The sequence below is a fragment of the Atractosteus spatula genome, chromosome 6 (genome assembly GCF_055471065.1).
Source record: "Atractosteus spatula isolate fAtrSpa1 chromosome 6, fAtrSpa1.hap1, whole genome shotgun sequence".
Classification (NCBI taxonomy): Eukaryota; Metazoa; Chordata; class Actinopteri; order Semionotiformes; family Lepisosteidae; genus Atractosteus; species Atractosteus spatula.
The window spans coordinates 34,768,933-34,911,761 of record NC_142711.1 but is presented as its reverse complement, the minus strand read 5'-3'; the positions used below and the strand labels follow the sequence as shown (position 1 = coordinate 34,911,761).

At 43.9% G+C, this 142,829-nt stretch overlaps 6 protein-coding genes across 12 annotated transcripts in view; 4 read left to right on the top strand and 2 right to left on the bottom strand.

The window, feature by feature from the left end:
* The window catches only part of LOC148832814 (GDP-L-fucose synthase-like), an 11,048-nt gene extending 9,303 nt beyond the window's left edge, over positions 1-1,745 (top strand). For both annotated transcript variants that reach the window (XM_088918638.1, XM_088918637.1), the window contains exon 11: positions 1-1,745. This exon is cut by the window's left edge and continues 12 nt beyond it. In XM_088918638.1, coding sequence (XP_088774764.1) covers positions 1-44 — 44 coding nt within the window. In that variant the 3' untranslated portion in view covers positions 45-1,745.
* A 2,204-nt stretch (positions 1,746-3,949) lies between these two features.
* On the bottom strand, positions 3,950-13,294 carry bmb (brambleberry). Its single transcript, XM_088919657.1, has 12 exons — positions 13,037-13,294; positions 12,435-12,563; positions 11,955-12,140; positions 11,401-11,623; positions 10,282-10,398; positions 9,871-10,050; positions 8,803-9,009; positions 7,460-7,607; positions 6,935-6,984; positions 6,704-6,795; positions 6,174-6,274; positions 3,950-5,074 (listed from the first exon to the last, which is right to left on the bottom strand). Exons 1-12 carry the CDS (start codon positions 13,292-13,294, stop codon positions 4,942-4,944), a joined length of 1,824 nt encoding a protein of 607 aa, XP_088775783.1. The 3' UTR covers positions 3,950-4,941.
* A 2,084-nt stretch (positions 13,295-15,378) lies between these two features.
* On the top strand, positions 15,379-22,717 carry pycr3 (pyrroline-5-carboxylate reductase 3). Of its 2 annotated transcripts, XM_088919655.1 has the most exons (7): positions 15,422-15,519; positions 15,972-16,067; positions 17,606-17,670; positions 18,367-18,546; positions 18,783-18,995; positions 19,948-20,040; positions 20,449-22,717. In XM_088919655.1, the coding sequence occupies exons 2-7, from the start codon at positions 15,980-15,982 to the stop codon at positions 20,629-20,631; spliced, it is 822 nt and encodes a 273-aa protein (XP_088775781.1). In that variant the 5' UTR covers positions 15,422-15,519; positions 15,972-15,979; the 3' UTR covers positions 20,632-22,717. The 2 variants fall into 2 exon arrangements, with proteins under 2 accessions (XP_088775782.1, XP_088775781.1); XM_088919656.1 differs by lacking the exon at positions 19,948-20,040 and having other exon boundaries at positions 15,379-16,067.
* A 1,257-nt stretch (positions 22,718-23,974) lies between these two features.
* eef1db (eukaryotic translation elongation factor 1 delta b (guanine nucleotide exchange protein)) lies at positions 23,975-49,086 on the top strand. Of its 4 annotated transcripts, none has more exons than XM_088919066.1 (9): positions 23,978-24,056; positions 35,344-35,488; positions 39,891-39,962; positions 45,409-45,471; positions 46,159-46,243; positions 46,766-46,875; positions 47,995-48,198; positions 48,379-48,573; positions 48,982-49,086. In XM_088919066.1, the coding sequence occupies exons 2-9, from the start codon at positions 35,348-35,350 to the stop codon at positions 49,018-49,020; spliced, it is 909 nt and encodes a 302-aa protein (XP_088775192.1). In that variant the 5' UTR covers positions 23,978-24,056; positions 35,344-35,347; the 3' UTR covers positions 49,021-49,086. The 4 variants fall into 4 exon arrangements, with proteins under 4 accessions (XP_088775194.1, XP_088775193.1, XP_088775192.1 ...); XM_088919069.1 differs by lacking the exon at positions 23,978-24,056 and adding an exon at positions 32,480-33,717; XM_088919067.1 differs by lacking the exon at positions 45,409-45,471 and having other exon boundaries at positions 23,976-24,056.
* Positions 49,087-55,738: 6,652 nt separating this feature from the next.
* On the top strand, positions 55,739-115,658 carry LOC148832810 (1-phosphatidylinositol 4,5-bisphosphate phosphodiesterase gamma-1-like). Of its 2 annotated transcripts, XM_088919063.1 has the most exons (33): positions 55,739-57,152; positions 71,778-71,927; positions 72,173-72,266; positions 77,198-77,245; positions 78,778-78,862; positions 79,683-79,763; positions 81,581-81,615; positions 82,847-82,919; positions 83,478-83,576; positions 84,489-84,607; positions 84,748-84,833; positions 88,883-89,003; positions 89,603-89,771; positions 89,918-90,037; positions 90,980-91,087; positions 91,769-91,956; positions 93,195-93,395; positions 94,130-94,249; positions 94,528-94,711; positions 94,918-94,995; positions 95,246-95,293; positions 98,132-98,235; positions 98,473-98,569; positions 99,076-99,142; positions 100,148-100,311; positions 100,568-100,664; positions 101,254-101,478; positions 106,449-106,594; positions 107,628-107,742; positions 110,007-110,168; positions 111,469-111,557; positions 111,940-112,124; positions 112,251-115,649. In XM_088919063.1, exons 1-33 carry the CDS (start codon positions 56,894-56,896, stop codon positions 112,309-112,311), a joined length of 3,978 nt encoding a protein of 1,325 aa, XP_088775189.1. In that variant the 5' UTR covers positions 55,739-56,893; the 3' UTR covers positions 112,312-115,649. The 2 variants fall into 2 exon arrangements, with proteins under 2 accessions (XP_088775189.1, XP_088775188.1); XM_088919062.1 differs by lacking the exon at positions 95,246-95,293 and having other exon boundaries at positions 112,251-115,658.
* Positions 115,659-116,256: 598 nt separating this feature from the next.
* Positions 116,257-138,133, bottom strand: cyldl (cylindromatosis (turban tumor syndrome), like). Its single transcript, XM_088919065.1, has 15 exons — positions 137,999-138,133; positions 134,781-135,243; positions 132,496-132,783; positions 131,565-131,637; positions 130,665-130,867; positions 129,357-129,516; positions 128,454-128,595; positions 126,117-126,227; positions 125,494-125,585; positions 125,295-125,361; positions 123,894-124,026; positions 120,939-121,047; positions 120,172-120,290; positions 119,662-119,872; positions 116,257-118,670 (listed from the first exon to the last, which is right to left on the bottom strand). The coding sequence occupies exons 2-15, from the start codon at positions 135,219-135,221 to the stop codon at positions 118,486-118,488; spliced, it is 2,334 nt and encodes a 777-aa protein (XP_088775191.1). The 5' UTR covers positions 135,222-135,243; positions 137,999-138,133; the 3' UTR covers positions 116,257-118,485.
* Between the last annotated feature and the right edge of the window lie 4,696 nt (positions 138,134-142,829).

Below are 142,829 nucleotides of genomic sequence, written 5' to 3'. Positions count from 1 at the left end.
CCTGCGACTGGTTCGTGGCCAACTATGACACAGCCCGGAAATGATGCCTCTTTTGCCTTACTAGAGGAGCAGCTGTTCGTCAGTTTCAGCTACCTCAAGAAAACACAGATCGTTCTGGGACATGGATTCTCAGACTCTTTTCCTGGGGGGATTAGGATCTTCAGTTTTTGTCTAAAAACTGAGTAGCAGTAGTCAATTTGTTAATCTAATTATTTCCTTAGACAACTTCACCTTAACACACTTAAGGTGTCTTACTTAGAATCTTCTCTTTATTAAAGGTACAGTTATCTATGTAGCATCTTGGAACCTGGTTATGAATATTAAAATTATGCAGTTAGTTAATTAGGCCATTTTTGTAACAGAACAAGGACTGAAGAAACACCAGAAGAGACAGTCACTAGACCCCCTAGGAACTGAGTCTTTGACCCCTGTTCTGGGACAGATAGGGAAAGAAATCAGCTGTAAATACAGAGCTCATATTCATAATTGCAGCCTTGACAGACTGAAACAGTTAAGAAACATGACTTTGGATTGGAAGAAACAGTAACAGTTAGAAAGGACACAGGTTTTTAGCTGGACATAATTTTATCAATTCTGAACATGTTTCTGACCCTGAAAGTTTGAAGTTCATGTGGTGTGGTCCAGTGGTTTTCTGGTTGGTGGCTATATTTGGTTTGTGGGTCTTCCATGATTCTCTTTGGCGTTAACAGCTGTAGTTGTCTCTCTGATTTCTCTTTCTTGACTTTGGGTCGCTAGGTGTACTCAACAGGATCAGGGTCGATCGCCTGTTCTTCTGTTAGCAGCACACCTGGAGGTCACAGAGGGCGGACCCTGCTATCCCTAGCTCACTCCTGGGCCTAGAAGATTACAGCTTTATCGGGAGCTCAACATTCTCAATGAATAAAAGGGCTGCAGTAATCAATTGAGTCAATTATTGATTTAGCTAAGTCATTAGGAGATCAAACCGAGATGAGAATCAGAGGGCTTCGTGGCTCTTCAGGAACATGAGTGAGGTTCACTGCTCTAGTTTATTCATGTGGTGGACGTCGTGCCACCTACCCTAAACCTATAATCCCTCTCTGTGCCACTATGTGCTTTTTTTGTGTGCAGACATCACCTTTGCTCTCACACATTTCTTTTCACATTTTTATTTTTTCATACAGAGGGACCAGCTAATGGAGGAAATAGGGTGCATCAACTACAACTGCTAACTAGAGCACAACCTCTTCAAATCAAAAGGATTAATGAATGATGTAACTAGTGTATAATAATTAGAAATGTCAATTTGTTTCTGAGGTGATTTGGTATAGGGTTTGTAATGTACAGGGCTGTACTTGTTAGGTGTTGCTGCTCAGAAGTGCTGGAAAATTTTAAAAAAGGCTGTTTTGGAGTTCTGTCAGTTTGGACTGAGGTATCTCCATTCAAACAGTGGGGTGTTACGTCCTCTGGTTCGGGGCTGCTTAGGGCCTAATGTCTTCTAGCTCAGATGTCCATTACTTGAACGGAATTTCCCAAATTTGCCTTTTTTAATGTTTTCAAGCCTTTAGGATCTGAAAGCTTTGCATAAAAGAATTAAGTAGTTCATTTAAGTAAGTGACATCTCATCTCCAAACGTAAAAGAGAGTGCGGCTCCTGTGTAATGCAATCCAAAAGCTGTGCTCAGGGAAATCGAGTGCAACTCTCAGCAGATGAGTCAAGTACATCAATTGATGTTACGTTGAATAAAGTGTGTGTGTGTGACATTGAACTCAGAAGCTGGGAAGTTTTTGTATGCTTTAATAACAGATATATTAAAACATTAGTTTTGTATATTGAAATTAAACTCTATATAGCAAATATGTAATATTTGTAGGGTACATAGAGCAAGAGTTTAATACAGTTTCTTCATTAATTTAACTGATTTGGCTGCACATACCTGCTCATTAAAAAAAATTAGAATCAAAACCTATTTTTATTCCTATGTGATTTAAAAGGAAATCATGTTTTTCCATGTCTTCAGTATGTTAGAATCTAAACCAGGAATCAGAGACTTGCAAGAGAATTCCAGAGATCCAGGTTTTTTCACTTTCTGGAGAGGGAGAATCTCAATGACCAGATTCCCTGTTACAGCAGGAATTATCAAAAATAATAATTGCTTACACTTATGTAGCGCTTTTCTGGACACTCCACTCAAAGCGCTTTACAGGTAATGGGGACTCCCCTCCACCACCACCAATGTGCAGCCCCACCTCGATGATGTGACAGCAGCCATAGTGTTCTAGAACGCTCACCACACATCAGCTATTAGTGGGGAGGAGAGCAGAGTAATGAAGCCAATTCATAGAGGGGGATTATTAGGAGGCCATGATTGGCAAGGGCCAATGGGAAATTTGGACAGGATGCTGGGGTTACACCCCTACTCTTTTCCAGGATGTCCAGGATGATACTGGGGCATTAGGACCCACGTGGGCTGCAGGGTGAGCACCCCCTGCTGCCCCCCAGTAATACCTCTTCCAGCAGCAACAATAGTCTCCCATCCAGGTACTGACCAGGCTCACACCTGCTTAGCTTCAATGGGTTGCCAGCTGTTAGTTGCAGAGTGATATGGCTGCTGGCTACAAAAGCAGATGCAGCTGTTTATGTCCACCATTTTTATATCACAAAGCTTATTCATTTTACAAGAGGCTGTTTATTCTAACAGTTGTTTTTACTGTTCCCTGGGCTATCTTAAGGATCCAGTCAGATTCACCCTGTGCTCTACCTCCTAAGTCCCCCTTATTTGTTCCTCCTTTCCTCTCAGTAACTTTTGTGCTCTCAATAACTTTTGTCATTGTTACTGGGTTTAGCTTCTGAGAGTCAAGGCCAAGTGTTCAATCCGCATAACCTGATCCTTTCAGCTAACAGAAAAAGAGAAAAACCTAAATTGCACATTCAGTATTTTCATTAAGATCAGCCTTTGAGTTTTGAGAACATCATCAGTTACAGAGTTGGACTCGGGCAAAAGGTTCCACAGATATATCGTGCACAAGAAAGTGCCTTCAGCCACTGTGTGCAGTATGGCCTGAAAAGGTTTTTTAATCTTTCATTTTATACACGGTGAAGAAACAATTGGCGATTCCAGGTTTCAACCAGTACCATCTGGTCCAACAGTAAAGCTCACACTGGGTAAAGGTAAGACATGCCTCTTCAACATCACTGCAAGTCTGTGGCTGTCTGCTGAACTGCAAGGGTCACTGGCATGCCAACTGTAGGAAAAGAGAAGTGGTCCTGACTTCTTCACAGCTCCCTGTTAATTATTGTACAATGCATGGGGAATTGCTACCATCAGCTAGTGGTGTAGACCACTTTTAAATCAAAAGATGGTAAAGAAAACAAGTTTTTCATTTTGAAGATTTCAGAATAGTTCTCAAAATTCCAGTCTTCAAAAGGAGTCTTCTGTTCAGCATTTTCTCCCAATTCAAGCTTCCACCTAATTTAAAACCAATCCAGAAATAGGATCCTCTTTATCTTCAACAAGAACAGAGTTTAAAATAAACATTTGAGCAGGATAACAAGCTAAGTTTAGCCTCAGCTGTCCAACAATCTTAATCATTCCCAATGTTCTTTCCTTGTGTAAGACAATACTATACAAAGGCCCCTTCTCTGCTTAATTCATCTTTTGTATCCCTCCTCTGCCTCTCCACCTTTGTAGCTGTTCATGGTCTCTCCTCTCTCTATTGGGGTCCCAGCCTCCTAGATCTACAGTATGCCCAGGAGCTTGGTCCGCAACATTGCAAGTAAAGCCAAATTTACTGTGACTAAAATACTCTAACATTTTCAATGCACTTAATTCTGGGGTGGTGTTATTCCTCTTGAATTACTTTTTAGTACAACTACAAACAAGAGACTGTGGTCACTGCTTTTGACAGTCACAGCTTTTCTGTAGTGCTACCCCATTCCCCACACACACACACACACTGTACATTGAAATAAGACAGGAAAAACTTGTTTATTTTAAGTGAAAAAATAAAAATTACAATATAAATAACAGACACATACAAGGCCACATAATTGAGAGAGAACAGACCACTAAGCAGAGACCTATAACCTCAACTTGGACAATTTTTAATCTTTTCACTTGGCCGGTATAAATCTTGCATACTTTTTTCCCCCCGACCATTCTAAGCACACACAGTGCAACCACATCCACATAAAGATGACTGGTACTGATTTATTCATATGTAATAAAAGACCTGCCTAAGAACCCCCAACTCTTGTACCCCAGTACCAAACTAACCCGGCTGTTGTAATCGCTACATCAGGCTCCTCAAAGACTCAGATTTACAGTTGTTTTAACTCGACCACTCCCCCACCATAGTAAGAAACATCATGGGATTTAACCCACCAGAGTGTAGCCTTTGCGGATCGGATTTGGAGGTCAGCAGTTACTACAATCTGACCCACGTAGGATAAAGACACTCAAGGAACTGGAACGGACTGACTGGGAATTGAAGAAAGGGAACAGAAAGGTCTAGAATAGGGGTTACCAAGCTCTAAAATCATTCAATTGTGTTTTTCCTCCTGTGCATATTGGAGGTTCCCTTTTATCCTTTACATAAATATCAAAGTTCCAAATATATTAAAATCATGAACAGGTTTTTAGTTAAAAGAAACCAGAGATCTCTTTTGGAACAAAAACCAGCAGGTGTGGAAGTGCAGAGAACTGGAATCAGGAAACACTGGACTAGAGAACAGTTGTGAGACTAGTCACTCAGACCCCTGTATTTGTTAACCAATTCAATCAATGGCTTCATTGGACAATGTTTTCTAAAATAATTTTATAGCTAATAAGATGCACTTGATCTCAATACTGAGGTCCAGAGAAAGTATTGAAGTATTAAGAAATCGAAACCTCGTGTGGAGTGAGGCCGATTGTCTCCCGGAGACAGCAGGACTGGCGGTGGAGTGGTGTGGGATGGGCCATCAGAGGGGGGGGTTGTAGGACGTGTGGCCACCCTCGTGCAATCTGCAGTAGTCCTGGCCCAGCACCGCCCTCTTCTTACATGCCTGTCCCATCTTCGTGATGCCGTTGCACAGCTGTCTGCCGGACATGGAACTGCCCGCGGAGAGAAGGAAAAAAAAGTTTACATAGCCGGGAGATGGAGAGAGTACAGAGTGAGCAGAAGAGAGAAGGATGAGTGGTAATTTCATATGCAACCCGAGAAAGACCATGCACCAAAAGGCAGGAACCACGAGGTAATCAGCCTAATTCTCTTACACCTAAAGAGGTGTTTTCTTAACATCCCTTACATTTAATTAACAAAAGATTGACTTCAATGAAGGTAGAGTAGTCTGCAATCACCGCAGAAGTATGGTTAAATTAGACCAACTATGTCTCCAAGGACTCATGTGGAACAATAACCAGAAGACACACCAGGTCCTCCAGGAACTGTTTCAGACCCGTTAAACATGGGAAAAGAAAGTAAAATGATGGAAGTATCTTGTCAAATTCAATTGCCGAATTACAAATGATGCATTTGAGGACGATTTTTAAAGTGAATATTTTTTATTCACCCCTTCCATTCCAGATTAATCAGATTCTGTGTAGCTGAAGTTCTTAATACCCTTCTCCTGATTTGTACTGTTCTACAACATTACCAAGTTGTTTTGGGAACACTTTGGTCTTTATGGATGAGCCTTTGCTCAAAAGACAATTCTGACCGAGGGTCCCTACACAGATGCGTATTTATAGTGAAATCATGTGAACCACTATTACTGCACACAGACTCCATTCAACTAATTGTGGAAATTTTGTTGATTTGAACTAGTTCAGGATTGCCATAGGAAAGACTGATGGCCAAGAAAATGAGATAAAAATACGTTTGGAGTTTTTATTTAACTTTTCATCTCTAAAAGTGATAAATTAGAGACTCAAGATTTGATGAAAAATATTTACTTTAAAAAGTGTGCACATCCTAAGTAATTCAAGAAAATGAGACCTCATTGGAAAGGGGTAATAGTTTTGCAAGGCACAGTAGAAACTCAGAACAAAAAGCTAAAAGGGAGATGGGATGTGAAGGGAGGGCAAAAGCACAGTATGGAAACGGAGAAAGTCAGGCATATCTTAGTTTGTGCACAAGGGTGGGGCCTGCTTGAAGTAAACCAGTCTCAACCACTGTAGGAGTGACACAGGGAGGGGCGGGGCTCCCACTCACCCAATGCTCGCTGTGGAAACGTTAGGACTGGAGCTACGGGAGTCACTCACAGCATCCAACAGGGTGACCAGATTCCTCTGCCGTATGCCCTCTAGCGCTACCTGCGTCGGGAAAACGCTTTTAAAAAAAATCTCACAGGTCAAAACTTCTGGCAGAAAACTACCCATCAGCGTTTCGTCAACACACTCCTTTTGAAAACTGTCTCACACCCAAAGCCCTTAAATATTTAATTTAAGCCTCAGCTAAAATGGCAGTTTTGTTAAAAACTTTTAAATTGTTAGGTGTGTAACGTTTAATTTAAGAGAACTTGTAAAGGTCAGTACTCCGATATCAACACAAAATTAGAAAAACCTAGATAATCTATAATTGAACTTCTTGATAAAGTTAAGTAATGTTTCCCAACTTCCTCAGGAGACCTAGAGGTCTGTGTGGCGTTTGTGCCAACCATTCAGGAAGACTGTAGCACCATGTTTCAGCACAGAAGTGAACGGAGTGCCTACAGGTGACAGACTCTGTGGACTCGCTCTTACCCCCGGCAGGCTGTGCCGGCTCTTGAACAGCGGAGTGGAGTGGCTGGGGGTCGCCTGAGGGGGGCGAGACACGCCGGCCAGGCTGGGCTCGTCTGACAGAGGAGGAAGGAGAGACCGAGAAGTGACTTTCACAGCTCCTTTCTACCCTTTTTCTCATTGTTATAGAAAAGCAGATGCATGGAGGAAAAATAAAAAGCTATTTGAGAACCGAGCACTGCGCCTTTCACTCACCGAAGATGTAACTGTCCTGCTCCAGCTTCACACCAGCCTCTCCTGGACCTCTGCAGATGGAGATGCATCAAGAGAGGATCAAAGGAAGACAAGACTGCTCCAGATCGGCCAGTTCCAGCAGGACTTTGAGCTTTGCAATACTCCTGTCAGTCATATCTACAAGCTTAAAAGAGCTCTCCAAATATTTAACAGCTATAAAACACACTGCAGACATCTCCTGCTCAGCTGTGGCATTGATGATCTTAAGATCAATTCAAATCGGGATGCCCTCCCCATGACTCTCCTCTAAGGCTTCTATGATCTGTCCAAGTAGTGAAAACCAGAGAGTCACAGGTTAGATGCAATATCACTTCAGTTCTTTCAACTATAAATCCCTGATTGAGATGTTGGTATCTGTTTTGGGGTACACAGTACAAGGTGGCTGTTCTCTGTAAAATCTCACTATGGACCATTCTCTTCCCGTCCCTGGCCTGGCTTTCCTAGCTGTAATGAAAAACAAAGTAGGAGGAGGGTGTTGTGATTGACCTGTCGGGGGTAGATGAGGTCAGGCAACCAAACTTGAGGATCTCTGTCTCCGAGGCTGTATTCCCTGGGCATAGCATAGGTGGGGAGGCATTTCTCCGGCGATGGAGCTTCACACAGCCCTGGAACAGCTGGAGCAGGAACCAGTGACCTGGAATGAACATCACCATCAACATGAACAGAAGGCAGGAAACGAGACTATGAGAACTGCATAGCAGCATGTTAAGGTTAACGCCATGAATGGGTACTCTACTCGAGTGGTTAGGGTTCTGGACTCATTAGCAGGAGGTTGCAGGTTCAAATCCCAAGACCCTCTAGTTGCACTCTTGAGCAAAGTACTTCACCCAAAAACCTTTTAGTTAAACTCCCCAGCTGTATAAATGAGTGCAAATGTTGCTTTGAATAAAAGGATCAGCCACATAAATTAGTAGCTGGCTAATTCATTGCTCACAAAACAGAACTCTGAAACTCTACCACTCTCAATCCTGCTCTATTCTGGAACAGAAGCAGAACTTAAACTGAAAACAGGTGATCAGAACTCAGTCCTTAGTTACAACTAACTGGCAAAACAGATTAAGAAACTTTTTTTGTTGAGAACAAGTGCTCATTACCAAATGGCAGAATGAACAAAACCTATGCATTTGCATTAAAGGGGAACTGCTTAATGAATTTGTCAAAGGTGTTCAATGGAAACACACAGGCTAAAATGCCACTTTGAAACAGCAATGATTGTGCTCTCCAACTTGAAGCAATTACAGGGTTACTGGTCTTGCTCCTTTTTTTAATAACTGTCTATAACCACGTAACAGCAGCTTCAAACACCTGGTCTGTCTCTTTCCAGAGTGGACCTGAACAGAGAACAATTCCAACTAAACCTCACATCCATGCTGCACAGTGATCAGCCACCAGCTCTGAGCCAGTATTCTGGATCACTGCAGTCTTGACTCTAGCAAGTAGACCGGAGGTCTTCAGCCCTGGTCCTGGAGAACACCAACCAAGTAGACAGACTGACAACTCTTGTGAGCTACTGATGAATCAAGAAATCTGTTCAATTTACAGAACTCTGGTCCTCAAGGACGGAAGAGTACTTAGATGTTAGTCCAAAATTAGCTAATTTAACACATTACCCATTTAATGGATTACAATGGAATTGCTCCCTATCATACGAAATGGGCAATTTAATGGTGAAATACAATATCTGCATCCCCAAGGTGGTCCATAGTAGGAATTATTAAAATCAAACACTTTCAACACTGACACTTGCAATTTTCCTGGTCCAATTCTTGACTGCTCTCCCGTGTCAGAAGCTTAAGGGCGATTCTGGCTTTCGCTAATCACGGCCTTACCCACTGAGACAAGGAGCAGCAGCAGGCTGAGGCCGGTGAAGTCAAGCGCAGGCTGCTGGTTTATCTCGGCCACGGCATTGAACAGCACCATCACCAGCAGGGCGGCGCGAGAAAAACCTGGGGTGTGCAGGAAAGACATCAGCACTGCAGACAACAGGAAATAACCCCCGTGGAGGACACACGTGGACACAGCCGCCAGACTGCAACCTAGAGAGACCATAAAACAGACATTAGTGCAGCTCAACGTCCCTCCATTGTTGAAGGACAGACAAAGGTCTAATAACACCACCTACCATAGAAAACATGCCAAGTAATGTTAGGAAACAGTGGTTTCTATACTTGTACACAATTTAAGAATGCACTTCACAACACAGATATAAACAGATGCGCACAATATTCTAAGGATAAACATAAGACCTTTAAACACTGCCATCTAAAACGCATCACATACAGACAAAGGTTTAATATCAATGGTCCGCTGCTGTAATGCAAAATTGACCTGTTCCATTGTAACTGCTGTTTTTATTATTATTAGCGGTGATGTTAATAATACGTTGTTGTGTAAATTGACTGCATATTTACTAAATGGCCAGCAGTCAGTGCGAGCAAGGCCAAGCGCGTGAACCTTATTTAAAAAAACATTCGAACAAAAAATGGTCGCTCTGTGGTGAACCACAGAAACTCAAACCATTATTCTTTGTAAATTTACCTAAACCCTTAATGAATGTGTTGTACCTGGATGGATACTTTGTTTCATTTCTGAAGTGCAACACTGCAAAGCAACTATTTGAATCTGACAGTGAAGCACAACAGCACAGTGTGGGCAATGAACTACTTCTCCCAACAGGACTTGAGGAAAAGAAAAGAATTTGTCCAGATTAATCTGAAGACAGCTTTAAGGAATGTTGCGTGGCCATGTTGATCAGTGCTAAAAACAGATGTGGCAGGAATGTTTATTTGAAGAAGGACTACCAAATCAAATTAAAGCAAGTCTGGTGTTCACAGGAAGTGACAGGTGTTCCACACAGGTCGCAGGAAATGAGAGGGATTGCTGAAGGAGTTGGTTACCTGCCCATCCTAGGTATCCTTGAATTGAACGCAGCCTGTCCTCCAGTCGCCCCTGCATGACGTCCAGGTAGTGGACCAGCAGTCCCAGAGTGCTGTTCATTCGCTGAAGTTTCCCCATAAGGTCATCATAGAAGTGGGCCGTGCGGTTCTGATAGAGCAGGAACCCAGACAGGTTCTGCTCTGTGAGAGAGAGGGCGAGAGCAGGAGTGAAACAGAGGCAGACAGGTCAAAGATCAAATTTGCTGCAGATGTCAGAGTTCACAGTGATTTTTTTTTCTTTACCATGTTGTGGATTGTAACAGTATTTGGTAAAGTTTAATGATAAAAGAACCAATGACTCTGGTTAAGACCTGATAAAATGGTATTATACAAATATAATCTTCATAATAATAAACTTATTATACAATGTACCTATTTTCTTGTAGATGTCTTTTGCCTGACCCCTGACCTCTGCCAGGTCAGCAAGGATAGCCCTGTGTCCATCCTGAAGCTCCAATCCTTGACCTTTCAAGTGCTCACTAACATTTTCTAAAGACAGAGAGAGCAGAAACATGACAGAAGTGGGATAAAGATAAGAATACATTCAACATTAACTCCACGAGTCGGTCTGTACAAATGTTCACCAAAAAAAGTGAGCAGGTTTGAAATACCCACCTCTTGGTGTGGGATGATGGCTCTTATTATATATTAAGTATGTAAGTTGTCATGTATCCTATTGCTGTTCGCCCTCTACCTCCAGTAAACACCAGTTTCAAAGCAGTGGAATTGTTAAATATCTTTCGGAAGACCCCTCCAAAACTAATCCCCCTAGACATTGACAAGGGGTATGAGTATGGGAGTGTCTTTCAAGATAATAGCAATAACCATCTCATGACCCTCAAATGTGATGCAAATATTATCACAAAGAAAGTGCACCAGAGATTGTATTTCCTGCATCAGTTCTCATTCAATTTTATAGAGCCACTATTAGAACTGTTTGGTTTGACAATGTGTCTGTCCACTCCAGAGGCAAACTGCAACACACTGTCCACTGTGCAGACATCCACGGGCTGTCCTTTGCCATCTACTGAAACCCTATACAAACTCAGTGTAAACAGTGAGCAGAAAAGACTGTGAATGACTCCTTTCATCTACAATATCATCCTTTTAAAAAATTGGCCTCGGGGAGATGCTCAGTCGATCAGAACTAAAACTGCCCGCCACCTTAACAGTTTCTTCCCCATGGCCATCACCCTGCTTAACCACAACACATGAATACAGGATGCAGTGCATTTTTAACCGTTGACCTGTGCATCTTTGTGTGAGGTGTACACGCATTATTGATCGTTTCCATCTAGGTTTTGGCACCAAGACGCCAGATCAAGTTTCTTATACGTGCAACATACTGTACTTGGCAAATAAAGTGATTCTGATTTGACAGCATACTGGTTGCGAAATAAAATCTAAAAACGTTGTGGATGAGGAATTTGATTTCCCTCCCTGGTAAAGTGATGCGTCTGGTTTTGCAGTCAACGCGCGTTCATGTCCTACCCATGCGCTGCGTGATGCGCTGGATTAGCTGTGCCACCAGCTCCTGCCCAGAGCTGATCAGCTCCTTCTCCCGGGTAAGTCGCTCCAGGTTCGAGTTAATGGCTGAGTCCAGTTGCTGCTGCCCATTCTGTAGAGCCCCCTGCTGGTCTAGAAGGGCCCCATGACTTAGCAACAGCTTCTCCACTGAAGAGGCTGTCAGCTCCTTCAGCTCCAGTTGACCCTCCTGGAAAACACGGAAGAAAACACTTGATGCACAGGGGAAAATAAACAGGCAGGGAGACTGACCCTGACAGTCTCCACCTCCCTGATGACCAAAGAGGGGAATAACCTTGTCCATAACATCCATGAGAGAGTAAGGGAGCAAGTTGGAGGGAGATGAAGTAATGACACAGAGAGGAAGATGTAAAAAGACAGAAAAACTTTATTGTAGTTAGTTTTGCATTAAGAACATGAGTTGCAGGCAGTAAAAGGCACAGCCAGCCATTTTAGACAGTCAAGGTACAGGGGCTGCAGGAATCACCAGTGGGTGAGAGAAGGGTATAGCCCGTTCTCACCTTGAGGGTCTTCATGGTCTCCAGCTGATTGGCTGCCGAGGAGATGAGAGAGTTGACGGTTAACTCCGCCTTCCTGCGGAAGTGCTGCTGGCGCGTGGCGTAGCAGACCGAGCGTGCCCGGTTACTCACGATGTGATACGCATTCCAGGTGTCCGAGTCCATCTCCGCCGTGCACTCTTTTATAGTCTGAATGGGAGAAGAGGAAGGAGAGAGGGAGGTTAATACTGTCGCCAGAGCAAGGGGGTGAGAAAAGACGTAAACGAAACTGGAGGAGGCGAAGGTAAATATTGCCTCACTAAGAAAATAGATCATAAAAAGAGATGGTTTTAGGTTTGAGACTTAATAAATGGGTACACTGGAAACTAAACAGTACAAGTGATTAAAATACTTAAATAACTGAACACTGCAAATATATGGAACTCTCCTTAAATCCATGCTCCTATTCACTAACTATCCAAACCCCTCCCTTCAGGACCGTACCATTTCTTCAGTGCAGGGGAAGGTTCTGCGCCCTTCTACCTCTGCTTGGCAGTTGAATAAGACCACGCCTAGCTTGGCCAACTCCTCCTCTGACAGGCTGCTGCATGTTGTCTTGATCTTGGCAATCACCTAAGAGAAAGAACCACATACTCAGCACCATCTTCTAATGATCACGATGATAATGTTCTGGAACTACACTGGGAGACGTTTGAGAAGTCCTCCTCTTCTCCAGTGAATCAAAGGACTGACAGCACTCAGATCCAGCTCCTTGCACACGGAAACTAGACTTTTACAGTTCAGCTGCTATCTGCACCTCAGACAACATGACATGAGACACCAATCATCATGTCAAAAAGCTACATTTTAATTGTTAAACTATAACATTGAACTATAAGCAGCCACAAAAATGGTGCTATTTCTGCTTGTGGAATATAGATGTGTAAAATGCTAATGGAATGGAGTTATGGACGTTAGATTTGCATTTCTATATTCCTAAAGATTCAGACAGACGGGTAACTAGTACACAGACACAAAATCGGGACCCTTGTGAAGACGGATCCATGCTCAGAGACTCTGCAAGTGGCACAGACTCAGCCGGTTACCCGATAATGGCAGGTGTCCAAGGGGCTCAACTCCAGCTGTTTGGCCTCGGCCAGGAAACGCTCATCGGCAACGCTCATCTCGAAGGGGGGAGGCGCCCCTCCTTCTGCCTCTGGGACGAAAGGTGGAGGGGGGGCTGGGCTAGGGGCTGCCTTCTTCGTCATCCATCCAAAAAAAGCTCCCGCAGGCCTGATGTGCGTGCAGAGCCCCCAGAGAAACAGTGCGGACATTAAGCGTAGGCCAGCAGCCACAAGCATCATCTGGGCAGTGAGAGAGAGAAGGGCCCTTGTAAATCTATTTCCATTTCCAGCTAAATCTCAAGTTCATTTTCTGAAATTGTGGTTCCATGTTGAGGGGGGAATAGGGTTTCCACATTCTTCTCTCTTCCTGAATGTATTAACTATTCTTTTTCTGGACATAAAGAAGTCGGCTCTGCAGGTTTTGAAGTCCCTCTTGTTTCTTTACGAGAGACCAGTTTTCTGGGTGGTGGGCATGGATCAGAATGCATGATAATTATACTAATGTCTCTAAGCTTTTGGAGCAATTAAGAAAATGCTACCCTGCCCTCTTGAAGTCTCCATGAGATATTGCTCCCATTTCAGGTATGTTTCCTACTTTGTCTTTATACATCTTGTCTCTTTTGGCAAAATTCTGTTTCCCCGACCTTTTTGAATATTTTCTAAATGCAAGTGTGAAGAACAAGAAGCATCACACTGCAGAGGCTAGTTCTAGCGCTTTCCAACAAGAAAAAAATAAAAGAGAGCTCTAGATGTTCTCAGTGTAACATAGCAGACAGCAAAATAAATGTTACAGATTAAATAGTCCTGGGATGAAACACAATCCCACTCCCCTACACAGAATCCACTGTCCACTCCACAAAGCCATCACCCTCAGTTTGTGATACCTTGTGATGATTTTAAACATATGCTCTTACATCTTAACTTTTGACTAAAAACCACAATATAAAAATGCCATCTCAAAATAAAGGAACAAGCTATCATATTGTTCAAGACGATACCCTGCTTCTGTCAAGAAACGGATAGTTGATCCAGGATCTCATCTATCAGCAACCAAACGGCTCTCCCTTTTATATTATGTTTTTACTTTTTTTTCTAGTCAGGACATGCATTTCATTCAAAACGCTTTAACAACAAAGCGTATTTGACATGTTTTGAGTTAACTTATTTTAGGAATCACAAATCAATACGAAAAACATTACTCGTACTTTACTGATCAATGTCCAACTAGCCCTGTGTTTGAGAATGGCCATTGTCAACCGCGAGACAAATTTAACAAAGAAAATAGAACTCCTATAGATTTGTTACCAACTTTTGCTAATTTAATTTGGTTATGAATTATAATAATCAGATTTTAGATCTTGTGACTACGCAATACTCACAAACGACGTGTGTTACACCAAGTTCTGTTCTTATGACTGAGTAGTAACCATCTAGTATTAACATCTGGTATCAGAATGTTAACAATACTGTTTTCACATTATTTCAAAATATGTACATATAATTTCCTGTATGATGTTTGCGTTGTTTTTCACCAGTTACTTATAATAGTTACTACCCGGCTCATCATAGAGATAACAATTCGAAAAAACGCGTAAAACGATTATAACACAACGCTTACCTCCAGTGGCAAGATATGTTGTACCTTGTAGGCGACAACTGATCCACACAAGAGATGCACCCTTTCTGTTCGACTGAACAGACCTGTAGAAAAATTCGTATTCCAGCTGGGAGCATTTATCACTTCCCGGGAAAATATTTAAATAACCACGGATCAGCCAATCAAATCCGTAATGTGAAAACAGGAAAATTGAAATGCTGAATGGCGCGACCCCTGGCGTCATGTGGCGGAAACTTAACCTGAACAGAAAATCGCGTCCATTAAAAGCATATTAATTTGTGGACTCGTTTAGACAATTATTTTTCCAACAAAATGCTGTTTGATTCGTTTAGGATTCAATGGGAACACTGACACCGAAATAAATACTTTCTCTAAAGGGTGGTCATTTCGATGGAGGAACTATACATTTTGTCAGGTGCTTTCTGTTGCGAAGACTCGCTTATCTAGTGATGCGGTTACATATTTGATGTTGTTATATTTCTTATAATCGTAACTATCTTTTTATTTTAAATTAAGCCGAGGTCTTGATTCTATAAAGTAAATCGCTATTAATAAATGGCTTAATCAAAGACGTCAACTATTAATAATAAATCGATTAATCTGAAAGTAAACAAGGAGTAAGTACATGGTCGGCCATACATTTTTGCTCCTCTACTAATCTCCGACAAGAACTCGAGGTTATATCATGGTTGTCTAGCTGAAAGACACGTGTATAGGATGTAATATATTATTATTCCTGATTCGTAAAGAGCTGACTCGATTTTGCGTGATTGTCCTACACTCGATTCTTATTTCTTTCCCCTCAGTTATTAAAAATAAATAGTTTACTGATAACTTATCTGTAGGGGTGAGTCTCACTGCAAATATATTGGACGATTTACTAGATTGAGATATCCATGCTTGGATAAAAAGAATACCACATTTTTATTACATATTTTGCATCCAGTTTATACTAGATCCACTTTATTGCAGATGTATGGATTTCCATGAGTGAATTTTAATTTTACTACTGAGGCGTTGACGTTAATATGCATTATTAATATCACCGCGGTAAACTTCTGCAAAACATTGACAGTTGCGGGTAATTAAAGTTATGGACCACACAGTTATGTTCATGTGTAAATGCTACGGTTTCCTAAAGCTGTTTTATAAATAATACAGGTTGTAGGAGATCACAGGTTTCTCGCTGAGTTACTTGGTGTTTCACCAGTTTTCGAGTAATTTATACACAGGAGGGAACTAGCGTGATTTTATAGGGAAAAAAACAGCTGTAACATTGATTTTAATTTTTCTTTTCAGATTTGGAGATGGAGCCAGATTTGTCAAATCTTAAAATTGGCTTCATTGGAGCCGGGAACATGGCGTTTGGAATAGCTCAGGGGCTTCTGATGTCAGGTGAGACCTCTTTCCTCAGTGTCGCATGGCTTCTTGGTAGAGTTTCTGCCTGCGATAGATGACTGTATGCAAAATCCCGCATTTTCGGGGTTTAAAGTTTGTCGTGAGCCGTTCCTTTAAATTTCCTTTTTTTGGTAGATTTGACCCTTTGTCGTAGCAGCGGTGCCGAATTTCTTCCATTTGTAAACTATCTGCCTTACTGTGGACTGATGGAGGGCCAAGTCTTTAGAAATTCTTTTGTAGCTCTTATGAGTTTCAACAACTCTTCTTCTGAGGTCCTTTGAAATCTCTTTTGATCGGGCCATATTGCACTTCAACAGAATTATGGGCTGAACTGTTACTAATGAGACTGAGCTATAAATTGGTCATTACTGATGATGAGATCAGTCGGGCTGGGAATAAGATAGATGTGGACACAGGAGCTGACTAATGCCTGTTTGATATTTTTAATATGGATGGGAAAAATGTAGGGCCCAGGATAGTATCTTTTGTGACTCCCTTAGTACCTGACAGGTTGTGCAACAAATCTAAAATGTTTTACACACTGTATGTGTATTTTACATACACATCTGTGTACTGCATTGACCTAATTTAAGCTAATTTATTATTAAATTATTTTTCTTATACCCACCCAATTTGGAAAGTTTATTTTATGTTGTTTGACATTTTGCCTGGGAGCTCCAAGCCCCCTGACTGCACACTGGGGAGGAAGAGGAAGGCTAGACGGATTCCTCTAGCCCACCTGCCTTTGTGCCGCTAGTCTTTTAACACTTCACATTCAGTATAGACCTCTGTCGTGGCTACAGTGCCGATGGGAGGAGAGGTGCGTCTCTCACGCATCACATTATGGGCTAGCTGGCACCCACAGGGAGCCTGGAGCTGGAGCCACAGGGGTCACTGTGTGCTTGGGAGCTGAGAGGGCCCTGGCCAACTATACCTTACTACCACCCCGGTCCTGGTCACAGCCAGCTAGTGACATGACCAGTGGTCAGGAGAGCCTCTTTACCAGTGAGGCACTTGGGAGGCCCAGTAAGGAACCTCTGAAACCAAGCAGAGGATTTCATATCAAAAGCGGTACTAGACAGCATTTATAAGACTGAATGGTATTGAAAGTGTGAACTTGAGTGACTTGAGTGAGAGCCTTTGTAATATCCTTACAACTTTCAAGGCTGCAGTAACATATCCGTGCCCTGAACGAAATCAAACTGCATCTTAAAATATAGTTGCTGTATAAAAGAAGATTAACAGCTTGTTTAGATTTTTTCCCTGATTTTAGAAGCCCAAGGCACATTGGATATATTGTAGCCCTACAATAATTAGGGTCTGACTTTAGGTTAGGGTGAGAGGGTGTTGTTTAAATGTAGCTATTGTTAGTTGAGACTGAAGAGATTATGTTCCTGCTTCAAATAATATGCATCTGGATCCTTAGAGCGTATTTAGCATTTTTTTTAGATGATAGCATGTCTATTCTGTGCTCTGCAAGCTAATGCAACACATATGCCATCAATGTCCTCCGTTCATCCCTTGTTTTCCTGCAGGTAAAGTGCAGCCCGCAAATGTGATGGTGAGCGCACCCTCGGACAAAAACCTGGGCAGATTCCAGGTAGGCTTCAGTCAGCGGCATTGCCTGTACTTTTTATTGCCGGATTCTGCCAATTTGCTGTGGTGAGATATAGTTTCACCAATTCATAAATAATGTGCATAAAATGTGTAGGCCTTTGTGCATCGTGCATAGGCTTACTGTAATATTGTGGATCTACTTACCTTCCTTTCTTAATATTGTTATAAATATTTATGAGAAATATTTATAACCAAATTTTAATATTACTATAATTTTAATATAATTTAATATAATTTTAAGAAAGAGAAAGACATAAGTGCAATCTGTGTGGGGATCTTCCATTTCTTTTATCTGTCTTTGGAACAAGTGAGTTCATATGTCTACTGTTAAAAATACAGCAGCTAGAGTACCTCTGATCTATTGTCACAAACTGAGTGGCTTAGATCAGCGCTGCGTTATTACTTGAGTTTTATTGTACTTTTGTACTGTACTGTTACTCCCACTTTTTACATAACATTGCTCAGCCCCTGGCACTGACTAAGAAGTGTCCAGTACTCTCATAATAGGGTTTTTCTTTTTTAGTCTCTTTGTCATTTTTTAGGATGTGTAATTGGAGAGTACTCAGTAAAGTCTGAAACTCTCCAATTACATATCTAAAACTCAACACTTCTTAGTGTCTCAGTTAGCATCTGTGTTCCTGGGCATCTCACAACTTCAGTCTCTCCCTTTGTGCTGTAGGAAAGAGGAATGGTGGTGTCACACTCTAACACAGATGTAGTACGCAGCTCTCGGCTGGTCTTTTTGGCAGTGAAGCCACACCTCATTCCCATCGTGCTACAGGAGATCTCCCCTGCTGTCACTCTGCGGCACACCGTTGTCTCTGTAGCGGCGGGTGTTACCATAGCGACCCTGGAGCAGGTCAGTGCCAAGCTGGGAGACACCTGGGTGTCAGTACTGAGCTACTGTCACATGTCATCAGACGTCTTCACAGTCGCACACTCACCTGCATTGAGGCACGCCTGACAGAAAACGTAAAGTTATGGATGATTTGGCTTAAGTGTTGTTTTTGGTTTTAAGGTCCTAATCGTAAGTGAACTGAAATTGAATATGTACTTTCTTGTCCTCCCCGTCTTCTCCGTCCCTTTTCTCTCAAGCTGCTTCCATCTCGCACCACAGTTCTGCGCCTGATGCCTAACCTACCCTGCGTGGTTCAGGAGGGGGCGCTGCTGTTCTCACAGGGTTCGATGGCTGGAGGGGAGGAGAGTGAGCTCCTAAAGGCCCTGCTGGCCCCCTGCGGCCTGGTGGAGGAGGGACCGGAAAGCTGGATCGATGCCCACACAGGACTCAGCGGCAGCGGTGTGGCCTTTGTGAGTACAGGCCCTCACTGCCAAAACTCAAATCTCCTCGCTCTCGCTCTCTTTCCCTGTGTCAGCCCTTTACTGCTCCCCCTGCAATTTCTATTCTTTCACCCCTTCAGTCTCTCATTATTTCACTGTCTCGCTTTGCTTTGTCTTTGTATAGTTACACCCCACAAAAAGGTTTCCACATGTGCAAAGTCCTGCCATACAATGTTATAATGTGTAACACAGCACCAAGCACACAGTAGCACCAATGCTGTGGTGCCTGGTAGCTTGGTCCTGTGTGCATCAGGCAGGACCTGGTGCAGATACTCCATCAGAAGGCTGATATTACAACTAAGGTGGCTGAAGTGAAGAGAAAGCACACAAACTGCATGGTTAACCAGTTTTTGGGTCACCAGATCTGGAAGACGTGTGTGTGTGTCACAGTACCTGTGTGCCTTGGTGCCTTTTTTTGGGTTGGTCCTTGTTGTGTGGCGGGGGACTGAGACATGTTTTTCCAGGTGGAATTGGCATGTTCTCCCCATGTTTGTGTGGGTTTTCTGCAGGTGATCCAGTTTGCTCTCGCTAGCCAGACACACAGATTTGATTGGCGGTTCTAAATTGTCCTTTCTCCTTGGTCCTGTGATGGACTGCCATCTGATTCTGGCAGAGAAGTCAGTGAAACAGTATTACAAGGGACAAGATACATTGCTTGAAAGAGATATGGCAGTGGGGATGAAAGATTACACCTGGGGACACAGGGGTGTCTCCCAGACAGGAGAAGTGTGAACACGCAGTGGAGGGGGTGAGAGACACAACCCATAATACTGGGGGCATACAGGGTGAATGTAGCTGTGAGCTTGTTCTCTCCTTATGGGATAGATTCTGGCCTGCTTTACCAATGAAAGCAGGTAAGAGCCTTGTTCCACATATCCTCTGCTTGTCTTACGTCAGCACTCCTGTCTGGTTGGTTTGGCAGGTCTATCTGTTTGCTGAGGCCTTGGCGGAAGGTGGAGTCAAAATGGGCATGCCCAGTGCTCTGGCCAATCGGATAGCAGCACAGACTGTGCTGGTGAGTGACGGCCATGGAAGCAGTAATTCTGTGTGCCTGTTGTGTTTCTGAAATATTAAAAGTATTTCTATTGTAGCTGAGCTTTACCTATAATCAGGTAATCAGTTGTACATCATTAGTGAATGCCTTATATGCAGCCACTAGCTTCTTTATGAATTTGATTGTGCCTTAATTGTCTTAATGTGAGGTATACTATGACATATACTGCATGTATAGGTATATAACACCAGGACACTTTCAGTGCATTTCGACAGGGAGATTTCAGATTGAAAAGCAGTAGTTAAGGCAGGATATGCCAAGTAGTGAATTGCTTAGGTGTTGTTTTAGAGTCCCTGTGCTGGGTGTATTGCAGTGTTTGGGTGCCGTATGTGACACTGCATCTTCCTCTGTGATCTTTGTGTGTTACAGGGTGCAGGGAGGTTGCTGCGGGACTCTGGGAAACACCCTGCTCAGCTGCGCTCCGAAGTTTGTACACCCGGGGGCACCACTATCTTTGGGCTGCATGTGCTGGAACAGGGGGGCACGCGGGCAGCAGCCATGGGCGCTGTGGAAGCTGCGACTGAGAGAGCCCGCGAGCTGGGGCGGAAGTAGAGGCAAGTGGACCTCATGGACTGATGTCTTGACTATAAGAATAGTCTGAACTAACTGCCATACGAAAGAAGGAACAGAATGTATTTAATAATAATAATAATTATAATAATTGCTTACACTTATATAGCGCTTTTCTGGACACTCCACTCAAAGCGCTTTACAGGTAATGGGGACTCCCCTCCACCACCACCAATGTGCAGCCCCACCTGATGATGCGACGGCAGCCATAGTGCACCAGAACGCTCACCACACATCAGCTATTAGTGGGGAGGAGAGCAGAGTAATGAAGGGGGGCATTATTGGGGATTATTAGGAGGCCATGATTGGTAAGGGCTAGGACACCAGGGTTACACCCCTACTCTTTTTTTTTAACGACCACAGAGAGTCAGGACCTCGGTTTTACGTCTCATCCGAAGGACGGCACCTGTTTACAGTATAGTGTCCCTGTCATTTTACTGGGGCATTAGGACCCACATGGACCGCAGGGTGAGCGCCCCCTGCTGGTCCCACTAACACCTCTTCCAGCACCAACCTTAGTTTTTCCCAGGAGGTCTCCCATCCAGGTACTGACCAGGCTCACACCTGCTTAGCTTCAGTGGGTTGCCAGTTGTGAGTTGCAGGGTGATATAGCTGCTGGCCATAAATTAATATGAATATCATTTAAATGAATATCATAATGTTTAAATGTTTCAGTGATTGAAAGACAACCAAACAATGGGTTTCTGAATGTCTGTGCAGTCACATTCCCCCAGCTGCAGTGACAGAGACATTTAAATTCATGAATGAAATAACAATTGCCTGCATTTCAATTGGCTAATAACCAAAAAAAATAAATGTAAAACATATCTTCATACCCTGAAATCTTACAGTCCTGGAACTGTAATGAACCACAGGTGTACATTGGATCCGAGCATCCCAGTGCATTCATACAAGTTCTCCACAAAACTGCTTTTCAATCCCAGTTATTTTTTTAGTTTTGCCTTTTCCTCTGTTTGTGCGTTTATTTGGCCTTTACCAATCATGGCCTCCTAATAATCCCCATCTCTGAAGTGGCTTCATCACTCTGTTCTGCTCCCCACTGATAGCTGATGTGTGGTGAGTGTACTGGCACATTATGGCTGCTGTTGCATCATCCAGGTGGGGCTGCACATTGGTGGTGGTGGAGGGAAGTCCCCATTACCTGTAAAATGCTTTGCGTGAAATGTCCAGAAAAGCGCTATATAAGTGTTAGGAACTACTATTATCATTAATTATTGATTTAAAACTATATTTTTAAATATATCTTAATGTTTTTGTATCTATGCCCAATTTGCTGTAAGATGCAATGATGTTGGCTGTAGGCAATCCTAACACACTTTTTCTTCTCCTAGTCAGCAAGCAGATTACTGTGCTGTAGCCCAGGGACCCCAACCCTTCTGTCCAGTGACATTTTAGAAAATCAGTGCTTTCAAGAAAAGACCAGAATGATTTAAGTGAGAAAGGACCAACTCAAAATGTGCTAAAAGCAAAAAGGGAATACTGGCACAAAACAAAAATCAAACTCTGCAAAACTGCATTATATAATGGAATACAATTCTGTATAATGGAATTGCAAGATAATTTTATCCTACAAAAGATATGTAGAATTTGTAATAGTTTTGATTTGGAGCAACAAGTGTAAATCTAGTTTAATGTTGATCAGTCTGATGCTCTTGAATCATGGGGGTATATCTGTGTAGTCCCTGTCAAACAGTCAAACATGTATAGAGAACAGACAAGAAGGCTGGTGCACCATCCGGTTATCATTTCCGTAGGTCAGTATGTCACTTTACTGTATTAGTTAATATCCGAATGCAAAATGAATATGCAAGTCTTACATCAATAACTCATTAGGCACTAATGCTAGTTTAATTTCAAACAGAGAACAGATAATCTCACTATCTGTAGTATTGTCTCTTGGGATAGCACAATGTGAAATCACGTGATTCAATAAAAACTCCAGGCACTCATTATTTGATATTTGAATTGTTAAAAGTGATTAAGAATCTGTATAAAAATGCATTAAAATGTATTGGTAATGATTTTAATAAACAGAAGAACAGCAAAAGATTAACCATCTCCCTCTTGAGTAATTTCTCGATTGCCTGGTTCCTACTGTATTGGAATGATTGAAGGTGACCTGTATGTGAGAGACTTTTCCCAGAGAATTATGTGTTCTGCTTCAACAATCTATAGGCTGATCTAGTACATAGAATCCAGGAAAGCACTGTTTCCTGCAATGCACAGTGTCACCAATCTAGACCAGTACTTTCAGTGGAAGTGTGATGTCCGGAGGCATCTTCTTAATACCTTCTTTGGTACAGATTAAGGACAACCTCACTATTCTATGATGCACTGCCGAAGTCCTTAAACTAACAGTTTTTCTGTTCCTCCATGTCTGTCTGGAAGTATCTATTGTACAACAAGACAAGACCACACTGTTCCAGGATTACAATGGAACAATTTAAGGAAAATAATATTGAATTTTTGCCATGGTCTACTTTTCCTTCTGACCTGAGTCCAGCTGAACATCTGTGGACCCAACATGACTAGTGCCAACAGGAGACTGACACAACTGGTCAACCTTTGCTGGCTGGCTGTAGCAGCACAGGAAGAGAGGTGGATCATTCCAAAGCAGTCTGTCCAGAGGCGATAGGGTCCAGGTGTCGTCACTACCAGCTCTTCTAATGCTCGAAGAGGTCAAACCCGATGCCAACTTCATAATGTTTTCACATTTTGTCATGTTTCATACTGGAAAGTTATTTCTGTGATTCTGTGTTTTTCTTCTCATGTTCTGTGATTTTGTGCAATGCGTATTAAATATTAGATTAAATCCATCAGACCAGTGTTTTTGATTTTTGCAACAGTATAGGTGCAAGAAATTAGAGCATGTTTAGTCAATAGTACTTCTTAATTTTTAATCCAATAAAATAATATGTTCATGTGTTGGCTGAAAATATCTAAATTGCATACTGTATGCCATAGAATTTATCAGTCTGTGGTGTAAAAGAGCACAGAGCGCCCCCTCGCTTCACAATTGTATCATTCCTTTTTTTGTTAAACTGTTATCTCGAGTTAAGTATGACCAGCGACTGCGCACTTCACTCAATATTAGGAATGTACCAACTTCCAGATTGTCAGAGAATAAAAAAAAATAAACCCCCGCTATTTTACTTTTTAAAGTGCACATATAAATAAATAAATAATATTTGTCAAATTAGTTCCACGTTTAGCTCAAGAGCTTGTAAGAAATAGTTTGAGTCAGCTATCTGGATCCAATCTTCCCCCCTCATCCGTGAGAAGAAAGTGAAGTGGTTGGCCCTGCCTTCTCTCTTTCTATTCCTCTGTTCCTACAGGAGGGACACGCTGCGTACATCTGGTTCAGAAAACCACCCAAACGTCTAAAAGTGAGTATAGACAGTGCTGTCTGAGCGTCGGGGTTTTTAATAGGAGTTGGTCTTTCAATCTGGGGAGTTATTTCATTGCTGTGGTGATTGTTCTCGGTCAATTTTAACGGAATCGGAGGCTTGACAGGGCTTCATGCGGCCAGCGCGGTGGCAGGGAGCGTCTGCGAATCACGTCTCAGCCTGGAAACACGCACTGCAAGAGACTTATCACGCTGCTGGTTAATTGGAGTTAGTTATTAGAGTTTCAACTCAGGTTGGTGGTATTAAGGTGATGTGTGCTCTCTGCTTGTGAAATCGGTAAATCGGTTTGCCTGAAAGCTAATGATCTCAACGCTAACCTCCAATTCGTTAGGGATCATCAAAAAGTGTGGAGAGGTTGAGTAAGCGTACAGTACCTTTTCATTTGTAATCTTCCGAACGGGAATTTGTGAATTTGCTCCAGGTAAATGTGAGTAATGCATTGCCTACAAACTGAGATTTGAGTATTATAAAGTTTTTGAGTGTAAAGTAAAAAAAACAACAACCAAAGTTTCTCCCTAGTCACCTTGTCGGATTTGAAATCATGACGAATCAAGTTTGCCTCGCTCTTCCCGAGCGGGTTGATAGCTGGTAATTTTAAAACAGTTAATGTAGAGTTTTATTTATCGGTAATGTCTGTGGTGGGAATGTAAACATTTATTATTACTTTAAATACAGTAGGCCCTATATGTGTGTAGTATGTGTTAATCTAAAGCTTATAAAATTGTGCATGCGTGAAGTGCAGAGAATATGAATTTAGTACACTGTGCTTTTATGCTAGATTTAACGTGTTTCGTACACAGTCCAATTCGGCTGTTTTACATTAGTGTCTTCTCTGGATTAAGCTGAAATAGAGGTTTGCATCTGTACGTGTACAGGTCGTGTCACTACACGCCGTGGTGCAGTATCAATCTTTCACTGAAATGTGTTTCCCAAACCTCAGGAATTGGTAGTAGGCTGGGGTGTAATGTGGTAGAGGAATTAATTAAAATCTGGTCAGGAGTCTCAAAAATTTAGCAGCTACTGATGGAATTGGCGGTGCTAGCTTCATCACAATTGCTGAAACAGTCCTTGTTTCAGTAACTTAACATCCTTCTCTTTCCATTACTTTAGTGCCTCTTGTCGATTATGGCTTCCCTCCCGATTGCACTGGGATGTATTTAGGGATCTCTTCATTGGTTGGGCTCCTATTTAATGGCCAGGAGCCCATTCATGATTCTTAGCTGTTTTAACACTGATGGTGATCCATATGGCTCTATATTGGAACCCTTACTGTTTATTATTTGAATGTTACCCTGTGAGTTTCCTTGCAATGCTGTAGACCTTGAGATCTGTGTGCAGACCAAATCAGAACCCACTCAGCAGTTTCAGTACTTGACAGATGCCTGTCGAATATGAAGACATAGCTGCAGTAGAACTTCAGCTAAACTGTGACGAGTGCTCAGGCTATGCTCAGGGGCTCCAGGTTGCTGACTTCATTGTAATTCTTAATGGTCCTGAAATCTTCGATGGATGTTGGAATCCCTTGTGTTACTTTTAACCCAGGGCCTCCTTGTGAAGCTCATGTTAGCAGCATTACAAGAACATCTGCCATCTGTGTGGAGCATTGCCCAGTTGATGCTGTCTGAAATATTGATATGTGCCTTTATTTCAGCAAGATTAAACGACTGTGTTGCCTTAATTCCCCGGGTGTCTTGTGTTTATAGGCGTCAGTCATAATGTTAGCAGATGACAGCTTCACACCATCAGCTCCTCAGCCAGCACAGACATCCAGTGTCTGAACCTGCAGTTCCTCTTGTATCAAGCAGGATTACTGAACTGGATTACTGCAACAGCACATCATCAGTGGGGTAAAACTAACCTCACGTACCCTACTAGTTGGGAACAAACGACTGTTGAAATCTGCTTCACAGCAAGAGGAAGAGCCGACCTCCAAGGATCAAAAAGTGGAGTTGCTATGAACCCCTGGCCGTCACAAGCCAGTTATCCCTCTGGTAACTTTTCTGACACCTCCTGCTTAAAACCCATGCAGTGGCTGCTGGGAAGTTCAGAGTGGAAATGAAGGTTCTCCTGCTCACAGAGCTCCAGGTTATGTTGAGGAGTTTTTGTGGATCTGATTCTGGCCTTCTACAGAGAAAGACCAGACTCCACTCAATGGCTGATGAAGCCCTCGTGTCTGTGCAACACATCAGGGACTCTGCGACTGTCTCAGTCAGAAATAATTGAACTAGTTTTAATGCAGAATTTAGAATAACTCATGGTTCTAGGAACTCACTTTGCTTTTTACCTTAACTTTTTATTTTGCTTCTGCTGTACATTTGTTGCGCAGTGCTGTTTTTGTTAAAGAGTGCCCCTAAATAGAGTTGGATTATTAATAGACGTAGACCCGGGAAGGTTTGCTACCCTTCCAGATGCCTTCAAGTGTGCAGATGTGTGAAACTGGTAAAAGTTTAGACATGTTAAGTTTAATCAGAAGAGGAGCATGTAATTGAAGTGGTATATTTCCACAGAACTTACACTCTGGTAACTTCCTTAGAGTGTGAGTGGAGTGTGTAAATGACTCTATCTCCAAACCTGGTCCTGGAGAACACCAATCCAGTAAGTTAAATTACAGGTTAAATCATTGCTCAATTATAAATTTCTATAGTTATTGAACAATTCCATTGTGATCAATTAACCGGGAGATTTATTAAGTAATTTGGAGATCATTAAGATCAGATGAGATCACTTTATTGGCCATATACAATTTCTTGTATTAGGGGTTTGTCTTTTCACATACCCCAACTTGCTCTCCATGAGACACACAGACAGGGAGAGAAGCTTGGGGTCAGGTTGAAGGGTCAGCCATTTATACAGCACCCCTGGAGCAGCTGGGGTTAAGGACCTTGCTCAGGGGCCCAACGGGGTAGGATTCCTCTGCCGGCCACGGGATATGAACCGGCAACCTAGCAGCCACAGGCGCAGATCCTGAGCCATGGAGCCACCACACTGCCATTAGGACTAAAATCTAAAAACTGTTCAGTCATCAAGGAGCAGTGTTCTCTTAATTCATCAGGTTGCTTGATAAATTCCACCTGTGATGCACCAGTAGCTCACAGGTGTTGAAACCATCCAGCCCTAAGGTTTTATAACCCAGATCTACATTAAACTTATATATTGTGCTGTTCTGGTCCTTGTATACAAAACCTTGCTGATTTTTTTTTTCTGTATGTTCTGCTCTGCTGCTGTGTGGTTTCCCTCCAGTTACGCAATACTAACCTGTTGCTTTTCTCTCTTTCTTCGCTGCGGCTCAGGATTGGAAACAGTGAGTATTTCACAGTCTAACTTTGCCTAGGTCTCTGTCTGTCTGCAGTTCCCATGTTCTCCAGTGCTCCACTGCATGTCATGACACCGACATACCATTGCCAGGGTAGAGGAATCACCACCACCACCACCTTATCCATGTTGAATGAGAATATTGTCCCTGACAATGTAAAGAAGCATTTGCACGTACATGACCTGAATAAAGGGGGGCTTATGGGTGTCAGTGTTTCACTATAAGTGTACTGCCACAAAGCAAGCAAGCAAGCAAGCACTGAATCCTGTTCTCTTTTTGTTATTAGTCTCTTTGCTTTTCCTGGTTATCCACAGCACTGAAGTGGTTCCTGCTCGATCCTGCCTTAATTGGGAAGTGTGGGATACCAAATAAGCCCGGTGCTCAGTGTACTTGCAATCTTGAGCAGCGGGTGGCTTTCAGTGTTTTGCAGAGAGCACTTCTGCAGTGGAAAATAATCAGAACAGCCAGTGTTCTCCCTGGTCTGTGGTCACATGGTGGGGATTCCTCTGTTACCCCCTATGCTCTTTCTGGTTTTCTCCTGGGTGGTGCGTGCCCCATCTCTGAGCCCCATGTTACCTCTAAAAGCCAGCCAGTGCTGTCGAACTTGACATTCCCTTCCCTTTGCTCGTCTCCCGCGTCACATGCTGGCCTGGTCTCTGTCAGATGTGATTGGCTGATTAGGGAAAATGCATCCTCATTGGATAAATATTGCTGCTTTAATTCTGCAGCAGGCTGTAGCAGTGCTGGGTCATGGTGCTCCCAAGGTGTAATGGTTTCATTCTTTGTAGGCTTTAGGTCCTTGGGCCTTTTATATATAAGCCAGAGCTGTATATCTTCTCTAACCAATTCTGGTATGCAGTTTTTACATGATGTGCTTCTTGAGTACAGTGCACCTCAAGCCTGAAGCTGCAGTGCAGGGGGAGAGAGATCTCTGTCCCGCCCAGTCCTAGAGGAGTAGTCATGTTGCTGCAGGAGGGGCTGGACTCACAGCTCCAGCAAGCTGATAAATTTACATTCCATGTGCCAGGGAGCCCAAAGACTCATGGCTATAAACTCCCTCGGCTTTGTTTTCTCCTCTTCAGAGAACCTTGAAGATGGTCTGTGATTGATTTGTTTTTTAAAACTCTACTACTTCAATGTTTTAGCTCCCTGTGTGTTCAGGGCTTTGATAGTATGTACAGTTCAGGCATTGGCATGGGAGTTATGCTTGTTTTGAGTAAGATTGTGCTTTCAGCATCCTACCCATTTTGGGAATTGCAAAGTAAAATGGGAATTGCAAAGTAGATTTTTTTTTCAAATGATTATGACAAGGCAAATCCTATTGAACCTATGTAGCAAAAACACTTCATCTCCTTCTTACCTTCACATGCTATCTTTACATCAATACACCCAGCTGGGTCAGCAGGCTCTCAGTAGGCAGCAGTGGGAAGGAGTAGTTCAAATACCAGATGGGAAGCTGTTGTACCTTTGCTCATGGTTCATCACTCAGATAGCTCCAGTAACATGCCCAGGTTTGGATGAATGCGTTAGCGGAAAGTATAAATGTAATAGCGATTTAAAGGTTGGTAGACTGTCGGGAGATATACACTGAAGTGCTATTGGAGTTGCCAGGAGAGGGCGATATTGCGCAGGGAAGCAGATGCTGCAGGACTCACTGCGTAGCTATTGCTGGCTTTATGAGTCATTGTATGAGTCCACACCCCCTGCAGGATGTTTTATCGTCACTGTTAGTAGGCTTACATAGACGAGTGGTGAGAAAATAAGGATTTTCTGCTTCATGTATATAATTTGTACCAGAGTCTGCAGGGGGCTAATCCTGAAGTAGATTAGCTCGTTTCCCTTTTTAAAACCCAGGGGTGAATTGCATCCGCTTTTGCTTTTGGTGCCCGAACCCACTGGAGGCACAGGTGTTCAGGCTGTAGAAATAGGAATGTGCTGAACAGCTGCCGGCTCTTAGATTCCACATTTCTGATCATTGTAGGTGCCCCACCCATCCCTGAAAGTTTCCAGTGGCGGTGAAGTGCTGGCATTTATTATTTGTTTCTGTTGTTCTGATTGAGATCTATGCAAACCCACAGCCCAGTGGGTGAGAGTTTATAACCATGATGTTTATATCCCTCCACGCATTAATTAAAGTAACAAGTAAAGATTAATTCCAGGCTGAAAACCAGAAAGACATGACGGAACATAACATTTCATCTGAAACAACAAAACAGTTTCTTTTTTCAACATATCAGTTTTGAATTAACCTTTACTTTGTACCTTTTTAGCCAGTACATGCTGTTGAAGCTCCCCACTCAAACTCCTTTAATCCTTTCTGGATTTCATCATTAAGGATCTTTTCCTGTCAGAAAGACAAAGAATAAGTAAAACACTACCAGTCCTGCTGCTGTTGGGCTTTTCCATTGTATTCAGCAGCAACCCTTTGCTGTGGTGGGTTCCTTAATGGTGTAAGTGAACATCCAAGGCCAGACCAGTTGTTAAACTGCTGGCTGGACCGTAAGAACCCAGGCCTGTCACTGGTTAGGACATTGGCAACCCAGCCTGGTCCTGGAGAGCCTCGTTCCTGTGCAGGTTTTACAGATGCCTGTAAACAGTCAGTGGGAATAAATCTGTATGAATTCATGGGCAACTTCAGTTAGCTCATTGATCTACATACTGATGGAAAGACATTGTGGGCTTTAAATAATATAATAGAATTATTAATTCTCTCCAGAAATAGGAGTATTGCTGAATTCCAACAACCTGCAGTTCTTTGGGCCTGGATTTGATCCTTAGTAGTTGCGTAACCTAAAGTTGAAAGCAGAAAAGAAATGGGAATCTGTATTGACTGTTGAATACAGGGATGCAAACTGGCTGAGAACCTCACTTTGCAGGATAGACATGGGGCTGTGCAGGATATCCCGCAGTGGGGCTCCAGGACCTCTGTGCTGAATGTGGGCACGCGCTCAAGACCAACCTCTCATTTAATCTCATCATGATTGTCCTGTCCGGCACTGCATGCATTTCATCAACATTAGTCCAATTTAGATGGAGAAACAGGGGAGTTCTCACAAGCTTTTCTGAATGTCTTTAGTTGATTGATGACCAAAAGCTGGTGGTTTGTCTGCATTTCACGACTCCCACCTCCCGGCTCCTGCGGTGGATTTCTCTCCCTGCGCAGGTTCCCTCCAGGTGAGGGAGCAGGCAGCCTTTGCTTCCATTCCTTCATTGCTGAGACCCCTTACCCACTGAACCACATTGTCCGTTCAGCAACGAAGCAGCAGATATTTTAAGAAGTGTCTGAAGATCAGCAGTAGGGTGGGATGGAAGAGCAAAGGTTGCCTGGAAGGTGGACACCTCACTGTTGTGTGTCTCTAATTGTGCTGTAGGCTTAAGATGATGGTGGTAAGATCTTGTCAGTGTGTGCCACATGTACTGATAGGCCTCCAGGCCAGCAGGTGGCACTGTTTGTTGCCAGAATGCTGTCTGGTTACTACCAGCATCATTTCTATGGGTAGTGAGTCATTCCACTGTTTCTCCACTGTTGTCCAAGTGTTCACTTTTCACTTCTTGTGCAATAATCCTTGGAGTAACGTAGCTCGTTTTATTTGTATTCTGCATTTTGTTTAACTTTTCCCTTCAGTTCTGTACCTCATTCCATATTAAAAAAATGGTTCCTTATTTTGTTATCCACTTGTTTTTTTTATTGCCATGCACTTTCTTTTTTTTGTTGTTTCCTGGGATGAAGCTCTGGTAGCTCCTTACTAAACACCCTGTGCGAGATATTCATTCTTCAGGGTTTTGGATTGGAATATTTTTGTCACCCTAAAAACCGTCCCTCCCAGGGTCTAGCAGTGTTCTCCCTTAGTCTTCTACCTGTTTGTTCTAACAGTTAGATCTTGAAGAGTAACGGTCAGCGTTTGAGAGGACAGGATTCCTCTGAGCTTATTTCAGTAGTTTGCGTATCTTGACTGTCCTGTGGGGGTCAGTCCCAGGAGCTGGGGAACAGGGGGTTACACAGTCACCCCCATAAATCTACTAGCAGAGTTTCATCTTAGTTTTTTTTTTTGCATTCTATTTATTTTGTCCATTATGAGTCTTTCTGTACAATTATGCATTGTCTATAAGTGGCATGTGGGACTGGTCCAGAAGCAAGTACCTTTTTCTCGCCTTGAGCAGTAGCGCTTGTTTTGTAAGAACACAGCCTGACCTACTGGCATCCTTCTATCATCCTTGATTCCAGAGATTTCTCCTAAAGCGACCCCAACATCCCTTAACTCTCCACCCAGTGCAGCGAGGGTTTGCTCATTTACACAGCAGCCCTTTTGGCAATTTCAGCACAACATGGGGGCAGATGCGTTTGGAAAGTCGAGGCAATGCTGTATTGCATTGGCAGGTCAGAACTCATCCCACACAAAGTAGAAGTGCCTTTATCCATTGATCTTAAATTGCAGGTATCTTTAATGAGCATTGTGGCACTGTTAGTGCATTTAATTTATTCCTTAGTGTAGCCTTACTGACGTTAGTAGAACAGTTGCTCTTAACAATGTATAGAAGTTGGTAATATTCGAGTTAAAATTCGGACCTGATTTGGACTTGTATCCCAAAATGTTCCAATGACTCAACCTTTTGCGTGAAGAGAGGCGCAGGAGTTGGGGAACAAAGGCAGCTGTTTGAATGATCTGTGTGGCTGCCAGGTTGAAACTGTACACAGTTCCCACACCCAGTCATTTGGGGAATGGGGGGAGTGTTTGCTAAAACCACTGCCCTTGAATGAGGATCTGAACAACGAGGCTTAAAAATAGTCTCTTTGTAAGTGCAGCAAATTGAAACTCAGGCGGAATGCCAAACAATTCTGAGCTTCATTTCGACATCACTTTTTTTAGACAATTTAAAAATCCGAGGCACCAAAATCAAAATGTCAGCTTAACTTGCCATTTTCTTTCAACTCTTGCACTCCCTACCCCAGCTGTCCCTTGCGGTGTTCTCTTGTGTTTCTGGATCAGTCTCCCGCAGCTTCCCTGTTTCCTTGTCTGTAACTAACCCAGCAGCCTGTCCTTGTTGCCCTTCCTTTTCTCTCCTCTTTCACTGCTGCTCTGGGAGCCAGATGAAGAATCGCAGAGATCCCGGTTGCCCAGCGGACCGCCCTGGGCCGGAGGAAACTGGGGGGCCAGGTCGGGCCGATTGCGCCGGCCTGTTGGCTGCGGTACGAAGGGCCGAGCCGGGGGAGGGCAGCGGGGGCCAGGCTTCATCCTCTCCGGAGAGCGGCAGCCTCAACGGTGATGCCAAGCGACCCGGGAAGAGACAGAGGAGACGCAAACGCTCTCCTCGCGTCAAGAGCCAGGCCACCGGTCCTGTCTATTCCTTGCTTGGCCTACAGGCTGAATCCGTGTGGTTCGATCGGCACATATTTGAGGAGGCAGAGGGTGCGTACCATAGGAAGCTGGTGGAGGCACTCTACGGAAGCATCGCCCAAACAAATGAGGCCGTGATTGCGTCACGTCCTGAGTGCGGCCCTGCTAATCCAGAGAAGGCTGCTTCTGTGGGCTCCAGCCGTGATGACCTGGCTGCCGCGGCCTGTAGCCACGGTGACCTTGTCGCCTGCCACCACGTGGTGCGAGCCGTGTGGGTGAACAAGCTGACCTTCGACTCTGCCGAGTCCTGTTTCATGCAGCGGCCTGCGTCTGCGTCCGTCTCCACCGCGCCCCGCTCCCTCGCCCTCCCGCTGCCCCGTGAAGAGACCTCACAGAGGACTCCGGATGAAGGGTACCTGACTCTCACACCCACCCCCGCCACCCCTTCGCCTTCCCCTGGCCGCCCCCAGCAGTCGGTCAATGGTATGCCCCACTTCTCATCAGCACTGCGCGGGCTCCTGCAAGAAGTGTGGCTGGAGAAGCCGCTTTATGACCACGCTGAGGCCTGCTTCTACCAGAGCCTCCACGACGGGCCCCCGGTCTCCAGTGCTTCGCGAGGCAGGAGCCACCACAGAGGCAGCCAGGAGCGGGATGAGGCAGTATCTAGGCCGGCCTGCTTGGAAGCTGGAGGCTCTCCAACTGAAACTGGACATTACCGTCCGAAATCCCAAAACGCCAAGCGGGACAGTGCCATCCGAGTGTTGCTGCATCAGGACAAAAGGGCAGCAGGTGGCCACCTGGACCTGGGCCATTCCCTCAGGTTCATGTTGCACCAGGATAGCGAGCGCATCTGGCTGGACAGACCTCGTTTCGAGGCAGCTGAACGGCGGTTCTACGAGGCGGCTGCTTTGGCTAAGCAAAGAGGCTCAGGAGGGTTAAATCGGTCTCCAGCAGCCTCCACCAGTCCTCGCTCTACTCCTCGGCAGGACAAGTATGGCCCTTTCTGAGGGGTGTTTGCATCTCCAGGGGCTGTGCTATTTTGACTCCGATGTCAGGCTCACGACCGGTGCTTTTACTGAGTTCTGACGGTCCTCATTCCTGTGTGGGATGGAGTTTGTTTTTAACAGTTTTCTTTTTTGTCGTAGGTGTCAGATTTTGTGATAAATTGCGAATGGCTTAATGCTAAAAACAGCGGAAAAGCTAACTTAACTCAGAACTAGGGCTGGGTGATATGGCCAAAAACATTATCACGATAAAAATGTTCATATCAGTCGATATCGATAATTATCACGATAAATGTAAAATCATTATTTCTTTCAAGTTTAACGGCAGATTTTTTCTCCTGAGTGAAAGTTAATTGGTAAATTAAACACTCTTTATTTTAAGAACACAACAAACACTTGCCAAACAGCAGAAACATTAAACAAATCTGAAGTAGAGAGTATTCAAGTCTTTTTTATGTCAAAATATGCATGAGTAAAATTTACAAAATAAATATCTTAATAGAAAAATTAAATACTGCAGTGTGATAAAACACACATAGAAGATGGCTCAGACAGACTGCAAAGTTTAAAGTGCTCTGTTTTATGTCTGATCGTAAAAAGCCAAAATATCTCCAAATTACCCATTATATCTCCATGTGCTTCAGTGTCGCTCATTTCTCCACTCTAACTACAATCCTGTCAGCCACCACCGTGTGGGTAAACACCACCGCGTTAGCTGCCCGGTCTGCAATACGCACGCGCACTCGCGCAGTATTTTGTGCGCATGTGCATATCATGCGCAAAGCATAAACATATATATCTAACATTTATCAAACTTTTGTTAAAATTATATCGAGGAAAATTATATTGCGATAATTATCGTTATCGAATTATCGCTCAGCACTACTCAGAACCTTAGACTAGACTTTGAAGAGTTTTAAAGCAGGAGGCTTGTCCAACCAGCATTTGTTCTGTCTGTTAGTTTCAGCATTGTGGCTTTAGAAAGAGGGAGGAGATTTGTTTTTAATGAGGAAGCAAGTGAGACTCGCATTGTAGAGCAGTCTGATCTATTTGAGTTTTTCTGAGCTACTGTCCAGGTTTACCATTAAATTAAGAGCGCATTCTGTATTTTGATTTAATGTCCGTTTATACTGATTTGCATCAGTTAAGAAGCTTGAACTCTCCAAGCAGCAGATGTAAGGTCTTGTGAGCTGTGTAAACTCTGAAGTTTCTACAAATGCTCCGTAATGGGGGGATGACGGAGTGTTTGGGGGAGTTGCAGTGTTGTTTTATAAAATGTTTCATGAAAACACAAAATGGAGGATATTTGTTAAAGCAAAACCAAGTCACCAATTTATAAAAACCCAATAGAAGCAATGAAACTGCCCAGAGTGTATAGGCACTTGAATTAACATAATTGTTTTGTGTTCTTATTAGGAAAAATCAAGTGTGTGTCAGAGTTGGAGGTTCATTTCTGTGTTTAAGTTGTACATATTCCAACCTCAGTTTTTACGAACTTCTGGCACAGCACCGCAATGTGACCAGTCACGCTGAGTAAGAATGTCGCAGCTCATGGTCTACTGCGCCTGTCTGACATGGACTCCTGTCCCCCCTGCCCTTGTCTCTCCTCACAGCATCATGAGTGCGGAGTACCTGGCCCAGGAGAAGATCTGGTTTGATAAGCACCGGTATGACGAAGCCGAGCGGCAGTACTACGAAAGGATGAACGGCCCGGTCTCGGCCTCCTCATCCTCCAGCACCCCCACACACACAGCTCAGGTACTGCACCTTCCTGTGGGAGGCAAGGCGGCTCCCTCCTGCCTGTGAAGCACCTGTCGGCTTTGTGGTCTTTGTGAGCCATGCAGCGTGGGCCTAAAGATCAGGGGAATAGGTGGGGAGAAAAGGCCCCGAAGTTCACATGGTAAAACCGAGACATAATGTGTGAATGTGAACTGAAAGAAGAATACGACAGGCTATGTTTTGATGACTTTCGTTGAAAAAGTGTTGCCTTTGGCCATAAAAAAAGTGTATCGAAGTAAAGAGAAGGTTGTGATGAATAAGGGGCAAGCATGAAGTGGGGTGGGGAAGAGAGGAATACTGTTCATTTTACACACGAGTTAAACAACATTTATCTTGTGCTGGTTGTGGGTGTGCTTTGCAATCTGAGCTGTTCTTGGAAGAGATTGCAGTAAGACTCCCGCTGCCGGGGGATTTGATCCATGTCAGGTTTCAGGTATACAAGCTGTAGTAAATGAACATTTGCAATAAAGTGGTAGGGGTGCAGGTGCTAGTTCTAGGGTGCTGGGGGAACATTGTACATGCTGGCCAGCGGTGAGGGTGTAGAGATTGAAGCTGCAGGTGTTGGGAGGGGGGTGTTTCCCTCCGTGTGGATGAGGTGGGCTAGAGTCGCAGGGGTTGGAACCTGGGCTGGTTCCTGTCTGTGTGTGTGTTCTGAAAGGGGGTGTGTCTGCTGTGCTTGGCTACGGGTGCATGATGAAAGATCGGTGACGTTGTGCCGAATGGAGTATCTGAGCTGTATCTGCTTTGCATGAGTCTTTTCAGTGCGGCAACGTATCCCTGAGTTTATCCTTTAGCTTTGATGTTCTCTTACCCCAGAGTCACAAACAGGACAGCGTTGTGTTATTGCCTACACTGTCCGATCACTGGAAGCAGGACCACTTTATAAAAGCTTCCCAGAATATCTTAAAGGCCATCTCCTACTATTTAAACTGAAAACCACAAATAATCCATCAGAATTGTGCCCTTTTTTTCTGTCACCATTTGATACAGAATCATGTTTTGCAGCCTTTAAACTGTGTTATTTAAGATTAGCTGTGAGGGCTAGGATTGATGATGTAGAGTTTTAAAAAGGCTGTTTTGTGATCCTAAAATACTCAGAAAGATGACCAGTTTTAATGCGATTCTGCATTTCAGTTGTCCTGAGCACACATGGCACCAGTGTGGTGTAGTGGTTAGGACTCAGGACTCCAGAGCACAGGGTTGTGGGTTCAATTCCCAGGTGGGGATCCTGTTTTTGTGCCTGTGAGTGACTCTTCCCTCCAATTGCTCCTGAAAACGCCCTGCTGCTGAAGTACATTGCAAATGTTTATTTTATAACCAGAGAATTTAAAAATAAAGTTGTAAATAAAGGTTTACAAAAATAAAATGCGGTGAATGTGAGAAGACAGTGCCAGTGTCTTGTCCTGTTTACATTTGTTCCTGTATTCCGCTAACCAGCTGAAAAATTTGCAAAGAAAACAGAGAGCAGGATGAAATTCTGGCTTTAACACCACTGAATCAAATCTTTAGTCACAAAAGGTGCAACGAGTTCTTTTAAACAAGAAGTAACAGCTTCTGAATATGTGCAGCTTCAATACATGTGCAGCAAGACTGTGACTAAAACAGCTGCAGTTGGAGCCAGATAATGTTTTCTTGCTGTTTTTGTGCCTTCTTCTTCAAATAACTGGCGGGCAGCTGATCACCTCTCTAATGTGAACAGGACCCTTCCCCCTCTGGAACAAGAAAAATGAGTAAGCGCTGAGGAGGAACCTTCAAAGGCAGCATTGTCCTTATCTCGACCAAAATGGTGTATCTTTTACCCATTACATTAATTAGGGAACAAAAGTGTTTGGTCGGGTAGCTCATGGCTTCGAGAGTGAGCAGTCTTGGTCCTGGAGCCCTGGAGCGGGTTCTTAAGGTCCGCCTTAAATCATCAGTTTATAGAGACTTGCATTACTTTTCATCAATTCAGTAAGTATTTATTAATTGGTTCAATTAATTGGTTCAGACGTGGCCAACTGCAGCACGTGTGAGCACCCTGCAAAGGGTGATTATGTTTCCTCTTCAGGTGATATCTAAACTATTAATTGTACAAATTGCCAGTTTAAGTGCTCAAAACAACATTGTTTGAAGTGTTTAGAAAGATGTGATTTAAGGGTAACTCTTAAACCCTGCTGAATTAAGGTTGACCAGCCCTGGGCCATGTCATTGCTCAAGGGTGAGCAGATTCACAAAATGTTTTAGTATCATGACCTTTAAGCCTGGCTTAAAAACAGATTGTGCTTCAACAGCAGAAAAAAACACTATTCAGCAACACATGGGTAGCACAAATGCAGTAAACCTTCTAAATATCAAGCCTGTGGGGATGAAAATTTGTATTTTTGCATAGTTAATATTTTAAAGTTACTCCTCAGGATAAATGAATTTAGTCTAGCCTTTAAGAAATGTGTTGGTTTAATTTTCAGTGGCTTAAAATAAGACAAGGTGGAACACAGCAGCTCAGCAAAACTGATGGAAAATGTTAGAGATGTGAAAATGCATATTAAGACACATATTAATCACTGTATAAGACACAGTAAAAAAAATAGGGGTATGTTTTACGTGATTTTCACAACTCACTGTTTCTGAATATCTGACCGTTTTTGAAGACAGAATTTTCTCTGAAGAAAAGACTGTACTGTTAGGTGAAAGTGTTACTGTACTCTGTACTGTACTTACTGTAATGCTATTGTGATTCTTATACAACTGATGCACGGAAAAAAAGAAATAACTTGCTTGCATGGTGCTTTGTACACTTTATTAGATGGGTGATGGCCCTAATTGACCTATGCCATTATATATTTATGATACAGCAATATATTGATTTTTGGTGTGCACAGTCAGAGTTGAAATGTTCCTGCTTGTGCAGTGTGTTTCTGTGTCATCAGAAATGCTCTGTGCGCCTGTGTGCATTGGCACTGCAGTCCATCTACATTTAAGACAGAACTATACTTTGTATCTGCAGTCGGAGCTGCCGTCAGTTTGTGGATGTAGTCAGGACCGCGCCGTGTGTCTGCGCAGTCGGAGTTGTGGTCAGTCTGTGGATGTAGTCAGAACCGCGCCGTGTCTCTACGTAGTAAGAGTTGCGGTACGTCTGTGGATGTAGTCAGAACGGTACTGTGTGTCTGCGTAGTTGGAGCTGCGGTCAGTCTGTGGATGTTGTCAGAACCGTACCATGTGTCAGTGCAGTCGGATTTGTGGTACATCTGTGGATGTTGTCAGAACTGTACTGTGTCCGCACAGTTGGAGTTGTGGTCAGTGTGTGGATGTAGTCAAAACCACACTGTGTGTCCGCACAGTTGGAGTTGTGGTCAGTGTGTGGATGTAGTCAGAACCACACTGTGTGTCTGCGCAGTTGGAGTTGCGGTACATCTGTGGTTGTAGTCAGAACCACTCCGTGTGTCTGCACAGTCGGAGTTGTGGTTAGTGTGTGGATGTAGTCAGAACCGCGCAGTGTGTCTGCGAAGTTGGAGTTGTCGTACGTCTGTGGTTGTAGTCAGAACTGCGCTCTGTGTCTGCGCATTCGGAGTTGTGGTACGTCTGTGGTTGTAGTCAGAAGCACTCCGTGTGTCTGCACAGTCGGAGTTGTGGTTAGTGTGTGGATGTAGTCAGAACCGCATCGTGTGTCTGCGCAGTCGGAGTTGTGGTACGTCTGTGGTTGTAGTCAGAACTGCGCTCTGTGTCTGCGCATTCGGAGTTGTGGTACGTCTGTGGTTGTAGTCAGAAGCACTCCGTGTGTCTGCACAGTCGGAGTTGTGGTTAGTGTGTGGATGTAGTCAGAACCGCATCGTGTGTCTGCGCAGTCGGAGTTGTGGTACATCTGTGGTTGTAGTCAGAAGCACTCCGTGTGTCTGCAGTCGGAGTTGTGGTCAGTGTGTGGATGTAGTCAGAACTGCGCTCTGTGTCTGCGCATTCGGAGTTGCGGTACATTTGTGGTTGTAGTCAGAACCGCGCTGTGTGTCTACGCAATTGGAGTTGTGGTACGTTTGTGGTTGTAGTCAGAACTGCGCTCTGTGTCTGCGCAGTTGGAGCTGCAGTCAGTCTGTGGATGTAGTCAGAACCATACGGTGTGTCTGCACAGTTGGAGCTGCAGTCAGTCTGTGGATGTAGTCAGAACCGTACTGTGTGTCTGTGCAGTCGGAGTTGTGGTCAGTCTGTGGATGTAGTCAGAACTGTGCTGTGTGTCTACGCAGTCGGAGCTGCGGATCGTCTGTGGATGTAATCTGCACTGTGCATGTCTTGCAGCCCAATTCTGCAAGTACGATCGGAGCTGTGTTGCATGCGTCAGTGTGTGAGGTCGGAGTGTAGAGTGTCTGTGTGCTGGCTTGTGTTTGACCTGCTTCTTTCTGCCCCTGTTCTGCAGGAGACTGGAGCAAATACCATCCTGCAGGACATTGCAAGAGCCCGTGAGAATATCCAGAAATCCCTAGCCGGAGTGAGTACTGCACTCTCTCACCCAGCTGGCCTCTTGCCCTCCCGCCCTCTTGTTGTGATTAATAATTAACACACACCCTCCATTCCTTGCCCTCATGTCCTGTGGACACCATTCATTCTCGGCTCATCCCATGACCTCTTCAAGCCGCCCTGCTCCACCCAGACTCGTGCAGGCGCTCGGTGTCATTGCTCGCCCGCCCGCTGTCACAGAACGACTCTCTTGTGTCCGTGGGAGCTTTTGAAACTTGATTGCGTTTTTACTTTCCAAATCAAGTACAAATCAATATACAGTATATCTCCTGCAAATAATTGTGTTCTAAAGGCCTACAAATGAGACATGCTGCCTTTTTTTTGCTATCAGCCATGTTAATGGTACGTTTTTCACTGTTAATGGCTCATAAGAGAAGTAGTGCCACTGACAAATCACCAGGCACAAACTGAAGCAGGCAAACATAGCACAGCAGTATGTGCCGTCTTGCAACTGTGCCTCATGCAGGGCCTGCTGCAGACGGTGCAAAAACTGTGGACAGTTTGATGTCTTTTCTGGCTTTCTTTTTTAAAGTGGCAGGGTTGCCACTCAAAGCAGTTTCCTCAGACTCCGTCTGATTTTGATAAATCTTCACAGCACAGCCGAAGTCTGAAACTTGTTTTAATAAAAGGGAGTATTGAACAAAAATGACAGGAATGATATTGACGTCACAGCCGCTCTGAATTTTGGAACCTAGTTTGACCTCCTTGACTAAATACACATGCTGCTCCAGCGGTATGTATGGAAGACTTTTTGAAATTAAATTAGTTTTTTTAATTTTGAAAATATTGCTGCCAGAAAGACTGTCATCTTATAAATATTGAAAGGAGAAAAAATGGAGGATGGCTGAATGATGATTTTGGGACACTTACATCTCCATCATTCAGCCTCTTGCAGAGGCATGCAATGATAAAGCAGGCTAATCCCTCTCTCATGTTGCACATGGGCAGAAGAATTATATTTACACAAGCACTCAGTCTCTCTTAAAAAAAACTCCCTCCATGCATGCCATCTGTGTGGAACAGGGTTAATCAAATGCATGGTCCTTTAAACCAGTGGTTCTCAAACTTTTTGGACCAACTACCACCCCTGATCAAACCAAAGCATCCAAGTACCACCTACAAGTCATCTTCTCATAGGAACCCCAGAAATGACCAACATGAGCTCGTGTGTGCGCACACTCTCACACACACATATAATACATATTATAATAAACTTTATTTGATATAGCGCCTTTAAAGGTGGCTTCTCAAAGCCCTTTACAGAAAAAAACAGGAACAACAACAAATAAAAATAAACAATAAAAAAGCACCTTTTCAGTGAGAGGGGTGAGCCTGTTTAGTCGAGAAAAGCAGATGTGAATTCATTTTTTGAGCCTTGATACAATTCACAACAGAGTCTAACAGATTTTAAATCGTCAGGCATTTTCTTGACAGCAAAGGTCTCGCGGTGGATGTTGCAATGCGTCCATTCATTTCTGCAGCAACCTCTCTAATTCGTGCAACTACACCGCTGTGTCAACTTGTCACCGGTCTAGCATTGTCTGTACAAAATCCGATGCATTTTACCCAGTCGATGCCATTCTCTTCGTTAAATACATTCAGAAGCTGAAATATGTGCTCTCCGGTAGTTCCTGTTGGTAGCGGTTTACAGAACAGAAAGTCCTCATGGGACATGCCCTCAAACTCGTATCTAACGTAAACGAGCAAATTGGCCAAATCGACTACAGACTCATCTATTTGCAGTGAAAAGCATCTGCTCATCATAACGAGCTCTATCAGCGTACTTTTGATATCATCCGCCATCTCAATAATTCTGAGTGACTGTGTCTTTCAGAAGGGGCAGCAGGTCAAGCTGTTTAGCAGCGTTTTCTCCACACATAATACGTGTCAGCTCTTTTGCCAACGGTAAATAAGGTTCTTCAAAAATAGTGTGGGGCTTACCTGCTTTAGAAATCCACAAGCTTGTATTTTTCCCCGTTTGCGTTTCAGGAGTCCATCTCAGAAGTTAAAAGAAGTTTTTATTTCATGCGCATGGGAGCGAAACACAGAGACGCTCGGTGTGTTTTTCTCAAATTAACCTAGAACAGTTCTTAAATATTTTTCTGTTATCTATCAAGGTTTCCTGTGCTCACAAGATTGCCAGCGTTCCTACAGTGTAGCACGCATTTCTATGCATTCCTGTGTTTACAACATTGGCATTGTTCCAAAATCACGCACATTCTCCTACCTCTCTATTTGGTGGAGAGAAGTTTTTTTAAATACAATTGGTCACTTACTTCGTAGCACGCCTTCCTATAGAGTGGTATAGAATTACATTGTAGTTCTGTGTCCACTCAAGTATTAGCGCTCGCTGTATCGTAGTACGTAGGCTGCGTATTCGACACGTATTAAAATAGAAAATATGAAAACCTGTCCCGATTTTTTAGCGCACACAACAAAGTTCCAGGGTCATATGGCGTACCACAGTTTGAGAACCACTGCTTTAAACCATTCCATTGCAGGACTTTCACCTAAGCTTATTGCCCTAGTCGATGAGCTGCGTAATTAAGGACGCCTCCACTGTAGTGAGTGTAGAATATAGCTAAGCCCCTCTGCGCTATGTCATTGTCTTTCCCCGGTCCCTAAATGCATACCTGACAGCAATGACCAATTTCATGTGCACCATTGGGCTTGAAATGAAAGTAATTTTGGCTACCCCATTTTATTTTTAGTTTCATTTGTAATTTTCTAAAAACTGTTAAAATTTAGAAGTGTGTCTCTTTGTTTAAAGACGTTTGGAGTTAGTCTGGAGGGGTGTCCGTTCTTCATCTTGAAGTCCAAAGTCTCAGTTGTTCAGAAACGCATCTTTGTTTTCTGGGGCAGCATTTCGGAGATCCATCCAAAAAACAAAACGCATTCCAGCTGCTGACACGTCCTACACCAAAGCATGCCAAAAGGAAATGTGTTAGTATGCTATTTCGTAATAAAATGGCAACCCTGCCATAAACATACTTTGCACACAACCCCAAGCACAATGTGGAGCAGACACAAACATTTGTGTATGTAAGCCTTGAGCATCATGTTTCTGCTCTAATTCATAGTCATGGGAGTGTTTTAGGAAAGCTAACTGCTCTGCCTGGGGCTTTGTCTGGGGGCATTCATTTTAACTGTCAGGCCTCCAGGTATGGACACGTTGGTTCTATGGAAATTTGACTCCCTGCAGTTGAAACAGCTTGGCTGTTTGGCCAGGTTTAGGCTGCAGTGATTCTTCATGGGGAAGTCTTCTGGCGGGTCTGCACTATGCTGGGAAAGGGGACAGTTTCACATCAGCGATCCTAGTTGGCCTATAAACTCACTTTTATATTGTTGATTAAAGTGATCTAGGAAAAGCTTGTTTTAATAGGAGAATTTCTGTGAAAATCCACCTTTCAGTTTTGCGGTATGGTGCTTTTGTAAGTTAAAGCACTCAGGATACTGTTCTAAAACTGGCCCTTGCAGCCTGGAGATAGCTTGATAAGTTAGTGTCTCGGATTATCGATTACTTGAGTGTTGAGAACCTCGAATTACAAATTCAGGGTGGCTGTTTTGGGTGTTCTTTCATTTTTGGTTTCATTTCATCCCTGATCCCGGGAGACACTTATTTTCTAAATGGCTGGGTTTACAGGGCTCCATTGGTTTCAGTTATTTTACTGATTTGAGGTTTCGAAAGACCTGTAAAACCTGCAGGATGATAGTTCTCCAGGAACAGGGGTGGTCTCTGGGTTAGTGATTAAACTGTCACTTGATGCGCTTCTCTTGTCAGCAAGATTCAGAAGGTGTTTCTGCCCTTGTGGGCATCTCTTGGGTTTCTGCACTTGTTTTTCCGGTTTAGGAAGCAGCACAGGATGAAGATCCAACATCTGTTGCACCGCAGCGTTTTCCGTTTCATGTTAAATTTGAGTACATTTCAAAAGACATAGTGTACATGGAGATAAAATTGTATTAAATCTTTCTGCTTTTATGAATCCAATGTCAGTTGCCCCCCTCGAAACCTGAAACGGACTGCTGTGCAGAGGGAGTGGGATTTTCACCCCTTACTGGAGCTGTGGAGGCCAGAGCCCGTGCTGGAAGGCCAGGGAGCTTTGGGGTTTTCTTTCCGTCCTGAGCCCTTGCGGACTTAATTGGTCAGAATGACTGTTGACTTCCATCATTAAAAAAAACAAACAAACCTTGTACCTGTTAATAGCCTTAAACCTGCTGGCCTGGGGCTCTCCAGGACCAGTGCAGATCATCCCCAGTGTGAAGCTCCCAGCCGGCCTTAACACTGGAGTCCATTTCCACACCAGCTCTGCAGCGATCCTGCTTGGGTGGCTATTTACGTGTGTTTCTGCTAGCTTGTCAGCGTGTGTGTTTCTCCAGGGTTGTCGGTGTAATCGTGTATATGTGTGCTCCTGTTTAACGATGAAGCTCTGTCCCTCGTCCAGGTCTCTTTGCAACGTTTGCAAAGAGATAAACGGAGGCAACGGAGGCTGGAAATAAAAAGATTAATTTGGCTCTGTGTTGCTTTTTGAGGCATCATTGTTGTGAGGATTTTATGTTGCACATTAATTGTTTCAGAAGTGTTTTTAAACATTCGCAGTTTGTTTCTCTAAGTATTGAAATGGGAGTCGAGAGAAACTTGGGGTGCCCCGTGTCTGGAGGGGGAGCTCGCCTTGTGAATGTTTTGGGAGTCAGACTACCTCAGAAACAGGAGGGTACTAATACTCTCCCAGGAAGAATATTTTACAGGAGCTAAGACATTTGTAAAAACAGGAAATGAGGGCCTGAATGTTAATGACAAATGGTTTAGACATCTCATTGTGACAGGTTCTGCTGCTGGTTTTAAGGGTCAGGTTAAACAATAACCAGTTTAAAGCTTTGGTGAACCACTCACCTGATCCAGTCCCGTCGAGCTTGTACAATCCAGTCAGTATGGTGACACTAATTAAACAAACTGCAGGTCTCTGGCGTGTGCGAAGAGGCACAGTGAAATGGCTGAAACTGGGGGGGGCTCTGCTGCCGGCTCTCAGCCTGCATGTGCCTGTCCGATTTCCTCCTCCCCTGCATGTTTTCTGTGCTGTGCTCCACTCTGTGCTTGAATTCACTCCTTGACGTCACATGCACACAGATGTTTGAAAGAATCATTCCTTTATTAAAGCTTTTATACTTAAAAATTAACTTGATTGAAATTGTTTAACACGGTTACTAAACAGTTTGAACCTGTAGTGCCTGTGTTATTTTATTTACACCATGTCGTTCTTGCTCATTAGGAGAGCTAACCTGGTAGCTGTAGTAAATTAGTTGGTTCTGGTGCCGATTAGTGAATACAAATACACTCTCTCGTCTCTTTCCTGTCAAAGCTTCATGCAACTTTCTCCTCCCTTGCCCCCTCCCTGCTATCCTACCCTTGACCTTTCCAGATGAGGACGACTCTGCACCCCTCTGGGCCCCCACGTGCCCCTCTGCGCTGCCCTGTCCAGCCTGTAAGTGCCCTGTGCTTCCTCCTCCCACTTCACTGCCGAGAGAGGGCGGCGCCACCTGCTGCACACCAATGACTCCTAGCGTCCCGTTTTTATACGGTCTAGTCTAATGATTTCTGCTGCCCTGTCCAGAACTCCAAAGCCTGAATAGCACAGTTACCATTCCACAAATGTGGATGATCATCAAAGGCCACTGATAGTGCTTCTGCCTTCCTCGCAGTTGGGGGGAAGGGCTGTAATAAAGTTCCCACTTGTATTTAGAAGAGTCCTTCACGTTCCACCTGTAAATCCCTGCAGCCGGGAATATAGGCAGTGCAGGCCCCTGCTGAAAGGAGACAGGGGTAATTTGGAGACACCTCTGCACTTCCTTCCATGTCCTCTCTCCCCTGCCTTGGCACTCTGTCCTGTGTGCCTCACTGTCTGTGCTTCTCTCCTCCACATCCCTCTCTCCCTCCAGTTCCTTCCCTCTGCTTTTGCTGCCTTTTCTCAGTTCTCTGTGAGCTGTGGGTTGAGTTGGCTCCAGGCTTTTAAAGGCGTCATCGCGTAGGTATATGTGGAGAGCCCTGCCTCCTTAAAATAAGCCTCTTTAACAAGCAGACTTTCTTTAACAGACCTCATCAGGAACAAAAGAGCAAGGACAAAGCCACAGGCATGCTGTTGACTGTGTGCTGTATGTAACATTTTTTGCAGAGCGCGGTGTGTCCTGCTGGAGATCAGAGTGAACTGCTCTCTCGGATGAGAAGCCTAGAGCTGGAGAACCAGAGTCTGCACAAAGGTCTGTCTGTCGTACCTTGGGCCACCAAGCTGCTTGTACCTACCATCACAAATACAACATCCATATTCCAGAAGGCTGAAGGGGAGAAGTGACACTGATCGTGTTTGTCCTTGAGAGTGCACAAATTGGCCTTGCGAATTAAGGTTTAGCCGTAAAAGTCCCTGCTTGTGGATTAGAGATCGCTGTTTTAAAACTGGGCTGTAATTAGGGTTCCCCATGTGTTTGGCCAAAAGTCAATGGGCTTGACTGGAATTGAAATTATTATTTTTTTAGCTTGCTGTACAACAGTGATGCTTGTGGCTTTGAGCTTGCAGCGTTGTCAGTGTGAGCTGCAACCAAACAACATCTGATGCTTGAGTTCTGGACCGTATAGTTTGAAGAGAAAGTCATGGATGACTATATTCATCTAGCCTGTCTCTTTCCCATAAGGTTTATAGCAGAAATTGCAATGATAAACAGGTGTCAGAATTGGGCAGTGAATTCCAGATGTCCAAAAAATAAGGTTTTCTCATTCTCTCTCAGTTGTGGAAGACCTTCGGCTGGCCTTATTCAAGCTGGAGTCCCGAATGTCAGTACTAGAGAAGTCCCCAGCAGGGGGCGTGCCAGCAGCTGTCCCTGCAGCCCCAGCGAAGGTGAGTGGGGAAGCTGGTCGGAAGATGAGGAAGTAGGTCTCGGGGTGGGGAGACCCGAGCTCATCCCTCATCCAGATTTATTTTAGAATTAGGGTCAGATAAGGGGCATGGGGTACATCATCTTTATTTTATATGGTGCCTTTTATGGTACATAAACAAAAAGACAGCTAGACACAAAATAGTAAAATAAAAGAATTAAAATGAGTTTTAAGACATTTTGTGTTGACTTGTGATATGTTTAATTTTGATTTTGTAACCATATCTTTAATAAATGACAAAGCTCCTTTAGTATCATGTCCTTTATTTCTGTATAATCATACGGAAATGCTTAAACTGAACTTTGTGCAGATCTAAAGAGCTGCCTTATTGCTGCAGTGATATTGAATTTACTTCAATAAAAAATTGTATTATGTTGTTGTTGATTTTATTCTGGATGTTGGTGTTAATACTTAAGTACCTGACCTACATTACCGAGGAATAGGTAATACCTTCATACATGAAGAGGCAGGGAGTGTCCCCACTATTCTGCTACTGCTGAAATCCTGTGTTTTCTGTCACTGGTTTTCCATCCCCCTGAACCCCACTGCAGGGTTCTCTCCTAGTCCTAGAGAGCCCCAATCCAGTTTGTTGCTATTGATGAATCAAGCAAGTAATGTGTTCAATTAAGAGCCCTCTGGTCCTTGAGGGCAGAAGTGTACTTGGATTTTAGTCTCAGATCTTTAGAAATGAGTGATTGAATGACCTACTGTACTTGCTTGATGGGCACTCTCTAGGACCAAGGTTTAAAATTCATGATCTAGTGGAATGTTTTATAATGCCATGGACAGGGGTTGTTTCTCGTTGAGTCTCGTTGTTTACTATACATCGTTTATTTTGCTTCCTTACTGTTATCCCAGCTCTTAACTGCACTGAATACACTGCAGAAGTCACAAACACTGATAGAGAAGCAGTAGATGCCAGTTCTCTTGAGCTATTTTTGCACTGTGGTAACCCAGGAACTTGGTATCCATGGTACGGAGAAATGGTTGCAGTTCCGAGAGCTGCTGTACTGTTGCATCCTTTACCAAACACAGAGCACGGATGATACAGACTCATTGATCCTCAACACCTCTCTCTCAGGAGGCTCCAGTGCAGCAGTCGAACTCCGCAGCACCAGTAGAGAACAATGATGACGATGACGACCTGGATCTGTTCGGCAGTGATGAAGAGGAGGATGAGGAGACCGTGCGAGTACGGGAGCAGCGGCTGAAGGAGTATGCCGAGAGGAAGGCCAAGAAGCCTGCCATCATCGCCAAGTCCTCCATCCTATTGGATGTCAAGCCGGTATGGCTCCATCAGTCACTCTTACACTCACTTTTCTGTCACGCTTTCTTGTACTCTTTTGTCAATATCTCTCCACAGTGGGACGATGAGACAGAAATGGCCAAGTTAGAGCTGCACAGGCCTTCAGTCTCTACTCTCTCCTCTGCTTCCCTCACATTCCCCCTCCCTTTCTCTCCACAGTGGGACGATGAGACGGACATGGCCAAGCTGGAGGAGTGTGTGCGGTCAGTACAGGCGGACGGACTGGTCTGGGGGTCCTCCAAACTGGTGCCTGTTGGCTATGGGATCCGGAAGCTGCAGATCCAATGTGTGGTGGAAGATGACAAAGTGGGAACTGACATGCTGGAGGAGGAAATCACCAAATATGAGGACTATGTAAGAATCTAGGAAGGGCATATATTCACATGCATGAGATAGGGACATAGAACACACATTACACCCTTTAAACCATCTGCATTTAGCAACTGCATTTGTTTTTGAGAAGTCAGAATAACCAGCCGTATTTCAGCAGACCTTTCATTTTTTTTATCAGTAATAACACTCTGCATATAAAGGATTATATAATACAGAGTATTACAGTTGCAAGCTGGACAGAGCTAGCACAAGACAGGAATATGGTAAATTTGAAGTGAACATTGATTCATAATAGCTGTGTAATTCTTAAATGTATTATTTTGGGGAATTGGATATGCAATAATAAATATGAACTTCTGTCAAATGTCTTTCTGCCATGAAGTGTTCTGAAGTAATTTTTCCTCAATTTTTCTCTCCCGTCTGTTCCAGGTCCAGAGTGTTGACGTTGCTGCTTTCAACAAGATCTGAGAAAGACCCAGAGTGTTGCTGCTGTTTTTCCGACGGTTTTCAATAAAGAGCGGAGCTCTGTGCACACCCACTGTGTCCGACTGGGTTGCTTGGGCTGGGAGGGTGGGGAGGCTGGTCTCAAAGGATTAAGTGCTTCTTCAAAGATAGGATATCGGTTCTGGGATTAATCCTCTGGAAAAAGTTCACTGGCATTTTACTGAAGATATGATCCAATTACTTTCACACTAGGTCCATCATGCAGAAAATACAAGTGGTAAGTTATAAATGCAGATTTGTCATAGAAATGAATAAATGTAAGAAGTTCTATCATGATTTTCATGTTGGAGGATCCCAGATTGCTTCACGCACAAAAGGGCACCCACTTCCTTAATCACTGAGGCACATACCAGGGAGATGCTCAGGAACCGTTCTGCACCAGCAGCCCCACTACACAGTACATGAGGTGGAGAATAGAGAAGCTTCTCTTTGCCTTTGTTAGTCATTCTGCCTTTTCCCCCAGCAATAGCCTGTTCTGTGTAATTGTATATTAATCTAGCACTTCTGCACCTTGACACATGTAGTACTAGCAGCACTTCTCTTCCCATGTTTTAGCACCATCCTCTGTGTCAGTTTATGATTGAAAATTTCAGATACTCCACTGCCTTTGTGCATCTCTGTGTCCTGAACAGACCCTGCTTTCCTCGCAGGCTGGGGCCCTTCGCAGCTCCTTGGTGACCCTGTGCCTAGCCTGATGCAGGTGGCTGTGTGCCCTGCTGGGGCTGGGCCTGAGACAGGTGAGAGAGGGTGAGCTGTGGCTGCCCTTCAGTCCTGTGGAAGTGCTTGTCTTAACAGCCTCCTGGCTGTGACAGACCAGCTACAGCTTGGGGAGGGACTACAGTGTGCAAAGACCACGTGGTGGTCTTCATCCCAATAGAGGCAGACTCACCATGTAAAGAATTTGGACTCTTAATACATTCCTGTTCCCTGACATTCCTCTATACTTTCTCCTCTTTCCAATTCTCTTCTCTCCTCCACCTACTTGCACTGGCCCTCTGTGAGCTGCTGGAGCAGCCAGTGGGAGCCCATCTGCTGAGCGGGGACCCCTGCCACAGTCTGTGAAAGTGTGAGGCATCTTTTAGGGCCTGCAGTGTCCAATAAGTACAATATAATAGATTGTTTAATAAAATAACTTTTCATCCCAAGGTTTTCGTCCAACATAAAAAATGGAAGAAGGCTTGAGAGAAAATATCAATATTGAACTGAGGGGGTTGTTGAATGTCCACCTGTGTGCAATTAGGATATTTCACATGAGTTCAAGCAACATACACCTACAGTATCTGTGTGAGGTCCCACAGTTGATTAGTACAGCTCCCCACAAAAACTACATCATGAAGACAGGCACTTTTCAAAGTAATTCTGGGATCGAGTTATTGAAAAGCACCAGTCAGGGGAAGGGTATAAGAAAATTTCCAATTACATATTGCCCAAAACACAGTGAAGTTCATTATTAAGAAATGTAGAAATATGGCACAACTGAAACTGTCCTCAACAAAAGGAAATTCAAGGGAGAGTGGGGAATGACAAAAAGGACACAAACCTATTTCTCTGAAGTCTCAAAAGCACAGCAGTGGAAATATTCATAAATCACTTACACATACTGTACAGTACCTGTTGTCAAATTACATAACGTTGTCAAAATGTGTTGGTTCTTAATGAGCTCTTCTCTCTTCCTTTCCTGCTACTGCTTGTTCCCCCTACTTTTCCTCCATCTCCCCCCTGCTCTCCTTTTTCCCTTTGTCAAAAATGTCACACAACCTGTCACAGCCCCCTACAAACTATCTCAGCCAGCAGAAAGAGCTTCATTTTCTTGCAAAATCTTACATCGCTGTTATAAGTAGGTCTCTCTGTACTATAATCTCTAAACTGCAGCTCCAGAATGGTGACCAGCATCATTGTATTGCAGGAGGTTCCATCCTTCAGATGAAACTTTGCAAAATAAAGGTCCCACTGCTCCTTCCTCACCCCCTGACTGCTCCTCCCTCACCCTCTCACCCCATCACTGCTCCTCCCTTCACTGCTCCTCCCTCACCCTCTCAACCTCATCCCCTCACTGCTCCTTCCTCACCCTCCTCCTGTTACACCATGTCCCCAGAGGACTTGTCATTCCACCTCGCATTCCAGCACAGTTCCCAATTAGCCCATTTACCCCAGCAGATTTAATGCTGCTTCACACTCTCCCCTGTGCTCAGAAGTAGGGTTTTTCTGCCTAGAGCTACTCCGATTCTCATTGGTCTTACTACTTGGTTTTTGGCTTCCCGACTCTGGTTTGTTCTCCGTCTACGTCTCCTGGTTTTGGTACTTTAGTTCTCGTTCTGGTTTTGACTCTCAGCTTCCTCACAGCTTACGGCTCCGCTTCTGGTTTTTGTACTTTTGCACCGGTTTGTTTATCTTTGGTTTTTGAACCTTGGATTGTTCTTTCGACTACGCCATCTGAAATTGCCCTGGTTTTCTGTATAGGGTCCTCACTGCTATTTGCTAAATCCTCCCACATGCTCTCACTGCTCCTCCCTCACCCCCTCACTGTTTCATCTGGTGGATGCTCATCACTTATTGTATTATTGAGCAATGCTTTGGAATGCACATTCCCACATGGGTGTTATTATGTAAAACAAGGACGGGGGTAGGACATCACAACGATATTGGTGGTTGGGAAGTAGTCAGGGTTTCAATAGTAAATAGGATTCTTAATTTTATTTAAGAATGTGGTTTATTAATGCTAAAAGCCTTAAAATGAAGTCATCAGCATGATTAAGTGGTTGTGTTCCGAGTGTTTTGTGCCCAGATTCCCTGAGCCACTCTACCTGAAGTGGGAATTTGACACAACATGTACAGTATACATGCTAAATGCCCTCCTTTCTTCACCACCCCTTTCTCCTTGCTGTTATTCTCTTTCTTCACCCCCTTGCTTTATCCTCATCCTCCTGTTCTACTGCTCCCTCCCTCCTGCATTCTTTTCTTTTTGCCATATCTACGATCTGCACTATCAAGCACGTTTGCACTATGAGTGTGAAGACCTCACTGAGGGCACTTCGCCCTGGACTCAAGGAACTGCAGGACAGATGATTTCACACTAGGGGGTATATAATACAACAAGGTTTAAAAAAGACCTGTATAACCTGCTGCCCCGTGTGTTGAAGAACACTGCCATAGAATACAATTGTTTGCTCAGGGTTGCAGGATGGAACTTAAGATTCTTTGAGTTCTTGCGTCAGTTCCAAACTGGATATGCAAAAAGTATCTAAATGGAGTTTTTAATGAAAGTTCGGGAGGAATGAAGGCAGCCGCGCTCATTCGACACAGCTGCTGCAATTCTCACTAATCCTGACGTAAGCAACCGGTCTCCATAAATATCAAACGTCACCCTCTCCTCTTCCTCGTTCGTTTTCTGCATCCCTCCTCCACCTTTGCAGCTACCCAATTGGTCGCATAGGGGTCCTATCCTCCCCGTCCAACGGCCGGGAGGTTGGCCCTCAGCCGAGCGGGTTACGCCAAATCTCCACATCGCAATAAACGATTCTAATTTCTCCCAAGCTTTCGGCTGCTGTCATTCCTCGTGAAATGCTTATGTTCCGAGTGCCTGCGAGATGTGTCACAAAGTCCCACAGACAGTAACATTGTAAAAAATATAAAGGTTCACTTTGACCTTATATTTCTGTTTGAATTTTATCGTGTGTGTTTTAGACACACAAGCAATACAGGTGTTTTTGTATCTGTTTCTGTTGACGAAATACTGTAGTTAGTAGTACAGACTGAAACATACATCTGGTTGACCAGCAGCTGGATCACAAGATCTTTTGCAAGGCTTGTTGTGATTGTACTCCTAGCTTGCTGCTTAAAACATTTAAGCCAGCTGAAACACTGAACAGCTGAACTAAGAAAAAGATAATCTTTTCTCATTAATAATCACAGATCATTAGTATGAAAGTTCATTATATATATTTTATGTGCTGTATATCAAAAAGATACAGGTGGAATAATTCAACTATTTAAAAAAATTGTAGAAAACAATTTAAATACAAAGTGATTTGATGAGCTGTTCTGTTCAATGCTGACATTTCAAAATCCCAACCTTCCATGAAAACCTATTTGCAAAAAAAAGCTGGAGATGAACATACAATAGTTCCTCTTGAAATATTACAAAGACAAAGCAGAGATCCGTGGATGTCATGCTGACAAGCTTGGATCCTTTTCAGCCAGGCGAACTGCCAACTCATTTGCTCTGCTGAGTTGTATGTTATGAAATGCGCTCAGTCACACACTGAGTATATGCAAAGAGAGGTGTGACAGGTACGCAGGGAGGAATGGTGCAGGAACAGAGACATACACACGAGGGACGTGTAGTCTAGGCAAACAGCACAGCCTGCAAGCCAAAGGCCTGCGCACAGAGATGGAGGGAGTGGAGTGCCTTTGCTGTCTGTGGGCCATGATTGGATGGCAGCAAGCCAGTGGCTGGAGGTTCTCTCTCACGCCCAGTGTGTACATCTGGAACTGATCAGGCATTGTGATACAGTGATGTCACCCCCCCTGCAGACGTTCACAGCCTGACCTTCACACTTACTTGAATCACAGGTGAGTTTAGGTTTCCCCAGGGGAAGGAAACAGGCAAGAAAATAAAACATTTTAGTGCTTTTTGGAAAAAACAAAACCCAACTTATCATCAAAATGGAACCTTTATCAAATACTGTCCCCACATTAAACCTGATCACAAACAGCACCAGCATATCAGTCTGAGTAAATTCATTGTAAATTTATTTAGTTTGAAACACATGTTCACTTTTTCAAATCGCTCATTTTCCTTTTTTTTTGTCCATTTGACCATATTTTATATTGGGGTAAGTCTCATTGTCTTTTTTTACCACTTGAATTTTTGCTTTACTTTGGTTCAAAATTAATATCTGGTAGCCTTTTCACTGTCTTATAAAATTAATAATAATTGCATTTATATAGTGGTTTTCATCCCAAAGCACTTTACACACAGGAGGGGATCTACTTTATCCACCATCAAAGTGAAGCAAACAGTTGCATGGGTGACACACAGCAACCATTAAGTACCACAAGCCATAGTGCACAGCACATCAGAAGTAATGGAGAAGTGCAAAATAGCTTTGCCAATCAAATTTTAACAATCTTTCTGTGAGTTTTGTCTAGCAAGTTAAAATATGCTAGACATGTCTTTGAATTGTTGCTGGGAGGAAAAAAAATGACAATACAAATTTGGGGGAATTTAGGGTGGCGTGGTGGCACAGCAGTTAGCCTTGCTGCCTCATAGCACTGGGGCCCTGGATTCCATTCCAGACCTGTGTGCTCCCACAGTCCAAAGACATCATGATAGGTGAATTGGCTTCTGGGAAAATTTGCCCTGGTGTAAGTCTGTGCAGTACATCTCTGTGTGTGGACTGGTGCCCCATCTAGGGTGTATCCTGCGCTGAGCCTGTTGCTTACTGAGATAAGCTCCAGTTCCTCTGCGACCCTGGATTGTGCGAAGAAGTTAGAAAATGGATGGATGAAATTTAGCAAAAGGTGACATCCGCGCAATAACTGAAGAGTAAGATGCAGGAAGGACCGAGGTCTTGAGGCTGTCCTTGATGTCTCTGGGAAGATGTAAAAGCAGGAAAGCAGGAAAGGTCCAAAATGGCCCTAAAATACAATACAAAGAAAATACAAACAGAACCAAACAGGGTCTCAGCTTATAAATTGGTTTTTCTTGAGCTCATTACTCTTTTTACTTTATACATGGGCATTACATACATTGGGTTAAGGTGTGCTAAGATTTTGAATAGCAGGATAAAATCCTCAGTGAGTTAGGTCTACTCCAGGACAAAGCTAAAAAAGTTCTTTTAGCTCCGTTTTGTGAATGACAAACCTGTGAACTCTGTGTCTCTTTTCGTTTCCTGTTTTTCAGAGATATCCTCTTAAAGCACTTTTTACGTCTTTTTCTTCCAGTTTTGCGAGAGAAGGTTCAAATGTTTGTGCCTTCATCAGAAACCATTTTTTAACTTGAACTAATGGAAGAGAATACCTTGCAGTTTATGAAATCCCGTGCTAAAAACATTCTTTAAGAGTGGGATGAGTGCCATAGTGGATCGAAATGACTTTTGTAAAGCTGACTTTTCCTTCAATCTTATCTTAATAAGTTAAACATAGTCATACATGAAAATTGTAGCTCTTACACCATTAAAAATACAATATGTTTCTAAATGGAAACTCGAGAGTGCAGAAGAAGTTGGCAAGGCCTGATGAATATTAACATCAGAAAAAAATGTGCAATAAATAACTGCTGTTGTGGACCATTATGGTATGTTACTTTTTTCCTGCTGCTGAGCCTGAAAACTTTAGCTTAAATTTGAAGCGTTAATCATCAAGGTACAGTATGAAGATGAGTTTCCCCATTCCTGAGCCATGGATACGGTAAACTGTCACACAGACTACAGTTGTTGTTACAGGTTTGTGCCTGAAGATGTCGATGTTTCTAATCTATCTTTTACCTCCCGTGTATTTCTCTTTCTCCTTACTCCGTGTATTTTTCTTCTCTCTCTGCATCTTGACTGTAATATTTAAAAAAAAATCCAGCTGATCTCTTTCCGGCCTACTGCGCCCGTTTCCTCTCCAGGCGCCTTCCATTCTCTGAAAGAGAGAGAGGACTTGGAATAAAAAAGGCTGAGGTGGTGCAGATAATACCATACGCTAGTCGGTCTGAGAAAATACCGTACCAGGAACATGTACACCAGAGCTGCGTTGGCAGGCAGGCAGCGGGGCCTTCACAGGAATGTCGCCGTCTGAGGAGGGAGGCAGCCCGGTGTGAGAGAGAGGGACGCGCGGTGGGATGGAGCAGGCTGAGCGACCACCGCTGGAGTTTCTGTACCACGCTCTGTCCGTCACGGCTGTCTGAGACTCGACTCTCAGTCCCTGTCACTTGTTTCTCCCCTTTTCCTCGCTGCTTTCCTCTCCTCCACAGCCACATCAGCAGGATTAGTGGTGGCAGAATTGCAGCATTTATAGTATATATATATATTTTTGCCGTGTACGTGTTTATTTCGCGCTCTCTGTTTCAGCTCCGGAAAGAACAGATTTTTTGTTTTTGTTTTCCCTTTACTGGTAATTAGAGGTGTGACAGTCGTGTGTCTTGTTCTGTGGCTGGAGGCTCTTGGCACACTCCGTGCAGTGCGTGTGTTTGATGGGTGCACCGTCTCACCACTAGCCATTCCCAGCTCCTCGGCAGCGCAAGGAGCAGTGTGACACGGCACCCTGCACTTTTTGAAGGGATCTTCAGGTACCTTCAGTCTGTGAAAAAAGAAGACTAGGAACTACAGCAAAAACAAAAACTACACTAATTTTTTGTGGAGAGGAAGAAGCTAAAATCCGGATTCCTCCCTTTAGACTTTTGTAACTTTTCCTCCTTACGTTCGGGTCCATACGTATTTTATTATTAGTGTTTCTATTAATATTACAAAACTAATAAGAGACCACTATTTTAAACTTTTTTTAAAATCATTTAGTAAAGTCGTACTTCGAAAGAAGGTCGAAACCTTGACTGTTCTTCATGAAGGTAATCATCAAAAAAGTTAGTGGCAGACGTTTCATCATTTTATAATTTAAATGTAGTATTAGAGGCGACATAACCTGTTTTTTCCGTTTCAATATAGCTACTATTATTTAAACGTTATTTTGTTTTATATGAAGTATTAATTTCTCACATATTTATTGATTTATAAATCCATTCTCTAGTTTTGTAACAGCCATTACAAGTTAAATATTTTCAACACACAACTACCTTGACTTCAGTACTCTGAAGGTATTTGAGCTCAGTTCTGTACCCAGCTGCCATGCACTGACGATGTGCGCGGCTCGGTTCGGCGGGAGCCTCAATGGCTGTCTGGAGGAACACTCGAACGGACCCGGGCCCGCAAGTTCGCCCAGGTTGCTGGACTGGGCCGATGTCGGGTCGCGGATTCTGCGGAGCCTTGAGATCGGGACTGTGATGACCGTCTTCTACCAGAAAAAATCCCAGCGACCGGAGAGGAGAACTTTCCAGATCAAACAAGATGCCCGGCAGATAGTGTGGAGCCGCAACCCGGACAAACTGGAAGGCGAGAGTAAGTGTGAGTCTGGGATCACCCTCTGTCACTGGACATCTTATTCGCTTGACTTTATTTATTAACTTTATTTTTGTGCAATGTATAACAAATTACAAAATGTTTAGGACTTTAAGAAGACGTTCTTAACATTTTGAGAATTATCCTAGAGAGAGCATGCTGCTTTAAAAATTGCAATCATATTCATTGTGTTTGCACAAAAACACATGGTCATTGAGGCATGCATATGTACTTTGCGGACTTTATTGGTGAATTGGTGGGCTTATTGTTCAGGGATGGGATACAGACCACAGCTCTTGTGACATCACTGACTGGAGGGCTGGTATTTGGACGGGTCAATTAAGATATGAACTACATACTGTATAGTAGGGTTTGTAAGTAAAATACTCTTGCTGTGATAACCTCATTGGCTGCCCGACAGAGGCCACACTCTGCACATCTGTAACAACCGCAGCCTGTCCAGGGCCGATGCCTGATAGGGACATTGTGTACTGTTCTACTCCAGTATATAGACTGTTTTGGTGTGCGAATGATGTGTAACTAAATATTTTGCAAAATCTTTGAATATTAGTAATTTGAATCTCTTTTTTCACTTCTCTAATGTATATACAGTACTTCTGTTATATACTGTATACTGTACCCCTGGAATATACATGCCGTATGCTTGATATGAACAGAATATATCCATTACACTACATACAGTACAGTTTTACTTGGTGTACATTCTGCATTCTTTCCACTTACTGGAAATACTGAGGAACGTTGTGGCCTATGTACTGTATTGTATATCTAGTATATGCTGTACCCCTGGTACGTACTGACACAAGCTGGAGCTCCTGTGCTGTCACGTGACAGCTCCTGTGGGATGCTGGAAAAACAGGAAGTCTCTCCCAGTGCAATCATGCAATAATACACAGGGAGCAAGGAAGTGGAAACAGTTGTTCCCATCTTGCCTGTTGCTACAATTTGGCATCAGTGCTACCACCTTCTTGCCCGATCTTGACAGATCTCAAAAGCTCATCAGTGCTGGGCCTGGTCAGCTCTACAATGGGAGACCTCTAAAGAAAAAAGCAGGTTGCTGTTGGAAGTTGTAATGTGGGGCCATCCATTTGGATGAGATTTGTAACTGAAGTCCTGACTGCTTGTCTGATCTTTTCTTCATTAAAGATCCCATGGCACTGTATGTAAGGATAGGTGTGTCTTGGCTTAATTCTCCTCTGAGATTGTAAAACCAGGGCTTCCTAAAATTCCTCAATGAACCCTCCTATAAGGGAGGCTCTTTGGGATCCCTAGGGATGAAAAGCAAAGTATAAATATGATAACAATTCTTTCAATATTGATCGTTTTGCAAAAATATCCCCCAAATTAAATTTCCTGGACCTTACCAATCATGGCCTCCTAATAATCCCCATCTATGAATCCTCCCCACTGATAGCTGGTGTGTGATGAGCATACTGGTGCACTATGGCTGCCATTGCATCATCCAGGTGAGGACTGCAATTTGGAGGTAGTGGAGGGGAGTTCCCATTATCTGTAAAGTGCTTTGAGTGGAGTGTCCAGAAAAGAGCTATGTAAGTGTAAGCAATTATTATTGTGAATTCAACTGCCATGTTAACTTTTTGCATTACTTTTTTTCTTAAAAAAAAGTTACACAACATAAAGTTAAATTGCTGTGCAGATTTACTGGAGGGAGTGCTCACAGTTGTGGTGCAGATCTCCTGGAGGAGCATCACTGCTGCGTGCAATGTGTCTGTCAGCCTTCTGTGTCATGTGACCTGACTGAACAGGGCCATGTGAGCCTCTAACACTCACTTTTGAACTTGCTGTGAGATGCCATAGTCAAAATGTAAAAGAAAGTTCAAATGCATTTTATGTCTTTTATAATGTTAGAATTTTGCATCTGGGGTTGGGCTGTCAAAGTGCCACAGTACATCATGGGATATATATCAGTAAAATTAAGGATTTTTTATAGGACACGCTTGCGATGTCCAGTGAAAGTTTGTGCTGTATATTGAGGCATAGTTGCATTTATTAATTTAGTAGTTCGGGTGGGTAGCTGCGTCAGCATGCGTAGGCTGCAAAGGAACAAGTAATAGGTTTATTCCATGCTGAAAAAAAGAAGAAAGAAAACACAACGTTTCAGCCGTGGAGCCTTCTTCAGGTGTGACACCTGAAGAAGGCTCCACGGCCGAAACGTTGTGTTCTCTTTCTTCTTTTTTTCAGCATGGAATAAACTATTACTTGTTCCTTTATTAATTTAGGCATGGTTCTGCCTCCTTCGGCCTCTCCTGGGAGGCTGTGTTGCTGTCTGTGTGCTCTCAGGCCGTTTGGCAGCAAGTGCACAGGGCCTGGAGAGAGAGCATTAGCAGACAGGCCTCCCTTCCTCCCCCCTTCCTGCTCTTGCTCGCTGCCTCTCGCAATAAAAGGCTTAAGTCTGTGAGCGCTGGCTGTTGCCACATGGCTGCTTTCGTGCAGAGCGTTAGTGCAGCAGGGTTCGGTAAAGCCTTCAGTGTCCACGTCTTCGTTCTCTAAACTGGACTGCATCCTCTCTCTCTCTCTCTCTCTCCATTCCCCTCCTCTCATTTCCCCTCTCTTCCCTTCTTCTTTCATCTCCCATCCTCTCCCATCACTTCTACTTCCTTCCTACCATCTCTTGTCCTTTCATTCCACATTTTGTTTAGTGTAAAAAAAAAGGCCGGCGTGTAATGTAACTTAGTAGCCGTGTTCTGTTTCAGGACGCAGAGGTTTGAAGAGGCATCTGAGAGATGTGTGTGGAAGAACAAAGGGAGTGATAGACCGAGGAAAATGAGGGGCTGGTGGCCCCAGCTGTTTGACAGAAGGGAAATGGGAATTCCTCATAAAGGACTAAGGACTATATCTCCCGCAAGATCATTAGTCTAGGTGCAGCAATCCCATTTCTGGAGCTCTGTATGGGATGAGGGCAGTATGAAAAAATCCGGTTGTGGAGAGCAAGGAGGAAGCAGTCAGAACAATTTCCGAGGGGTGGTTAGATTTTTAACATTAAGAAATTGTGTTGTGACCTGGGATAGGTTGTACACATTGTAAGGGCACCCTTCTGAGGAAACCTAAGAGTCATGCTGCTTGTGGAATAGGTGTTACACTACGGAAAACCAGGGACTGAGGCGGACAGGTTTTACAGACGTCTGCTCTTTATTGTGCATAACTTGTAACTGACACAGAATGGAAAAAACCCGCCAAGGCACCTAAGTACCGTAAAGCGGTAACCTCCAAACCCAAAGTGCAGCAACGTTGTAAACCCCAAATGGACGCTGTGCGCGACATAACACTAGGCCTGACTTCAAGGCCATTAGAAGGGAATATGACATCAGTGCTGATCAGCAGAGGTCATTTGTGAGTCCCAGTGCTGCAGGTTTTTAAAGGTGGATTAAGTCTTTGACAGGTCTATAGACCACAGTCGGAGTGTATTAAACACCTCAAATGTCGAATTAATCCTTTGTGGATGCCTTTTCTCTTAACTGTCCATCCATCCATTTTCTAACCACTTCTTCCAATTCAGGGTCAATTCAGGGAGCTGGATCATTTCCCAACAAGACAGGGTACACCCTGGACAGGACCCCAGTTCATTGCTGGGCAGAGATGCCCTTAACTAGGCAGTCCAATTAAATTATAGATTCAAAGGTCTCTTAAGGACAAAACGAAGGCATATGATGAGGGAGTTTTAAACAATAGACCAACAGAAACAACACGCACTGGAAGGACAAAGTAAATAATTGATTTAGCCAAGTAATAAGATCAGGAGCACGGGACAGAATGAAAAGAAAACAAGATCACAGCTGACGGACAGAATAACTCTCCTCCCAAGGACAGTAATTACAAAATAAATACAACACACAGGAAGGCTTAACAAGGTCTGTGTAAATTTTAGAGTGCTGTAGCTCATGACATGGGACAGAAGTGAGAAATGTAGACGTTACCAACCTTATGCTTATGCTATGCCTTATGCCACATGAAATAACCGTGGTAGTTTTAACAACAGTGATAATTAACATTGTCGTATCCTTGATTTAACCAGGTAAGTCAGGTGAGAATAGTTTTCCCATTTACAACAATGAGTGGACCAAGAGACTTAAACCAGTGTTCCACAGGAGACACAGCAGTGAGAAAAGCAATTTAACATAAATCACATAGCAAGATTCACAATAGCAGGCATCAGGCAAAAAAAAAAGTTGTACTCATACAACTACAAAACTCCTCAGTTGTCTGCTCACTCTGCAGATTAGTTCATTCATTGTCAGCTGCAAATTGAAATGACTTGGGCCCAGCATGCCCTGTGATGGACAGGGTCCTGTCCAGGGTGTACCTTGCCTTGCACCCTTTGGATGCTGGGATAGGCTTCGGTTTCCCTGTGATCCCGAATCGGAAGAGGCACTTAGAAAATGGATGGATGGATGACTCATTGGTAGATGCTTTATGTAAGTTCAGTGTAAAGGAACTAGATCTTAAATTCTATAATGATGCAGAGACCTGCAGTAAATTCTAAAGAGTGTGTTTTTCCAGTGGGAAATCTGTAGATCAATTTAAACCAGTTTCTTTTGTCTAGTATGCAGAGGAGGGTTGTCAGTTAACTCAGTGACAAACCCTATGGCAGACAAGTGTAAGACCTCAAGCAGAGCAGTTTTACAAGTCATTTCTACAAGTCATGATCACTGTCCAGGACGTGGAGTTTGGGCATCCGAACTAGTGTGTGTCAAGAGGAATGTGTAAAATAGAACTTGATGTACTGAAGGAAACCCAACAGCCTTGCATCAGACGTTCATTTCAAGAAGCAGAGCTGAAGCTCAGATTAGATGGGCTGAATATACTTGTGTGTAGAGAATCAGGAAGCATTGCTCGTCACACAGTGAGGAGAATTTCTGAGGAGAGTGTTTTGGCAGCTTTGTGCCTGAGATGTTCGCGGTCAAGTAAAAATAACATGACAGATGGGTCCTCGTTTGTCTTGTTGCTCTTGTTGTGAGACTGCAGCTGTTGATGCTGCTGTTGTTTTTGTTGGGAGGCTTTGCTGTTCTTGCTTTTGGAGTTGTCAGGCTGTAGCTATTGTTGGAATTGTAGTTGTGAGGCTGTAGCTTTTGATGCTGTTGTGAAGCTGTGGATGTTATTGTGGAGGAACAGTGTATGATGGACCCACTCTTAACAGGTATCAGTTATACATGATGCTATGTCAAACCACTCCACTTTGGTGTAACTACAGTACAAAGCACAGTGCATCAGCAAAGCTCTTAACCTTAAGATGCAGTGGCATTTTGCCACACTGACTTTGAAAACACCAGGGAGTCTTCATCAAGGCTTCAGAGACCCACTAGTTTCATTCCGAGCTGTCACTGTCTTGATTAACTCTTAACTGGAAAACTGTTTGAAATGTTGCAAGAGCTGAGAGGAATTAAGTAAGTCCAATCAAATGCATAATGAGATTAATTTAAAAAATGATGCAATTGAGATTTCCGCTGGATTGAAAAGTCAGAAGATGCATTGGGCCTCCAGGACAAATGGGAAGAGACCCATCTAGTTCATTTTTCTGTCAATAGCTTTTGATCCAGGACTTTACTTCAGTCTTTTCTTGGGGGAGAGGAACCTCCAAGGATTTAACAACATGGTTTGTTGTTACAGTATATTGTCCATTTCTAACAATCCTTTGCATGCAAACATGTCTGCTGTTTTCCAGCCTGAAACCTCTTAATTTCCACTTTTATCCCATTGCCCATGTTCTGCTGCTGAACCTGAAAAAAGACAATGGGTTAACATTATCAGTGCATCACAGGAATTGGAATAACTTACTCAAATTCCCCTCGCAGCCTTCACTATTGCAAACTAAAGAGATTAGCTTTCTTTAATCTGCCTGTGTTTGGCATCCTTAAAGCCAGGATTTAACCTGGTTGCTCTTCTTTGACTGGATTCCAGAACAGCTGTAGCAGTGTCTTTTTTGTAACTTGGCAACGCAAATTCTACACAGTATTCCAATAGCCTTCCTTGTGCATTGCGCAATTTTAAACAAGTTCAGCGAGGATTAAGGAATTGCTTGCTTTTCTGGCACTTCAAGCGCAATACTTCTGTTCACATCAGGTCAGCTACATGTCACTGGCATCACATGCCTTGTGGAGTCTTATCTTGAGTTGTCACTGGCTTATTTACCGCCATCTTTTATCTACATGTTGTCCAACACCACAGACATGGCTGGCCCTGCTCCAGGAGAGCAAAGTCCCACGTGTTTTATAGATTACCCTTAACAATCAGCCCTCTAAACCAGGGCACTTTCCCTATGAATCTGCTAATTAGGTAATTAATTCAACTAAGTGATTTGGGGTGAAAAGCTCAACCAAGATACCCAGCCATGTTGTTGAAGCTGATACCCTGGAAAGCTGATATTCAGGAAACTGCTGGATGAGATCATTGGATCAATTAACTAACTACCAAATGGATATTCTGAATGGCCTCCTCTACTTTGTGATCTCTCATTTGTTTTTATGAAAGAAAATGTAAATTAGAAGTTTTAAAATGGGAATAAGATTTGTACTAGAGCAGTAACCTAAGGTATAGGTGTTTTAAATTGAAAGTTACAGGAAAATTACTTACCTGTTTCAATTCTCCACATGAAGAAAACAGCACCTTGCTGTTGCTGGGTACTAAATTCCCAGTGTTTGGGTAAGGTGGAGCACCTGATCTGCACCTGTGGGTCAAAGGTTGGTGGTTCAAGTCCTTCAGCTGACAGAGGAATCCTACTCTGTTTGGCCCCTGAGCAAGGCCCTTAACTGTAGTTGCTCCAAGGGTGCTGTATAAATGGCTGACCCTGTGCTCTGACCCCAAGCTGCTGTGTGTCTAATGGAGAGCAAGCTGGGGTATGTGAAAAGAAAAATTCCTAATGCAAGAAATTGTATATGGCTTATAAAGTGATTTAATATAAATTCATATTTTTTCCATGCTGGCAGTTTTCTTTTTATAGTTAGTTTTTACAAATTTTTACAGTTAGTTTCTGAAAATAGTGGTTTTCATGCCAGAATGCAATTACAAAATTAACCTAAAATACAAAGGCATGTTGCTTTCACAGCATAGGGGTTTAAAGGAATGACCTCTTGGTAGTGATTTCTCAGTAGTGATGAACAATGATCTCTCAGTATTAATCCTAATCTAATTTTCCTTAGTGAGCAGCAGTGATCACTTGGCAGTTGATCAGCAATGATTAGGAATGATCTAGTGATAATCAACAGATGTCTGTAGGGAACTGCAGCAAATTCTTGGTATTCTTAGTAGTAATCTCCAGTGATCGTTTGGTACAGTAGGATCAATGTTTTTCGGCAGTGACCATCAGCAGTTTTCCAACAGTGACTGTAGTGATTGGAAGTGATCTGTTTCTAGTGATCAGTAGTGACCTGGCTCTATCTGCACAAATGATCAACAGCAGAGTAGTGTAGTAATCTACAGTGATCTTTTAGTAGTGATCTGCCATGATCTCACAGTAATGGTGAGATGCAACCTTTCTGTAGTGATCTTTAGTGATCTATTTGCTGTCATTATCAGTGTTCTAATTAGTGGTCTGAACTGATCTTTCTGTAATTTGTGGTAATCTCTTGAAAGTAATTAGCATCAGTCTCTTGGCAGGGATCTGCTTTTTTCAGTTTTCGATCTAAGAAGTACAGTAGCATAGTTGGGTGAGATTTCAAATTGAGTTTTGTTCACTAATTTTAAAAAGTGCAAAACAACAACACAGTCAATAAAAACAGAAACAATTACAATCTTATGAAACTTTTCTAGGTATATACAGAACATGCTTTATAATTCTGTCCGTTTTTGGACTCATACTAACAAATTTGTACATTTGCACCAAAGCAACGTTACATTTGTTTTACCTTTGATGAAAAAAAAGGCAGATCAAAATGATAAGCTGGAAACAACCTAGTGCATAAATTAGTTTATGAACATTGCCCCTGTCTTGCTCTCTCTCTCCCATTCTCCTGATTTCTCTCTTGCATTTTGCACTGGCCTTTTAACCATGATAGATTTTATGCAGTCTTGCTAGAGCGCCTTTTACAGTCTGTGTCATCCATAAATCGCACAGGCTGATCAATACTGCTACAGTACGGACGCGATAACAGCACCCCTGCCCCCACTGCCGGTGAAAAGAGCACCACCTCCCCTCCCTGTACGCGCACTGTGAGTAATTCCGCTCCCTCTTTCCAGCTGGACTGCACAGACCACCCTTACTGTCCTATCTGCTCCTTTCATTCCCATCCTCCCCCTCCCACTCTGTCCACATGGCTTCCTGGAAGTAGGGAATCTGTGTGTATTTGCAATCGATACTTCTCTGTGTTGTCGGTGTGCTGTGTGCGGGAGTGTGTAGGTGTATGTGTGTGCGCTTGTGAGTGCAGGGAGAGACGGGGCTACATAAAGATATTAAGTGTTTTTTCTAAAGCGTTTCGCTTTATCCTCGCCCTTTGCTCTGTTTTGTTTGAACTGGCACTAGTAAATGCCTTGGCCCGACTTGTGTAATCTCGTCATGCAAATTGCAGTTTTAATTTAGCGAGAGAGGGAGGGGATATCCAGGTTCGCCACCGCACAGTTTTTCAGCAAAAACAGTTAATGTATAACTGAAGTCCATAAAAGTATAAGTTTTGCTGATTTTTACTCCACTATAGCTCCGACTCAGCCCATGAAGGGAACCTTACTTCTTAAAAAAAGGAGCTCCACCGATACGCCTCAGTCTTGATGATGCTCTGTGGGTTCTGTCGGGGGTCACACACCCAACCCCAGCAGGACCAGAGGTGAAGGGAAAAAGCAAAGAATTGACAGTCTTACTGTACGGCGCATTGCAAACATATTCAGACCCGTTTTCACAGCTTTTTGCTGTAAAGCTTGCAGCCATGATATTTTAAAGTAGCAGTTAATATTTGTTCTTTACGCAAACCTGCAGGGCATAAAACAAAAAGAAAGAAGTAAATAGATAATACGACAAAAAATGGAAAAGTAATGATTGCATTAATTTTCAAATCCTTTGCTGTCAAAACCTAAATTAGTTTAGGTGCACTTAATTAGCTTATTACACCAGACACTTTGTTAGGAGTCCTTTGTGTGCAGTAATGGTAATTCTCATTATTGTCTCGGTCCTTTGGGCAGGTGGCGAAATTCTAGAAAAGATTCTGCTGTGAATATGCTACAAATTCAAAGACACTGAATATTCTTGCAAGCACAGTGAAGTACATCATTAAGAAGTGGAAGGTGTATAATAATACCCCCACACTGCCTAGATCAAGCTGCCCCTCCATGCTGAACAGCTGAGCAAGGAGGAAAGTGATTGAGGCCGCCATGAGGCTGACTGCGACTAAAACTGCACAGGTCATTGGCTGAGATGGGAGAAAATGGCCATGAGTTCAAGCTGAGCTGCATGGCAGTGGCAAGAAGGAAGCCATTGCTACAGTACAAACAAAAATTTCAAATCCTGCATGGAGTTTGCAGCAAACCATTTAAGTGATACTGAAAACATTTGTTTTATGGTAAGAAGACACAAAATTAGAATGTTCTGGTTTAAAGGGGAACTGCAATGCCATTTTTATATTTCAGGGTTAGAAAGAATCAACATTGTTGAGTGCATTTCAAATCACACTAAAAGTCAAATGTAGACAGGAACTTCCAGAAAACTTCCAATTTACATCACAAAATAGATGTAATTTCCAGGTATGTGCAGAGCCATATTCTGTGATTCAGAACAAGGAAACAGAACTTCTGGAAACGTGTTACAGCCCTATGCCATTGTAAGCAAGCAAGCTTGTGAATACATTTCTTTTAATCCAATAGAAATACTGTTCTTGAATTTGAGTTTTGACAATAAATGCTACTCGCTCTGCATGCAGATCACATTGGAACATTTCTGCGGTGAAATGTCTGCTGCACGACCTGATCCTACATCACATTGCATTAGCTACAGTGACTAGTGAGCAGGAAGGGCCACATCATGTCACAATTTGTGGGAATGGTAATATGAATTTATGACAACATGGCAACTTACAGTATAGAGCTTTCACAAAGTTCAATATTTTGGGCTTAATTTGTAAATTTTTCTATACTGTCAGTGAATTTATTTTGTTACTGAGATTTAATAACTAGTCTGGGAAATTCGGACTGGGGCAGAACTGGGAAGACTATCTGGACTGTCAAGCATGATACAGAAGCATTGTGATATGGGGTTACTTCTCATCTCATCTCTAAAATGGGTTCATCACTCTCTTCTCCTCCTGATGTGTGGTGAGTGTACTGGTGCACTATGGCTGCTGTCACATCATCCAGGTGGGGGCTGCACATTGGTGGTGGTGGAGGGGAGTCCCCATTACCTGTAAAGCACCTTGAGTGGAGTGTCCAGAAATAAGCTATTCAACAGTACGGATTATTAATTTATACTCATCAGTAGGGACTGATAAGCTTGTCAAGAATGAGGGGAAAATGTGTAGATCAAAGTACTGACAAATCTTGTCAAAAATGTGACAAAAATGTGCTTAACTGTTTTAAAGCCTTAGAACTGGGATGAAAATGAATCTCTTGTAAATCTCACACAAGGCCAGAACCCTGGCTGACACATCCTACCCTTCCCTTGGTGGCCAGTTGCTGTACTGATGATTATTAGGGAATCCCCTCACAGTCGGCTAGTGACGTGACGCAGGCTCAAACCTGCAGTCACTGGGTTCAGCCTGGGCTCGGAAGAGGGGTACCTTTACCAGTGAGATGCTCGGAAAACCCATGACATAGATCTGTTAACAGAACTTGCCTGAATGCTTTCAGCTAGAGCTCTGCATCCTGCTCAGTTCATGCTGGAAACTAAACAGGCTGGAAAATCTGTAATCTTTCAGAGAAAGTAATAAACAAAGCTATTGCAGTGGGAAACTAAATGCAAGGCTCATTCATTTGCTGTACCATACAGTCATGTACTGGAGTAGAAGAGTCCTCTGTTATGACTTGTTTAAAGGTCGGTGTCATTGTTGCAATTGTTACCTGTAAGTTAATTATGTGATTGGCACTCCTCTTGATTAATATATGTAGTCGGCCGGGTGGTGAAGATGAGTGGTTAATAAATAGACATACATCTCCTGTGTTTAAACAAATGACACTGCACTGGCCTGTGTCAGGGTCTATTTATTGATTTCATTATCTGAAAGGTACTGATGATGTTGTTCATCTGAAACAGAATACTGAAAGGGAAGAAGTCCACCTTCGTGAGTAGAGGCAGTATAAATCAGGCCAGCAGGCATTAGTCTTCTGTCCGAGTGCTGTGTCTGTTTCTGACGTCAGGTTTTTGTGTTGTGCCTGAGGCTGTGTCACAGATGTATAGATCTCTGTACATCATTGTGTTAGTGAGTGTGTCACAGCGCAGATGGAACACAATAACTCAGTCAATAAGGAGGTACAAATGCGATGGTGTGATGGCCAGAGTGCCTAGTCTCTACAGACTCCAGAGGCGGTGATTGTTGACAACCTAACTGCAAAGACACATGCTTGTCACCGAGCAAGAGATCTATGGAAGTATGTCATTTTGTTTTGGTCTTCTACTTGATGTTGTCTTACACTTGTCTTAGCTCAATGTCCAGACCTGACCAATGCAAACAGGACTGAATCCTGTCAATTGCAGAAAGCGTCAGGATTTGACTGCCTGCGATACAGAGACCATTCAGGTTATGTCAACTTAACTCCACAACAGTTTGAATTTCTCTAAATCTAAGACATAAGCAAGTTGTGACATCCAAGACAAAAATGGAGAAGAATTCTCCCCAAAAAATTGTGAGGTCAGTTACTTTCAAGAATTTAATTTCACTCTTTAAGTGGCAAATGACCTAAGAGTTAGAGTAACAGCCATAGCTGAAAGTCTAAAAGCAGGAGGACCATATTTAGTGGTCTTAAATGGAAACCAATCCAGATTTCCAATGAATCATGTTTGTGACCTTCTCTACCAGAGAAATCATTCACGTTTTTATTAAGTTGGCATTAAATAGACGTCTGCATTTTTTGTCATTTGTAGGCATTTCGTGAGTTTTGCACTGGACATGCTTGTTGTACACACAGGGAATTTGATTAACACTGGTCCATGTTTGGGATTTGGTATCTCAGCTTTGCCCATGTGCATCAGTTATGATAATACTGAAGGGAAAGTTCCCTGTTAGCAGGATTGTGGACAGTGTCTTCAGTTTGGTTCTTTAGTAAAGGTACCATGATGGTTTTGCAATGTTACAGCATAGCAAGGCTATCATTCCATTTTTAACAATGAAACACCAGAGACAGATTACTAGCTGCCAATCTTTAACAACTTTTTAACTTTTAACCTGATCTGTAACAGGTTGACTTTTCAGGTTGGGTTTTAGGGTAGGAAGAGTTCTCTTTTTGCTTTTTAATAAGAGTTGTCAATCAGATTCTTGTAACAACCTGAATCAGCTCATTTTAGGCCGATTGGACCATCCTCACATCTCTTCATTGCTCCTGGGCTTTAAAGAGACCTTTAAAAGGTACAGACACACTGGCCCTCCAACATTAGGATTGGTGACCAGTCATTAAGACAAAATGCCCACACTGCACAACTGCCCTTTTATCAGATTTAGCACAGAGTCATATTGAACTGGTATATGGTAGCTTTATCTGCCAAGTACATTTTATTTAAAAGGAATTGACTCTGGTGTGCTTGGTGCTGCAAAACCATTGTACATGGACCATTCATAAACATATACCATACACAAACAAGACGATAGACATCATTAATACAGGACATGTACTGTATAACTAGGAATTCTGATTAAACAAAAAGACAGCCCTAGCAAAGAAGCTGTTCAGATACTGGGTGGTGCTGGTTTTAATAGACCAGTAACATCTTCCTGAGGGAAGTTTATGAGACAGGTGGTAACCAGGGTGGGAGTGGTTGCCGTCTACTTTACCCTGGAATTGTAAACCTTGTCAATGAAGGGCAGATGACAGCCAATGCCCCTCTCTGCAGACCAAACACCACACTGCAGTTTGCATTCAGCGTGAGCCTCTGAGGCTACATATAAGTGTGATAAGCCCCAAACAGAGAGTGCCAGTTATGATCAGAGTAGTTTTCGTATGGACAATACCCTGGTATTCTACACCTCACCCTCTCACGTACACATCAAAAACCAAATGCCTGAAAAATGCTTCTGGAGCTGAAAAATTGAGTTTTCTGATTTCTTTGTGGCTTTTCAGCATGGAGAAAACTTTCTCTGTTTGTTCTAAGCAAACAGCCTTTCTAAGCCTTTGTTCCCTATTATTTCGCACATACTATACCACATTAAACTGTCCATTTTACTAGAACAATGTGAGTGTAGTACCTTACTCAAGGACACAAGAGCAGTGCCCCACCCTGGATCTGAACTTGTAACCTTCCAGTTACAAGTCTAGTATCTGTAGGAGTGCAAGGAGGCACAGTACAGTCTTATTTCAGGGCAGTTTTGGAATAAAGAAACTGAAAATGGAGATGCGGTTATTCTCTCACACATCAGCTCTGAAACATACAGTAAGCATTTTTACCTTAGATTCTGCCCCAAACAGCTTTCTGTTTACCATAAATCTTGGGTGGGGAAAATAAACATACATTGCATGCTATATTTTTATATCTTTAAAATGTAACACAGATCGGAAATTTAAAAAAATGGCTGTCCAGCTGTCAAGCACTCCTTTAGTGCCCTGGTCAGCCTAAATAAAGACTTTGCTCTACCACATAGACACACAACAAGTGGGCTAACAGCTTCCTTAGAGATGAGGGTAGGCAAATGAGGTCTAATCTCTGCGTATCCTAGACACGGCTCCCTGAAACTATGGCACAGCTGTCCCCCACAAACACCAAGTAAGAAAAAATGGCGTTATACAGCTAGTGGTGACCCACTAAATTGCACACTGGACAAAAAGGATGCAACATTACAGAAACAGTGTCATGAACTCATTTTAAAAAACATTTTTCTAGAACGCAGACATATTGCCCTGCAACTCACAACTGGCAGCCCACTGAAACTAAGCAGATGTGAGCCTGGTCAGTACCTGGAAGGGAGACCTCCTGGGAAAAACTAAGGTTGCTGCTGAAAGAGGTGTTAGTGGGGCCAGTAGGGGGTGCTCACTGTGCAGTCTCTGTGGGTCCTAATGCCCCAGTATAGTGATGGGGACACTATACTGTAAAAAGGTTCCATCCTTTGGTTGAGACATGAAAATGAGGTCCTGACTCTCTGTGGTCATTAAAAATCCCAGGATTTCTCTCGAAAAGAGGAGGGGTGTAACCCTGATGTCCTGGCCAAATTTCCCATTATCCCTTACAAATCCCCATCTCTGAACCGGCTTCATCACTCTGTTCTTTTCCCCACTGATAGCTGGTGTGTGGTGAGTTTACTGGTGCACTATGGCTGCCGTTGCATCATCCAGGTGGGTGCTGCACACTGGTGGTGGTGGTGGGGAGTCCCCATTACCTGTAAAGCACTTTGAGTGGAGAGTCCAGAAGAGCGCTATATAAGCGTGAGGAATTATTATTATGATTAATACTATGCTATAGTCTCCTCTCCCCTTCTTTCCTTCTCTCTGCCCTCCTTTCACCTCCTCCGTCACCTTCTCCTTCTCTCTCAGTTGACATCCGGGAGATTAAAGAGCTACGCCCGGGGAAGTGTTCCCGGGATTTTGAGCGGTATCCCGAGGAAGCGCGCAGGCTGGATCCCTCGACTTGCTTCGTCGTGCTGTACGGCCTGGAGTTCCGCCTGAAGACGTTGAGTCTTGCCGGTCAGTCTGTGCACCTGTCCCTCTCTTCTCTCTTCTGTTCAGAGACATGTTCCATAGATGCTTTATTGGCGGGTCACATTCATTAAAATGGAGCATTATTTATGAAAACTGACATAAGAACCGAAAAACAAAGAATAAATAAGTAAATCTGAGGAGGACTATTATTGGTTCTACTACTCTTCCTTCTGTGAATATTAGATTAAATAAACAGGAATGTTCCTCTTCCTATCTCTCTCTACTGGCAGCATTCAGTGAGGAAGAGGTGAATATGTGGCTGACTGGGCTAAACTGGCTGGTGATGGACACCCAGAGGGCCTCAGCCCCCTATCAGATCGAGAGGTAAGACGTCCAGGCCTTACGACCCCCGTCTTCTCTGCTGTACGGTTCTCTTCAGACCCTCTTCCGCTTCCTTCACAGTCTGTCCTCTGCCACCCTTCGCCCCACACCCTCCCTCCTGTTCTCCCTCTGCTGCAGTCACAGGACTATCCCTCTTTCTGCCTCCTTCTCTCAGTTCATGCCACAGGGCCTGACTGATCCATTACACTACAGCCAAAGCTCAGCAAATACAGTAGCTACAACAGCAACGGCAATTCGTAACCGAAGTGTGAAAGACAAAAACAGGTAAATAGTGAATGATCAGCAGGACAGTGAGAAAAGAACAGCTATGTCTGCTCACTGGCTACAAGGAGAAAATCAAAACTCTCTCCTTCCCTCTGCCTTCTTACTCGCCTCCTCCCCCCAGCTCTGCTACCAAATGTGTGTGAATTATTAATGGCACAGCGGGCTCTGGACTCCATTATACACTCACGGACAGTTATATTTAAAAGCTCGCTGACCCCTTTCAATTTAAGTTAGGATTATTTAGAACTAGGCCATTTTAAAGAAAAAAATTATTGAAACTCTAGAAAAATCAGAGAAATTGTTGTTGTTGTAATATAAATGATATGGCATAAAGCAAGATTCAAATACCAGTCATTCTAATTCAGCCCATTGCACGATTTTGGCACAATAATTCATAGTTAAATTTGAATATTTAATTCAGCTCCTGTACATTGTTAAGAAGTTGTTTTCTAGCAAACACCCATGTTAGAAAGGATGATACAGCCATATACACTTGGACTGCTGTTTAACAGAAGAAAGTGATTTAAATTGTACACTTCAGTGAATTTTAGTTTTGCCTTGTAGTGGATTTTATAAAGAAAGGCGTCTAAGTTGCTGAGTTGGCCCGTTGCTGAAGATGACCTCAGCTGCTGAGGATGAGTTTAAACGCAGGATTGCTGGGAACTGCGAAGGAGGGGAGAGTCAGGGTTGCCTCCCCTGGCAGAGCAGCAGAAGGGCTAAAGAGCCCACAGGACAGAGGAGGCCACAGTCTCGGGTGTTCCAGCAAATTCTCAATCCTCTTCTTCACAGTCAAAAGTATTTTCTTAATGCCAAATATCGGAATTACCAGTTTTGTGTTTTCGTGTTGCACCTCGCATCTAAAAGCCCCACACAGGGTAGATGGAGAAAGTGTAGGGAGACTCTTCTTACCCACCTACTTTGGAGTCATAGTCTGCACAGCCTATTGGAGGCTAAGTGCTTATTGAAGGAGAGGTGTGACCTTCACTGACAGCACGTCAGCCCTGCAAGTGCCCAGCCGTCACTGTGTATCAGAGTGCCAACAGAGCCCTGAATGACTAATGCCATCCCATCCCAACGCTTCCCACTGTTTAAAGAATCCCAGTCACAGTCAGCTAATGACTTGACCCAGACTTGAACCCTTGCTCATACAGCTTAGCCTGCGGTCGGGCAAGTGCCATTTCCAGCTGAGGAACTGGGGAGGCCACTTTACACTTTCGCCTGCAGCTGGAAACAATTTCTCAAAATTCAGAGTAACAGATCCTGAGCAGACAGTGAGAAGTGTAAGTATTGGAACAGTGAAGTTTAATTTGTCATTTTTGCTGTGTACTAATGAAATGTGTATGTCAGATCACAAGGTTAATATGAGGCAAAAGTTTAGATATTCAAGCTCTTGTTTCAGGGCTTTATTCTGCATACAAGTTTAGCTGTGTTAGAAAAATGTATTTTGTTGTTTTCAGTCCCTGTTCCAGCAGCATAAGTATTGGGACAAATGGCTGACAGGTCTTTCTAATTGCTAAGGTGTTCTATGTTTCATTAATTGTGAAAACATAAAAGAGCTTTGAATGTATATTCTTTGTCATAATATGGTTTAACATACAGTATGTATACAATTTCTTCAATTAAAAGCTGTCATTCTGTATTTTAGCCTCATATTTATCTTTTGATAGGAAACACATTTCAACAGTACAGTGCAAAAATGGCAAATGTTGTTTTTGCTTCACTGGCCCAATAATTCAGCTGTTCATTGTATATTGTGTATGAAAATTAACACACTTCAACAATGCCACCCCAGATTCAATATGAACATTAACATGAATAACATTTACTTTGAGTTTGTGATGTTTTTGAATTTCTAAATGTTTCTGCCAAGAAAGCCATGTCACAATGAGAAATTTAGGATTCCTCAGAAAACAATAAGTACTCCAGACTACGAAAACACCAGGTTTGTGGGTCTAGTATGACACCATAACTGTCAGCCTTTGTTGAAAGGAGGTGAACCCTCAGTCAGGTCTTTACAGACGGCTGACTGACCTGCCAGCTAGTTGATGACAGAAATAAAAACTAGAGGAAAGTGCGTGAAAACAGAAAATACAAAGTGCTTAAGAAAGCCACCATAGTGTTGTCATTCTCCAGTGTTTACCAGTGACCCACTATAGTGTTGTCCATTTATGTCTGGTTTGTTGAAAACCATTGGGAGATCAGTTCAGATCAGGAAAATGGAAAGGGTGTTAGCTCAGCGGGTAACTGAGGCTGCAGTTGAATGGAATTCAGATACTGGAGTATATACCGTATACTGAGCATCAAAGAAACATAGGGCTTTATTCATGCTTGTATAATTTTTACAGAAATAAAGTATAGAGATTTTGGATATTGATTAAATGTGTTCAGCATCATTTTGATCAATTGATTAAGTGTGACGGACAGTTATGAAACTCAATTGTCCGTGACCCTTGCATTTGCACTAAATCACCAAATTAGGGACAGGGGTGACAGTTGACCCAATCATCCTGTTGAATGTCAAGATTGGTGAAAACAAAGAATTAGAAGCAAAAAAGGAACCAATAAGCCCTACGTATTCACAATAATAACACCTTGGTGCTGTCAGAACATTGGAGATGGGACTGAGTCACTTCAGGTGGACTCACTAGCAGTGGACCCAAGTCCTATTAGTGATGAATCAAGGTTTCTATAGCATAACATCCAGATGTACCGAATAATATGCTATTTGTTTGCAATTGAAGGAGAGGTCCAAATGTGATGGTCAGGCCAGGAGTATTTGGTTCCTTTAGACCTCCTCTTATAGTCCATGATGGCTGAATTGTAACGAAACAGTTCTTTCAGACCCTATGCGGACGACACGATCCAGGGAAAAGTGAAGAAACACGGGGAAAATATCATGCAGGATACGGGGATGAAAACAGGGGGCGTGTCCTTGGTGCACTGGTGTTCGGGGGAGGTGTAGCCAAGGCAAACAATCCGGGAGAAAATCCAAAGGGGAATCCAAATGAAAGCAAAAATCCAAAACCGGGCGGTGCATCCAAGACAAACAAGATTTAAAAACTGGAAACGGATCGGAACCGGTGGGAGACAGGAACAGGAATAGAGAATAAAACCTTAACGGGACCAGGCGCTACCAAGTCCCGGACTCGCACGATATAGAGACCAAATGCAGAGCCCCGAATAAAGTGAGCGCCTGGCTTTTAAGGAGAACTGAAAGGGGGTTAGAACAGGGAGCAGGTGCAGGCGATGAGTGGAAAACAAGGAAGGGCTGGAGCGTCCTTAAGAGGAGAGGTCTACGAACGTGACATGAATGACTGCACAGTCCTGGGACCTCACTTTGTTTCTGTACTAGGGCTCATCCTGGCATGTCAATAGTGTATGTAGCAGGACAAGACGTGTTCTCATGCTGCTTGTGCAACAGTGGCTTTCTTGCAAGAAAATAATGTTACATGTACACTGTGGTAGCCCCATTCACCTGACCTGATCCCTGTTAAACATCTGAGGATCTGAGGGGTGAAACGGGATTGTGTGTGGTGTCTAGGACTCAGAGACCAGTGAAGAGGTACATGCTTGCCTAAGCTCTATAACATGAATGAGGCAGAAGCCCTCAAGATGGCATCAGAAACCCGGTGAAAAGCATGTGTCACAGAATTATAGATTTTATTGCTTGTGACATTGATGACACATGACAATAGCCTATGACTTTTACATTTGACTCCCTTATGATGAACCTTGTTGATAACAAATGTTAATCAACAAAACATTTGCCATAGTTTTGGTTGTTCAATAAAATGTCAGTGCACTCGCTACAAAAAAAGATTTTGTAATGTCCCTAATAATAACTTTTTGAATTTGTAGTGAAAAAATATATGAGCATAATACAGTAGCTGAAAAAATCAGGAGCTTGATTTCTCTGTTTTATCATGTCAAGAGAGGGATTTGAAGTCAATCATATAGAACATTGGAAGCCAATGCAGGGAGGCTAGAACAGGAGTGATACCCATGTACGTTCTGGGATATAGTTAAGATTCTAGCAAGTGAGTTTTGAACATACAGATTGTTTACAGTGTTCTTAGAAGGGTCAGCAAGCAGTGTATTGCAGTGTATTATTGTGTACCAGATGACAAAAAATCTGATTGGAACAGAATAGGTTGTAATATGCTGGAAAGGAACAAGTAAATGTTTATTCCATACTGAAAAGAGAAGAAAAGAAACAACATTTCGGCTGTGGAGCCTTCTTCAGGTGTGACACCTGAGCACAATACTCCTGGACCAAGTTAAACTGCTGGCCAGCAGCTTAGAATAAGACTTTCTGGTCCCTGGAAAGAATCAAGAAACCTTTAATAGGTATTCTAGTTATACAGTATAAAGCTGATTGGAAAGCTGACATAATATTATTTATTAATGAGAGATTCTGACATTAACAGCCAAGCTATCTGAGGGATAATAGAGAAAGAGAAGAAACTTTGAAAGTAATGAAGCTTTGGCGTAATCTTCACCACAGACGGAGGACAGTCTTAATGGGGCCACTAACAGAGGGGCAGGACATGGCCTGTGGCAGGACAGCACCCATAGAAATGGAGTTCGCTAAAGCTGCCACATTTAAGCCACCTTGTTTTGTGTGACTGTACGCTTGCTCTGTGTTGCAGGTGGCTGCGGAAACAGTTTGACGCCATGGACAGAAACAGAGAGGGCAGGTGGGTCCTGTCAGCTGAACTTCAACTCTGGAACCTGGATCTACATGGGGAACCGGGAGCAAGTCTCATGGCGACAAGGCAGCGGGCTGAAGGGAATAGAGAACTAGCATAAAGTTTTTGCTGTCTAGATTGATAGGGGACTCAGTATTAGGGAAATAAGACAGAGTATCAAAGCTACTGGTATGTATGGAAAGTCATATACTATATACAGTAGGAGTTTAAGTCTAGGGTTTAGGAGAATGTGGAATAGAGCAGTCACCTATCAGATTGTACAATCCATTACAGTATCACACCCAGCTCTTAAATAGTATAAATGAGTTAATTGTTGATTAATGCTGAGAAGAAATTTTACAGGAAATAGTGGAACTCCAATGGGAGTGTCGGAGACTGGGATAGAGAGAATGGGGATAGGGGCTGTGGGAGACTAACATGCAAGACTGGACTGAGGAACATCCTCAGTGAAACAGTGTGTCCAACCACCATCACCCACCCTGGCACCTTCCGCTGTGGGGGGAAGTGGGCGTGCACTTGAGTCCACACAAACAGGATGTCTGACAGGACGTGATAACAGGCAGCCTGGAGGGACAGGAAGTGATGTGGGGGTGGGAGAGAATGACTTCCTGTCCTCAGGGTTGGAAATAGAAATAGAAACTCAATCAAAGGGTGCATGAGAGTGTCTGGGTAATCACAGCATAGCACTCCCAGGACCACAATGGGCCAGACAGCTCCATCTACAGACTCTGTAGGTGAACCAGCACCAGGAAGTTTGCTTGGATTGTATATAGATCAATGATGACTTTTACTAGTACATCAGAGATCTGTACAATTCACATTGAGCAAACATAAAGAGAGCACACTCTCAGCAGTGTCTGACAACTTAGCCATATATATCACACAGGAACAAGTAATAGGTTTATTCCGTGCTGAAAAGAGAAGAAAGAAAACACAACGTTTCGGCCGTGGAGCCTTCTTCAGGTGTGAGACACCTGCGATTTACAGAGACTAGCCTTGAGTGAGGAGAAGCACGCCTTGTTCTAGAACCACACAGCACTGGTGAATCTGGGATTCCAGATCATGGGACTGCCATTGGTGTTTCACACTGCCAGGTGTCTCACACCTGAAGAAGGCTCCACGGACAAAACCTCGTGTTTTCTTTTTTCTCTTTTCAACATGGAATTAACCTATTACTTGTTCCTTTGCAGGCTACGCATGCTGACGCAGCTACCCACCTGAACATATATATCACACACTGACTAACCCAGATGCTCCTGTTAAAATTAGATGTTTTCAGAGCTGTGTATTATTTCACTATCTAAGAGGTTTCACCTACAACAGGGCTCCGAGCTCATCCCCTGCTTTGCACTGCATTTGAAACATTTTTTGGGGATTAAGTAGTGGGCGGTTTTCTGTGGTGTACAATAGGTCTAGAAATAATAATTACAATGATAACTAATAGTAACAATATATATTTTTGAGAAATGTTTCCAGTTTTGCTCCTGGGGTGACATTGTCTGTCTTTCTCTGTGTTCCAGCATCACAGTGAAGGATGTGAAGGCCTTGCTGCCTCAGATCAACTACAGAGTGCCCAATATGCGCTTCCTCAGGGATAAACTACAGGTACTGTGCAGAGAGATTGATGGCCTTTTCAGAGTGAGGCAGTTTGAGCTTGAGTGCCTCATCAAACCATTTAATTACTGTAGTTTCACACTGTGATCCCTAGATTCTGGACAGCAGGGCTCTAGGGTCATGTGAAGGACAGGGAGATGGAGAGACACACAGGACTGTACCTGTAAAGCACTAGACTTACAGTACATGTGTGAACATGTGTCGGAGGCAGGCTGCTGGTGTGTTGTCAACAATCCTCTGAGTCTTCCTCTTCACACTTAGTATCTAAAGATTTTCAAAAACTAAAAACTTTTAGGAATGTTGTGTGGGTGGTAAAAGCTTTTGCCTTTCAACCCATTAAGAAGATAATATGTTCAGCACAGCAAAAACCCATTGAAATGAAAATGAGCATTCTGCAGACCTGCAGGATATGTGCCGATGCCATTCCTGGTGCAAAAAAAATTACTTGTGAAACTGACCATAAACTTACAGCTATCACAAGTTTTTTTTTAAACAAATGCTGTGATGTGATGAACACTGCTGAACAGTAGCTTCTCACAACCTGGCATACTGTAGGCAACCCCAGTAACACCGGAGAAATGTATGTTTTGAAGATTAAGTGAACAGACACCTTCTAAAAGGGAAAAGGCAGTCCCATGATTTGGAATCCCAGATTCACCAGTGCTGTGTGGTTCTAGAACAAGGCGTGCTTCTCCTCACTCAAGGCTAGTCTCTGTAAATAGCAGTTTTTCATAGATCTGGCAAATCCCAGATGCTGTGCTTGAATCACCTTGCGTGAATTGCAGCCCCTTGCACTATGCGTGTTTTTCAGGAGGTGGAGGCACGCTGTGACCTGTCCTTCCCCCACTTCTGTCAGCTGTACAGGACCCTCATGTTCGACGCACAGAAGAGTGTGAGTCAGTGACACCTTGATAGGCTGCCTGAAACACACCGAGATTCATTGAGACATAGTGAGACACTGGAATATACTGCCTGAAACATACACTGTGAGATACCCTGAGATACACTGACACACTAGAATACATTGTGAGATACCCTGAGATACACTGACACACTGGTATATACAGTGAGATACCCTGAGATACACTGACACACTGGAATACACTGTGAGATACCCTGAGATACACTGACACACTGGAATACACTGTGAGATACCCTGAGATACACTGAAACACTGGAATACACTGTGCGATACCCTGAGATACACTGACACACTGGAATATACAGTGAGATACCCTGAGATACACTGACACACTGGAATACACTGTGAGATACCCTGAGATACACTGACACACTGGAATACACTGTGAGATACACTGACACACTGGAATACACTGTGAGATACCCTGAGACACACTGACACACTGGAATACACTGACACACTGGAATACACTGTGAGATACCTTGAGATACACTGACACACTGGAATACACTGTGAGATACCCTGAGATACACTGACACACTGGAATATACAGTGAGATACCTTGAGATACACTGACACACTGGAATACACTGTGAGATACCCTGAGATACTCTGACACACTGGAATACACTGTGAGATACACTGACACACTGGAATACACTGTGAGATACCCTGAGATACTCTGACACACTGGAATGCACTGTGAGATACACTGACACACTGGAATACACTGTGAGATACCCTGAGATACTCTGACACACTGGAATACACTGTGAGATACCTTGAGATACACTGACACACTGGAATACACTGTGAGATACCTTGAGATACACTGACACACTGGAATACACTGTGAGATACCCTGAGATACTCTGACACACTGGAATACACTGTGAGATACACTGACACACTGGAATATACAGTGAGATACCCTGAGATACACTGACACACTGGAATACACTGTGAGATACCCTGAGATACTCTGACACACTGGAATACACTGTGCGATACCTTGAGATACACTGACACACTGGAATACACTGTGAGATACGCTGAGATACACTGACACACTGGAATACACTGTGAGAAACACTGACACACTGGAATATACAGTGAGATACACTGACACACTGGAATACACTGTGAGATACACTGAGATACACTGACACACTGGAATATACAGTGAGATACCCTGAGATACACTGACACACTGGAATACACTGTGAGATACCCTGAGATACACTGACACACTGGAATACACTGTGAGATACACTGACACACTGGAATACACTGTGAGATACCCTGAGATACACTGACACACTGGAATACACTGTGAGATACACTGACACACTGGAATACACTGTGAGATACCCTGAGATACACTGACACACTGGAATACACTGTGAGATACACTGACACACTGGAATACACTGTGAGATACCTTGAGATACACTGACACACTGGAATATACAGTGAGATACACTGACACACTGGAATACACTGTGAGATACCCTGAGATACACTGACACACTGGAATATACAGTGAGATACCCTGAGATACACTGACACACTGGAACAAGAGATAGTTACTGTTTAAAAACCTGCTCAGTTCTGAAGTTCCAGCGAGGACTCTCTTATAGGACTTTGCACTGTATGTCAAATATACAGCACATGCCGTAGCGGAATTCCAGTGAGTAGTGGAAGGGAGGTGGGACAGGGAACATGGGTGAGAGTAGGGGCGTTACATGCTTGAGTCCCTCGGTGTGACTCTCCTCCTGTCCCCCCAGGTCATCGAGCAGCTGGAGCTGTCCTTCCCCCTGCGGTGAGTCCCTCATTACCCCCTGCCATTCTCTTAATCTTTTCTCTCTCTCTCTCTCTCACTCCCCTCCTATCTTTCTCCCATACTGTCCTGTACCAGGAATATAATTGTGAAATACCCCCATTCAAAAAGTTTGGGAACATGGCTCTCACTTTCTTGGCCTCCCTTACCTCCCAGGTTTGAAATGAGTGTTATTTTATTGCCAAAGAAGACACAAGCAAGGTGTATCCCCCATGGTGCTCTGAATCCAAGCAGTTTTGCAGGAAGTTTTATCATCTGAATACAACTCCAGTCACCCTCTGTTAATTTACATGAACGGGTGCTTTGATGTGATCGTAGCACAGGCATTAGAACTATACAAAATACAGCACTCGAACACATGGCACAATTTCGGTTTCTAATAATGTTGTCCCTGCCTTTCAGTAATTATTTCCCTAAAGATATCAGAGTCACCTTCCCCGAGCTCCTTCAAAATTAGACTCAAACCCTTCTTCTTTAGAAAGGCTGTTATTTAACTGGTTCTGTGTGCCCCTTTGCTTTCCTGCTGTACTCCATACTAACATCTACTGTCTCCTCTCAGTGCATTTTTGTTGGCATTTTTGTTCTGTAAACTGCTTTGAGAAACCAGTTTAAAGGCACAGTCTAAAAAATAAAGATGATGATGATGATGTTGATGATGATGATTATCACTATTATTATTATTCTTGAAATGTTACACATAAAGGCTGTGAAAGAAGTTCTCAAATTATGAAATTGAAGTGAAATTTCCTGCAAAACTCCTCTTTTTAAAATTGCTGTTAATGTTGCAACTGTTAAATGGAATAAAAAAAATAGTGCAAGTGTGGAAAAGAGATATAAACCATTTTTGGAGTGGAAAATGTAGAACCTCGGTGTCCTTCACTGCAGGCAAGGAAAAAAGTGCAATATGGAGAGAACTTGGCTTGACCTCTCCTTCCTGACATTGGCATCTTGCTTCAACATGCCGTCTGTGGGTTTATTTTGCTCTCTTCCTGCCTCTTTTTTCTTGTGAGCTGTCTTTTCTGTCCTTTGCTCTTCTCTCTCTCTACACTGTCACTCTCTTCTGCTCTGTGTCCTGAATGTGAGGAAGTCACTCTATCTACTGGTCTCTGTTTTGTCTGGGTGGAATTAGTTCTTGATGCACTAATGCCCTGCCAATCTCTGGAAGTGTGTAAATGCGGCCTCTACTGTCCCTGTGTGTCTTATATGTAAACAGGAATGTAGACCGTCCAGAACTATGCCAGATCTCGCTCTATGACTTCCAGAAATTCTTGCAGCTGGATCAGAAGGTACTATGATCAAGCGATCAATCAGTTTTATCTAGCACAGTTTGAGTGCTCGCTCACAGGGCTTTATGGTGCAAGGCAACAGCACGACAGAAGTGGGATTTCAGTTCTATAGAATAAAAAAGATTTATATAGATATTATGATCATTATCACAGGCTTACTAGAATTTATAAGAAGCTGAAATGTGGGGGTGGAGTCTGAATACTTGCTTTGAATTAGAAGAGATCACACCAGTTATTAGAAAACTGCAGCCTCCAGAGGGCATTCCACCATGAAAATCATAAGGGTAGAGTGCAATTTCTTATGTCTCAGCTGTTAGTTTTCAGTGCCTTTGTTAATTTGGGTGCCTTTTCACTTTCCAGAGCTCAGCTGCTCGGGTTTGGGGAAAGGGGATGCTGCAATTGAGCTTAATTTAGAAGGCAAGGCCTTATTCACTGGGCATGCAACAGGACAATGCCTTCTCAACACAGCTTTGGCTTTTTAGCACATCTCAGTCATGGGCTCAATTTAGGGGGCCTGGACACCTTCCTGTGTGTAAGACTCCACGTCTGTGTTCCCAGGAGATCTGGGCAGCAGAGCTGAGTCGAGTCCGGGAGTTCCTGTGTGGCTACCTGAAGGACAGGCAGCAGACAGTGGAGCCCACATTGCAATTAGATGAGGTGAGGACCCTCGGAGAGCCACATGCACATCTCATAGGCACACTACCACTCACTGCCAAGATACACATCCTCCACCTGTCACCATCTGCCTGCCATTCAGTCTGTCTTCACCTGTCTGCCTGTGGACCTCTTGTCCATGTGCTTGTCAGACTGCAACACTGTGTTTGAGCTCCACTCTCTGACAGTGTTATTCAGTCTCAGTGTGTCTGTCTGTGACAGTGTTTGATCTCCACTCTCTGACAGTGTTGTTTACAGTCTCTCAGTGTGTCTGCCTGTGACACTGTGTTTGTGCTCCACTCTCTGACAGTGTTGTTCACAGTCTCTCAGTGTGTGTGCCTGTGACACTGTGTTTGATCTCCACTCTCTGACAGTGTTGTTCACAGTCTCTCAGTGTGTCTGCCTGTGACACTGAGTTTGATCTCCACTCTCTGACAGTGTTGTTCAGTCTCTCAGTGTGTCTGCCTGTGACACTGTGTTTGATCTCCATTCTCTGACAGTGTTGTTCACAGTCTCTCAGTGTGTGTGCCTGTGACACTGTGTTTGATCTCCACTCTCTGACAGTGTTGTTCAGTCTCTCAGTGTGTCTGCCTGTGACACTGTGTTTGAGCTCCACTCTCTGACAGTGTTGTTCACAGTCTCTCTGTGTGTCTGCCTGTGACACTGAGTTTGATCTCCACTCTCTGACAGTGTTGTTCACAGTCTCTCAGTGTGTGTGCCTGTGACACTGTGTTTGATCTCCACTCTCTGACAGTGTTGTTCAGTCTCTCAGTGTGTCTGCCTGTGACACTGTGTTTGAGCTCCACTCTCTGACAGTGTTGTTCACAGTCTCTCTGTGTGTCTGCCTGTGACACTGAGTTTGATCTCCACTCTCTGACAGTGTTGTTCACAGTCTCTCTGTGTGTCTTTTGGCAGTTCCTGACATTCCTTTTCTCAAGGGAGAACTCGATTGTGGAGCCACGCTGCACGCCAGTCTGCCCCGAGGAGATGAAGAGACCACTGTCCCAGTACTGGATTTCCTCATCTCACAACACGTACGTGAAGAGGGGAGATATGGGTGGGCAGATGGACTAAGGGAAGGGTTGTGAGTGCAAGAAAATGCCTCTAACACCATTTATAAGCAGCTTGGTCCAAGCTCTCTTTTTCCTCTTTCTCTCTCCCTCTGTCCAATCAGTTACCTGACGGGTGACCAGTTCTCTAGCGAGTCGTCCCTGGAGGCCTACGCCCGGTGCCTCAGGATGGGCTGCCGCTGCATAGAGTGTGAGTGGAGCCAGGCTATCGCTCTCTGCGCCACTGGCCCTTCATTCCTTCTGCTCACTCTGCGTCTCCTTATCTGTTCACATATCATTTCTGTCAGCCCTTCATCCTGCCGACATTCACTCCCGATCCTGAGGAGGTAACTTACAATCCCCAGTGAGTAAAGTCCTGGAAGAGTGATAATACTCACCAATTGAACAATCAAGTCATTAAGAATCCAGAGTAAAAGAAAAAAAAAAGACACAGCTGTTCTCCAGAACCAGCAGTGAAGACCACCGATTGTCGTGTTTCACTTTGATAAGGACGGTGTTAATGACAGGAACCGCTGTCTGTCAGTATCAGGCCACAGGGAGGTAGTGATTGAGTCCATTATCCACAGCCCTGCACAGTTAGATGAAGGAAATGTGAACCTTGCACAAACTGGCAAAGGAATGTACAGTAAGCCGTTTGTAAAACACGTTGGGTTTTTCTGTGTTGTCTTAAAATTCTCTAGATACTCCCAGGTACATAAAATATCATCTTCCCCATGTGGTCTTGAGGATTAAAGTACAGTGGTCATTCATGTCAGTCGTATGAAGCAGATTCACTAATTAGGGACCCTGCTTTTCACTTCCTGGCCACAGTATTACATTTTTCACACACACACAAAAACATTTCCCTTGTAAGGTGAATAGCATAGCCGCTAAGGTAGGGCCTCCCCAGCTGCCTTTTTACCATCCACACCAAAAGGCCATTTCCCACAGAACATCCAGGCCTGAGCCTTTCTGCCGTGGAGAAATACAGATGCTTCCATTCTGTTTGCTTCCTAGTTCCTAGCAATGAAAACATGTCGCTATGTGAGCTGCTAGTTTATAACACTATAAGTTTGAATCAGGCAGGTCCTGGGCTTGCCTTAGTGTCTTTGTTTACTTTAACTCCTTTGTTTCCTTTAGGTGCTTGGGTTGCTTTAGATAAGTGGTTCACACAAAACTGTGAATTTCTTTACTAAATACTGTAAGTCTTGGCTCCACTGCTGGTGGGTCAACCTAAGAAGCTGCCCCACAATCCTGGTGACATAAAGGCATTGCTCTCTTGATAAAGGGGGCTTCTGTTTTTTTTCTTGATTTCACCTGATTTTCATCAGGTTACATGGCCTTTTCACCTGTGACCAATAATTTGTGAGGAAAGCTGAGGCAATTTAGTACTGGCACCGCACTCTTGGATTAGAGGGTCATGCACATTAGAGCACGTACTGTACATTGGAGTTGGTCATGAAGGATTACTTAAGCAAAATGAAACCAAGTTATTTAATCAATATTCAAGATATGTTTACTTAAAATCATTCAGGTATGAATCATTGATTCTGATGCTCAGTATTATTCAGTTGTGTATTTAAATAAATTAACTCAGCTCTGGCATTTGTTCAGACCAATATATCTTGTCAGTTTTCGAAGACTGCGTCCACAATGTGGTTTTAGTCAGCAAAGGACTTGTTTGGATTGCTTTTGAAGTGTGTGTAACACACCACTGATAGTTTCAAACAGGTAGTCTGCACCCCTTTTGGTCTCAAAAGATGTTCTTGCACACCTTATCAAAAACCATTTAAGTACAGTAGGTCAGATCTAAGAAATATCATAACTATACAATGAAAGAGACAGAATCATATATTTACTTTAATTTCATGCTTTTTTACATTTACCTTAAAATACCTAGGTGTGATGAAACAGTAGTTGTGCTTATATGCCTGTGCTTAATTTGTGTTTCCAATGATTTACCTTCTAAAAAAATCCAGTGTCTTGCACACCCCCAGAGGTGTATGCGTCCTAAGTTATGAATCACCACTTTACAGTCTTTGGTGAGTGTTCATATGCCCCATCAGGTGCTGTTTCTCCATTGTACATTTTGCAGGAGGTTTCACCATGTTAGAGCCATAATGCTTTCCCTGTGGGAGCTCCGTCAGTAGTTTCTGAATTCACAGAGCTTTGTGAATTCCTATTACATTTTGACCTGCAGGTGTGCGTCTCAGAGTGTGGTCAGAGATATCGGTCAAGAGTGCAGACATTCACACGAGACTGGGAGAGTAAGACCTGCAGCGGCTGTGTTTAGTCAGACTTTTCACTCTAAATAGAAAACGAACACAGGTTTAATCAAGGAGTCGGTGTAGTCGCAGTGAGAACAGTCTGAGGGTAATGGTTAGATCAGGAAAACTAGGTGATATTTCCCTTTTGTTAGAAGAGAGAAGTAGGTTTACTCGCCCGAAGGTTAAAAAAGGAAGAGAGGGTTTCCATTCCTTTTTGATTAAAGGTGAGAAGTGAAATGCACAGACTGCATTTCCTCCTGGTTAAGGGTTAGAGGTGAGGTAAGATCAGATATGGACCAAATTTGTGTTGGGCGGGTAATTTACACCAGGGTTGGGCCAGCCTTGGTCCTGGTTTCACATTCCCTCACTGTTTACTAGATATGTGTTTCTTCAGGTTACAGCAAATAAGTGCAGGGACCCAAAAACTGGGTACCCTGGAAGAATTATGCACAGAAGATACCAACAATTACTTATTTGCATATTAAATAAATGATAAATGGATTTCTTTTCAGAATCCTAAAAGCCTTATTAATATTGCCAACATTGGGATAACATTTAAGGGCGGTGAAGTCTGGGAGTTTCACCATGAATTCTAAGAATTTTCTTGGGAAAAAATAACGTATTTTTTAAATCAACCCAATTCACCTTATTGGGTCACTTAAACTAGAGATTATTTTTGTTTTGATGTCTGTCATGTGTTGTTGTGTAATTAGGCTACCAACTTGTCTTGCGTTGACTTAGTAGTTTGGAGTCCATGATCAAAAGTCAAAATGACAACCAAAACCTTTCTGTTAAAGAAAAGCAGACAACCAAAGCACATGCCAAAATTCTGGGCTTAATTACCAATCAGCCAAGAGCAGTTCGTAAAGAAAAAGATCTGTAGATGTTGACAATCAACAGTTCTCATTACACTGAGATAACATGATTACAGTGTCTATACAGCAAGATGTTTAATTTCTCATCAGCACTAAGAATGTGAGAGACAGATTAGCATTTGCTCAGAAGTACGAAGATGAGCATGGAGAGTTTTGTAAAAGGGTTTTTGACAGATGAGACCAGGATAAACCTTTACCAAGCTGATGAAAAGGGTAAAGCATTAAAGAACACCACCTCATCTGTGAAGCGTGGTGGAGGTAGTGTCATAGCCTGGGCACGCATGGCCTCCTCTGGAACTGGCTTACTGGCCTTTATTGATGATGTAACTGATAACAGCAGTAGTAGAATGAGTTCTGAATTGTACAGAGGCCTTTTGTCTGCTTGTGTTGAAGAAAATCCTTCCATGCTTCACCATGCAACTTGACAGGTGACTGAAAAAGTACAGTCAATGCCCAGGAGTTCACTGGGAGAAAAAAGAGGAAAATCTTAGACCAGCCAAGTCTAGATTTTTGGACATTTTTGTAAATGAGCAACATTTTACATGCTGAAGAAAACAACTAATCAGAAGTGAGAACACTGCTATAATAAGCACAATGTCAGAGTGGCTGCAGCAAAGCATCTTAGATGTTTACATAGCGCGCTTGCTGAGCTCAGTAGGGCACAGACTTTGTACATTTATTTATTTAAATGAATAGGCATCAAAATACTGACTTTTACACACTGAAATTAACGTGGATGGATCCCAGTAGTTATGAACATTTGGGTTGAACGCAAAGTATATCTTTATTATAATATAATAATTTGTATACATTTTATGCATATATTGTATTTAGCATTCATATTAGTCTAAAAATCCAAATGACTTGACTGTCAATCCAAGATAACTATTTTGCTGTCCCTGTACGTTTATCACATTCATTCAACTTTCCGAAATGTTTAAATGCTTTTTGACAGTTGACAAGTGGCTGGGCACGGCACCTGTGCTGCAGATCTTAAGACAATCTACACAAAGTAGTTCAAGAAAGTAACTAAACCAGTTTCTGAGGAAGTTCGGTTGTACTTGCCACCCGCTTGCACTCACCCTGACCACCACCGACATGTCTTCTGGGTGTTTCAGTGGACTGCTGGGACGGGCCAGACGATCTGCCCATCATCTATCACGGCCACACGCTGACCTCCAAGATCAAGTTCCTGGACGTTCTGCACACCATCAAGGAGCATGCCTTCGTCACCTCGGAGTAAGTGACACACCGCACACCCAGCGTTCACTCCACACAGCCCTCGATGACATGCTGGCACAGAGCAGCCTTGTGTCACATGTCTGACTTCCTATGTGAGTGCTGAAAACTAAATTCAGAGAGCTTTATTGGCATGACCAATAACATACAGCATAAAGCATTGGTGCCTTGCAACGCTGGGGCCCTGGGTTCAATTCCTGGGTGCTCTCTGTGGAATTGTGAAACTTCTCTCCCTGTTCCACATGGGTTTCCACTGGGTGCTCCAGTTTCCCCCCACAGTCCAAAGACATACTGGTAGGTTATTTGGCTTCTGGGATAATTGGTCCCTGGTGTGAATGTGTACATGTCTGTGTGTGGCCGGTATACCCTGCCTTGCGCCCATTGCTTGCTGAGATAGGTTTCGGCTCCCCTGAGAACTTGAATTGGATTAAGTGGTTAGAAAAGGGATGGATTATTATTATTGGAGTAGGCTCTTTTCCTCAGGCTGTGACAGGAGATCATGTTCTGAGTAAAGTACTGTAAATAAGAGGCTGTTATTGGCTCGAGGAAAGAGATTATTGTCATTCTACTCAGGTCCGGCCCTCCTCCTTCTCACCCAGGTACCCGGTGATCCTGTCAATTGAGGACCACTGCAGCGTGGTGCAACAGAGGAACATGGCCTCCCTCTTCAAGAAGGTGTTTGGGGAGATGCTGCTGACCAAACCAGTGGATGTCAACGCCGAGGAGTTGCCCTCCCCCCACCAGCTGCGCAGGAAGATCCTCATCAAGGTGGCCGCCTCTCTTTCCTTCTCTTGTTCCGTCCCTCTGCCCGTTTGTTCATTCACTCCAGGGGTGCGTTTGAGATGTGTGTGTCTGTGTATGTGTGCAGAGTATGCTGTGTGTCTGGACTGACCCTGGCTCTCTGGCTTCCTCAGCACAAAAAGCTGGCCGAGGGGACACTGTATGAGGAGGTGACGTCAGCGAGCTACTCGGAGAGCGACATCAGCAACTCCCTCCGCAACGGCATCCTGTACCTGGAGGATCCCATCGACCATGTGAGTGGGGGTCGGGACGAGGAGGAGCAAGGGGAGAGGCTGGAGATGAGAACTCACCAACCGAAATTCACTGGCCTCCCAGTCCCGAGAAAAGAAGAACGTTTCTAGGAGGAGAGACGTGTTTCTTTCAGGAGGTGGTGCAGCAAGTAGCTGCCCTGTCTGCCCAAGAATCAGAGACTGACACCACTGGACCCACATGTGTGCATTCCTGAACTGGATTTTAATTTAATCTCCTCTCCTTTCGGCCACATTTGCAGATTATATACAGTTGGTCATTGATTATCTGGTACACTACCAATGAGGAGTTTTTCAATAACTGGATGATCACATCAAAAGTCTTACAATAGTTTAATAATCTCATTGTATTTTTGTACATTGTATTTTGTTGCATGTTTTGAATTTTTTCACTAACTAAAAATGTTCTTAGTAAAGCATAGTGTATTTAAAAACATACAAATAGATGACATGCTCGTGTTGAAAGTGATGTATTGCAGAAACAGTGCTGAATAGTACGCATGACTTCAGTTTGTTTAATGCAAGGTCCAATACAGTAAGCTTAGTACAGTCCCTGTTTAATGAGAAATAAAAGATTATAAATATTTTATGATATACTTTAGACAGGTCGTCCTATTACTGCCCATAAATATTGGAAGGCAGATTATCAGTCACCAAATAATCAATGATCTACTGTTTAAAAATCTACTTTTTTTGCTGGTGATGCAGGAAATGGTCCTGCCAATAAAGCAACCTGAGTCTGAAGGAGCATGCAGAGGTGAAGGGGGGGGGGGGTTGACTGGAAACCCTTTAAGATGTGGGGCAGGATGGGTGAAGAGGTGGCCAGGTGCTGCTTCAGGGTACAGATGGGTAGCCACAGGCAGTGGCAGCAGCTCAGCAGTGTGAGTGTGTGGCAGGAGATCACTCTCTGTGTCTGCTTTTCCACAGGCCTGGACCCCCCACTACTTTGTCCTGACCAGCAACAAGATCTACTACTCTGAGGAAACATCTCGCTATCAGAGCCCGGAGGAGGAGGAGGAAGAGGAGAATAAGGAAGTGAGTGGACAGAGACAGCAGCAGGCTTTATGATACTGAAATAACTCACCCCTGTTTGTGAATGACACATCATGCCACTTTAATAATAATTCAGCAAACATGTACAAGTTTCTGGTGTTTACATTGACTCCTTCTGCCTTACATCTCCCATGTAGATGCTCTTCTCTGAGTACTGGCTGCCTATCTCTGTTGTATCCTCTTCATCACCCTGCCCACTTCCTGTCTCTTAGCCCTTGTCCTTCTCTTGGCATATACACTTGTCCCCTCCTGACGTTTTAGCAGTTCCTCCTCTTCCCTCTTCGCCTGTTGTACCTGCTTCTTCTCCTTCAGTAGAACCCTGGTGTGGAATATGCGGCCTAGAAGCCTCAGGCCTGTACCATTCTTGACTGATGACTCCTCAAGACTGGCAAGACTGCACCTTTATGGTTGAGCCCTGTAATTACTGTAACTGCTGCCCCTTAGTGCACAACGTGTTGCATTCTGTTGATGTCTAAGACTTGTGTTCATGTTTCTGTACCTTAGTCTGTTTTTTCCAAGTGACGTTTTGCAGTGTAGGCATTGACATTTTTGATTGTTAATCGGCTGGAGCAGGGGCATGAGATCAATTGACTTAAAAAGCAGAAATAACAGGGATGGTGCCGCTCCATTGTGCCCTGTGATGACGCCCCTCCCCTGCGCCAGGAGCTGAACCACAACGAGCTGCACTGCAGCGAGCGCTGGTTCCACGGGAAGCTGGGCGGCGGCCGTGACGGGCGGCAGGTGGCCGAGAAGCTGCTGCAGGAGTACTGCGGCGAGGGCGGGGGCAAGGACGGCACCTTCCTCGTGCGCGAGAGCGAGACCTTTGTCGGGGACTACACCCTCTCTTTCTGGTCAGTATGCCGCACTGTAGGCACTGAGGGAGACAGACACCACAGTCTGACCTGGGGTCACGGCTCTTCCTGATTTATATCGGCGCCCTAGTGCCTCACTGGTGTGGTGAGTAAACACGTCAGTTAATTAGAAGGATGAGCAGACACTGAAGAAATATGCAGACAAGTGCAGGGTTTGCCTTGCAGGTATTGAGAACATTTTAAAGATTAGCATTCAGCCTTTTGACAGAAAGGTATAAACTGTACCTTCACAAAACTCCTCAAGAATAATTAAAACCATCATACTCTAAATTTATTTGCGATAAGTGGTTTTTTGTTAATGCTCATCTAAACTTTGCATTTACATGTTTGCATGATGGTTTTTATTGTTTTTTGTAACTCGTTGTACACATCTATTGTATATATTTTATATATTCATTCCGTTAATCTCTATATTGTGATGCTGTTGTAATTGATGTAACTTTTTTCTGTAAATGGAAATGTATTTTTTCTGCAAATATTGACTTTTACCTTATTTAAAATTTAATCTATAAATGGGGTGGTCAATTTGCATTTCTCCTGTTGAAGTTTTCTAGGGAATTTAATATTTCTTGTTGGATGTGATGATAAAAATGTTTCTGGAGTATTGAAAAATTAGTGCAGATTAATACGTTTCCGTTGCACCTTGCATCTTACATAATGTATATTTGGCTCAGCTCATCGAGTATTCAGTGTTTCAACCACCCCTCTTTTCTCAGGGAACCGGCAGGTAGTTTTCTGAGGATCCTGTGCGTAGCTGTGAATTCTGCGGGATGCAAAGGCAAACAATCCAAAATTGTAATCCAGAAGCAAGGTCGATAGGGGAAGCTATAGATCAGAAAATGAGATAGAGCCGAGACAAACCAAGAAGAGAATCTGAAGTTGAAATTTGAGAGACGAGATCGAAGAGGGAAAAGTTAGGCCCAAAAACCGGGAAATCCAACTAGACTAAAACGCGCACTAGAAAACTTTAAAGGAGGCTTCTCAATAGTGAGCATGGGTTGGTGCCTGAGGGAACTTTAAATACTGAAGGGAGAGGGATGTGGTTGGATAATTGGTTCGGGAGTGAGAATCTGTGGAATCTGGTGCCAGTGAGAATGTGATGTGTTCAATTAGGAACGAGATAGTGAAACAGTGGGTTTGGGAATGTAATGGCGTTTGCGAGGGAGAGTGCGGGGCATGACATCTTCTCCCCCATCCCCTGTCTGTCTCTTTCCCAGGCGGTCTGGACGTGTGCAGCACTGTCGCATCCACTCGAGGCAGGAGGCAGGTTCGACCCGGTTTTATCTCACGGACAATCTGGTGTTTGACAGCCTGTACCAGCTCATCTGCCACTACAGAGAGGTGCCGCTGCGGTGCAACGAGTTTGAGATGAGGCTGGGCAGTCCTGTGCCCCAGCCCAACGCCCACGAGAGCCGAGAGTGAGAGCAAGGGAGGGGGAGAGGCGGGGGGGGCAGATAGATACCCCAGCCAAATGCCCCTGAGAGCTGAGAGTGAGAGAGGAGGGAAGGGGGGCTAGAGAGTAAGGGGGAGGGGGTGGGGACCCAGGAGGAAGAGAGGAATGCTGATTGATACCCCAATCTGAGAGCAGAGAGTGAGAGAGTAAGGAGGAGGGGTGGGGAGCCAGGGGGAAGAGAGGAATCCAGATTGATACCCCATTTTGAGAGCAGTGCGTGAGAGTAAGGGGGAGAGAGAGGGTATCTGAAGGGAGTGGGGGAGGGGGGGTGCAGAATGTTACACCAGCACAATGTCCACGATAGATTTGCACAGAAGGAAGCAGTCTTGACGAGGAGGGGATGAAGAGAAGTGAGAGCAGAGAAAGGATTGAGGTGGACGACCAGCTAGACAGTGTAACAGAGAAAAATGGAGAGAGGAAGAGGGACAAACATATGGTGATTGGACACGAAGAGCTGCACAGATGGGATATTGATTTATTTATTGGTGATGGACAGTGTAGGTTAGACTGAAGAGGGATAGGAAGTTAAGAATATGGCTGATGTTTACAGGGATAATACATTACCCAACTCTCTTTCTTATTCTGACCCTTCTCATATCACACTCTTCCCACCCTCCTTATGTCAACTTCTCGCTCTCTCTCTACACTCCATTCCTCTGCCTCTCCCTCTGTAACCCCCACTCCCCCATCTCCTCCCAGGTGGTTCCACGCTTGTCTTACCCGTCTCCAGGCAGAGCACATGTTGATGAGGGTGCCGAGAGACGGGGCCTTCCTAGTGCGAAAACGCAGCGAGGCCAACAGCTATGCCATCTCCTTCAGGTACGCGAGTGCTAGACCACATCTCTCACCGCCTCCCTGTCTATCACACACAGTCTGGCCTGCATGCCAGTCTGGCCTTCTCTTTCACTAAACTCTACTTCACTCAGGTAAAGCCTCCATTTCTCCCCACCATGCCTTCCCTGCCTTTTGCTTATGCTCTTTTTCCTTTTGCTTATGCTCTTTTCTTATGGACTTTTTACTTGAACAAACTGGAAGGCAGGCCGTCATTCTTCAGCACTGGTGTCAAGTCCTCTGTTGGCCCCTCTCTGTCATGTCAGGGCGGAGGGGAAGATAAAGCACTGCCGCATCCAGCAGGAGGGCCGGATGTTCATGCTGGGCAGCTCAGCAGAGTTTGAGAGCCTGGTAGACCTGGTCAGCTACTACGAGAAGCACCCGCTCTACCGCAAGATGAAACTGCGCTACCCCATCAACGACGACACCCTGGACAGGATGGGCACCACGGTACAGGCAGAGAAGGGGGAGGGTATTGCATGAGGATCATTCAGAGAGAGGAGTGAGAGGCACAAGATAGGATGATACTGATGGAAAAGAGAGAGAGAGTTGGGAGGGTAAGGTGAGGGAGCTGAGGAGAGATGTGAGGGAGGGAAGGTGATGGCCAAGAAAGAGAGAAGCAGAGGTGTTTCAGTGATGTCCTGATTTTTCCACAGGAACTGGATTATGGGGCACTGTACGAGGTTCGTACCCCACACTTCTACGTGGAAGCGAACAAGATGCCCACAGCCAGGGTAGGTCATAGCCTTTGGGAGGGGTCTGGGAAAAGGGAGGGTTGGTGTGTCCTTGTAATAAGATGCTGTACCCCAATAAATTGGTCCCAGCTGTTGTCATTAGTGAGCTAATCTGCAACGGGCCAGCAATCCATTCATCCTAAGTGCATTTAAACTTGGCTGAGTGTGTAAATGTCCAATGTGAGAGAGCAGTCTGCGGCAGTCCCTGTACTGCTTTGTGCTGTCAGTAATCACAGTGTTCTGTGTTCAGATCTATCGAAGGAGGAATGCGCAGAGGAGACCTGGCCGACTAAGCGAGGTGCATGCTCTTTCCAGTATGAAGCAGGGAGAGCTTAGGGAGATGGCAGTCTGGAACAGAGCTCTAAGTGGGATGAGAGGGCAATGTCAGGCCTGTGGTTCACTCCACTTTCCATTCTGTGCCAAAACCAGTGTAGTTCAGACATGTCCCATTGAGAGTCATCCAGTTCATTGCAACACATTCCAGCCCAGATCAGTGCAGCCCAGTTTAGTTCTTTGCTGTCCAGTTTAGCATAGTATAGTCTCCTGTGTTTATGTCCTGTTCAGGCCATCACATACAGTATATGTATCCTCCAGAAATAGCCATTTTATCCTACTCAACAAGTAATGAGACTAATCATGAACCTGAGAGCTAGCAGTATAGCACTAATCAGAAGATACTGCTTAAGGTGAATACTTAATATGGAGCATTTCTCAAGGATATTCCCCTTTGATTCTTAGACTACACGTTTCCTATTTTGGTGTAATACAGGCCTTAATATTTTAGACTTCTTTATCACATATATTAGACAGTTTGAATACAGAGGAGAGAATAAGCTCTCTGCGCTTATGTGGTATCAGGGTTGTAAGTGGGATTTGTGCGAGGCCTTGAGATTAGAATGTGGACTGGGAACGTTTGCAGGCTCTCAGTGTTTACTCACTAAGCTCCTCTCCCTGTCTGATCTCTGAGCCAGCTTTGTTAGGGACTGGGCCGACTGGCGCAGCTCAACACTGCCACCTCTCAGCCGGGAGGATTTACTCTGCCTGCTCTGGCTATCTCTTTCCTCCCAGATTCCACTGTGCTCTTAGAGCCCAATGGAAATCTGCTTGTTGTTAAAGCTGTTTAATTCTCCGTGATTTGAGATGTTTTCAGAATGACTCGCATTGTTGAAGAACAGGAGGGCAAGATGTTTTGGAATTAGATCTACGCCCCTACAAAAATGAAAGCATGTTATTTTTCTGATCACGACATCAATGGAAATGCATATAGTAGATCAACAATTATTTAGTAACCAATAATCCAACTTCCAACATTTTCCAGCACTTATGGGATGATCTGGTAAAATTTTATCCTGTGTTTGTTCCATCCATCCATTTTCTAACCACTTTATCTGAAGGAACCTGAGCCCATCTCAGCATGCAACATCCAAAATTAGGATACACTCTGGATGGGGTGCCAGTCCATCACAGGGCACACAGACACAAACATGCACAGAGTCACAGCATGGACAGGTTCTCCAGAAGCCAGTTAAACTGCCAGTATGTCCTTGGATTGTGGGACAAATCCAGAGCACCCAGAGAAAACCAATATGAACACAAGGAGAACCTCCTGAATTGAACCTAGGCCCTACACTGCAAGGCAGCAATGCTAACCATTGTGCCACAGTGCTTTCCATCCAAGAGTATACGCAAGCAATACTTTATTTCTCATTAAAGAGGTATTATGAGCTGAAGTAATATTCAGCACTGTGTTTCTGCAATGCTGTACATGAGTATGTACTCTATTTGTGTCTAGAGCAATTACTCCATGCTTTATTTAGAACATTTTAAAAAGATAACACATTCAAAACACCAAATAACATTTACTCAATACCCCAAAACTCAATTATGTAAAAGAAAGTGCATGAATAAGTTACAGTAACAATTTTAATGTGATTATCTGGAGTTTATGAAAATTGGTGAAAACTTGGTGATCCCTCCTCCCCCAGTGGTGCTTGACAATTAATGATCTGCTGTGTGATTAATTCTCCCAGCTCCTGGAGATATGTTTCAGCCTCCAGTTACATGTTTGTGCCCTACTGGATTATTTTTTTGAAAAACAAAAACAGCTTTCAGATGGAATAAACCTGGTGCCAATCTTAGTAAATCTGCACAGAAAATGTTAGTTATAATTTAGCTGGGTAGAGAACTTTTCCATTTCTGGAGGCCCTCATTCCATCAGCGTGTTTAGGTTTCTTTAAACATTCAGGGTGAAAGGGATTCAGTTTAAAAAACAATGACACCACAGTATAGATAATATCAAGTATATATGTTTATACTTAAAGTTTCAAAAAATTTTTCTCACAAATACCTTTAGTCAGCTTTGGACTTTCAAAGAAAGAATATTCTCACAGAATTTTCGTGGGAAGAAAGAAAAAGAGCACTTTTTCACACTTAAGTACTGGTTACGTTTTGCCTGACTGGTCAGCAGAAACCCTGGAACAGTGAGCAGGTTTTTTTGTTTGGCCGCTTGTGAAGCTTGGAAAAGGTTTTGTGAGCTCAGTGATGTGGTGGAAACATCTAGAAAATGAAACTTCTAGAGTTGTTAATATCTGGAACACCCTGTAGCCATGCAGGTCTGGATCACGGCTCTCACCTCTTCGGAATGAAATTCCGTGATTTGCTGTTGAAGAGTGGGAGTGTTTCTTCTCCTCCTCTTCCTTTGCACCTTTCCCTGATCACGGGGACTGATCAGCATATAATCATATAATCAATAATCAATAAAGAACAGTGACGACTGATGAGTCAGGGTACAGTAGGGTTTTGAATGTGCATGACTCTTCAGCGTATTGATAGAAATTGATAGATTGATAGAAATTGGTGATTGCTGGAAAAACAGGAAATCAAATTAAAATCAAGCGTCCCTACAGCTTCCCCTCAATTCAACTGATGAGGCAATTGCTCTCCCTTCTGGGGCTGCTGGTGCGTAATGGCTGTCACAGAACCCAGGTATCTTTCAAGAAACAGCTGGATGAGATCAATTAATGACTAATTAACAATCCTCTCATTTGTAACCCTTATGTTCTGTGTTGCACCATGCTATGCTATGTTTTGCTATGTACTGCAAATATTGATTTGTGTGGGTTGTGTTGTGTTGCAGTGTACAGTGAAGGCCCTGTATGACTACAGGGCCCAGCGAGAGGATGAGCTCTGCTTCCCCAAACAGGCACTCATCCTTAACGTGGACAAGCAGGAGGGTGGCTGGTGAGAGAGGGGAGTGGGAAGAGGGAGAGGACAGGGGGAGGGCTGGAGAGAAACAGGGGAGGGACTGAGGAGGACAGGGAGGAGTACCTGGGAGACACAGAGGGGTTGTGTCAAAAGAGAGAGATAGAGTGTAAGTCAGACAAAATGGAAAACACGAGGGGTGGCTGAGAGACAGAGAGCAAAGATGTGCTGTACCATGTGCAGTAATACACCTCTCTGTCTTATGTGGCCCTGCAGGTGGCGTGGTGACTATGGGGGCAAGAAACAGCTGTGGTTTCCTGCCAATTACGTGGAGGAAGTCCCCAGCTCTCCCACACGCGAGCAGGATGAGGCTGTGAGTTGGACGGACAAGCAGACACGCAAAGAGACATGGCCATCCTCACAGGCAGACACGTTGACAGACAAACACATGACCGAGTCACAATCACGGTCTGACCAGTTCAACATTTATTAACATTGACAGACACTATTTACATCAAACAAAGACAGAAAGGATAACATAGTATGTTTTGTCTTATAGCAGCTTGGGCATGACCATGGTACATGTCAACCCATGTGATATCTGCTGCAGAGACACCAGTGGTTTATATCTCAGGTGAAGGACAAAGCAGGGGGACATTAATTACATTGCTCTAAATATAAGCCCCTCATAGTTAGATGCCCTTGCCTTTATCATTAAACCACCAAAATATTACTGGCACCTTCAGCAGTCTACATTTCCCAATACAGACTGGCCATGAGACAGGGGTGGTATCACTGCCGTGTTGTGTCTTAAACTCCTGATGTCTCCTGATTTCGCTCTCTATGTCTCTCCACTTCCTCTTCCCCTCCCCCTCTCAGTCAGCAGAGAACAGTCCTCTGGGTACCTTCCTCAAGGGTTTCATTGATGTGCCAACCTGCCATGTGGGTGAGTCTCTCGTCCTGCTGTCTTTAGTCTGTGTTCCAGCTGTCTGTGAATTTATTTGTCCTACTGTCTGCATCTGTGCGTGTTTCTGTTTCCACCCATCCTGCTCACTGGCACAGCCTGGGCACTTGCCAAAAAAAAACTTAGGTGCTTATGTTGACTCATCATTTACATATTCTGGAAACTATAGGGAAATAACAAGAAGGCAAACAAAATATTAGGATATATAGTTAAAAGTGTAAAACCAAGTGTCAAATCAAAGGCTGTCGTGATAAAAATGTAAAAATAAGACCTCTTACAGAATATTGTGTACGATTCTGTTCACTGTGTTTACTAAGTGAACTAAGTGTTTGTCAGTGTCCTGTGTCAGTGTGTCAATGTCTTGAGTCAGTGTGTATTAGTGTCCTGTGTCACTGTCTTGTGGCAGTGTCTGTCATTGTGTGTCAGTGTCCTGTGGCAGTGTATGTCAACGTGTGGCAGTGTCCTGTGGCAGTGTCTGTGTTTCCTGTGTCAGTGTCCTGTGGCAGTGTGTGTCAACGTGTGTCAGTGTCCTGTGAAAGTGTCCTGTGGCAGTGTGTCATTGTCCTGTGACAGTATGTGTCAGCATGTTTCAGTGTCTTGTGGCAGTGTGTGGCAGTGTTATTCAGTGTGTGTCAGTGTCTTGTGGCAGTATCTGTCAGTGTCCTGTGTCAGTGTCTGTCATTGTGTGTCAGTGTCCTGTGGCAGTGTGTGTCAGTATCCTGTCAGAGTCTGTCATTGTGTGTTACTGTGTGTCACTGTATGTCAGTGTCCTGTGGCAGTGTCCTGTGTCAGTGTGTGTCAATGTCATGTGGCAGTGTGTTTCAGTGTTCTTTGACAGTGTGTGTAATTGTATGTCAGTGTCCTGTGTCAGTGTGTGTCAGTGACCTGTGTCAGTGTGTGTCAGTGTCTTGTGGCAGTGTGTGTCAGTGTGGGTCTGTCTCCTCCCAGTGAGTTCATGAACTGTACCTATGTGCTTGTTCTCCGCAGGGATACAAAAGGATGGGAAGAACTCCAGGCCCTTTGTGTTCACGTTACACTCGCAGCAGATGTCTCCCCCTGTCCAGATGCTGGACGTGGCAGCCGACACCCTGGAGGACCTCAACGGCTGGGTGTCCAAAATCCGTGAGGCTGCACAGAACGCAGATGCACGGGTCAGTACCAATGGACAGATCAATAGGCACATGGGTCAGTGTGGGCAGACAGTCAGGCAGGTGGACGAAAGGGTCGGTAAGGACGGTGAAACTGTCTCCAATGTCAAGAGTGGCGAGAAACAGACATCAGTGATAAATTTGGAGAGTGAACAGACTGAATGTTCAGTGTGGTGGGGGGAGCAGTAGATGTGGTGGAAGGGAAGGCAGAAGGTGCTGATGGCCTGGTCCTGATGTTGTGCTGTTTCTTTGGTGACAGATGCAGGAGGAGAAGCAGATGGAGAGGAGGAAGAAGATTGCGCTGGAGCTGTCAGAGCTGGTGGTGTACTGTAGACCTGTGCCTTTTGATGAGGAGAGTAAGGACTGTTATACATTCAACATACTGTATACACTCTCCCTCTCTGGTCACACTCTTCACTCCTCCCTCTGTCTCTACCTGACCACACCCTTCAATAAGGGCAAATTCATATTGCTTCTCTTGTTCTCCGTCTGTTTCTCATATGATGTATAAAGACATCTCCAGACAAAGGAGAAGTATGAACAAGCTACCAAATCAAGCTGATAAAGTTGATACCGTGGCTTCTTTTAAGAAACAGCTAGATCCCCAGATCATGTAGCTATCAAACAGGCCATCAAACAGACTAAATGGGCTGAATATAACCATAGTCTGTAACCATTCTTTTATTCATATGAATGTTACTATCACCTGTGTCTAAGAATCAGTCTTATCAGTTTTAACCTGGGTGTAAGTGCACTAACAATTAACAGGTGCACAGTGCTGCTTATACCCCAGCTGTCTGGAGTGTAGTCCTGTCAGGGGTGGCAGGGGAGCTATGATTATTGAAGTTCATTGTGAACGAGGGAGGCTAAGTGAGTGTAGGGAGAGGTCTCTTTCTGTTTTGTCACGCCAGTAAACGCATGTCCCTCTGCCTCTGTTTCCCTCAGAAATTGGTACGGACCGGGCATGTTACAGAGACATGTCGTCATTCCCCGAGACGAAGGCAGAGAAATACGCTAACCGCGCCAAAGGCAGGAAGTTCCTGCAGTACAACCGGCGCCAGCTGTCCCGTGTCTATCCCAAGGGCCAGCGGCTCGACTCCTCCAACTATGACCCTCTACCCATGTGGCTGTGTGGCTCACAACTTGTCGCACTCAACTTCCAGACTCCAGGTAGAATATGGGGATACGGGGATAATTCTCTGGGATCCAGGGATCTTGCTCTTGGATTCTCGGAACGAGCTCTGGAATATTTGGATAGCTCAATGCCCAAAGCACTCGATAATGAAAAATTGTCATGGTTCTATATTGCAATGTGTTAATTCAAGTAATAAAAAAGCTTATAACTGTATGTGTTTTCTTAGATTCTTGGAACAGCTGGTAATACAGTAGTAATTAGGCAGCAAGCATAATAAAACAGATTATTTATTACAAATTAAACTGAGAACTTGTTTCCCTACTGCAAAATAGTCCATCACTAAATAACGAGAGACGTCTTTTAGCCTGGGGATTCCTCAATTATGAAATCACTATTTTCAACAATATAAAGACAGCAATTACTTTTCTTAAGTGTGGGTACTCTTCCAGTGCTCAGTTTACCTGGACAGCTTCTGGCATCTTAGTCTGTATGAAGGAGATATCCCTCCCATGGTCCAATGATATCTCTTCTGAAATGATTTCTCCCTTCTCTCTTGTTTTAATTCTTTCCTGTATTTTACATCGTATTTATCATGACTTGAGGCCTACAGTTTATATGACGTATCCCTGTGAAGGCTTGTTTAGTGACCTCACTCAGAATTATCTGGTCACTCTTAAATATTGCTGATCTAAGATGGCTGATTTCATAGAGGTTTAGTTTAGCCCAAATTATCCCACTGTGGCTGCTTCAGATAAAGACAATGTACACAAATACTTTCAAAATGCCCATTGTATCATCTTTTTTTAGAATGGGGTGCTTTTCTTGGACATTTCAAGTGTTTTGCTAACCCCGCAACTATATTAGTAAGAAAGATGATCCTTATACTGCTCTTCCACTGTTAAGAGTGCTGATAGCAGGTACATCTGTATCATGGGGATTATTCTATTAGCACGACTGTGTAAAAATGTATTTTCTGTGTTTCTGTGTTTTCTGTGCAATGTGATCACTGGGTGCTATTGTCTTGGATGCTGTTCTCTATGTGGCGTGATAGCAGTGTTACAGTGTTATATTGGAGTGGTCCTCTGTGTGGTGTGATTACGGTGTGAGAATCTGATATTAGGGGTGTTCGTTGTATGGTGTGATCACTATAAAACTGTGTTCACGAGGAATGACAACTCCCAAAATCAAAGAGTAACGAACTATTGTGGAGCAAATGTTTGGCTTAACTCACTTGGCTGAGGGCTGACCTCCTGGCCATAGGATGAGGAGGCCAGGACCCCCACGCAAGGTAACCAAGGGGTAGCTGCAGAGGTGGAGTTGGGGTGGAGGTGGGATGCAAAAGTCGCACGCGAGGGAGGGAGATATCGCATTTGGTATTTATAGCGTTAGGTGGAGGAAGGACGAAGGGAGTGACGGCTGGGAATGATTGATCGTGGTTGTTGTCATCCCTCCCGAATTTTCATTAAATAAACTCCATTTCACGAGGAATGACAATGCCCAAAATCAAAGCGTAACGAACTATTGTGGAGTGTATGTTTGGCTTAACCCGCTTGGCTGAGGGCCGACCTCCTGGCCATAGGACGAGGAGGCCAGGACCCCCAAAAAGAACCAAGCGGGACCCCAAACCACCAATGCAGAATTTGGAAGAGCCTGGAGAAGGATAGAAGGTGCAATCTGTGACGCATGGGTTGTTGCGGCAGTAAGACAGTCAAATGTAGAAGATCGCTTTATTAGCCACATACAATTTCTTGCATTAGGAATTCATCTTTTCACATACCCCAGCTTGCTCTCCATGAGACACAGACAGGGAGAGAAGCTTGGAGTCAGAGCACAGGGTCAGCCATTGTACAGCACCCCTGGAGCAGTTGGGGTTAAGGGCCTTGCTCAGGGGCCCAACAGAGTAGGATTCCTCTGCCAGCCACGGGATATGAACCAGCAACCTTCCAGCCACGGGTGCAGATCCTTAGCTACAGAGCCACCGCTCCGCCTGATAAGTGCCTGTCTGCATTCTGTATAGGTTTACTGTAGGGAAGTCAGCTTCTGTTGGCCTAGGTCAGTCGCTTATTATGAGTACGCGTTGAGGTGTTGACGGAAGGGAATTCAAACTCTTTGTAGATGGAAAGGAAATCGCTGCTATTATTGGATTGGGTTTGTGGTGCCTGTGTTATCTAGATGGATGCGGGCCTGTGTTTGTAATTGTAATCCCAAAAGCAGCAATGGAAATTGAAGACTCCTGCACTTGATGTGCATGGTGATTGGGAGGAGAGATGAAGGTAGACCTTGGGTTGGATCGGATGCCGGGGATAAAATACGCATGAGACAGGGGAATGAGGCGAGGGACTTACCTGTACGGATGTTGAGGGGGGTGGCTTTGGTAGCAACAGAGGACGGAAGGGATGAGGCTAAGGCTGAATAGGGGAAGAGGGATAAAGAGGCGACGAGACAGGGACGCGAAACGTAGGGTGATTGGCGAAGGAAATGACTTTGGAGCCCGAACAGGGTACCGGGGATGGCGAAGCAAACGAAGGAGGAGCAGATTGGACATGTGGGGGGGTGGGGACAGGGATGAAATGGGGATGTGGGACGAAGGAGTTACCTGTTGATGAGATGGTACCAATGGCAGAAAGGGCGAGGGAAAAACATGAAGTTGAGACGGAGACGTGGGACTTACCTGTATGGACATTAAAGAGGTGGTGCCGGTAGTGCCGGGGCTGAACAGACTAGACTCGTGACAGCTACTGATTGGGCCGGAGATAGGACGCTGGACAGACCCGGGTCCAAGGAGATGACCGCAGTGGCAGCAGAAACTAAACGAATACATCCGGGGCGAAATTGAACGCCAGGGATAGGGAAAATGAGGCACGGATTTTGAAAACGCACGCTTCCAAGAAGAAGACCCGACTCCGTGAGCAGTTCTGTCTGAGCCTGGGAGAATGCAGTCACGCGGCAGCTTGGAATGTGTTTTGTTTTCATAAAAGGGAACACCAGGGGATCAAGACAACGAGATGAGGACACGAGACATAAGGGTGGGGTTGGACGGAACATAAATAGGACAGGGACGCAAGACGCAGGACAACTGCTGACTGGGCCAGAGATAGGATGGCGGGCAGACACAGCGCCGAGGAGGTGGTCACAGTAGCAGCGGAGGGGGGAACCTGGGGCTAAATTGAACACCGGGTACGGGGACATGAGACAGGACAACTGCTGGCTGGGCCGGAGGTAGGATGCCGGACAGACCCGGGGCCAAGGAGATGGCTGCAGCAGCAGCTGAGACAAGAGGAATGAGCCTGGGGCTAAATTGAACGCCGGGGATTTGCGAACGTGGCAGTACGCGTGCATTTGCCAACAGCACCCCATTTTGTTATAACAGGAGAAGTTTCTGGAAGTTCGTATGCTAGGTGTTTCGAATGGATGGGTTGGGAATGGCGGGTCCTAGTCTTGGGAAAGGCGTGGCCATTTATGCAGGGCCTGCGGGGGCCTGCAGGTTCCTGTGGGGGCCTGCGAGGGACGGTGGAGACGGCGGAGACGTGGCGTGGCAGCGCCAGAGTTTAGAAAGGAGGCTGGGTATAGGGCGGGGTGCGGGCCCGATCAGCACTCTCCCAGTGTTTGCCCTGGGGAAGGATGCAGTGGTGGCTGTCATGAGTGACGAGGAGGGCTCCCTGGAGAAGCTGTGTAAGATGGAGGCCAAGGGCGACAGCCAGGTGGGAGACAATGAGCTGGAGCGCCTCCCCCTGGATTCGTATGCTTCTGACAACGGATCCGAAGAGGATGGCTACCCAAGGGTGTGCTTGGACTTGGATGCTGTTGACAGCAGATTTGCAGGATCGGACTGCCATTGCTCGGTGAAGGCGAGACGCAGACGAATGTGTAGTGGGACGAGATGACGGAAGACGAGGGGTGGAAGCATAGGTAGCTTGTCTTCTTTAACTTTTCCTGTTCTTCCGTATTCACGTTTGTTCTTTCTTCTCATTCCTCCCTTTTTTTTGCGAAAGTGGTCATTTTTAAAAGGCTGCGAACCCTTTCGTTGAGGAACCCGTGTAAGACTGGGTTAATGAGGCTGTTTAATGTCCCGGAAATGATGAGAAACCGACTGGCTGTCTCCACTCTGTAGCTACTGCAGCACAAGTTCTAGCATGGGCTGGAGAACGGCTGCGCGGGTGGCGTCAGCAGAGGGCGCAGGAGAATTTGGAAGCGTTTCTTTTAACTGGACTGCTGCAAGCCTTCAGATCGCGGTGTCAGGTCTGTAATCGCAAGAGAAACTGGAGAAAAGGAGCAGATATGCATGACTGCAGCGGTAACGTTTACGTATAAGGCAGGGGCTGCTTGGAGAATTCACTGCAGAGGAAGGAGAGCTGGATTCGTGGTGAGGCGGGCGATAATTGCAGAATGTGGACTTCAGCGAGGAGTTGAATCTTGAGAGAGCTGGCTGGAGATGAGCGTTGCTGATAGGAAGGCAGGAGATGGAGGCGCCGGAGCGCTGGAATGAGAAGCAGGAGGAATGGGCTGGTCAAGGAGTGCATGGGAATCCTCTGTGCTGCCAAAGGCTCTTCGTTGGAGCAGAAAAGTACAGGTCCAAAGGCGATCGAAACGCAAGAGAAAAAACACGGGCTTGTGCAACACTGGAAGACGCATCCAAGTATGCAAAAGTCGCACGCGAGGGAGGGAGATATTGCATTTGGTATTTATAGCATTTGGTGGAGGAAGGACGAAGGGAGTGATTGCTAATCACTGACGGCTGGGAATGATTGAGCATGGTTGTTGTCATCCCTCCCGAACTTTCATTAAATAAACTCCATAGATATTGGGGTGGTTGTCTGTGTGGTGTGATCACTCTGTGACAGTGTGATATTGGGGTGGTTCTCTGGTGTGATCACTATGAGACAGTGTGATATGGGTTGGTTGTCTGTGTGGTGTGATCACTGATCACTGTTATTGGGGTGGTTCTCTTGTGTGGCTGGAACACTGTGTGACAGTATGATACTGACTGGGGCTGTTCTCTATCCAGATAAGCCCATGCAGCTGAACCAGTCTCTGTTCACGCTGGGGGCAGGCAGCGGTTATGTGCTCCAGCCCGACATCATGAGAGAGGAGTCTTTCGACCCCTTCGACAAGAGCACCCTTAATATTGAGCCCATCACCATACAGCTGCAGGTCAGGGTAACAGATGCTCTTGAGTGTCGCTTTGTCTGCCTCTCTATAAATTCTACCTACTGTATTTGTGTCTTTTGGTGTTTGTCTCTTCAGTTTCTGTGTCCTGCTATCTGTTAACCTGTCAATGACCAATGGTAGGCCCTTCAGCCATGACATCTGCCTGGTAGTTTAAAATTGCTGCAGAGCAAGACACAGCAACATAGAGTCTAGAGAACCTTGTGGAAAGGGAAAAGGGGGGCCACAGGGTGGTTAGGACAGACAGCTTGTATAGGCATCCAGTTTTGTCAGCTCCAGTGATAAAAGTGTACTGTAAAAGTGCACTACCTAGGTATATTAATGGGTTGCTCAAGTACAGCTGACAAGAGGTGTTCTCACCTGGAGTGGGGGATCACCTGAAAAAGTAGCAGCAGGATGTCAGATACAGTATGTGGTGAGAAGAAAAGGGAAGAAATAGCAAACCATCTGTCTAGTGCCTGTGATACACCTCAGAACATGGCATTTGTTGCACCTTAAGCCATTCCTGCTCAGTGAGCCCCACATTTCTTCCCAGGTTCTTTGGTAAGGTTCTCAGTTGAGAGGCTAATTCCACAGGAAGTCTGTTGTGACTTCCTTTCCCTCCTATAAGAATTCTACTCAGTCTGAGGGCTCAACACTCACTCACGTCAGCTGTATCAATCCAAGGTCTCAGCACTCACTCAAATCAGCTGTACATTCAGCACTTTTTGTTTTACTCTAGAGGCGGCCATGTTGGCTCAAGGCCCCACCACTGGGGTTGGGTTCTGAGCCAGAATGGTGACTTCCTTGTTCAGCCATATTTCACTACATCTCTCTCCTTCTGCACGTCTTGTCTGTTGGAGATGTGAAAATCTCTGACTGGGAAGATGGGCTTCCAACTCTCTCCGCATGCATTATGTGCTTCGTTCTCAATTTTTAATTTTCTATTCTAACTGTCTGGGTGTTTGTAACTCAAACCACTCATTGACCTGAGACGTTGAATAGCTGCCATTAAACATGTGGTACATTACATTGGCAGGTGCTGGGTGCCCGTCACTTGCCCAAGAATGGCCGCAGTATTGTGTGTCCCTTCGTGGAGGTGGAGGTGTGCGGCGCAGACTTCGACTGCAGCAAAAACAAGACTGACGTCGTGGGTACGACACACTGTCCATGTTTCTCTCATTGACTTTACAGTATTTGGTTACAGCAGTGGTTCTCAAACTTTTTGGACCAAGTACCACCCCTAATCAAGCCAAAGCATCCAACTACCACCTACAAGTAATCTTCTCATAGGAACCACAGAAAATCTCAATGACCAACATGAGCATGCGTGCGTGCACACACTCACATACACATATAATAAATATAATAATAATAATATTAATAATAAAAAACTTTATTTGATATAGCCCTTAAAAGGTGGCTTCTCGATGTGCTTTACAGAATGACAACAGGAACAGCAACAATTAAAAATAAACAATAAAAAAGCACCATTTCAGTGAGAGGGGTGAGCCTGTTTAGTCGAGTAAAGCAGATGTGAATTCATTGTTCGAGCCTTGATACAATTCACAACAGAGCAACCTCTCTAATTTGCGCAACTACACCGCTGGGTCGGCTTGTCATCCCTCTAGCACCGTCTGTACAAGCTCCGACGCATTTTATCCAGTCGATGCCATTCTCTTCAATAAATTAATTCAGAAGCTGAAATATGTGCTCTCCTGTAGTTCTTGTCGGTAGCAGCTTACAGAACAGAAAGTCCTCATGGGACATGCCCTCAAACTCAAACGAGCAAATTGGCAAAATCAAAGGCATCTAATTGCAGTGAAAAGCATCTGCTCATCTTCAGTGTACTTTTGACATCATCTGCCATATTAATAATTCTATGAATTACTGTGTCTTTTGAAGCGAAGGGGGCAGCAGGTCGAGCTGTTTAGCAGCTTTTTCTCCACACATAATTTTGCCAACGGTTTACCTGCTTACCTGCTTTAGCAATCCGCAAGCTTGCATTTTTCCCCATTTCTGTTTCAGGAGTCTGTCTCAGAAGTTAAAATAAGTTTTTATTTCATGTGCATGGGAGCGAAACACAGAGACGCTTGGTGTATTTTACTCAATTTAACCTAGAACAGTCCTTAAATATTTTTCTGTTACCCATCGCACTTTCCTGTGCTCACAAGATTGCCAGTGTTCCAAAACCATGCACATTCTCCTTCCTCCCAATTTGCTGGAGATAACTTTTTTAAAATACAATTGGCAAAGTAGCAAGCATTCCTATACAATGGTATAGAATTACATAGTAGCTCTTGTGTCCACTAAAGTATTAGCGCGCGCTGTATCGATAGGAGACCTCCTGGGAAAATTTGAGGTTTTTGCTGGAAAGGTATTAGAGAAGCCAGTGGGGGGCACTCACACTGCAATGTGTGTGAGTCCTAATGCCCCAGTATAGTGACGGGGACACTGTACTGTAAAAAGGCGCCGTCCTTCAGCTGAGACATAAAACCTGACTCTCTGGGGTCATTTAACAATCCAGGGCAGTTCTTGAAAAGAGTAGAGGTGTAACCCCGGCATCCTGGCCAAATTTCCCCCTGGCCTTTACCAATCATGGCCTCTTAATAATCCCCATCTATGAACTAGCTTCATCACTCTGTTCTTGTCCCCACTGAAAGTTGGTGTGTGGTGAGCATACTGGTATACTATAGCTGCCGTTGCATCATCCAGGTGGGGCTGCACATTGGTGGTGGTGGAGGGGAGTCCCCATTACTTGTAAAGCTCTTTGAGTGGAGTGTCCAGAAAAGCACTATAAAAGTGTAAGGAATTATTCATCATTAGTAGTTGAAGTATCCGAATTCCACCGTAAGAAAGGCGAGCTTATGGCTGATTATGCCCGTGTGGACTCCACGATTAACTTCGCCAGGTTTAACAATTAAACGTGTTTTATTCACATTGACTTTGGTTTAGTCAACAAACAAAAAAACGTTTTCCACAATACCAAAAGCTATTCCTCAAAGCTCAAGTAAACTAAACCCGCACCTACGCAAGCACATCAGAACCGTGACGCTCTAATTTCCTCTCTGTTTTTTGAAAACTAAAACTTCTAGAATTTACATGATCATCGGCGATTGGCCGTCTTAAAGGCATACACACAATTTACGTAAACAAAACAATGTGGGTTCAAATAGTAGAACATCAACATATTTACAGGATTGTTTTTAAACGTATATAACCAAATTAAAACATTACATGGCTCCTACAGTAGTAGTAGCAGTATTTTCTCTGCTCGTGCACTAACTCTCCAATATTAATCTGCTCTATTCCGCCTGTAGCCATTCCATTCAGTTTGAAAGCCCTCACAGTGTGACAGGCTGGTTATATGTGGCTCTGCTGCTCCAGATGTTAATGAACCCCTCTCTCCCCCTCACAGCGGACAATGGGCTGAACCCTGTGTGGCTGCAGAAGCAGTTTGTTTTCGACGTGCACAACCCTTCCTTCTCCTTCCTGCGCTTTGTGGTGTACGAGGAGGACATGTTCAGTGACCCCAACTTTCTGGCCCAGGCCACCTTCCCCATTCGCAGCCTCAAGACAGGTACAGTATGGCACACCGAGGAATCCCCAAATATACAGTAGGCAGATTACAATAATCCCAAAGCTGGGACATAAGCTGAGCAGAAAATTGCAAAGTACAGCACAGCGTGTTGCAGTAGCACTATGTGTAATTACTTATGTAATTAACATTAATATTGTGCATATACTGTATATACCGCATTTTAGTACATCACAGCAGCAATGTGTGTATTACAGTAAAAGTATGAATATTACAGTAACACTGTGTGTTTTAGCGTAATACAGTACTTCACAGTAGCAGTGTGTGTATTGTGGTAACAGTGTGAGTGTACTGGTACTGTAGTGTAATACAGCACAGTAGCAGTGTGTGTATTGTGGTAATAGTATGTGTACTGTAGTATTATACAGCACAGTAGCAGTGTGTGTATTGTGGTAACAGTGTGAGTGCACTGTAGTGTAATACAGCACAGTAGTAGCAGTGTGTGTATTACAGAAACACTGTGTTATAGTGTCATAAAATACACTAACTGAACATATTATACTACACTATTATAGTGTAGTACATCACTGTTGTGGTGTTTATATTACATTAACAGTGTGTATTATGGTGTAATACATCACAGTAGCAACGTGTGTGTGTCAGTAACAGTGAGTGTATTATAATGTAATACATCACAGTAGCATCGTGTGTGTCAGTAACAGTGAATGTATTACAATGTAATACATCACACTAGCAGTGTGTGTCAGTAACAGTGAGTGTATTATAATGTAATACATCACAGTAGCAGTGTGTGTGTCAGTAACAGTGAGTGCATTATAATGTAATACATCACACTAGCAGTGTGTGATAGTAACAGTGAGTGTATTATAATACATCACAGTAGCAGTGTGTGTGTCAGTAACAGTGAGTGTATTATAATATATCACAGTAGCAGTGTGTGTGTGTCAGTAACAGTGAGTGTATTATAATGTAATACATCACAGAAGCAGTGTGTGTGTCAGTAACAGTGAGTGCATTATAATGTAATACATCACACTAGCAGTGTGTGATAGCAACAGTGAGTGTATTATAATACATCACAGTAGGAGTGTGTGTGTAAGTAACAGTGAGTGTATTATAATATAATATATCACAGTAGCAGTGTGTGTGTGTCAGTAACAGTGAGTGTATGATAATGTAATACATCACAGTAGCAGCGTGTGTGTCAGTAACAGTGAATGTATTATAATATAATACATCACACTAGCAGTGTGTGCATTACTGTTGCAATGCATGAGCATTAGAATGTAACTTGTTATCTCAGCAGTGTGTGTGTTTTCAGGCTACAGGAGCGTTCCTCTGAAGAACAGCTACAGTGAGGACCTGGAGTTGGCTTCTCTGCTGGTACACATTGAGATTGTCAACGCCAAGGTCAGGACCACACCCTTCTCCTGGTCTGATTCTGCAGTCAGCCATTCCTCTTGGTGTCTTTACCATAGTGTGGCACTGCTCACAAGACTTTGAAAGCCAGCTGGTCACATGAGAACATTGTCATGAATGTTTGTCATTTCTGTGTGTGAAGTCTTCATTGGGGTGGCACAGTAGTGAAGAGGTTAACTGTCTCGCAACACTGAGGCCCTGGGTTTAGTTCCTGGCATGTGGGGTTTGTACTGTATGTTCTCCCTGAAATTGGTGTGAGTGTGTATGAGTCCGTACCCTGCAACACTCCTCTTCCTCAGGGTTGGTGCCGCCATGTGTACTTTAAAGCCTGTGTGGCGATGTCAGCATTTTGTCTGTCTGTGTGTGCGTGCAGGAGGAGGATGACGAGAATCTGTACTCGTCCATCCAGCGGCTTCGAGATCGCACCAGCGAGCTGTCCAATCAGGTGTCGGTGCTGGAGAGGACAGGGCCGGCAGACCACACCTACCAGCAGAGCCTGGATGAGCTGCGGGCAGCACAGGACCAGCTGAGCGAGCTGATCGAGGCCCGCAATCACAGGTCTGCGCGACTGCACTCAGACACACAGCTCTCACGGCACTCTGAGCCCCTTCGTCCCCTCTCAACCCGCCGCACTCCTCCTTCTCCCCATCCCGGTGCCTCTCTCACCCCCCTGTCTTCCCGCAGGCTGATGGAAAAGAAGAAGAGGGAGAAGCTGCGGCAGCAGATGGTGGCGAAGCGCAGTTGAGCAGCTGTCCAGCAGAGGGAGGGGCTGGAGAGAGGAGACCCGAGGAACACAGGGAAGCCGTGGGGCAGCCCTGCCGTTTCCGTAGAAACGCACCTGCAAGGACCCCGCAACCCGGGAATTTCTGCATCTCCTAAGTTCTGCAACAAAAGTGACAAAAAAGACAGCAAATGGGAAAAAGTGAAACAGAAAACTGGAACAGACAAAAAAAACCTCTTGTCTTGAAGAAATTTCAAGTACGATGCAGCTTTCTGTGCCTTCAACTATATATATGATATATAACCTTTACTCTGAGTATTATAAGACTGTGGCCTAGACTAACCTCTGACCCCTAACCTCTAATTCCCCCCATCTCAAATCTTCTACAGTATATCACAAACTCACAAAATTTATAGAAAAATGAAAAGAAGCTGACAAAACAGCAAAAGCCCATCAATTACTATTATTATAGTTTTGTTGTTAGTAAGGTTTATGTTAAAGGCTTATAAAGAGCTAAAGAGCCGCTGGGAGGCCAGTTCAGGGCTGATTGTGTAATGTGGAAATAAGAAAAAACTAGAGAATGTGAAGTTGTTTCAAATGTTAGAGCTCTATCTGGGGGTTTATTCTAGACATGATTAGCCACGATGACATAGTAGAATGCAGTCAGAGTGACAATCAAATCCAGGATGCTGTTAGCATTGTTGCCTCGCAGCGCTGGGCCCCTTGGTTCAATTCCTGGGGTGCTATGTGCATGATATTTGTACATTCTCCCCTGTGTTTTTGTGGGTTTCCCCCAATTTCCTGTCATACTCTTTGGTTGGTTCTTCTGGGAAAATTGGCCCTGGTGTGAGTGTGTACATGTCTGCATGTGTGTCTGTGTGTCTGCCCTGCGATGGACTGGCGTCCCGTCCAGGGTGTACCCTGTTTTGTGTCCATTGCTTGCCGGGATGGGCTACAACTCCCCTGTGACCCTGAATTGGAAGAAGTGGTTAGAAAGTGGACAGTTGGATGTGAAGCTCAGAGGGGGTAGCAGAAAGCTGAGACTTTACTATGTCCTGAGACAATATTTGTATACATAATACACAAACCAAAAAAGCTTTGTTTTGTTTATTTTGCCTTCTATTTTTTTCCTTTTTGCCATCACAATCCACTGTGGAGCATTGCCCTATATCCAGTCCCAGTGTCCCAGTGAATGAGGCAGCAAAGGATTGGCTCTGTACTGTAGCTCAGTTTGTTTTCTTCATTGAGCAAAAATTAATTTTGTCATCTAACAGGGCCAGTGTGGTACATATCTCTCCCAGGTCTTTGCTTTTATTGACCTCCAGTTTGCAGCTCAGACTCTCCAGTGGCCTGTTTTATACAGCTCAAGCCATAGATAAAAACCAAATTCTTATGGTGTTATTGTGCTGGTTTAAAGCAAAGCTCTACGTTATGTCTGTATGTTTCACACCATCCAGGATTTAAGCTAAAAATGTAAAGATGTTTAAATATGAGCTGCTTTAGACAACCAACAAAGCCTGTTCATGATGTTAGTGCTACAGATTGGAAGGGAATTCAGCTGTCAGGAATTGGTTACCACGGAAACACTACTGCCCCACACGCCATTCTGTCTGAACATCAGGAAGGCCACAGACAGTCGGCCTGATTGCTTGTTTAGCAGCTTGTGGACCAGAAGCTGAAGGGAGTCAGGGAACCTGTCAGGGTGTCAGCATGGTGAAGTAGTTTAGTCCAGTTTATTAGATTAGGGAGGGGGGGGCTGTAACCCTAGCCGTGTAGCTCCATACACTTGGCAAGAAGCCAGTGTTACGCACTCGCACTGTCACACATTCCACACCCTCACAAACACAATCACATTCCCACGCGCACCAACTTAAACAGACGCTCACGCCGAAACTAATCTTCCTGTCGCCTTTCACTCCTGTCACTACTTTAACCCTCCCCTTTTCCCATACCATCACTCACTATTTCGGATTCTCCCTGGAGCTCCCTAGTGCGCGTACCCTCCTTCTATAGCTTGTTCTATTCCTTACTCTCGATTCTCGATTCTGACCACATTTCTGCCTTTGCAAAAGGATTGGTTGCCTCGCTGTATTGTCTCCTCCCAGTTTTGACTATCACCCGCCCCTTGGATTTCGTATATTAGGACTTGTTTCTTTTTTGGTGGCCTTTTCTATTTGGATTCCCTATTTACTACTCGGGGAAATACGCCTACTTGAGCCCTGCACAGGGTCCTTATTTTCAGCATTCATAATTGCTAATAATTAATAATAATTGTAAGTTGTAAGTAAAAAAAGTGCTTCCTGTTTAATTTCTAAAGAACACCTGCACTTCATCGGGGTCTTCCTCTGGGTAATTGCTGTACTGAGGCTAAAGTAGTTATTTAGATGATTCCTCTGAGCTGGGATACAGGGAGCCACCAGTGTTTGCTCCACTCGGAGAGAGTAAAGAAATTCTGCCCTTACAAACTTGCGAGCCATCAGTTTCATACCCATTTGACTCTTCTGCCCCCTTGTGGCAATATGTTGTTGAATCTGCATGTTTATTCTAGTCTTTTTACTGTCCATTCCCTCTGCGTTTTGGACGCTCCCTGCTCTCACTGTGCTCTTCTTTGATTTTAAAGAGTTTAATTGCACCAGTGCAGTCAGGCTTCACTTCATATACGGAAGGGCTGTGTTTGCCGTGTTTCACATTGACCAAAAAATCGGCTTCGTGATATTTAATGCTTTATTTTAGCAATGCTAGGCCAGCCATTCTGATAGGACTTTGTACCTGTTGAAAATAAAAAGAACTTGCGTTATACTTGAGAAAACAAAATTCACTCCCTTTTAAAATAGGTCTTAAGGATTCTCAAAAGACTTGTCTCATCGGTCCTGATACACTGTAGTTCATTCCTGTGCCACTCTTTGCTCAAATTGACCTCCCTCAGCGCTGTGACACTCCACAAAACACAAGGGCTCTGATTCATTCTTCCAGCTGCTGATTTACATTTTATATATGATAGGACAAGACTGGCAGATAGTTTCATCTGTTTTAAAAAGCTCTTTTTGCTAGGGCTACACTCCTCACCTTTTAGCTTCATGTGTCATACAAATGAAAGAAATTGCGCTAATAACTCAAGAGCCATAGGAGGAACAGCAGGAGCAGCTGAATCCACACAGCAAGGTCTTGAGCTGAAGGAAGGGCAGGGCTGCTAGAGACAGTTGCCTCACAGCACAGCAGGGTCCCAGTGTGCAGGACGACACCAGAGACATGACCATCTAGGGGTTGAGGGGGTCGAGGGGACTGCCACAGTGGGTTTCTATTGCTGTACCACCCAAGAGACCATTCCACATCGTATCAGTGTTAATAAAAAGTATAAAGAGATGAAAGTGTTTCTGTCCCTTTTTCCCCAGCACGTTTTGCACTAAAGACATCAGGATGGTGTGTCGTGCTGAAGCAGTGTGTTCGGTCTTGCCCACTTGCATGGATTCATATGACGGTTACTACAGAAATAAGGGCATATAATAACAGACCACGGAAGCAATAAGAGGAGGACTTCATTTGGGGTTCAGTAACTATTTGATCCAAGGATCTCGACCAGCAGTTTCTTGAAAGAAGCCAGGATATCAGCTTGAACAACATGGCTGGGAAGCCTGCTCCATTCTCCCACAACCCTTTGGGTAAATTAGTGTCTTTCATTCTCAGTTTTGAGACTTCATTGAGGCTTTTGAATACTTGATTCAGATCCCCCATAATCTTCACTCTTCAAGATTAAAAAGGTTCAGTTCTGCAGCCTGTCTGTGCAGGACATTCCCTTATGCTCCAGAATGTACAGTACAGTATCTGGTCACTCTGGCTGGTGCAACGGGCCAGGTTCTCATTCCTTCTTAAGAAAGGTTCAGATAGACCTGTTTATATTTATGGAAATCATTCAAAACATGAATAAAGTGTGCTAATACAGCAGAGTTTAAAAAAATGAGAACACCCAGCTAAGGTTTTTTTTTTTTAATGAGAGGTCAGAATACATTTTAAATAATAAAGAACTGATTGTGTTCATGTCCTATAACGATAGCCCTGATTTACAGAGACCTAGTTACCAAGTTGGACAGGGGAGCTAGTTGGACCTCCCATTTGTACTTTCCCTCTTAAATTAAACCTTTTCTACGTTTTTTTAAATGAATCACACAGAACTGATTTCTCAGTTAATTTTCATGTCCATTAATTGATACATTCTTGTGCTATTCCCTATGGCACACACAGGTGAAGGACAGACTTCATATTCACCAGCTGCAACATACAGCAAACAGGCAAAGCAGCACACAGAATGGCAAAGGACACTGGCAGCACTGTATCCTTGCAATTTTTTTCTCCCTCCACCGAGATGTCACTGAAGAAAAAACCCAGGACTAGACTGTTTCAAAACTGGGCACCTGGCTAGCTTTTCTAGAAAAGGCACTTTTCTGAAGAGCAGATTGAGCTTGAGGACTTACATGTTGCTCTCTCTAGCCTTGGCCATTGACCAAGATTCCCAATGTATTGGGGCAAACTTTGCAGAAGATGGGGGATTAGTCAGCTAGAGCTGTCTCAGAATTCCTGGGAACAGCACCTCAGAGACTGGACCCCCTCCTGTGGAGTTTGCAGCTCGTCTCCCAGGCACTACAGGAGTTGTTGCTACACAGCCAAGTTTTAAAAAATGGTTCTAAAATTAAGTGGGTACAATATACTATAATATAAAATGGGATTTTATCTCCGATATCCAGACTGCCTTGTCTATTTCCTTTGACAGACGAATTTTGATTGTGATATGATCACTTTGAATGCTTGGCTGCCACAAGCCAGTCCTGTTTAAAACCCTAAAAAGCCAGAAAGATGGCGAGGCCCTTGCTTTCAGTTGTCTGTATTCATATTGAAAATCAAGATCAAGCCAGCTTTCGCCCTTCTGCTCTACAGGAGGATTCTGTCCTCCTTGAACTCGCCTAAGGACAGCTGTGCTACCCTCCGACAGGCGGACCACCAGCCAGTCAAACTTCGGACACGGTGACTCCTCCCAGCTCCAGGTGATGGCTTCATCACCGCCTTCCGAGCTCCTGAAGGCAGTTTCTCACAGCAACCCTGCTGTCCTCCATACCCTCTTTCTCACCTGCCTCACCCCGCACTGAAACACCTGCCCCAGGGGCTTTTACTGAGAGGCTGTCCCATTCTGCTGAGTCAATCTGCACATAAAACCTGCCAATCCACTTATGGAAAAACCTGATAGTATCATGAAATGTATTTTAGAAAAATATAACCTCTTCAAGTGCATAAATTTGCACATTTATACATTGAAATGGAAAAGACCCTTAAGTGGATTTGTGATTAGTGACCCCAGTTATAAAGAAAAAGAAATACTTTTGATCTAATCATCAAAACTCATCAAACTGCAGCACATTACATTCCAGATTCAGGTTTCATTCGGAGAAATTTATGACAGCTTTTCATTGTAATGTTTCAGTACATTTCAGTAATATAATAGAACCAATAGGGTAATGTATACTAATTAACTTTCAGCATGAGGAATTTTTTGAAAATCTTGTGTGAATTCTGGATGCAATGGACGCTGAAAACTGAACTTGCTCACTTTGTTTTTCCCAACGCTGACACCAAGCCCGGGGCGAGAGCAGGGACAGATCTTCTGTGACTGTAGAACTGACTGACTGGTTGTACTTTTTAGTACCACAACTTGGCACAAGAATCAAACTGGAGGTCTGTTCAGCATGAAAAATATATTTGAAAACAAAAATGATTGGTCCTCTAGTTTTCTTTTCAAGTAAAATGAACTAAGTTTAACAATAACCGTATTTTTGCATCAGTAGGCCTATATGGGCTGTGTCCCCTATTCCAGGCTGTGCCAGTGAGTGCCAGCTGTGTAGCAGTTCCTGGGCACTGTGGCAGACATTCCCGAGTCTGCCAGCAGAGCAGCATTGCTGTCCAGGTTGGGGCAGTGAACTCTATTGCCCATCCTGGCTTGCATTATATCCTGCCCCGGAGGTGTTGTTTCCTCAATGACCACCAGGGGGCACTAGAGAGTATGTGTGACACCCCCAGCCGGCCAGCAGCAGGGGTGTTGGTGCCTCATCTTTGTCTGATGGGTCTCTCAGGACTCAGAGACTGGTAGGCGGTATGTGCCGCCCTGTTGATGAGGGAGCCATGTGTCTGTTCCTGTGAGAGGCACAGTTCCCCTCAGCGGTACAGGGCCATGCTGGGACTCTGGTAGAGGTACATGTAAGCGTCGCAGAAGAGGCGCTTGGCAACGCCCTCCATGTCACGGGGGCACACCGCTGCCAGCTCCCCCAGTGGCATCTCCAGGTACCGCCCCACCTCCGGGCACAGCTGCACTGCTGGGATATTGTACCCGTCTTCATCCCCTGAGGATCAGTGGACACATGCAGGAGAGACGCACACAACAAGGACAGAAAGAAACAGCAAACAGTGAGCGATCGACTGTGGAATACTACAGGTCCACAGCAGGACGGTGTGGCTACTGCAGGTGTGATAACCTGCCACAAAGCTGATAATGTAGAAATTTTACAGTGCCTCAAAATAAAGATAAACACCACAAAGGTTCTCTCAGGTAACTTGAGCTCTTCCTTTCCATGTCTTTGCTCTATCTCAGCAGTTACCAGTCTTTTCAAGTGTGGGAAGTCCTTTCAATTTCTCAAACCATCACACCCTCCTGTTTTTACACTCCTCTAGGTGGGGAAATCTAACATAATTACATATAAGCTGAACTCAATAAACACTTTATTAGACCAACTTTAACATCAGGTTAAACTCTTATTCATCACCTTGAGAAATGGATTTTGAAGCAGTGCAGTGCCTTGTGAATGGGGAGTCAATTAATAAGGAGACTGGTGCTGCTCTGCTGACTTCAAAGACAGGTTGTCACACTGAATTGCTGACGGTTTCAGCCTTAAATCCGATTCCACATTTGTCTTTCCTGCAGACCCCTGTAGCTTTTGCCGATCACCAGGGATCGGTGGACTAAAGTTTGGGAATGTGCCAATTCGGAATCACTGCAATGATCACTAGTGGCTCACCGAGTTACAGTATGTGCTTCATGCGAAGAAAGAGGGTTTCGGATTGTGATGGATTTGAATAACTCCGTTTCTCCTGCTGTACAATATACCCTGGGGTGAATGCCTGTAAAGTTTGGGGCAACTTTATGCTAAGTGTGCTTTCTTCTTCTACAGACTTCTCCAAATAAGCATATGAGGACCTGCTGTAGGTGTTCTATTAGACACAGGCTGAGATCTTCTTTAGAACCTTCTGTGAAATCCTACCGATTCAGATTCAAGCAGAGATTTAAAAACACAACAATAAAATAACCCTCTCCTCACTTGCCCCCACCCTCCTCACCGTATCGGTCTGCCATGCTGTCAAAGAAGATCCAGTCCTGGCTGCTGGGCCCATACTTGACGAAGGAGACGTAATGGCTGGTCTCTATACAGAGCACAGCGAACAGCTCCAGCTGTTCCCTGGGGGGGCGCAGGTACTTTCCTGTGGTGTACCCCTCGGGGAGCTGCAGAGCAGAGGGTACGTGCTTCCGTCGCCGAGGCAGAGAGTGGACCTGGTGAGAAGGGGAGAAGGGAGAAACAGGTGAGTTTTATCAAGATACAGCCAGGACCAAGTCACTTACTTTCACATTCTACTTTCAAATACCCACCTGCTCAGAACTGAGGAATTCAAGAACCTATATGTATATACTTAACAAAAATATGAACAAACCCAATCTAAACTCCTGACATTACACAGTTAAAGGGACACATCCTAGTTTAGAACCTTAAGTTCACTTCAGAAGGCACAACGCTGTTCAAGGTCACAGGGCTGACATGGCCGCTGACTAGATAGAGTAATGACCCAGCGTACCTGCTTAGAGCAGGTGTAGCAGAACTGCTTGAACCCCGTGTTGCTGAAGGTGGCATCTCTGAAGCACTCTGCACACTCCACTATGGCCAGCTCCCCACACAGCACGCACTCCTGTGGACCTGCAACAGACAGCACTGTCAATACACACAGAGCACAGAACAGGGACACGCACATATACATCAGCACTGCGACACACACACGCATACATCAGCACTGCGACACACACACAGAGCACAGAACAGCGACACACAGGCATACATCAGCACTGCGACACACACAGAGCACAGAACAGCGACACACAGGCATACATCAGCACTGCGACACACACAGAGCACAGAACAGCAACACACACGCATACATCAGCACTGCGACACACAGAGCACAGAACAGCGACACACATGCTTACTGTACATCAGCACTGTGACAAAGTAGCACTTTAACACACACAAGAGTACATTGTAATGTACCCATAATACTAGCAAGAAGAACTGCAAGACAGATTACAGAGAAGGTGTGGAAGCTGGGCCTTTCTTAAACTCTAGAGTAGGGATAGGCAACTATCATGTGCCATATGATCGTTTGATATGCATTTCACTTCAGGCTTTATTTATAAAAATGATCAAAATACTTGGATAAGGAAACCTGTAGGTCTTGTTGAGCTGCTCATAGAAAGGAGTCCTAGAGGACTGAAGACTCTGATCACCACTTTGATATCAGAACTGCGCTCTATCTGTCAGTGTGCCAACACTGCACTGTCTTACACTCACTGTCAGACAAAAGGTCAGTGATATCCAGCTCAAGGGATGGGATTATCTTGTCAAACAGTTTGAACTTCTTCCCAAATCTTGGCATCTGGAGAATCAGACAGGAAGGTACCTGGGGAGAGGACAGAGATAAATATTATCAATGATAAATGATAATACTACACACACTGACTCAGCACACCACACAATGCTGTGACTTGGCTTAATCTCAGGTCTGGAGCTAAATCCTAGCAACTTTAACCTTTTCAATTCAGGCAGCACATGACAGAAATCTAAATATATTTTTTTATTTTTTAAATTTTCAGGTCATGTACTGGGTAGCCACTAACCGCAAGTGTTAACGTAATAATAATAATAATAAAAAACTATTTTATATAGCGCCTTTAAAGGTGGCTTCTCAAAGCGCTTTGCAGAATGAGAACAACAATAAATAAAAAGAATACACAAGATAAAGCACAATTACAATGCAGAGAGGAGACCGTGGATGGTGGTACTAGGAAAACCAGAGGGGTGAAGAATGGAACCAGTTAAGTAAAGGCTCTTCTAAAGAAAAAGGTTTTGAGTGTGAATTTGAAGGAGTTTAGAGAAGGTGACTTCTTGGGGGCATAATAGGAGAAGGCCCTGTCACCCATACAATGTAGACGGGCTTGGGGGACAGTAAGGAGACCAGAATTAGAAGATCGAAGGTTGCGAGGTGGGGAGTAAGGCGATAATAGTTCAGACAGGTACTGAGGTGCCAAGCCATGCACAGCCTTATAGGTGAGCATGAGGATTTTAAAGTCCACATGGAATTTGACAGGAAGCCAGTGCAAGGACTCCAGGATAGGAGTAATGTGATCACTTGCACTAGACCTGGTCAGGATTCTGGCTGCTGAATTCTGGACATACTGCAGTTTGTTCAAAGTAGATTTAGATACCCCAGCGAGCAGAGCATTACAGTAGTCCATCCGAGAGAACACCTTTTCAGCCATAGTTAGTGATAGCATAGGGCACAGTCTAGCAATATTTCTGAGGTGAAAAAAAGATGTTTTGACAAAATATGCTGCACATGTGGGTCGAATTTTAAGCCAGAATCGAATATCGCCCCAAGGTTTTTCAATTTAGACTGAAGCTCAAATACAGAACCATCTACAGATAGGGTTACAGGATTGGCTTTACGAAGTTGATGGGGGGTGCCAATTAGCACGACTTCAGTCTTGTCACAGTTAGGATGAAGTCATCCAAGTTTTTATGTCAGAGATGCAATTAGATAGAATAGAGACAGCCACATCAGTGTCAGGTTTGGTATGGATGTATATCTGAGTAAGAAATAATAGCTGAGGCCATGTGATCTTAAAAGCTGACCAAGTGGAAACATGTAAATGCTGAAGAGCAAGGGGCCCAGTATTGAGCCCTAAGGAACACCAGAACAATTTCAGACCTATACCCATTAAGAGAGACAAAGTGACAGCGATCAGTGAGGTAAGACTTGAACCATTTCAGAGCAGTGTCAGAAACTCCAAACACAGTCTCAAGACGAGAAAGTAAGATGTCATGGTCAACAGTGTCAACAGCACTGAGATCATGAAGGATGAGTACAGAAAGAGAATCATAATCAGGAGCTATTAGAAGATCGTTAGTGACTTTGATCAGGGCAGTTTCTGTGCTGTGAAGTTGAAGGAAGCCAGATTGGAGGGGTTCGAAAAGGTTATTTGTCATGAGGTGGTTATGTAACTGGAATGTGACAGCACGTTCTAGAATTTTTGCAAGAAAGGGTAAGTTGGAGATGGGGTGAAAATTGTTAAGATTGTTGAGAGCCATGTGAGGCTTTTTTGGCACGGGGGTAATGGCAGCAGTTTTGAGGACCGTTGGTAAGGATTCATTTATAATATTGAGGACAATGGGACAGAGAGAAGAGAAACAGGACTGAAATAAAGTGGTGGGAATGGGATCTAAAATAGATGTGGTGGGTTTCATGTGTGTAACTAGTTTATTGAGGGATGTTGAGAAGCTGGAGAGAAGGGAACCAGAAAAGTTGGATAAGGAGGGAGGAGGTATGGAAGTGATATGCGTAGTGGAGAGAATGTGATGCCGGATGTTGTCGATCTTGGAGCTAAAGAAATCTAAGAATGTGTTGCAAAGTTGTGATGAGGCAGTTGATGTGGTGGGGCAGTCTGGCTTTAGTAAGCTGTAGAAAAGATGTCTGGGGTTGTTATAGTGATTTTCAATGATGTGAGAGAAGTAGGTGAATCTAGCAGACTCTATTGTAACCTTATATTCAGACAAGTAATCTCTCCAAGCCTGATAATGTACATTTAGACCAGAAAGAAGCCACTTGCGCTCAAGTTTGCCGGAGGCTGCCTTCATAGATCGCAGATGGTCGTTGTACCAGGGGGCAGGGCGAGAGAAGAAGATGGTTCGAGTTTTTAAAGGAGCAAAGGTGTCAATGGTAGATAAAAGAGCACTGTCAAATAACTGTACTTTGCCCTCTAGAGGACATCTATAGAACATGCCTACTGTATATAAACACTGCTTTTTATGATCCACAAACAATCTGCTGCTAAGTGTAATTCCCCTGAAATACAGCTCTGAACACAGAAGAAGATCTTTATCAAATCTAACTGTGTGGAGTTTGCTTGGGTTTTTCTCCTGGCACTCCTCTCTTCTCCAACAGTCCCAAGCCATGCTTTCCAGGTTAGCAGACATCCCTAAGCTGCCTCCCACATGCCTGTGTTAATGTGTGTGCCCTGCGATGGACTGATGTCCTATCCATGGTGTTGGACAGCTTACACACCAGCAGTGGAGTTTGATGTTTTGCCCCCTGGAAAGCTGCACTGTCTTGCCCTTTCCATTCCACATGAGCTCTGAAAAAACTGCACAAGACGTTTGCTTTGCTAGTTGAAGCGAACATGTTTTTTTTCCCCAGAGAGGCAGGCCAGCAGGCCCTGTCCCTTGCCCACGTCTGCCCAGGCCCCTCACCTCTGCCAGTCTCAGTAGGGCACTGTGGAAGGAGTGCTCCAGCAGCTGCTGGACTGTGGGCAGTGCCAGGCTGTTGTTCTGGTCAATGAAGATCTGGTAGCAGTACCCATCCTGCACTTTCTGCTCTGCAGTCCTACCAAAGAAGAAAAACAAAAAAAAATGTTGAAGAACACCTAGCTTGTGCTGCGTTATGTTTTGTGCACTTGCCAAACAGCTCCTAGAATCTCACTACCCTTAAAATCGTCACCATATAAGCCTGCACTGTAATTACACCGTATCTTAATTGCAATTACCTGGTGTTCAAAATGCTTTCTGTATTCCACTATGAACTTACTATGTTTTCTTTTCTGCACAACTCTGTGATAATACCATCATTTTGAATGCAACACATAGAGAAAAGCAAAAACACTTTGTTGATATGAACAATGCAGGACCTCTCTTGAGACTTCACCTCTTCACACCCAAAGACCGAGAACTAGAGACCTGGACTGTTCTTTCAGACAGTCTGCAGAAACGACAACTGTGCCTCCGCTCAGGACAGTGGATAGGTGTGGAGTAAATTCCACCTTAGTTCACTCCTTATGTGTTAATTGAGTATCCTTTTTATAACCGCTTCTTCCAATTCGCAGGGGAGCTGGAGCCTATCCCAGCAAGCAAGAGGCACAAGGCAGGAGACATCCTGGACGGGGCGCCAGTCCAACACAGAGCACACACAGACACAGACACACACACACACACACACACACACTCACTCACACCAGGGCCGTCTTCACAGAAGCCAATTAACCAACCAGTATGTCTTTGGACTGCAGAAGGAAACCAGAGGATGTGGAGCACACATGAGGAGAACACACAAACTCCGCACAGATAGTACAGTACCTCTGGTCCGGATTTGAACCCAGGACCCCAGCGCTGTGAGGCAGCAATCAGCATTACACCGCCATACCACTTGAGTATTAAAGTGTTGCATAAAAATCACTTAAATACACTTTAATACAGTACTTAAGGAAAGGTACTGTATTCAAAATAAATACTCTGTGTATTAAAATTAGTGAGCTGTTTATTGCAAGCAGTCTTGGGCCCAGAACATGTCTATAAGGGTAACCCATTGTAAAGATGGCTCACAGCATGGTAAAATATAATTCAGTAAATCCCTTGACTTGTGAGAATATCAGCTCTCTAGCACACAGATAGACTGCATGGCCAAAGTTGCCATATTAAAACAGGCTTCCCTGCCCAAACTTTGTGGAGTTCCTTCCATTTGGAAGATGCAGATTTAGGGAGAGATTGCAAAGAAACGAGGAAAAAATTGCAAATTTGCTGGTCCTGACTGGTCCTCAGAAAGCCCTCCTGTTGGTGCGCTTATGGCTCGAGGGTGGGGGTGGCAGGTGCTGGTCTTACTTCAGCTTGAGCAGGGGGTCCAGGGCCAGGATGTGGTGCATGACGAGGTTCAGGAACTCCTCAGGATCTGCAGCCAGACAGAGTGCCTTAATATGGCTTCACATTGGAAAAAATAGCTTATTCAGATTGTATTATCCAACATGAAAATGTGCTCAGATGTGAATGGCCCCATATTATGGCCAAACAAGGTCAGGGATACCTTTCTCGTCAGTGGTGAAGCTGGCACAGTGCCCGCCTTCCATCAGCTGCTTCCGGAGTTTCATCACGCTGCTGGCCTCCACATAGCCCTCACTGCACAACACAACACAACATTCAACACATTTTGGGGCATAACAATCTGAAATCAAGAACATTAGATGAAAATTTATTTCTGATTTATTTCAATGTCTACATACGGGTAAAATAAATTCTGATTACACGTGTCTTGATTTCACATAATGTGGTACGAGTGTGTAGACTTTTGAAAGGCACGGTATTACTGATCATGGGCCTTTCAGTATGTGACAACAACAAGTGACATGGGAATCAGACAACTCTGTATTTATTTCTTTCTTCTCTGTCACAAGTATCTGTATGAAGTTCTTAGCATACAGTATTTATCCTTTCAGGTGTTTACAAATCTGTCTGGGGACCAGAGGTACAATCACAGGACAGAAGCCGACTCACAGCTCCTACAGCAGGCATATTCAGCAAGGGACAGTTGTAAAGGAGGCCTTGAGGAGAAGACTGAAGTACAGACTCCCTGAAAACAGCAGGACATGGCTGCGTGCTAATCTCGCCAGCTGCAGCGGAGCAGGAGCGGGCTGGAAAACAGGGACTCACATGCGGAGTGGGTTAACAATCTCTCTCAGCAGTGTAGCCTGGATGAGCGCATCACTCGGCTGGGCAGACTTAAACAGCAGGGAGTCCAGCACAGAGGAGCAGGAGAACAGGCTGGGGGAGAGAGACAGGCTGTTACTGGGCTACTACTGAAACAGCCGGAGCAGCAAAAGAGAGACATCAGTTTAACTAGCACAGGCTCCAAGACATGAGGTGTAAACTGTCTCATCTTTTAAGGCCTAAATCTATCATGAAAGAGAACATGCCCTTTTCTGATGAATATTTTTAAACAGTGTAGCGGCGAGGCTTTTTAATAAGACAGAATTAAGTGTTGCTGTGCTTTCCCAAATGAGGCCCCATCTCTCTCTTCATCTCTGTGGTGCAGCTACAGAGAAGCTATTCATGCAGGCTGATTTAAAGATGTTTTCTTTTGATAAGAGACAGCTCCCAAATGGGGATGCACTTAGCTAAGCCTGGCTATCATGATCAATCGTCATCCACTGGTGCCTAAAAGTCTGCAAGATTCCAAGGGAGAGCCTCATCCAAGTGGTTTACAACCCCAAGGTCAGAGGGCATGGTTACTCATCATCAGCCAATCAGGAACTGGTAGGGCCGAGTAACCCACGTGGGTCTCTGATGCCCATGAAACTTTCAGCCAATGAACGAGCTGAAGTTCCTCCAGGTAAAAACAGGCAACACAGAGGGCCTGGGAGACTATTCAAAGGAGAAATTCTAAGGAGAATTCCAGGGGTGGGAGACAGTTCCAGGGCAGGACAGCCCAGGAGCAGAAAGGCTCCCAAAGGCAGGACATTCTCGCAGCGCGCCTCCTGACCATCCTGAGACTCAGCCCGGACAACCACGGAACGGCCAGTGTGTCCGAGTGCCAGAACTTTCCTTTGTTCTAAGAGTCGAGAGCGGAGGTTGCCAGAGAGTAACCAGATGATCCACCCGAGGTTAGCACCAGCAGCAAGCCTCGTGAACAGGTCGGAACTGTGGACAGCTGAATCATTATTCAGAACTAGCGCTTCATCAGGAACAAACCGGTCTTCTTCCTGACCTGCTGGGACCCACAGTTATCTTTTCTCCTGTGCACAAACTGTGCTAGTTAAAGCCAACACTAACTAGCCGGTCTTCAGTGAGCATCAGCAGCGCACCGTCGCAAGCTGGACAGCACAGCCTGGCACGGAGCCAGAGAGCCCGCAGGAGATCTGAATCCCCAGAGATTGGATGAGTATTCAACTTCACTGCATTACAGCTCGAGAATTCAATTGTTATCCCAACCAGTTGATATCAATTTAATTCCTAAGAGTTATGTACTTGTTTTGAGTATCTAATGTAGAAGTTGTAACCAAGTTCAATTACGAAACGGTCTAAATGAATGATATACCGAACGTATGTCCTCTTAATATATGTAACTCTTCGTAACTGACTGAATATATATCTTTTGTATTCTGATAACCCTCACGATAAGATCTGTTAGGTTTACATGCATATTCTATGTATTAATAAATGTATCCTCGTGTGTTAGTACCTGTGTGTGTGCGTTGTTTGAGTTATATCGCATGGTTGGATTCTAAAGCCATTAAAAGAATCATTTTGTGACTTACTGCTACAATTAATAATTGTCCCAGTAAATGCCCAGAACCCTACAGAACTGGTGCTTTGTGAGAGCACACTACAACAGCATACAAATTACAAAAGTAAAACATTTAAAGTTCCTAAAAAAAAAAGCCAATGCCTCAAATCACTCCGTTTTGAACAAAACAGGTAAATCATGTCTTTGTAGTACAGTTTTTCTAAAACCCGGGGATCATTAGGACATTTTGTACACGTCAGGTTTGGAATTCGCCTTATTGATCTGCTCCGTGTTGGCAGTACAAGGGGGAATGAGAAATCTCCCGACATGCCTGTTGCTGAGGCGTGCAGTATATACTGCACCCTTCACAGTGCCTTACAAACGGTAGATGTGTCCCTTGCTAACGACACAAAATTAAATCACTTGTTCCCCAAACACTTCAACACTCCTGATCGCCTGATGCCATAGGTGGGCTAATGAATGAAATACATGTAACATGTTTGTTAGAACTTGCGATTTTAAGATGCGTATTGGACAACAGGATTGAACAAAGAATGTTTAGATGAAAAGAAAACACCCATATTTTTTTATTTTTGAGCATACCTAAAGTAAAAAGGTTTAAAAACAAAGTCTAAACATATGATGTTTATTTCTCCAATAAATATTCATCTGCGCTTTACCTCTGTTACCAAGGTCTCCCTGTGAAGCAGTTGGTAATGTACGAAAAGTGAATTATGAAAATAAAGCTAAAGAAATTTCCTGACCTGAAAAGAGTGGCGTCCATGTAGCAGGAGTTACAGTGTCCCTGGATCCCTTTCATCTGGCCTGACAGCACCTGCACTGCCTGGTCTCCCCACAGAGGGGCGACAGTGCTTGGCACTGCATGGCTGTTCGCAGACCCCTGCACTGCAACACACAGAGTGCACCTGCTCACACACTGCCCATAACGCCCACGCCCCCAGTTCAGTACCATCCGCATCAGCACACACCAGCAGAATCAAAAAGATTTCAGTCCAGGTTTCAGTGTCCTTAATCCTCTGCCGGTGAGTACTCCATCTAATACCCCAGAACAACTACCAGGACAGCATGCTTTGCTCTTGATGAATGATTGTGAACATATGGTAAAATAAACTCTTTCTGTTAAGGAGACTGTAGGTCACATAATTCATTTACAGAGGTAATACAATTCAGAAAAAAAGTTACTTTAAACTTTTTCCCTTGAGGCATGCTTGCATTTTATGAGTAACACACAGAAAGAAGAAAGAAACAGGCACTTCCACCAGGGCTGACGTGTTGCTTATGTGTATGTGCTAGAGCTGTGTAAATCCAAACACTGTGTTGCCCAGTGATGCCACACAGCCTGGGGGACTGACTTCCAAGCTATGCCCCTCCCAGAAGACCTTCATGAAATCCAGCTACTGGCACTGAAAACGACTGTACCATCAAAAGGCAGAAGCCTGACGTAGGCTTGTAGCCTGGGAAATTTTTCTTCCAAAATCCTGAAATATGCGTTGTTTGTTTCAAGAGAGGAAAAAACGTAGTCAAAGATTTGCTGCCCAAGTGTGAGCAACCTTTTTGGATCCATTACGGGTTTAATGGTGTTGAGAGTCAGAAGGACCTCAGTGAATGCTGGCAGAGGCGAGAAGGGAAGCAATGGAGATTCTGACCTGTGTGCCACCCTGAGGCTTTGCCATCTCTCTTCCCTGGTGGCTGGAAGCGAGAGTCTGGACGACAGGACGACTGTCTGACAAACAGTCCTCTCTTGGGCGGGCACTGGAACAGGCGGCGCCCTTTAAACGTCCCGTCACTGACGCCTTTATCTTCCTCCTGCCGGGACACAGCAGACACACTGAGACACTGTGGCTGGCTGTTTCGGGCCTCATTCATTCAGGCAAAACCTCTGGGGAATAAAGGCAAGAGGAGGAGGAGAGAGAAGAAGGCACAGGCCAGAAGGTGAGAGGAAAGACGGGAGGCGAAGGGTGTATCGAGGGAATAATAATAATAATAATTGCTTACACTTATATAGCGCTTTTCTGGACACTCCACTCAAAGCGCTTTACAGGTAATGGGGACTCCCCTCCACCACCACCAATGTGCAGCATCCACCTGGATGATGCAACGGCAGCCATAGTGCGCCAGAACGCTCACCACACATTAGCTATCAGTGGGGAGGAGAGCAGAGTAATGAAGCCAATTCATAGAGGGGGATTATTAGGAGGCCATGACTGTTAAGGGCCAATGGGAAATTTGGCCAGGACGCCGGGGTTACACCCCTACTCTTTTCGAGAAACGCCCTGGGATTTTTAATGACCACAGAGAGTCAGGACCTCGGTTTTACGTCTCATCCGAAGGACGGCGCTTGTTTACAGTATAGTGTCCCGTCACTATACTGGGGCATTAGGACCCACATGGACCGCAGGGTGAGCGCCCCCTGCTAGCCCCACTAACACCTCTTCCAGCAGCAACCTTAGTTTTTCCCAGGAGGTCTCCCATCCAGGTACTGACCAGGCTCACACCTGCTTAGCTTCAGTGGGTTGCCAGTTGTGAGTTGCAGGGTGATATGGCTGCTAATGAAGATACTGAAGAGGCAAGGAATGAAGATACTGGGAGAGGCAGTCCAGGAGGAAAGACAGAACACGGAGAGAGTCGTGATGAGAGATTGATTGGATTACTTCAAAATGGGGGAACTAGTCGAGGATCAATTGGGAAGAGCTCATACATCAAGATTCCTAAATATTACATCTGATCTTCATGGTCACCTGATCTGTAAATGCCATTTGAGTACTCCAGTTGATGTTTTTGAGAACATCATTTGAGAACTCCTGATGTTTCCCAGAATTGAACTGGGTTAAAAGTAACCATGTTCCCTACAGTTTCTCAAAGTACTCAAACTTCATGTCCACTTCATCACTTATTACAGTCCTCCCGGAGAAAGGCAGCAATCAGCTAATGCTTGTGGCTCCGGTCGTAGTTACCAGCTCCAGCCCCACTCTGATTCCTTCCGAGTCAGGCAGACGTCCAATCCAGCGCACTGTTCCATACACCGTCCGCCCCTCAGACAGGCTGACCTCCACCACTGAGTTCAGGCTGAGGGAAAGGTGCTTCTCATCGCCGTCCAGAGACCATACCGAGCTAACAGAGTCCTGCCAGTCCATATCAGCCTCTAATGGAAGAGACGCTGAGGCAGATGCGAGAGATGGACAGCATGTCAAAGGGAGATTTGACTAAAGGAACCAATACAATTCAAATTACAATGTTAATTACATGTTACTTCATCGATACATCCGATACAAAAAATACCTCTGAGGGAAAATGCTCCAATAAAATATACTGTGATCAGTGAGCCACTTCAGGGTTGTTTCTGGATTAATATAACAAAAACAAAGTAGGAGTACCATACTGTTTTTTTCAGTGCTGTAGCTTCAGTTGATTCGAATACCATGAAGCTGGCGAAATGTACTTATGAAGTGTTTTAATACCATAACACACACTCAAACTGTGATTTTAAAACACCACTTAAAATGATCAGAATTCATTTACAAATGTGTTAACTTTCACAGTTCAATGTACTGAAGATCCAACATGTGCCTCATTTACTCATTAGCTAGTGCAGTCATGCGTCTCTTATTAGTTAAACATAAAACTTGTTTAAATGAATATGCATTTGTTAACATTATCCAACTTCAAGTATGCAAATTCCCTTTTGAAAAATCCAAACAGGCTTTGAATTTCAAAAGAGCTTTAAAGTTCTTGACAGTTTCTGCCTCCGTAGAGACATGGATAGTCAGAGTCACTCCTTCTCCACAACAGTTCAAGAGTTCCTGCTGATCAGGAGTAAGAGAGCCAGCTCCTCCACACCCCTCTCTTACACCCACCTGGTGGAGACAGCAGCTCCTGCTTCATGGCGCACTCCAACGGCACAGTCAGCTGCTCCTGCTTCTCCCCTCTCTACAAGAGACACACAGCGCTGAGCCACAGCAAGACTCCATTAAACTCTGTCCTGTGCTAGCAACTGAAACCTGGAACAGGGCCGACTGTTCTGCAGCCGTTTTACTTCCTACGCTGAAAAGTACTGCACTCAGGGAGTGTGTCCATGACCCCTTCTGTTGCCCTGTTCTACCCGTGTGATATCAGTCTTAGTACGCACTAAGTGACTGGCACCTTGTTTCTCCTGTATCTCTCCCCACTGCCTTCCACATACACTCAGTGTGCTCTCACGCTTTGGTAACCTGCTCCTTCATAGATCACACCCCAGGGGCAACAACAGTGCAGGGACAGCCTATGAAGACAGGAAACCTCTCTGCACAACAATTTTTTTAGAATTTGGTAGAGATTTTACGTTATGTTGAGATGTGAGATGCACGCTTTGTAAGACTGGTATACATTGTGCGAATAAAGTTTATTTTGTTAAAGAAGTAGGATGTCCTCCAATGCCAAGCGACCAGGTTAATGGGGACCTGGAACGCAACTCAGCTTGCATTGTATTGTTAGTTATGTTCCACACAGGAAGTACTTCTTGACTTTTTGTACATAGCGCTCTGCTATGAGATTGACTGTCAATGTCAGTTCAAGGCATTGTTAAAATATACCCAGTAGCCAGACTTGTCTATATTATTCTACGAATTTTGACGGTTTCTATGTCAAACCAGAGCAGGATTAATAAAATGATACACCTCCTCTCCTTTTGTGAAGAAAAACTAAGTATTACACATGTACAGACCACCGCCTGCTTGATCCTATAAACGTATTCTGAGCTACTGTACTGTGACTGGCTCACAGTGGGGCAGAGGGAAGACGGGGGCTCACCATGGCGATGACGGCACACATCCCAGCCTCCTCTTTCTTCAGTGCAATCACCACGCCCTGCCGGAATGAGTTGTCTGCTAGGAAGACCTGCACTCTGTCGCCAGGGTTCAGAGGCTCGGTTGAAGCAGCAGGAGGCTTCCAGGAGGTCAGGGGCTGGGGCCGGCTGGTTCGGGATCGAGCAGGTCTCACGCGGTTAAAGGGGGCAAAGATGCCACAGTTCTTCTCGCAGCAGAAAAATGTTCTGCTCATGTATGTCCCATCATACTCGCCCTTTCCTTTGTCGTTTCCCTGCAGAGGGGAAACAAGCACACAGGACCATCCTTTCAAAACACTTAGTGCCATGATACACTTCAAGCTGTCTCACGATGGGAAAACCACTCATGTACGAGCAGCTACACATAGCAATGCTGTGTTCCATTTCCAAGGATACCTTGATGCTGTAGCACAGTGCTGTGACTGCACATACAAACATATTGTATGAATCTTTTATTTGAATAAATTCTATGCACTGTTTTTAGGGGCTGCACAGTGGCATAGTGGTTAGCGTTGCTACCTTGCAGCACTGGGGTCCCGGGTTCAATACCAGACAGGGTTTGCTCTCCCTGTGCTCACATGGGTTTCCTCCTACAGTCTAAACACATACTGGGAGGTAAATTGGCTTCTGGGAAAACTGGCCCTGGTGTGAGTGTATTTGTGTCTACCCAGTGACAGACTGGCATCCCATCCAGGGTGTATCCTGCCTTGTGCCTGTTGCTTGCCAAGACAGGCTTCTGTCCCTCCCTGACCATGAACTGGATGAATGTATTGGTTTTTTTCTTACACACCAAAAGGAGCTGCATATGAAAGCAAGTTAATGCAGTGTAGGATGACAAAAAGCTGTCATAGAGAAATGGACACCAGATGCCAAAGTGATTTTTTGCCATTAGCTTTATAAATACACTTCTGTGTAAATGTATCAGACACAACCAGGAATTACAATTATGTATTTTCGAAGCATAGCTAATTGCTTTAAGGCCTTTACTAGTTTTTTTCTACAATTATAAGAACTTTAATACCCACTTATACAGCTTAGTTTGGATGTAAAAAAACTACCCTTATCACTCAACAATCTGTAATACACATTGATCACAATCAAGAATTAGATCACAGCAACAACAGTTATATATGCTGTGTTGTAACAGCAAAACTATCACATTTACCAATCAAATCTAATCAACCCATTGTCAGCGTTAACCATTATTAAAATAATTTGGTCCTCTCTTTACATTCATAATGCTAAAAATCTACTTTTTGCATCATGAAATACAGTTCTATCAGGATAAACTATTAATTTAACATAGAATTGCTATATTTTCAATAGAATATCACCACAGAATTGAGTTTTGACATAAATAAGAAGAAACTAACTACAAATAGCATAACAATGTTATATAGAGACTTTTACACAGCAAAGTGTAAGAGCACAGCACTAAAAGCTCGGAATGGTGTCATCAAGTCTCCACTATAAATCAAACCAGAACTGGAACTTCTTAAACTTTTTGTTTCAATATTGGTAGATATTGATATTGTAGATATATATTGTTAGATATCGATTAATGAAAGTAGTTCTGACACTCCAACTACATTTTTTTTACAAATACAGTAAGCATACAGCACAATGTTAGTGCCACAGCTGTGGCTTCTTTCAGCACAGGGAACTATTTTGTGTTACTGCGCTGAGGTAAAATACAACAGGGACATAGGCAGCTGCATATAAAATATTAGTAGTCTATGAAAACTGTTTTCATACTCAGTGATCTAGTAGCTTCTGGTTAAGTTAGTAAACTAATCAAGTTTACCATTTATCTGTAAGAGGAGTGGCATACACTTGTAGAAGCAATAAAAGAAATCCAGAAAGCTTTAGATAACTATCAAGACTGGCCAAACACCTGGTACATGACACTTAACACTTAACACAGAGTGCAGAGAATTACAGGTAGCAAAAACGCTCATTATAAATACAAGACAGGCAACAGAGTCACAGGAAACTGCTTATGAAAAAGACTTAGTAGTTTAACTGAGGAAGCAATAAAATAACAAACAATGTTAGGATATATAGCTCAAAATCATGTTAAAATAAGAGGAGCCAAATGGCTTGTTTTTCCTGCGTGTTTACATGCTGGGGGGGCTGGAAACTGGTCTCCTTTTAAGTGCCGAACTTCACAGACAGGGAGGCAGAGAGGGACGATAAGAGCAGGTTCAGCCAAGGCCCCTGCCATCTGTAGTATGATGTTCCAAACACCCACCTGTAACTCGATCCCAAAGAAAATCCCTGGCAGCTTGTGAGAGGTGTACAACGCAGGGCTGGATGTGATGCTACCAATGTAGCGGAGGACACCCTGGCACCATTCCGATCGGATCTCCACAGAGACAGGGGTGTCAATCTTGAGGGCCAGCGCGCTGTCCAGCTCGCCCCTCTGCAGGAAGTAGCGCAGCCGCTGGGTGTCTTCTCCGATTGCCTGGAGCAGCCCCGCTTCTGTTTCGGACAGGTGCTGGAGCGCTGTCACCTTCACATTATTACTTGCCATGCTTCCCATCGCCATTACAGGCAGATGCTCTGGGTTTGAATCATTCTTAAACTTTTCCAGATACCGTCTTTCCTCAATGTAACATATGCTGCCCGGAGTGAATGAATAATGGGTCTTCTCCACACAGATGAAGTACAGGTACTTCCCTTTGGAGTCCATGGCTGTGGTGGCCTGTTTCCGCCTGACAGAAAGGGAACAGAAAGCAATGATTTCCGTCATCACGGCAATGATTAACCGCCAGCTTGACTGGTAGCCCGGACACAACACAGAGAGCTGTGGGTCAAACCGGTTTACAAGAAGACTCAGTGTTTCTTTCCAGAAAATGTATGCCCACTCTAATATGATCCAGCTGCAATCATAGCTGGCACTAAACCAGTGTGCCCGCTTACAATAAACCAAAATATTTATGATTTTGTCCATGATAAGCACTGTCAGTGCAATAGAAGGGGATACAGCAGTCATACAACCAGAAAAGGAATACATGTAAAAACACTGGGGAAAAACTGCCAGAACCAACAAACACATTAATGACAAGGTAGGAAAAGGAACTACAACCACATTGGGCACAATCTCCTGTCTCCATCTTTGAGTTAAGGGTGCCGTTTCTTCTGGTTATGTCTTAACTTTGGGGGGCACGTGCCAAATAATGCATTTGGAAAAATATTCAATTTTACTTCAGAATTTCCATGATATACCAAGAGGCAAAACACAGCAGAGAGGAGGAAATGAATCTGGATGCATGTTGAATCACAATCAGTTTTCAGCTTAAATGATGCATTTCCTGTTGAGAATGTTTTTGAACCACTACTAATGTGAAACTAACGAGCCTTGTGCTTTCTTTAAAGGCACCACTTGAAGTGGGAAAAATGTTCCATTAGGCTTGGGAATGTCCAGTAATTTACTTAACTGCAGAATTAGTTCTACTTTAAATAATACTTGAAAAAAAAATTCCACACCTGCCTCTATTGAATAAGGATTCCTCACTGTAACTATTGTATTTTCCATATAGGAATTTGGTATTTGCAGGTACTACAGCAGCCAAGATAATGACGGCTTTCGCTGCCATCACATGGCTTTTTCAGGGCTAGTTGAGACCCTTGTAATGTCTCCTGTTTTTGAGTTGCACCCACCACTGGCTGCACACATAACAACACCAAAAGGGATGAGGTCAACACTGATTTCATACAGTATGAAACGATCCATAACCAGATAGCCCATATCTCCAAGAATATTGACTTGTCTCTTCTTCCAAAACACTCCTTGAACTGGGCAGAAACCTGACAGGTTCTCCCCAAGAACCACCCTTCTAACCCCCAGCCCTGCTCCAGCAGTGAACTACACAACACCATTTTGTCAATGGCAAGTATAAGTATAGCGTCTTTGACAGCTATCACCACCAACCAGCACCACGCACCTACAGAGTCCTGCCATTTTAAAATCAACACCTTCTACCGAACCGTGGGAAGATCCAGGGGCCAGAGACATGTCTGGCCCTGCCCTGTGAATATCAGAGGTCTAATCCGTTATCTGTCGGCGGCAGATTCATCACCCTGTGGGCTGACCTTGTCACATTTCAAGCTAAGTGAGGCTGGGCCCGGTCAACCTGGGATGGGACACCTCCTCGGAAAACTGTAAGTTTGTAGGAGGAGCTCTTCCCTTTTAAGCCTGAATGTCTGAACCAACACCCCCCATTCTTACCAGGGACACTTTGCTTAAAGGGGGTGCTGTCCTTCCGATGAAACAATAAAACTGAGGTCCTGACACTAATTGAAGATCTCCCTGTTCAAAAGAGTGGGGTGTCCCAACTGAACCCCACTCTGGACTTAATGGCTGCTCCATCTATAGGTAAAGTGGTAAAAGTGTTTTGAGATTCTTTGGGATGAAAAGTACTTCATAAATGCAAGGAATAGTTACTACTTTGTAACTGGAGTCGAAGTAGCTTATTTTAACATGCCATCTCCCCCGACATTAAAACAACAAGCTCATTTTGCGTGAAACAGTGGAACACAAACCACAGGACACAAATGAAAACTGTAGAAGTGCATTTACTGTAAAACTGAGAAGAGGAGGCACATCTTTACTTAAAGGGGTGTGGGGTGTGAAACAAACTACCCAGCTGTGTGGTAGAAACCGATTCCTTTCCAAGAAAACCAGGGATCAAAAAGCTACTAACTACCAAACGGGTCAGATGCACCAAATGGCCTCCCTTCATTTGTAACCCTTCTTACGTTCTTATTTTCAAAGGTATCCAGATATTGTGTAAATTAATTAGCTTTTATCGCACTTTAAAGTTATTACTCAAGCAATCTATCACTTTTATGATCATCATTATTGTGTTTAATATCCTATATTTGTAAAAGTAGTAAATCCGGCAAGTTAAACTCCTCTCCTTCATTATTGCTTAAATATTCTGCGTGTCCTTTACCGGGAACTACCCTATAACTCTTTTAGGGGACTTCAACACTGCAGTCAGACGGCTGTGTTCCGGGTATATCAGTTATCTGAAACAAGTTTATTTTTGCTTTCTTCACTACTAAAGCCTAACAGCAATCCGATCAGGTCAGAACACGCCAGCCTTTTAATCATTAATAACACAATCGCCAGCACCCTTTCTTTTAATGTACGCTAATATTCAATCAAAACACGCAAAAACACTGTATAAACGGACCGACACATAAATCCAGAAAACGAAACTTGCTGAATAGTAAAACCGAAGAGGTTTTCAAACTCACATTTCATAAACAACGTAGACATGATATAATAAATATAATCCTGTCGATATATAATTCTTTCCGCTACCGCAATATCAAAACTTAACCAAACTGTCTGTCCTTTCAAGGTGTTCGTGTATCACGTTATTAAAGCAGCAAATCTCGAAAGAGAGAAACGTATTTGATTTAACATTAAATTAGAAAAAGTGAAAGCTGTTGACTCACTGTGATGAGGTTGTTAAATCTGGATTCTTTTCGTTTGTCTTTTCGCATTTGATTTTCTATTTTTCTAAACTTCCTCCTCTATTGACAAGCGTACTGTGCTGAAGTGGCAACGCACAGCTCGCTGACCTGCCCTCTGCTTTCGCTTTCTCCTGCATGGCTGCCTCGACGAAAGTATCGCGCCCTCTGCTGTTCCAAGGTCCTCGATTTACGCTCAGTAATTAAGTTTCGTTTTAGTTCAAGTAGGTAGCTGCGTCATGATGCGTAGGCTGCAAAAGGAACAGGTAAAGGTGTATTCCATGCTGAGAAGAGAGGAAAAGAAGGCTCCACAGCCGAAACGTTGTGTTTGTTTTTTTTCTTTTTTCAACATGGAATACACCTTCAGTTTCGTTTTGACGCAGGAACGCCAACTTCCTTCATAATTATTCTGTACATTTAAGATAAAGCTTGTGGAATAAAGCACTAAATCAAAAACTGTGGGTCTTAAAACAGAGCTCATTTCTAGTTCTTGACATGTACTTTTCATCGCGTCTTGAGGAAAAAAAACTGGTTCACTTTTGCTGAGTAGTCCAATCACTTAACTGAATGCTCAAAAGGAGTGAAAACCAAAATACCACGTAGTCCGTGAAGACTGGAGGCAGTTTAGCGCTAGAGCATCAGATAGCCGAAGATGCAGCACGTTCACAGATCACATATTGCTGTTTTATCACCCTCACCAAACACAATCCATAATGATTTACAGTAATCTACGTTGATGGAAGGAGCTCAGATCAGGCAGTATCTGCACGTCTCTTGCTTCTGTTCTGCTGGGTCCCGTGTTGGACGTTATCTGTTAACTATTGCATTTCATAAATATCGTAAAGTGTAAAAATAAGACTCGCAAAATGCAAGCAACTCGTTAGTTCAGTAAAGGCTTCGGGTAAGTAATTAAGCTCAGATGAAATGTAAACCTGCAGGTGTGGGGGTCGAGGACCCGGACATGGAAACCCATCTCAGTCGTGGTTCTGCGTGTTTCACGGGCTGAGGAGCTCATTAATCTCGCCTAATTAAACAAATCCCTTTTACAATTTAGTGACTGTCAATTTGGTCGTTACAATAACCGCCCTACCCTGGGGTCTACACGGGACTAGGTACAGTATGATGCCCAAGATTAATTAAACTGTTAACTGAATGAATAGTTATTTTAACAAGACCTGATTAAATAACCTTGTGATCCTCTTAAGCATTAACTTAATAATTTGATAATGAAATCGTTTTAGCCTTTAAACTGAAATAATGAGTTCAGCATTTTCAGACCACAAACGTATTAGAAAACTCTGTCAGGCAGATTAATTAAGGATTCATTTAGACTCTTTGAATTAATGCAACAAAATGAACCATTGTGTACTTCAGTTTAAAGTTCATTAACTAATTTCTCACCATTTCAAGACATCGTTTTTCCTTCAGGTCCAGAATGATTATCTTATATTCATGCTGCCACAAGAGGGCGGTACACAGCCATGAAAACGTTCCCGGGCCTTTATTGAGTTTTTTTTTCCCCGACAGCACACTTGGCAGATTTATACAGTAGGCTCACCTCCGGGAGCAGTTACGTAAACAACAACACAAATTAATTAAACGCATTCCTATCTTAACGATAACCACACAATTTTCTAATTGTGAAAAGACAAATAGAAATAGTTTTTTTTTTTTGTTTCCTGGGATGCTTGCGTCCTGTCCAGAGAGTAGTGAGTTAGAGGCTAGACAAGGTTTGACTCATGGTATGGTAACGCTGAATGTGTCAGTGCTCCCTTTCATTCTCTACATTGTGGCAACAGATTGGCGGGTTTCAGTTAGCAGAGTAAGAGGAACGGTTACATGTCGCGCTCTTAGTTCAAAATACACGAAGACAGCGAAAGCACTGAAACTAACCGTCTCCCCTTTACAGGTACGGCGATCCTATGGTTGTATTCGTTGGGGCCAGTGATAATTGGGGGCTTGTCTGAGATCAAATAGGTGTGCTTCAACTCAACAGCGGCAGGACGCAAAAATTATTACTTGCTGATAGGAGTTAAACTACAAGGGCTTAAATTAAATAGCGGTCTAAAATTAGGTCTTCACGTAAGCAGATTATGTGGGACAAAAAGTAGTGCTTGGTTGAACTGAAAGAGGAGCGACAGTGCCAAACTGCACTTTTGTTTACGGGGGCATCCACTGAAAATATTCCTGAAATGAACGCCTGTAATGAATTTGGGACATACTGTATAAGTACATCGAGTCACAGTTTCGGAACATGGAGCTATTAAAAACAGATGACCAAGGCTGCTCCTAAAGGATCAAATAGATCTAATGATTTTCAACAAACATGGAAAGGAAAGAACAGGGAGAACAGGGAAAAAAACTCCAAGGCTTCAGAAGCCAGAGGTCAACTCTTACCTGTAGATCCTGGCAGCCTACGTGCATTTAGTTCAGGAAAGAGTGAATTGTAGCCGATACTAGGGGACTATGAACATTTAAGTAAGTAGACTGAACAGCAAAGGCTTATTACCTCTATTCAAAATGAAATGGTTGGAAGAAGAAAGTATGTAAAGTAATGCACCCGGTAATGGTATTGATGATTCAACTAGTCTTTGTAGTTGAAACACATTGCCAGTGAGAAAAGAGACAGCTCTCTTGCAACGTAAAGAATTCAAAATTCATGTTGGCGAAATTGGAAATACTAAGTCAGATATCAGCGTTTGTAACTTTACTTAGCAGATTGATGAAGGTGTAAAAAGAAAACACGGTGAAACAGAGAAAATAAGGGCTGGTTGGAGAATGATCAGACCTGGAATATTTAAAGAAATGCTTTGGAATAAGAAATATGTAACCCTTACTGAACTGAAAAACTTTTTGAGAGTCCATCTCTGGGAAACAGCTGCAACATAACTGTTTCAGGAGTTGATTAATTGATTAATGTCAAGCAACATGAGAAGGAAAGCCCACAGCAGTTTATCTATCTCATGATGGGACTTAAACAAAAGGTTTTACTGTCATCTGAAGTGGAGTCTGGATGTGCATTTAGTAAAGGGAGTTATTCTGCATTCAATGTATCAAGGACTAGATGATAAATATGTGAACATAAGGGAGGACATGAAACCATACTTGTCTGATCCCAAAATTAAAGATACAATTCTGCGAGAGGAAATCATAAGAGCCTCAGATGATGAAGCTCAGATACTGAATTGCTTAGGTAACTATCCTTGTCACAAAATCATAAATGTTAATGTGGTTCAAACAAAAAAGAGGCCATTTCACGGGCAGCGACTGAGAATCATCCAGGTTGAAGTTCAGGCTAATCTGGAAGTTACAGTATATAGCTCACAGCTGCTGATGCTGACTGAGCTCCTTGAAAAAATGGTGGGTGCTGAGAAAACTGATACACATCGGCTCAACTCCAGGAGCAGCACAACATCAGGTTTGTCCTGAATGCACACAACAAGGGATTTCCATCTGTCAGCACTGCTTTAAGTGCGGCAGTGCTGGACACAAGGCAATAGGTTGTTTGAGACATTCTGTGACCAAGGAACACCAATGTCCTTGGCTGTAAATTGTAACCAAAACACAAACAAGAAAGTACTGTATGTATGAAATGCAAGTCAGTTGGTTTTCAGAACACTCATCCTTTCTGTCAAAGGAATTAAACAATCTCAAACCTAAGTGTCCTTAACACATTGTCAAACTTGGGAGAACATGTTTGTTCAGTGCCAAGTCCAGTTCTGCTTGATGTAGGAACTGGACTTGGCACTTCTCTCATGTTAGCAGAAGGGAGAGAAGGTGCAAAAAAGAAATTACCTGTGCTACAAGTGAGACCTTAAGACGAACTGATCAGACTAGAAGAAAGCATCAATATTATTACAGCAAATGGCACCACACATTCCATTTGCGGGTTGGGCAGTTGATGTCAACCTAGATCTTGATGGGAAAAGACTTCAAACAATTTGAGTTCCATTTCTAGTGAGCAGAGAATTACTGGAACACCCAATAACGGGATATAAAGTATTTGAAGAAATCATCAACAGTCATGTGGACCAAGTGGAAAACACTTAAAAGACACTAACTGACTTGCTGGGTGAGGCTGTCAAATTAATAAAAATAAAATTGAGGCATTAGTAAATACAATTCATGAAGGTTCAATACAGTATATACAGTATACAGTATGATGACAGCTTCATAGTGAGAAGTGGAAAGAAACCTATCTGTATCCCAAATCAACAGGCAACAGATGTTAGGTGTCAAGAGCATGTGGGATCACAGAATAACATTATTGCTTTATTTGAACAAATAGAACCAAGCTAACATCCTGTTGGACCTAATGTGTAAGGAGTTTTAAAATCCCCAAAGGTTCTTCCTGTGTAATTAAAATACCAATGTGGATTTCAAGAAAACACAACATTGTACTTCCAAATCATCCCACTCTTGGGAGCCTAGAAAGCATTAAAATGATGTTGTCATTATCTCAGTCTGGATTCACTCATAGGAACACCAAAACTTTTGAGACAAACTCGGTCCTTGTAGCATAGGTTACAAAACCCAACCCTGTGAACATGCCAGATGGTCTCCCTCATGATGGGAAACCAGAGCAATGGATCCCTACTGTGGATCTTAGCCATCTTGGCTTAGAACAAGACAAATAGTAAAAAGAATGCAGTGTGAGGAGATGAAATGAAATATGATGCCTTTGCGAGGACTGAAGATGACATAGGTTGTACCCCTGACTTAAAACTGAAAATTAACCTTGCAGTAGAGAAGAATGTCTATACCAAAGCTATTGCTGAAGGAAGTCAGAGAATATGTGCAGGATTTGCTGGCTAAA

Coding starts and splice junctions, on each gene's coding strand:
- bmb (XM_088919657.1), bottom strand. CDS start 13,294: ATGATGCTTGTGGCTGCTGGCCTACGCTTAATGTCCGCACTGTTTCTC. Junction 7,608..8,802: donor GCTGCTCCTTGTCTCAGTGG/GTAAGGCCGTGA, acceptor TGTTCATTCCAG/GTCACTGGTTCCTGCTCCAG. Junction 6,796..6,934: donor GCAGGACAGTTACATCTTCG/GTGAGTGAAAGG, acceptor CTCCTCTGTCAG/ACGAGCCCAGCCTGGCCGGC.
- pycr3 (XM_088919655.1), top strand. CDS start 15,980: ATGGAGCCAGATTTGTCAAATCTTAAAATTGGCTTCATTGGAGCCGGG. Junction 17,671..18,366: donor AAAACCTGGGCAGATTCCAG/GTAGGCTTCAGT, acceptor TTTGTGCTGTAG/GAAAGAGGAATGGTGGTGTC. Junction 18,547..18,782: donor CCATAGCGACCCTGGAGCAG/GTCAGTGCCAAG, acceptor TTTTCTCTCAAG/CTGCTTCCATCTCGCACCAC.
- eef1db (XM_088919069.1), top strand. CDS start 32,480: ATGAAGAATCGCAGAGATCCCGGTTGCCCAGCGGACCGCCCTGGGCCG. Junction 33,718..35,343: donor TCTACTCCTCGGCAGGACAA/GTATGGCCCTTT, acceptor CTCTCCTCACAG/CATCATGAGTGCGGAGTACC. Junction 45,472..46,158: donor TGCGCTGCCCTGTCCAGCCT/GTAAGTGCCCTG, acceptor CATTTTTTGCAG/AGCGCGGTGTGTCCTGCTGG.
- LOC148832810 (XM_088919063.1), top strand. CDS start 56,894: ATGTGCGCGGCTCGGTTCGGCGGGAGCCTCAATGGCTGTCTGGAGGAA. Junction 78,863..79,682: donor TCCTCAGGGATAAACTACAG/GTACTGTGCAGA, acceptor CGTGTTTTTCAG/GAGGTGGAGGCACGCTGTGA. Junction 84,834..88,882: donor GGGCTGCCGCTGCATAGAGT/GTGAGTGGAGCC, acceptor TGGGTGTTTCAG/TGGACTGCTGGGACGGGCCA.
- cyldl (XM_088919065.1), bottom strand. CDS start 135,221: ATGGACTCCAAAGGGAAGTACCTGTACTTCATCTGTGTGGAGAAGACC. Junction 125,586..126,116: donor ATTGTTAACCCACTCCGCAT/GTGAGTCCCTGT, acceptor TGTGTTGTGCAG/TGAGGGCTATGTGGAGGCCA. Junction 119,873..120,171: donor GCTACACCTGCTCTAAGCAG/GTACGCTGGGTC, acceptor CCTTCTCACCAG/GTCCACTCTCTGCCTCGGCG.